This window comes from Mytilus edulis, chromosome 7 (genome assembly GCF_963676685.1).
Source record: "Mytilus edulis chromosome 7, xbMytEdul2.2, whole genome shotgun sequence".
Taxonomy (NCBI): Eukaryota; Metazoa; Mollusca; class Bivalvia; order Mytilida; family Mytilidae; genus Mytilus; species Mytilus edulis.
Genome location: NC_092350.1, coordinates 15240475 through 15370827, shown reverse-complemented (window position 1 = coordinate 15370827; position 130353 = coordinate 15240475). Strand labels below are relative to the sequence as shown.

Below are 130353 nucleotides of genomic sequence, written 5' to 3'. Positions count from 1 at the left end.
TCTATGCCCAAATTTTGTTGAAATCTAGACGATTTTTGTTCACATTTAGCTAGCAACGATTGTTATATTTGACCTATTTGGGATGTTAGATTCAAAACTTTGAAAATAAAAGTCTGACAAATATATTTCTATTTCACTTTCATATGTCGTTTTAAAAACAGACTTGAAACATTGAACTAGATAAAATATTGCTCTTACCTAACTTACTCCTTTGAACTAGTGTTGCCTTAATTAAGTACATTAATATTTAACGGCATTCATTACCATCGACATCTTTTCAAATGAATTATGATCGAAAATTCGAAAAATAAAGAGATTGCAGTAAAAACATTCACTCAAATTCTTTTTTTTTTTAATAAGAGGCATGCATCCATAATCGAAGAAAAATCACCACATATTGCAAACTTAAATCCAAAATGGTAAAATAAATGCTGAGTTTCATTTATTATGTACCATCAACAATAGACAAAATTTGTTAGCTAATTTTAGGATTATGTGCATAGGTTATTTGTAGTAAGTACAAATGTAACAGTGTTTCACTTAAGAAACACAGAGTAAAATACAAGAAGTTTCATCAATGTGAAGGGACAATTATTAAAGGAAACACTGTTTTACTTAAGAAACACAGATAAAAATACAAGAAGCATCATCAACCTGAAGGAACAATTATTATATGTTAAATAAGGAGTTTAAACGCTCCCTAAAATAACAAAAATATCGAACTCCAAAGAAAATTCAAAACAGAAATTCCTTAATTAAAGGATGAAATCAAAAACTAAAAGACATCAAACAAATGGAATATAGCTGTCATGTTTATGTGTGTGTTACATTGTAGTGTTGTGTCGTTGTTCACCTCTTATGTTTGGTGCGTTTCCCTCAGTTCTAGTTTGTTACCCCGATTTTGTTTTTTGTCCATGGATTTATGAGTTTGAACAGCGGTATACTACTGTTGCCTTTATTCATATATCTGATTTGGTACATACATTTTTTTGTGTAAGAAATGGTAGATTAAGCCTGGATTTGTAGCTAGCGACGACTCGCAATTAAATTGACAACAATGTGTAAGCAAAACAAAACGACATGATAGATAAAACGTCAAAATTTGGGTACAGCAGTCAAATATTGTATTATAATCTTAATCACTATAAAAACAAATAAAACAACACAAAATGACATAGAACAAAGTACATAGGCAAAGCAAAAATATACATATCTTTAAGAAGATATGGTGTGAGTGCAAATGAGACAACTCTACATCCAAGTCACAATTTATAAAAGTGAACCATTATAGGTCAACGTACGGTCTTCAACACAGGGCGTTGGCTCACACCGAACAGTAAGTTATAAGGGGCCTCAAAAATTGCTATTGTAAAACCATTCAAATGAGAAAACCAACGGTCTAATCTATACACCTGGAAAAAAGTGTATATTGCATAACCAAATTGAAATTGAAATTAAAAAAGCACTCTTTATTTTTTTTATATAATTTGTTAAAATAGAATTAGTTAAACATTATGTAAATATCACATGAGTCTAATCAATAATATCGACTCGATAAGTTCTTATCTGCACATGAAGCTACTGTAACCGTAAACAGCAAAACAGATGTGTTTATCCTCAACGTTTTCAACACTTTAAATAACCAAGTTTTTAAAGTTATGTGATTGACACCTTGTAATGGGTCCTCGACAACTGCAGCAAAATGGCAGATTATCAGCATGAGAGATGTCGCTGCAACAACTGCACGTAGTGTTGGTCATTACCATTCCACTATTAGTCGTTTTGAGAATAAAAATCAGGCAATAAAAGAGGGACGAAAGATACCAAAGGGACAGTCAAACTCATAAATCTAAAACAAACAGACAACGCCATGGCTAAAAATGAAAAGGACAAACAAACAAGAGCACACACGACACAACATAGAAAACTAAAGAATAAACAACACGAACCCCACCAAAAAACTAGGGGTGATCTCAGGTGCTCCGGAAGGGTAAGCAGATCCTGCTCCACATGTGGCACCCCTCGTGTTGCTTATGTGATAACAAATCTACGAAAGCCCAGAAGGATCATGCGAGAACCGATATTCGAGATTCAATATCTGAAGTTTGAAATTCGAAATTCGAAATTCGAGATTCGATATTCGAAATTTTATATCCAGCGTCACCAATCAGAAGAATGCTTTTAACTTGGCATTTATTTTAGACCAATGAACTATGTCTTCCTTTAATTTTTCTATGCTTTACACTACTATTCACATTCATAATTTAAAGAACCACACTGATTCCCACAACAAAAATACCGAAGTGATATTAAAATGCTTGAGTTTTTTATCGACAACATATTTGTTGAGTTTTTGGTAAATTGGTTACTTAGCATACCGTTGATAGTCTAATGGGTACTAAATGTGCACCACTACTAGCCAACTTGTACTCATATGAAGCAGGTCTATACAGAATCATCTTAAAGATAAATAAAATTGTTTTATTTCACTTTTCGTTTGTACGTACTAAAATTGAATATCTTAGTATAGTATTCTGATCTGTATCGACTGTGTCCTTATCCTGTGTGTAATATTTTGACCGATTGCATCCACCTAGCGGGTGATACATGCATAGCACGATATGCATACCCTGTCGACACACCTGGTCTTGTTGATTTTGGAGTTACTGTTATTCCCAAAGGGCTTGTTTACACGTACCCTACGGACACAACTAGTCTTGCTGATTTTAGAGTTGATGTGATTTCCTAAGGGCTTGTTTACACTTACCCTGTCTACACACCTAGTCTCGCTGATTTTGGAGTTGATATGATTCCTTCAGGGCTTGTTTACACTTATACCGTCGACACACCTGTTCTCGCTGATTTTAGAGTGGATGCTATTCCTTCAGGGCTTGTTTACACGTACCCTGGCGACACACCTGGTCTTGCTGATTTAGGAGTTGATGTGATTCCCTCAGGGCTTGTTTACACGTACCTTGTCGACACACCTGGTCTTGCTGATTTTGGGGTTGATTTGATACCCTCGGGGCTTGTTTACACGTACCCTACGGACACAACTAGTCTTGCTGATTTTAGAGTTGATGTGATTTCCTAAGGGCTTGTTTACACTTACCCTGTCTACACACCTAGTCTCGCTGATTTTGGAGTTGATATGATTCCTTCAGGGCTTGTTTACACTTATACCGTCGACACACCTGTTCTCGCTGATTTTAGAGTGGATGCTATTCCTTCAGGGCTTGTTTACACGTACCCTGGCGACACACCTGGTCTTGCTGATTTAGGAGTTGATGTGATTCCCTCAGGGCTTGTTTACACGTACCTTGTCGACACACCTGGTCTTGCTGATTTTGGGGTTGATTTGATACCCTCGGGGCTTGTTTACACGTACCCTGTCGACACATCTGGTCTTGCTGATTTTGATGTAGATGTAATTCCTTCAGGGCTTGTTTACACGTACCCTGTTGACACACCTGGTCTTGCTGGAGTTGATGTGATTCTCTCAGGGCTTGTTTATAACTTAAGCTTATCCCTTCTCAAGATTTGAACATCTGTAAACTACTGTTGTGGTACAGAGTCAAAAGGTACGAAAGGGACATTCAAATTCACAAGTCGAAAATAAACCGACCATGCCATGGATAAAAAAGACAGACAAACAATAGTACACACAACACAACATAGAAAACTAATGACTGATCTGCTTTCCCATCCTGAGCACCTGAGATCACTCCCAGGTAATGGTGGGGTTCGTCCCATCCTGAGCACCTGAAATCACTCCCAGTTAATGATGGGGTTCGTCCCATCCTGAGCACCTGAGATCACTCCCAGTTAATGGTGGGGTTCGTCCCATCCTGAGCACCTGAGATCACTCCCAGTTAATGGTGGGGTTCGTCCCATCCTGAACACATGAGATCACTCCAAGTTAATGATGGGGTTCGTGTTGCCCAATTTTTATTAAACAAAAATGCCGAAGTGATATTAAGATGCTTGAGTTTTTTATCGACAACATATTTGTTAGTTTTTGGTTAATCCCAGTTAATGGTGGGGTTCGTGTTGCTCAGTTTTTATTTATTATGTTGTGTGTCGTATACTGTTGTTTGTCTTTTGGTCTTTTTTTTTTTGCCATGGCGTTGTCAGCTTATGTGTTTGAGTATGCCTTTGGTATCTTTCACCTCGGTTCTGATTTTGTGAATGGTTGAACTGTCAGACTCACCGTGTTGATGCCGCTTTGATTTTTTTGTACAATAAACTGCTTCACCGGGCGCAGCTGGATACAACCGCAGAGGTCCAACTCTGACTATTTTCCAACTCTGACTATTTTGACTATTTTATTGATTGTGACTGTTTATTTAACGCATCATGTAAATGTAACGGAATTTGATGAGACTGTTATTAAAGTGAGAGGGTTAGCGCTATAGAACCAGGTTTAATCCACCATTTTCTACATTTGAAAATGCCTGTACCAAGTCAGGAATATGACAGTTCTTGTCCATTCGTTTTTGATGCGTTTTGTTTTTTGATTTTGCCATGTGATTATGGACTTTCCAAATTGATTTTCCTCTGAGTTCAGTATTTTTGTGATTTTACTTTTTTCTGAACTGTTTGGGGCAAAAATGGACACAATATTCAATCTTGATACACGTCTGAATTTGGATTGTAATTGAATATTTGACTCATAATAGGTTTCTGACACAGAATAAATGTAGTCAAAGAACTTAAAATTGGTTTTATGATTTGAATTTATATTCAATTGAGGATTTCTTGCTATTGTGCAGTACACTGTGCACTATGATGTTGCGCATTACTTAGTAAATCTGTTTTCAGACTTTAAACAAAGAATTAGCAATCACATCAACTCCAAAATCAGCAAGACTAGGTGTGTCCGTAGGGTACGTGTAAACAAGCCCTTTGGGAATAACAGTAACTCCAAAATCAACAAGACCAGGCCTCACGGTCATAAAACTTTCGAGCATGATTTTTGTACTCAGACTCGAAAATCAACCAATCAAATTGCTGGATTTCATGTTTCGAGCTTGATTTTTGTGCTCCGAGCACTGAGCAAAGTTTTATGCCTTCAAGGCCAGGTGTGTCGACAGGGTATGCATATCGTGCTATGCATGTATCACCCGCTAGGTGGATGCAATCGGTCAAAATATTACACACAGGATAAGGACACAGTCGATACAGATCAGAATACTATACTAAGATATTCAATTTTAGTACGTACAAACGCAAAGTGAAATAAAACATTTTTTTTTATCTTTAAGATGGTTCTGTATAGACCTGCTTCATATGAATACAAGTTGGCTAGTAGTGGTGCACATTTAGTACCCATTAGACTATCAACGGTATGCTAAGTAACCAATTTACCAAAAACTCAACAAATATGTTGTCGATAAAAAACTCAAGCATTTTAATATCACTTCGGTATTTTTGTTGTGGGAATCAGTGTTGTTCTTTAAATTATGAATGTGAATAGTAGTGTAAAGCATAGAAAAATTTAAGGAAGACATAGTTCATTGGTCTAAAATAAATGCCAAGTTAAAAGCATTCTTCTGATTGGTGACGCTGGATATAAAATTTCGAATATCGAATCTCGAATTTCGAATTTCGAATTTCAAACTTCAGATATTGAATCTCGAATATCGGTTCTCGCATGATCCTTCTGGGCTTTCGTACAAATCCGGTAAATAGTCTAATTCGGTAGGTCACATTCATGAAAGACATTCAAGAAAATCATGATAGGAAATGCAAGCACGGGAATATCGTATCAGTTCGGAGATATATACCCCGTATGCAGGTGCTGCTGGAATGTTGCTACTTAGAAATGGAAAGTTCACAATTGGAAAGCTGAAAATCATCTCTTTTGTCGTAAAGTTTTGTTTTCAACCGAACCTCATTGTCAATTTCTAGATGTAAGTCAAGATATGAGGCCGACTTAACTGTATCTGTAGTATCCTTTATCTCTAGCTCGATTGGATAGATGCGTTCCACATAGTCACCAAATTTTGAATTATTTAGTGAAAGAACATCATCTATGTAGCGAAAAGTAGAGTTAAAGGATATTGCTAACTTCTTATCTTTCTTCCTAAGAAGTTTCTGCAAGAAGTCAGCTTCATAATAATAAAGAAACAAGTCGGCAAGTAGAGGGGCACAGTTTGTTCCCATTGGAATGCCGACATTCTGTTGAAAAACACGTCCTCCGAACGTAACAAATATGTTGTCAATCAAGAAATCAAGCATCTTGATAATATCAGTTTCAGAGAATTTTTTGTCCGAATCAGAAAGATCCTTTACAAAGTAGGATTTATCCCTCCCTAAGACAAGATACTTGTATCTACGTTGGTCATTCCTTTTTACGAAGCAAAGCAATACCAACTCTTTCATTTTGTCTTTTAGTTTGGAATGTGGAATACTAGTATTATTAAGTATCAATAAACGATGTTAAGGACCTTCCGAGATAAAGAAGACCCCCTATACCATTTGCAAAATCAAGCATAATAAAGGTTGGTTAGAGGGAAACCATTGCATACAATACAATCCTAAAAAGAGAGTGGTGGATATACAGGAGCCTTTTAACAAAAACTGTTCGAGATTGACTCATCGCTACTGGTCATCGTGCGATAAGACCATTTCGGAGACCTTTGCTTACGAACAGACACACAGTTTTCCGTATCCAATGTAGTGCAGAGCTCGCCAAAGTTGAAAATTAGCATCGTGGAGGAAGATCCATTGTTCAAATAGAATTCGGTTCATCTTCCTTGGCCCGATCGTAGCCCGAATTTGAACCATATAGAGCATATATGGGACACTATTGGATGGAAAGTGCGCAAAAGGTTACCCCAGTTCAAACACATCATGAAATAAACAATTCCCTTCAACAGAAATGGTTGCTGCTACCTTAGCAACAAATTAGTCGATTTATGGCAGGAATCAGAAGACGTTATGATGCGGTTATCCGTTTAAATGGAGGTTTCGCACAAAGTACCGATTTTTTTGGGTATAACGATCACCCATGATGTGAACAGTCATCTGAAGATTAATTTTGAAATGTCTGACATTGTAAAGTTCGACTACAGTAAAAGTTGTGAATTGCATTTTTTTGTACAAAAAACATTTCATTTTGTTATTAAAATTGTGGTTATATAAATCATTTGTTTTCAAAAATTTTTTGTTCGTTTAAATGCCAATCATAAACTTTGTTTCAATAATATTATACAAATATTTTATTATATTTCATCCAAAAAAAGAGGCTGATTTTTCAAGTTTTAAAAAATCAAGGTGTTGCAATACTTTTTTCCATGTGTATATATAAAAACGAGAAATGAAAACGCTTATGAACCATATCAACCAACAACATGTACAACTATTGAACTTCAGATTCCTTACTTAGGACAGGTGCAAATAATTGCAGCAGGCTTAAACATTTTAATAGAACCAAACCTTCACCCTTATCTGAAACAAAGTGTAACATCACAACATAAAAAGACACACTATTACACATCAATTGAAATGGCTTAACTTAATCAAAAGACATATAAACACAAGTTGACATACACTGAACGAATAAATTTGATCTATGATACAATGTAAATACAAAATTAATACAATATGGGTTGAATAATTTAAAAAGTAACAGTATCATACCACTTTTACATGTACATATGTACGAGGTATATCAACTCAACACAACGCATAGAAATTTTCGAAATCAATATGACGTCTTAGATCCGATTTATTGCATAACACAGAGACAGGAAATCAACAGAGTGAGGAACTTTATTGATCAAAAGGCGTGTATGACAAACGACAAGGTCTTCGAAGAGTACCATTTTTATCATTTTGACATATAATTGTATGATTTAAGTAAAATTATAATCTTATATAACGACAATCTGACGATGAACAATGGTTATGTGATTCCTACTTTTGAAATCATTTTGTTCCTTTTGGTTTGATTTGTATTTACTTGATATATTTATGAGATTTACATTTAACTTCTGTAACTTTTAATCTAAGGTATTATTTTATGACAGCGATGGGTAAAACTAGCTTCGACAGATTGCAAAGCCCCCATTTACATGATAGTGGAGAAGTTACTTATAAGCTAAGCATATAACTTAATCAGAAAAAGTTGATCTTAGACGACATTTTGTGTTCAAATTAGGTCTTGATAATTTATCTAGCTCATAACGTTTCTATTTAAGCTACGTACTTATACAATAATGGTTTTTAAAGGTTTTGGTTGGAGAGTTCCCAATGGATTCATATCCCAAACATCGTTTATAATCTAGCAATTTATACAGATTGTTTTAATCATTGAGTGTTACAAATTCTAGGTGCTTCTAAAGATGAATTCCATGTACATGTACACGTACAATTACAAAAAAAACATCATGGGCGATTGCTATGTGATGTTTATGTAACAGTAAGGTAATCAAGTATCAAACGTGTTAAAATACATAACTTTAGTTCATTGCATACCTCATTATTTCAATTTAAAAATTCAAAACGATACATTATCTCAAAAATAACATCCTGTATGCAGAGTATTTAACTTTTAAATTCAATGTACGTTTTACTGACACGTACCTATCGAGCATTATGACAGTAAAAAGTACATTGTGAAACAAGCCATGAGGCGCAAATAAAAACAATGGGTTGTAAAATTCTGGATTTTTTTAATATCAAATAAGTAATAGACCAAAACATTTTATATAAATTTAGTCCTGGTATCTATGATGAGTTAATTATATCATATTTTCTGAGACGACTTTTTTGTTATTAGGGTTGAAAATGATTCATATGTTAGCCTTCATGAAATACATCGATATACCTAGGTTAGACACTGGAAGAAGGAAGTACTCTTTCAGACAAATGTAGGCTAATAATGTTTTTTTCTATATTGTGATGTTATACTATTGTTTCAGAAAAGGGAGAGGGTTTGGTACCATTAAAACGTTTAATCCTGCTGCAAATGTTTTCACCTGTCCTTAGTCAGGAATCCGATGTACAGTAGTTGTCGTCTGTTTATGTTCTTCATACGTGTATCTCATTTCTCGTTTTTATATAGTTTGGACCGTTGGTTTTCTCGTTTGAATGGTTTACATGTAACACTAGTAATTTTGGGAGCGCTTTATAGCTTGCTTTTCGGTTTGAGCCAAGGCTCCGTTTTAAAGGCCGTACCTTGACCTTTAATTGCTTGCTTTTGTGGGTTGTTATTTGGATGGAGGGTTGTCTCATTTGCAACATTTTCCTATATCTATTCATAATGTTATTGCTTGACAGATAAATGTTTTTATCGGAGCAATGGTTTACACCTTCGGTAAATGAACGATAAATATTTTCTCTCATAAGGCATTCCTAATGCAGCTTAGTGTAGTTTCAACCTGGAAATCATTGCAACGACATGAACTTCGAGCCACAAATCTGCCTCCAGCAATATTAAATGACAAAAATATCTGTGTAAACGTGTCATACTGTAAAACACAGTGCGCATGTGGTTATGTAGAAGAGTTTACTTCAGTTTAGCATTGAAATAACGAATATTAAAATTGAAAAAGGAAATGGGGAATGTGTCAAGGCGACAACAAACCGACCATAGAGCAGACAACAGCCGAATGCCACCAATGGGTCTTCAATGTAGCGAGAAACTCCCGAATATTGTCTACATGATACTTCCACCACAATATGACAGACTGAGTTGTTTTCCATTCGTTAGATGTTTTTTAACTATTTATTTTGAAATTTGAAAGGGGACTTTCCGATTTAATTTTCTTTGGAGTCCAGTGTTTTTAGTATAATTTTCTTTTCGCTATAGTCTTAAACAGAAAGCAATTTCGAAAGTTACCAGTTTGCGACTTTCTCAATTAGCGAAAAAATGGTGCTAACGATTTTCCTCAAGGAAACAAGTATTTTGAAATTGGTGTACTTCGACAATTTTTACTGTCATGTTTTGCACGCAAAAAAAGATATGAACATTTCATCTCCGACTTCACTTTTTAGATCGTAACAGTAGATAAATGGCCAGAAAGTTCAAATTTCTGCTGGTTTAAACAAAAGCGTTCATGATGTGCCTTATTCGATAATCACAACTTCCGTTACAGATAATTGCTATTAACTTCAATGTAAATGTATCGTTTTCCTTAAAACCTGTTATTTCTAAGACAATCAAGAGAGCCCAATATCTTAAATTAAACGTTATATTGTGTTAGAATCCATCTAACGATGGTCAACCAGTTTAATGACATTTTGATTATAGTAATTAGATATCCTTGTATTGATTTTAGGAAATGTAATCAACAGATGAACAAGACTGTTTTTCTCTACCGTTTTTCGACTGCCAAAATTGTTGACTATTTCCACTCAAATGAATGCATGGAAATTAATAATTATACCCAATAGTGATTAGGAATTTTCTTGCTAGACAAGTAGGATTCCACCATGACTTTCCTCAAAGGTTATGTTCAAAAGTTTCAGTCAAATACTTGTTCAATTTTCATATTTACTGCATGTTTATTCAGTTATTGCCTATTAAACAAATTAAAACAGTACTTCCGTATTTTGTCATTGAAAGGATGATGGTGACGTTACTGATAATTGATGTTGATATATTAGATTTTCACCTTCAAAATGTGTGGTCGTTTAAAGACATTGCCGAACCTTTCTATTTTTAACTTGTGTATAACAATGTTCATAAATCTTAACGTTACATGCTTTTCATAACGTCTCTTGTGAATAGATGTCACATTACATACATTAATTAATAAATCTTTATTGTGTTCTAATCGACTGTAATACGAGTGAGATGTTTCGCTAGCTGTGAAACCAAGTTTGATCAACAATTTCAACACAACGACATGCCTGTACCACGCCAGAAATAGGACGGTTGTTTCCATTCATTTGGTGTGTTTGAGTTTTGATTTTGCTACATTGTATTTGATAAGGGATTTTCTGTTTTGAATTTTCCTTGGAGTTTAATAGGTATTTTTGTGTGTTTACTTTATAATATTTATTAAGCAACTATCAGAGTTTAAATGCGAAAATACAATTTGATACATTGTATCATAAGTTAAAAATATGTAAAGAATGTTCGATACCATACGGGTTGAGGGATTCATAGATCATGAACCAAAATAAAAGACAGACATCAGCATTGCAAAATTGCAAACAATAGTCCACATTAATCTCTACAAAAAAAGTTACCAGAATGAGCCTTCTCAAAAACACCAAATTCTTCAAAACCCATGTGCTTCGCATGTTTAGATAAAACCTTTATTTTACTTATTTGATTTGAGCGTAACCGACTAGTTTGGTGTGGACAAAACAAACTTCTTGCGTTCAAACAATCATGGTTTCAATGATGATTTTGTTTTGTGTAATGAATCTAAAGTAAACATTACTTAAAGCCATGGACTTTAAGGATGTTCGCTTCGGTTTCGGATTTTTTGTAAGATTTTTGGAATCCTCTAGTTTCATCCCTGTATAGTGCCCATAACAATTTTGCCCACCAACCCTCTCTTTTCCTTTACTATTTGTTTTACAGGCAGTTAAAAAGCCATTTTTTGAAAATCTTAAATCTTGTTTTTTCATAGATTTGAAAGGTTCCAATGATAAATCTACGAATAATCTAGAGAAAATTATTTCCCGCCAAATTTCCAATTGCTTATATTTCGAAAAAAAAGCCCACGGACCCTTCATTTTTTTATTTCTTTATTTATAAACTATAAATTTATTACATTCATTCAGAAAAGTGTGTTTGAGTGAGACAGAGTAGCGAACATCCTTAATACAAGTAGTTAAGTGCTCTAAAATCAGCACTTTATAATTATTTCGTTTAAGTTGTATGTTTTTATTTGTCTTTTTCGTTTCGCCATTGACTTTCATACCGTACATTTTTGATGCGTTGCTTTTTTTCCATGATACCTACATACTTTCTTAAATTATCTGTTTCGGGATACCATGGTTAATTTTTCCTGGATTATATGCGTTACAAATGTTGTCATGAAATTCGTGACGACAAAAACATAAAACAAACATCTTAATAAATAAAATATTATAGTCCTAATTTGTTGACGATTGTTGATTAATATCCTTCCCATCTCGAAATCTATTCTTAATCAAACTTGTTTCAGATTTAAAATTTAACTTATTCCTATGGTAAATCTGTAGGATGGTAATTTAATACCATTTCGATTAAAACCTTCAAATTCAGTTTTAACTGCATCGCAGTTGGTAAATTACCCTCGATTTATATAAATCAAAGTAGCTAGAGTATCGTTATAAGGTCGTTTATTGATTGTCGTAACAGTTCAAAGTAAAATTAATACTAGCAGAGTAAACAATAGCAAATTAAAGCAATCGAGTGATCTTTAACAGTCTTATTGCTATTAAAGACCATGGAATTACTAACCTCTTCAAAGTTCTCTCCAATAAACGCTAATATGTACATTATGCCATATTTATGACCTACCCTAGAGCTAAATACTTCTAGGAAGCTTTAATCATGAATGGTAAAGGGTTGGATATGTATTACAAGTATAATTAACTTCATAATACATGTATTCTCATTAAGAAATTATTATTTAAAACAATTCCAAAAAAAATCTTTCTTTGAAATTCCAATTTAATTACTTCCCTATTTGAATCTGAGTACAATAAGTTCTACTTGTTCGATCAGCAGATCAAGTGCGTATTTAATGGTTATGATCTATTGAATCATTGTACAAAACACTCCTAAGAAGATTCCTACACCACGAAAACAACAGAAAAAGTATGACATATTAAAATAGAAGTATGTAGTTTCATTGCTAGTGAAATATCTACCTTAGCCCGAAGGACGAGGCTGTTTACCTTTTTCTCTAATTTTGGAATTTTGGATTATCAATGCTCTTCAACTTTGTACTTGTTTAGCTTTATGAATATTTTGGTATGAGCGTCACTGATGAGTATTATGTAGACGAAACGCGCGTCTGGAGTACTAAATTATATTCATGGTACCTTTGATAACTATCTAACCCAATTTATCAATTTCTTTACGTGTTGATAAATTTTATGTAATAAACGTGTGGTTGATCTCAGTTATTCATTGGTCAAAATTCGATTATGACGTCAAGTTTTCTTGCTTTCCTCTAAATTTTCTATTTTGGCGTCATGAAAAAAGGCGATCATGTCTGATGACGTCGCATAAAAAGAACACTTCTCTTTTGCAGATCATTTGAAAAAAAGGAATAACTATGTCTCCATTTTGTATAAAATCATTAGAGAAACAGATTCAACCACCGAATTTCTTGTCATACAAAATTTATTCAAATGGTTGTGGCGGAATTCCACACAAACAGGTGCAAGGCGCAGTCTTCAATTAGGAGGAAGATGATAGTTTGTGGGTGTTTGTTTGTTCTTGCTACGTGTTGAAGGCCTCACTGGGACTTAACGATGAAGAACAACAATAAAAGCATTGTGACTTTGCTTTTGGTTTGTTTTGCTGATTGTGTGTGATTTTCTCGTATATGAAACCGTTTCGTGGAAACCTTTTCTTATACTTTAAAGTGAGTAAACACATTTTTAGAGAGAACGAGTTTAAAACTACCGTATAATGAAATTTTGAAAATGAATGATATACTTCTTACCATTTTCCTTCGACTTATATTGTCATTTAATTTTTACAGTTGAATGCAATTAAACAATTAATTTTTTTTATTTATAACAATATATTGAATCGTTCGATAACAAATAATCCAGAAAAAAAGTGTACGCCCTGTAACAATAAAGTTATTGATTGGTAGTTTGTAGCTTAACGTCCAATGGCAAATAATGCATACGTGTTCAGGGCAAGTACAAATTAACAATACTATAAAAAGAAGGTTATGACATAGAGGCCGTCAGAGATGAAAGTACGATTTTTTTTTATTGCCACTGGAAAATGAGGGTACAGGGTTTTTTTTCCTTGAGAAAGGCCACCTACGGACCATTAATGAGTGAAGCAATAAAAAATGCATCAATATAAAATATTAAAAAAACAACAATACCAACTCTTTCAAATAACATGAAATGTTGTTACATTTTTTATAGAAAACCCTGTTGTTTTTATAAGGTTTGGGTTCATTATCTTCCCAGGTATAAAACGTATAAAGGTCGATACATCTTTGAACCCGATTTCACTGCTATCCGTTATATCGCCCTGAACATGCATGAAATATGTGCCACTGCACGTTAAGTAAACATCAACCAATGATCTAGTATAATCATACTGTACATTTAATTTTGAAAACGACGTATCAAATCTGCTTTGAACTTTGGTTATATTTCTTGTTTACGAACGAACACATGGACTAAATGTCCTCATTCGTTAGTTTTCAAGTAAAGAGATACAATTTACAGATCAAGGTTGCGTTTTTAAAATATTTCTTTTTGTACAAAGGATATTCTTTAAAGATTACAATGTATTTTGTATCCTAACCACTTGTTGTCTGAACGATAAGACATAGTAATTTCCAAGCTTTGTTTCTTCTGTCAGTAATCGGCAACAAATCAAAACATTTGGTCTTGTAAGAGACATATTAAATTGGATTTAAACAATACTGTTATCTCCATAATTGTTTTTTATTGCTTTAATATTTGCATATCAATTTAGTTTTCTCCTTATTGGTCTCATGTTGATTTCTTTTGCCTCCTTAAAATGGATCAGACACAAAGTACATTAACCTGCCTGATATTTTAATCAGATTCGAATGTATTTCCAATTTATACGAAAGTTCAAACGAGATAATTCGTCCAATATAGCAGCTGTTCTGTACTATTCATATTTTTAAACGTTAAATTGATATAATAGCCCATAGCATAATTCTTCTTCCTTCATTTTTTTTTTTGTAAAAGATATAATGAGCAAGGTCAACACAATAAATATTGCAGAACTCATTGTTTTCCTCCCCGCAAGGCCCCACAGATGACATTCAGTAAGCCTAGTTTATCTGTTTTATTGAATGCCAACATCAATTAAGTTTAATTATTCTGAGAATCGTATGTATCAAACTGTCTGTTGACAAATATTGGCTTACTGTCATATCACCCGGGTTGTGACTTGGTATTGGTTTACTGTCACGTCACACATTTATCTCGTTTAGATTGCATTTAGATAAAGGGTAATTTAGATGACGCATACTGATTTCGAAAGACCATAACAAGTAATTTCTATACTCAAAATATTTGCAGTCTCTCTTTTTTTTAGAAAATAATTAAAACATTTTTATTTATTTCAAATCAAATTTCTCTTCATTTGTAGATAAATTTTGGGTAGCAAATAATTTTCTTTAATGAAAATAATCAATTATCATTTAAAAAGTTGGCATTGACTATCATACCACAAGTCCTTATTTTATAATATTTCCGGCCGGGTCTAGGTCTCATCCCTAATAGAAAATAGCTCTAATTCAAGTTGGATACTTTATCTGGAAACTTAGGATCTGATAAAACTTAAATATATATATATTTATGACTTTTATATATATGTATTGCAATTATACTTGACAACATAGAATAGACAAATTGCAAATCATACACCTATATTTTCAGTTCATATTTTAGTAGTCGCGACCTTGACCATGCAAGGAAAATTGAAGATTTCTTCCGCAAACCGTACGCGTCTGCATTTAAATACGTTTAATTTTTAAGAACTATGGCCATGATGTTAGACTTCAAAGAAGGTGAATTTAAAAAGGTATTTTTTTGCCAAAAACAAGGTAACTTAAGATTTCAATCGGAAATGTTTTTTTTCTGATCCTCGGTCAGAAGGACCGACGAACGAATGAACAAAGCGTCAATTGTAGATATATGCTCCCTAAATTTTTTTGATATATATGGTTGGGTGATTAATAAAGGAATCAAAAGACCCAAAAATAATATAGGTCAATATGCTTGTTTTCGAGATATTAGTTATTTAATTTTGGCAGGAAAATTTTCTCTCTTGACTTTTCTTAGCTTTATCATTGACAAGTTTTAGTTCTCAAAACTATTAAAAATACTTAAAATTAAATAAGACTTTTGCAGATGGCTTAACATACATGTAAAAGATTTACAAAAAGAACAAATGGGGGGCAATGGGCAAATTTTTTTGAGGCAATCAAATTGATAAAGCCAGAGGATTCCGAAAATCGGACAAATATTCCATACATGACAAGCAAACATCCTTAAAACAGATAAATTATGTTAATCGTGATAAAATGAAGACTAATCATAACAAGAGCGGGACGTTATGGATGGGCCAAATATGGGGGGAAAGACTCAATCCATTTATATTACAACACGAAAATAATAATACATTACGACCAAGCAGCTAAAAAAATATATAAAAAAGATGACACGTTGACGTGAGCAGCAAGCTATGATAAACACGAAGGTAATTTCAAAGTATTTTTTTATAATATTCTAAATCATTTCAAAATCGGTTCCTGTCCTTTATGGTGATAGACCGATAGCTTCTTATTATGTTCCTACATGTTTAATGTTATGCCTGTAGTATTACCTTGGTTCTCCACTGATGATAATTAAAAGAGGTTTCGATTAATATTCAAATTATAACCCCATCACATGTTCACCTGTCTAGCCCAAGTTAGAAACCTCGTCATGTTAAAATGAGTTTTGTTTTTGTGTAGGCTTTTGTGGTGAATCCAGATATTTGGTCAGTGCTGTTCAATTCATTTATATTTATCTGACGATGCATGCTGTAATAACGCACTTAGAATTGTGTTGTTGCACACTGTATATTAGCCTCTTATATCTCTTCTAGTTTTTGTGCAGTTAGGTTGTTTTCTTATTGACGAAACTAAATCATCTACTATAACTATATTGTAACATTGAAAGAAAATTTTGATTGATTCATTATATGCGCTATTTAAGAAATAAATTTTGTCAGTGGTACTCGAATCTACATGTAGCAATAGGAAATTCAACAGCATCAAAAATTTTGAGCAATAAACCGGAATAGTACTTTCTACTACAATAAAGTAAAACCCAGACAAAAAAAAACCTATTCATCTTGATAAAAAGTATGTTCCCTTTGGTTTATGTAAAAAATGGTACAGTACGTCACTTCTATTCTGTCTTTGTACTGTTTTAATATTGTAGCAAACATAACTTTGTACAGACAAAACAGAACTAGTTGTCAGTAACTGCGAATACTCTCATATCTGCCTTTTTGTTGTTGGGATGTACAAGTACCCGGCCACGTCCACATGTATTTGTAGTATTTGTATTTGTTATCCTTCTGATGGGTTAAGCCTTTTTCAACTGAATTTTAACGATCTTTCTTCTGTTGTACTGTTAAACTACTGTTCCATCTGTTAGGGGGAGGGTTAAAATCCCGTTAACATATTCAACCCCGTCACATTCTGTATGTATGTGCCTGTCCTAAGTCAGGAGCCTGTTATTCAGTGGTTGTCGTTTGTTTATGTGTTACATATTTGTTTTGTGTTCATTTTGTGTACAGAAATTAAGCCGTTAGTTTTCTCGTTTGAATTGTTTTACATTGTAATTTTAGGGCCTTTTATAGCTGAATATGCGGTATGGGTGTTGCTCATTGTTAAATAAATGTTAAATCACAAAACAATTGAAAGACTAAAGGCTCGAACCTGGCCCTTCCCCAATTCGAAGCCTTACAAAAACAGTGGATATTGTTCTGTCATTAACCTAATATGGTATATATATTTATCTAGAACTGTCGAAAATGAACAATCCTAGTATTTGAACATAACAACTATTTCAGGATTAACATATCAAATATTTTAATCTGAAACATATTTTTCTGTCGAAAACCGCAAATTAAATGATTAATGGTCAATTAAACATCTGTCCGTCCCCAGATAATAAAAGTATCTTGTTTGCTAATTTTTACTTAATTAGAAAGGAGAGAATTATATTATGATTGATATTTGTTGACCAGTAAATAATTAAATAGGAGAAAATATCAATTGATACTTAACCCCTTGAATACAATGGAAGGTAAATATCATTTAGTGGTATAGTGTTCAGCAAACACATTTCTAAAAGTAGCTGATTCGAACCATATTCACACAAGAACCCATTTATATGATTTAATGTCTACATACATATTGTTTGCCATCGGGGTTGACAGCTAGGACGACCTGCTAACATTTTACATAGTTACATTGTTACAATGACACTGAACATATCATATGCACGTTCAATAAGACAATTCTTACACTTCACTGTTCTCACAGCCATATATACATGTATTTCTATTATCAAATGTTCGTCATCTCAATAGTTAGATAATCAGCTGGACCAAGACAGCATGCTTCGCCTAGCGCTGCCCTTTTCTGCAATAAAAGACAAATAACTATAAAAATTAGATCTGAAATTTTCGAAAAGGAAAAAGTGTGTAACAAAAGTCAATGGATTAACCGAAAACAAAACTTACTGTACTTTAATGTATGCGCAGAGATGTCATAATTAGTATGAAGAAAATATAACCTTGTGCAATAATTGTCAAATTATGAATATTTACATTTTTAAATGATAAGATATGTTATTGCTATTAATACCAATATTTTGAAATTGAGGGAAAATAATAAAACTTTTACAAAAATCAGGATTTATAAGGACTGTTTAATTGCAGTCTTTCTGGATACTTACATTCTATTCACCAACACCAAAATTAATGGAGAGATACGGTTTATTTAGAGACTAGCCTCGTAGTTATTATGGTCTGTAATGGTAAAGCTAAGGCTTAAGTCTCAATGGTCATTCTTACTGATCTGTTATTGATTATTCCTTACTTAAATGATTAATAAAATAAAGAATAGAAACGGTACATGTTTCAAAGAGACAACTACTCGACCAACAGAAAACAGCCAAAATGCCACCAATGGGTTTTCAATACAGCGTGAAAATCTCGTTTAATTAAATTAAGTTGATTTTGATATACAATCTGACATTTCGTCTGTAGGGTTCCACGTATCCCTCTATTTTGCTAGACTGAGTGAAAGCTATTGACAGTGTGTACAGGTGTAACAAAGTCCATTGTCAGTACAATACAGGAAAAAGTTAATTCTGCAAATGGTATTATTATACTAAAGAAGCTTCAACTTGTCCATTGACAAGTTTCTTGACATTCCAGGAAAGTTTCTCAAAATTATTGATAAAAAAAAACTATATACATATATATATATATAAGTGCTTCCATCAGTTCACAGTATGACATAAGCCAGTCCCACACACCATTTCAAAGGCACATAAATAGCGGGGTGATCAGTTCAAAACGAAAACAGATATTTATTTTCAAATTAGTGTTTCATATGTTAATTTTTAATCATAAAATAGTTGCATCAAAGTTTCACAATTAGCCATGAAATTAGATTTCTGCAATCGTCCACCAGCAGTGGCATCGACCCAGTGGTGTAAATTGTTATCAAAGGTACCAGGATTATAATTTAATACGCGAGACGCGCGTTTCGTCTTTATAAGACTCATCAGTGACGCTCAGATCTAAATAGTTATAAAGCCAAACAAAGTTGAAGAGCATTGATGACCCAAATATTCAAAAAAAGTTGTGCCAAATACGACTAAGTTAATCTATTACTGGTATAAGAATATCCTTAGATTTTACGAGAAATTTAAAGTTTTGTCAACAGGAAATTTACTAAAATGACCATATAATTGATATTCATGGTCCGAGACCACAATTATTTCGTAGTGCATTTCTTTAAGAACATAAATGAAAATAAAAAAATCCCACCTGCGCTTTCTCAAAGAAACTTTTACAGTGTGTTGTACTACTTTTGGGACAAATTATATCAAAATTATACAAAATTTCATCGGCTCTAACTCAAAATATGGACAATTTCATGTTTAGGGCGTCTTGAAATCTTTTGACAGCTTCCGAAGTGCTAATTTTTAACCTTTTTCAGCTGGACCAAATCACTACATTCCTTTAAAATTCTGGACCCAAATGTTTTTACAGTGTAATTTCACCCCCTACTTGCAATTTGAGGCATTAAACATGGAGGAATAAATGTTGAAGGGATATAAAAATTAATGGTAAGAAACCTACTGTCAACACTAGGGACTATATTTGTCGAAAATCAAGGGACGAAAATTGTGGTCTCGGACCTCATGTCAACACCGAGGTGCTGACTACTGGGATGGTGATACCCTCGAATAAAGACAAAATTATGACATGAAATGAAAACAAGACGGTAGATTTTATTAAGATTTTTTCTTCAATATTGTTTTACTTTATCTGTTTGTGTTCACTTTTACTGAGTATGTATGCGGCTTTTCTAAATGTACTGCGTCAACAAAACTTAATGTTTTTGATTTATGTAAGACCCTGTTCTAATGACAAAAATGCATTAATTGTGTCTTTACCAAATACAAATAACACACTACAAAATTTAGTGCGTCCAAGTGCTCCATTGGAATTATATTCATATCTTTCTTGTCAACTATATTTTTTTATTTATATGCGCGATTTTATACCATAACGCAATAATGTTATTTATTTTTTTAAATATGAACAAGTACAGTATATAGAAGTGATCTACAGATGCATATCCAGGATTTAGAATAAGGTGGGTTTTGGGCAAACTGGTAGAATTACGTTTGTAGTGGCACATACATGTATATAAAAATAAAAGTCAAGACAGTACCTAAATATATATAAAGAAGGAACGATTAAAGGTGACCCCTGCAACCCTCCACCGCATTTGTTTTTTTTTCAAAGGACAGCTAATAGGGCCGGAATTGTGTTTGAAATTCAACTTCTGCAATGAAAAACCTTTTAATGTTTGAAACGGCGTTTTAGGTTTCCGCAAATAAGCATTACTTTTCCGGAAAAAAAAGAGGACGTTTCCGGAAAAAAAAGTTTGCGTTTCCACAAATAAATATCTTACTTTTCCGGAAAAAAAGTAGTTATTCCGAAAAAAAATCAATTATTACTTTTCCGCAAATAATTAATTAACCTGTTGATCGAAAGCAAAGCCATAACAAATAATTATTTATTAAGTTAAAGGTCATCAAAACATGCAAGTAAAATTCATCATTAAAATGTATGAAAACGTATGTTCAAAAGTCAGCACTAATCAGATATATCTTGATATGAGTTCATAAGTCAGTTCTGGCAGAATTTACAAGGTTTGTATTTAGTTCAAGAAGAAAGTCAACCCCCTCCTTTTATATTTGTGAACGGGTGCTTTGACAGTTAGAGTTCTCATCTTTATGTAAGATGTTGTTTGCAGTTTAAATAACACATCGAAAAAAAATGTTAGGATGGCTAGCGTAAAACTGCTCGTTCAGGTGGGCATGAAAAGACTCGGCACCATTCGTTGTTCTCTTTTTCTCGGTGTCTGGAGCTGATGCCAAAATGGTTGGTGGAAATTCTTACCAGAGTCTAGTATATTGTAGATCTATAAGATTAGAACCTTTTCTTTATTAAAACAATATAATAAATAATTTATCTAATATATATTCAAATATTAATAAATTACCAGGTAAATTTCCGGAACAGTGATAAATACAAATTGCGGAAACGTATACTTTAAATTTGCGACAACGTATACGTAGTATAGGGACTTAGAAAAATTAGCGGAAATGCAATACGCCCGTTTGAAATTTCTCACAAAAATGTGAGTCTATTATGTTGTGTTATTTTTTTATGTGTGCTGTAAAGAGTAAAATAAAAATCGTGAACTTCAAGGAAACTTCAAAACGGAAAGTCCGTAATTTAAAAATGGCAGAGCCAAAAGCTCAAATCAATCACAAGAATGGATAACAAATACACAGGCAAATTTCACTCACATCAATTTCACGTGAAATTTAATTCATGTAAATCTCACGTGAAATTCACATGAATTTCACCTCAAACGAGCTTATACGTGAAACTCACGTGAAATCAGTTTTTGTGAGTTTCATGTGAAACTCATGTGAATTTCACATGAATTTTTAAAATAGAGTATTTCAAATAACATCTAAATTTTTAAATTTAATCAAAATCATGAAAAATATTAAAAAATTTTGTTGTAAATTTCACGTGAAATTCATGTGAAAAATTTCACATCAGATTCATGTGAATCTCAATTCACGTGAAATTCACATGAAAATTTTCACGTGAGTTTCATGTATAAGCTCGATTGAGGTGAATCTCGCGTGAAATTTTTCATGTGAATTTCATGTGAGATTCATGTGAAATTCATGTGAGTAAATTTTGCCTGTGTATATCCTGTTCCTAATTTGGAAGTTGCATATTTTTTGTGTAGAAATGGTGAATTAGACCTGGTTTTGTAGCTAGCTAAACCTCTCCTTGCATGACAGTTTCATAAAATTCCATTATACTGACAACGGGATGTGAACAAAAAAAACCCAGACATAATAAAACCTTCAACAGTTCTATGTTGACAACTGTATGCCTGCTTTTGACATTTTTTACCTATTACATGTATGTCTCGTTTATTAAAGTATCTTGTTATACCTCTGTCAAATGTTAGAAGGAAGATAAATTAACATATTTTGCCCTAAGACATCATTTTGATTGTCCCCGTCTCAGGTCAGGTTCCTTTAATTCAGATATCAAGGTTGGTACCAGTTTTACATACATGTTTCTTTTATTGATATCTCATATTTCAGACCGTTGGTTTTATTGTTTCCTTGTTTAAATAGTTTCATTTTTGTCTTGTCGGGACCTTCTATAGCTGAGTAAATGGTGTGGGTTTTTCTACTTGTTAAAGGCATTACAGTGACCAATTAGTTTTGCTAACATCAGCTTAATTTTGGCTAATGTGTATGTCGGATAATTGGCTTTCATAGTACCATATCTCGTTAACAAAAATTGTTTCTGAGTCGACGGTAATTTTTTCTGGACATCTAGCGATTACATTCGGAAAAATCTAACGTCGACTCCAGAACACATTTTTAAAGAAGAAGTGGTAGGATAGCCATAATATCCAATATAATTTATTGTAACCGTTTATAATTTACATAACAATTTATGATGCGTTTTAAACACGTAAAGGGAAAACAAGTTAAAATTATCTGAAATTTCAGCAAATCTCATCAAATTACTCTGTGAGAATGTGCCTCCCCCAAGGAGCCATTGATTCAGCCATTGGTCTTCGTTTGTTGTTGTGTTACATATTTGTTTTTTGCTCATTATTTTGTAAATACATTAGGTCGTTAGTTTTCTCGTTTGAATTGTTTTACATACGATATGTGCTATGCTTATTGTTGAAGTCCGTACGGTAGCCGATAGTTGATTAATTCTGTGTCATTTGGTCTCTTGTGCTAATTGGCAATCATACCAAATCTTCTTTTTTATATGTACAATAGAACATGTATTGCTTCTCCTAATTAATATATCGAGTCTCAAAACATATATGCTTTTTTATTATTAAACAAAATATTAATACTGAATTTCTTTTAGTTCTAAAACTATGTATACGTAGCTAGTTATAATGAAATACCAGAATAAAAATTTTGAAACACTAGTTTTGGCTATCCGCATTTCTGGTAAACGGGAAATAACTCTACTGTAAAAAGTGTTCTTGAAGTCACCTGGCAGGAAGAGCGTACCAGAAAGTAACCATTTAAAACAACATAAATCGTTCGATTAATTGTATATTTCACTAGTTCATAAACTTACCTGCAAATATTAGAACGAAATTATCAACACTCTTTTAGATTCGGAGACAAATGTACTCGGTTAGTTTAAAGTGTCATATAGTTACACTGAATAGAAACAAATAAATGAAAACATAAAAACGAATGGTGTTCGAAATGTAGTCTTTTCATATAGAAATATTGTTCGTGCATTTAAATGAAGGGTATATTTATTTTTCAAACAAATCACTGTAGGCGTAGTATATTTGATTGTTTAAGTACTTTTTATCGCTAGTGACATACTGCTGTTGGTGGTTTGTTGAATTGTTCAGAACAACTCCGGAAACACGCGCTTTCTAAATGGTTGAAATTGATGTTTTTTATGTAGAAAGCAATGGGATGAATTTATGGATATTCTAAGTAAAATTGCAATTACACAAAAGAACGCACCTAGCTAAACACGTTTTTCATCTAAATAAGACTCACTAGTAACGCACATATCAAAAACAGTTGCTATTCAAACATAAAGTTGAAACTAAAAGTTCAAACAGGTTGTTCCATATACAACTGAGGATATCTATATCTGTGATTATAAATCTTGGTATTTCGAAACAGTCAAAAAATAGTAACAAAACTACCGATCTGCATGGTATATTTACATTAATTGATCTTTTGGGAAGTATATCATGCACAAGTAAAATTGCTGACTACTGGTCCTGCAAATGCAAGTAGTAGCATCGAATCGAATTCTTGCTTTTTGATGGTGATAAAATTCTGGCTAACGTGTATAAGATCTTCATTTGTAATTATATGCTTTTTGTTCACTTTTTCTAATTACCTTGACCTAAAATGTCAATATGCGTTTCAAATGCGTATCAATATAGAGTTACTTAGTACAGTATATAACTATTTCATCTCTAAATATCTAATAAAGAATTTTTAGCTTACTATAAATCTAAAGAAGATAAACAATGAACAAAAATGCGTTGTGAATTTCTTGCGTCCAAATTCTTTTTTTAATATATCTTCTCTTAAGAAAAGCTCTGAGCAAAATACTTTACGGTCAATACTGTATAAGAACCGAAACAGTTTAAGATCTATTGCACCAAAAATGACGTAAGATACAGTATCAGCAAAAAAAATCTTATGTGTCCGAAGGAATCGAAACTTTTTTCTTTATAATCTTTCAAGTTCAGTAAAAACAAAATTAATACATCATGTCAATACATACAGAAATACCAACTATTGACTTGGTGATAGTTCAACATCAGCGATATTGAGCGATGTTGTACAAAATAAAACCCACTTTATGTTCCGAATAAATAAAGGCAACAGTAGTATACCGCTGTTCAAAACTCATAAATCCATGGACAAAAAACAAAATCGGCTTAACAAAAGCGCTGTTCTGGGTTTACCTTTATCATGATCACTAAAAGTCAAATATTTAAAAGCCAGGGTGTATAAAATAGTTAAAGAGTTATAACATTAATAAATCGGACCTAAGATAATAGCCAAAACATAGCATTTAAGATCTGCCTCAGATTTTGATGGGGTTCGTGTTCCTCAGTCTTTAGTTTTCTATGTGGTGTTTTTGTTAACTGGTGTGTGACTCATGAGTTTGAATATCCCATTGGTATCTTTCGCCGCTCTTTTACAGGTCGTATGCAAGACAAACCCTTGAAAACTAATGTTTGATACGTTTGATACCATTGTCCAGGGATGATACCAGTAAAGTAATGGAACATTAATGGAACATTACTATATATAAGTTATAAATAATATTTTATTCTTACGATTGCATTTGTATCTTTTTAGTCTAGTTTAAGAAAATTTCTTCTGTTTTCCATTTTTTTTAATGTTTTTTGTTTTTCTTTTTTCTCAAATGCTCACATTTGTTCTGCGTATGTTTGTTTTTAGATTTTAATATTCATGAGTATACATAAGTAGTTGTCAAATGAATACACATTTAATAGAATGTTGATATTTGTTTTCGAGAAATACTCTAGTAGTTTTAAAAAAAAGAGGGACGAAAGATACCAAAGGGACAGTCAAACTCATAAATCTAAAACAAACTGACAACGCCATGGCTAAAAATGAAAAAGACAAACAGAAAAATAATAGTACACATGGCACAACATAGAAAACTAAAGAATAAACAACACGAACCCCTCCAAAAACTAGGGGTGATCTCAGGTGCTCCGGAAGGGTAAGCAGATCCTGCTCCACATGTGGCACCCGTCGTGTTGCTTATGTGATTACAAATCCGGTAAATAGTCTAATTCGGTAGGTCACATTCATGAAAGGGAAGGGGATTGTAGTTATGACGTGAGGAACATATCTGATATCATTTGTGAAACGGTTATTCCATAACGGTCAACCAACTCGTGATGGCGTAAAATTTACGAGGGGATGATTTCAACTTCACCATTTGGAACTCTTGGTTTAATAGCTTCCTTGTGAGCAGTAACCCTCTATCAAGAAAATCATGGTAGGAAATGCAAGCACGGGAATATCGTATCAATTGGGAGATATATACCCCGTATGCAGGTGCTGCTGGAATGTTGCTACTTAGAAATGGAAAGTTCACAATTGGAAAGCTGAAATCATCTCTTTTGTCGTAAAGTTTTGTTTTCAACCGACCCTCATTGTCAATTTCTAGATGTAAGTCCAGATATGAAGCCGACTGAACTGTATCTGTAGTATTCTTTATCTCCAATTCGATGGGATAGATGCGTTCCACATAGTCACCAAATTTTGAATTGTTTAGTGAAAGAACGTCATCTATATAGCGGAAAGTAGAGGTAAAGGATATTGCTAACTTCTAGATCTTATCTTTCTTCCTAAGAAGTTTCTGCATGAAGTCAGCCTCATAATAATAAAGAAACAAGTCGGCAAGTAGAGGGGCACAGTTTGTTCCCATTGGGATGCCGACAGTCTGTTGAAAAACACGTCCTCCGAACGTTACAAATATGTTGTCAATCAAGAAATCAAGCATCTTGATAATATCGGTTTCAGAGAATTTTTTGTTTGAATCAGAGTGATTCTTTACAAAGTATGATTTATCCCTCCCTAAGACAAGATACTTGTATCTACGTTGGCCATTCTTTTTTACTGTGTATTTTTTTGTATTAGCAATTTCATCAAAGTTTTGTATTCAATATTGTTGCCTCAGGATGATACCAAGAAAAGAAACATATTTCATCCTTTTCAAGTCCACCTTTTATTTATGTTTTTTTTTTTCTTTTTTTTTTTTTTTCTTTTTTTTTTTTTTTTTTTTTTTTCAAAGTAAATATCTTTTATTATATATCTGCTGCTTTAACAATTTACTCGGATTACAGCGTTAGCCCGAGTATCCCTGTAATTAGTTACTGAATTTCCAGGGAAAAGTTCAGTAAAGTATACTAAAGTATTAAAGTGTTAATTATATATATCACATACACATTCTTTTAAATACAGTGTGTACATATTTTAAACAATAAAATTTCATAGTATAAATCACGTGTTTACGGAACATCATTTTGCCTTCCGAATTTGTGTTCATCGTCCCGTGTTTACATCTTTGACCCAGTTAATTGTACTTGACCTTTTGTGCTGGATTAGTTACAAATCATTGTCCGAAAGCTAGTGCAAAAGGAAGCACATGTTTGTTGTGAAAATAAATTTTTGGATTAGATAAAACTTGTTTGGTAAGTGTTATTTACTATTCGTTAACGATTTTGTCATAGAAACAAAATAAATGTATCTAAAGTGAAAAAGATTAGATGTTTCTGGAAATATAATAGAAAGAATAAGGATTTTAACATGTGATTTGATACCAACAAAGTGAACATACACACAATATATTACTTGATGATATTCGGTGTAAATTTAACAAATCAGTGTTGAATTATAATCATTTTAGTTTTATATATTACATTAAATAAAGTGTCTTGTTTGGTTTGTTTTTACATACAAAAAATGAAAAACCAACAACTACAACATACATGTACAATATAAAATCTAGCATAGCTATTGATTATCACACCACACAATTGTATACATTTCAATTACATATAATTTTGAATATTTTTAAGCATCTTACTTATTGTTTTATTTCTATACTCCATCAGATGATATCTGTATTTAAATTCTTGTTTAAATATTTCATAAACATTAACTTGATTTATTTTATTATTTGAAATACAATTGCATTTGTGTAGAGTGAATAGGATGACTGTCAAGAGATAATTAATATCATTTAATGAGTCCTCTTCTATTTTATATCCTACTACTAAGTGTTTTAAAGTAACTATATGCTCACCAATATGAAGCTTATTTAATAAAATACAAATTTTATTCCAAAAAACTTTAAAATAAGTACATTCCATGAAATTGTGTTGATAAGTATCTGGTATCCCACACACTGAACACAGATTGGTGTTTTTAATTTTCCATGTGAAAAGATGTGTACCTACAGGTAGTATATAATGTAATAATTTCCATCGAACCATTTTTAATTTATTGTCTTCTAAATAATTAAAAATAAAATTTAATGTGTATTTAATTTTTGGTTGAATTTTATCTATATTTAGTTCTTTCCGCCATTTTGTAAACCCTATAGGAATATCTTTATTTACATTAGATAAGATGACATAAATATCTTTATTATTAATTTTTTGTAAATCATATATAATTGCGCCTTGTTTTAAACATAGTTGTTTTTTACAATTAACAATAGTTTTTAATGAGTTTTGTTTTTGTAATATATCTTTCCAATGATTTGGTATGCTCTTTCTTATTTGTATTATTTCTGCAATCCAATTTCTTTTACATTTTAACTTATTGAGTATTTTTTCTTTTGATATTCTTCCTCTGTCATCAATTATGTCATTTACATAGATTATGTTGTCTTTTATCCAATGATTAAAAACTAAACTGTGCCCATTTAACTTTATGTATTTGTTACCCCATATAATTTGTTGTCTAATGGTTCTAAAGTTTTCTGGTTTATTAGTTTGACCACCGCCATATTTTACCCAGGTTTTAAGTATTTCAAAGTAAAAATTAGGGATTTTGTTGTTTTTGATATTTATTGATTTTAAATTATCCAGATTCATGTGAAATATTAAAAAATTTGATCCATATTGATTAAAGTATAATGTGGGAATAATTTTCCAATTTGACTGTTCACCTTCTATTAATCTTTTTACCCATTTAATTTTTATTGCATCAATAAACTTGTCAATATCTATCATTCCAAGTCCTCCCTCAGTTTTTTTCATGTTAATTGTTTTTCTTTTAATTTTTTCTTTTTTATGGTCCCAAATGAATTCATAAATCATTTTTTTAAACTTAAATAGTGAATCTTTGTCGATATCAGTTACAGAAGCTAAATATGTTATATTTGGTATAACTAGAGATTTCACGACAGTTACTTTTCCGATCATTGTTAGCTTTCTTTTTTTCCATGAGTTAAGAATTTTTTCAGATTTTTGAAGTTGTTTTTCTATGTTTAAATTCATACATTGAGATTTATTATATCCAAAGTGAATGCCAAGGCTTTTAACAGTCTCTTTGCTCCAGTTAATATTCTCAAAATTGTCTTGAATATGTTTTAATTTTCCGAAACTTAATCCTTCAGTTTTACTTCGATTTAAAATAAGTCCTGATAGAGAACCAAATACTTCAATTATATTAAATGACTGAGAGATTTCATCTTTAGAGCAGAGAAACAATGTAGTATCATCAGCTAACTGGCTTATTATAAGGCTGTGCGTTTTTCCATCTAACTTTATATTTATTCCCTTAAGATTATTGTCGTTTCTTATTCTACAGGCTAATATTTCGACTGCAAAGACGAATAAAATGGCGCTTAAAGGACATCCTTGTCGAATTCCTCTAAAAATATTTAGTGGGCTTGAAATCCATCCATTATTAGAAATACATGCCTTGATATCTGCATACAAGGTTTTGACCCATCTTAACATAGAATTTTCTATACCAAATTTTGTTAGTGATTGATACATGAATTCCCACTCTAGGGAATCAAAGGCTTTGGAAAAATCTAGAAAAAGTATAGCTCCATCTATTTTTAACTTTTCTGCATGATCTATAATGTCTTGTATCTGACGTATATTAAAACCTATATAACGGTTTTTAATGTATCCATTTTGGTCACTGTGGATAATTTTTGACATCACAGGTTTTAATCTTTGGGCTAATGTATATGCAATAATTTTAACATCAACATTTAATAGTGTAATTGGTCTGTAATTACCTAATTCAGTGGGGTCTCCTTTTTTAAATATTAGAGAAATTAGGCCTATTTTTTGTGATTCAGATAACATTCCTTTTTTATAGCAATAATTAAAGCTTTGAATTGCATACTTCTTTAATTTGTCCCAAAATTCTCTATAAAACTCTACTGAGAGTCCATCTAGGCCTGGGGATTTATTTAATTTCATTTGAAAAATTGATTTTGTACATTCTTCTGTTGTTAGAAGTCCATTTAGAGAATTGCTTTCCTCTTTACTTAATGATTGTTTAATATTTGTATCCTTAATATATGTGTTTATAAAATTTTTATCTGGTTTAGTGCTTGTGTAAAGCTTTTCATAATATTTCTTTTCTAAATTTAGTATTTCTGATTGTTTTGTAATTATCTCCCCTTTATCGTTTTTTAAATTTATTATATTTTTTCTTGTTTGTCTACTTTTCTCTAATCCTAGAAAAAATTTAGAATTCTTTTCCCCTTCTTCTATCCATTTTATTCTTGAACGTATTTGTGCACCTTTTGCTTTATAACTATAAAGAGATTCTGTCTCACTTTCTAATAAATTGATTTCGTTCTTTTCTACTTCACTTGGTTTATTATTATCCTTTCTTTTCTGTAATGTTTGAAGTTTTTTTTCCAAATTTTGAATTTCATTTTTCCTTTGCCTAGATTTATTTTTGCAAAACTGTATCGTTGATTCTCTTACTTCAATTTTAAACAGGTCCCATAGTTGTGATAAATTTTCAGTGTAATTGCTTTTAAGTATAAAATAGTCTATAACTTTTTCTATTTTATCTTTATAAGATTTGTCAGTTAGTATGCTGTTGTTTATTTTAAAGAACCCTTTACCCTTATTATCATTGGACATGTTAATTTTCAATGAAATTGCCTGATGGTCTGTACTAGAAATTAGGGCTGGTCTTATATCTGTAGACTTTTATTTATGTTGTAACATCTATATCTTTATTTCGTGTGGTTAAATGTGTATGTTTTCTTCTTGAGGTTGTATTTGTATATTCTATTCGTGTTTTTGATTTATTGAGTTTAGCCTTCAACTGGTAGTTTTTGTTATTATTCTTTCATTATTTTGTATGTTTCATTTTTTTCCCTCTAATGGTTATTCTAATGTTTTAGATTTTATCTGTATGTGTTAACACAAGGTCAAAAGGACATATACCTTAAGTTTCCTTCTTCGTTCATACATGGATACTTTGTACAGGTCTTTTTGTTGTGCTCGAGTATATATTCTCTAGTGTCACCGATCTGTTGTTCTTTGTGTTTCTAACAAACATGTACATGTATCATTATTTGAATTGTGTAATTGCAGTGGATTTTCATATGAACTCTTTTCATTTCACTCATAAAAAGAAATCTATTCAAAGGAAAATAATTTTATTGTAATAAAATGTCAGTCAAGATGTGTAAAAAAGGAAAAACATCTACAGTGCAAATATGTTTTTGACAAAATGTCCCTGATAATGACAAACCTCAAGTAAAACTGCCCAGCAGTCATTTTGTCAATTTCAAACTTTAACATGTACATAGTAGAAACTGAGTAATGCTGCACATCATAAGAGTAATTCAATTAGCACACAAGCAAAACATGCATCGAAGGAATAAATTTATTGCTTTATTAATAAACATTGTAATATATTTAACACTTTAAAGATTTAATGCGCCATTAGACCCATTTCCATTCACCAGAAGAGAACAAACTCAACCATTTGAATTCCAAGTAGGGAAACAAAACTCTTATGTAAAGTTCTAAATGACAACGATATGCATAAACATAATATCCAAAATCGATCAAAGGTCAGGTCCGGTGAGGGATTTGGAAATTAAGGATTACCATTATTCACAAATTTATAATTGGCAATTTGAGAAAGGTATTTCAAATGTGTTCTACTCAATTCATCTACTACCTTAAAAACTCTTGTATGACATTTCCACTGCAAAAAACATTAGAAGTGTCAAGCAATCGTCTTACTTCAACCGGATATCACAATAAAAGCTTTATTATATCAAAATTTTCAAGCTACCAAAAATGAAAAATCATCAAAAATGTTTCATATGTCCGTATTGTCTTTTTCGAAGGCTCCTTTCTTTCCGACAATATCGCGTAGTGAATAACACTATACAAAAATCCGATAATTGTAAAAGGATTTCTACTATGTTGATATCAAGGTAATGCATCAAGTTTACAAGTTTACAATTTTACCTTTTTTTTAATTGCATCAAAAATACAGTATCCAGTTTCTGATCTTAAAAAAAAATCAAGTCTACATTAAGTTACAGAACAAATAACAAAAACATCATTGTACATGTTAAATAAAACACAACCAAATTGCCTCAAGTGGTAATATAATGATGCATAGTCTTCGCTTCAATAAGATTAAAATATTGAATTCTGCATAGTAAAAACATTAGTTGAATTTTGTACTTTAAGTTTTGAGAGTAACATGTAAAGCTGGCACAGGAAAATTAGTAGTCTTTTACGTTATAGTTGTAAATATAGATGTTTATGAAAGACATGAATCATGCATAATCCAGACGACATTTTGTTTGCAAATATATAGAAATTAGTATGAAAAACAAAATTTTCTTGACTGAAGATCTAAAGATTATCTGACTATTTTTTTTGGATGAAGGGACCAAAAAGTAGTTTGCTCATTTTTTTTTTTCTTTTGATTGAAAAAAAGAATGTGGTTCTATTACGGATTTTTGTTTCATGATTTCAAACAACCTCGTGTAAGGGACAGTGTTATATTTGCCCGCGTGATAGTTCTAATTTGTGATAAACTTATTTGTGCATGGAATTCCAGACTGGACTTCTTCACGGCGAGAATATGGTTTCGATTTTTTTTTATATCTGCAGTATAAAACTAAAACACACTTAAACAACACAGAACACAATACAAACATATAATATTTACATTGAATATATTACATGTACAATTTTATTTGCTAAAATGACCAGCATTTTATATAAAGGGAATCGTTCCATTATTAAATCACTGTACGAAAGATACATCACAATTGTATAATTATTGCCAAACATTTACACAATGAAACATTCTGAAAATGCTGACACGATTGTTATTGCTTTAAAGCTTTGAACTCCATCAGAGTATATAGTGAGTAAAACAACACTATGTGTCTGTTGAATAGAATTACTCGCCTGTTTTATTACATTTGAATGTTTAATGAAACCCAAAATCTTGTCACAAACCCTAAAAAGGCATGTATTCTTAAAATCGATCTTTAAAATTGAACTTTATTAATTTCAAGCTGATGTGAACAACTCTCTCTTCATTTGAACTACTCGTAACTTATTCAACAAATTAACATGATTATTACGTAGCAAACCCCGCACCTAAACACTACACTGGTATCCAGTTAAATAAGCTGACTTCATAACAAACATGTGTACTAAGTTCCAATTTTATTAAAATAAAAATATTAAATTATGTAAACTAGCTTACACCAAAAACTTAACTTGATGATTTCACGTTAGCGGTTAACTTGTCTCTCTGTCACTATTTTGTTCTCATTTAATTGGGGAAAAAAGAAATAATTAACTGTGAATTAAAACTTAAATATCCTTTGTACTCTTCTGTTGTTGGTACAACAGTGAAAAAAAGTATCATTAAAAAGGACAAGTATATCAAGGGAATTTGCCTCACCAACATTCTTCAAGTAACTGTTTGAAATATATGAATCAACATCATAGTCTATAGGACTAGTAAGGAGGTTACCTTCTTTATAATAATTTCCTTTGGATATACAATTTTGGTAAAACGTCGTCATGAAACAATTAATAAATGATATAATTTTCCAGGTGACATCACTTATAACATATTTCGTCAAATGGGACATCATATTTCGTCAAATGGGACATCACTTTACTAACACAAAACAAAAACAAAAAATCTTCTGAATCAATAAAATACTTATGACATATGTATCTTGAAAAAAAACACCTTAGTATTAAACATATTTTAAAAATGATGATGCACAATAAAAAACGGTATAAAACTTAATACATTTAAACTATCAAAACATGAAAACATAAGGCAAAATGAAACAATGGTAAAGTTTACGACGTAATTCATAAAAATATATATACATAAATCGGGATAACTATAACATGTTCGATAAAAATAAATTAAGGAACAACAAGACAAGACCGTTTACGATATAAATAAAATGTATATACATTTAACAAAGTTGTCTTGGTGAATATATATATACATTGTGTATAGATATTTTATCAATTATTAAAATGAACTTATTAAATAAGATTTTTTTTTAAAAGCATTCATCGAAGACACAGGGCTAATGATTTGTACACCAGCAACGTCTTTCGTATAAACAAGACTTATCAATATGCCAAAAAGTATTTTGAACAATTAAAAATTTTGCAAACACTATATTTATAAATTTGACCATGTCCATGAGATAGCATATCTATAAAGGAGATGAAGCATTGTCGTCTGTTTATTTCATAGTTTGTGGATTTTTTTCTTGTTTAGTGGTTGTTTTTTTAAAGATTGAACATAACACGCTATAAATTACATGCGTCCGAAGTTGGTTTTTTTTTAGCATTTTTCTTCATCAGGAAAGCATTAAGCCTAATATTTGAAAGCCTCTGATGTATACATAATGACAAAAATGAAGAGTTCAGTTTCTTTTTTGAACTGCACCAGTCAGTCATACAGTAAACTGTGTACAAAAAATGTGAAGGGGGACAATAACATATCGGAATTAGTAGTAAAAGTGATAATTGAGGTCCGTATGAACATTAAACAGCCTCTTTATTCATAAAATAAATAAATTAAATACGTAGAATAAACAAAAAAGGTCTGAATTCGTAAGAAAGAAATGTAAAATGAAACAAAGTAACATATAACAAATTACGTTTTTAAAACAATCATATTTTCATTAGTCAATCTCTGAATGACACGATCAATGCTTCGTAGTTTGCTGTAATCAAATTTAATATGACAAACAAAACACTATCACAAGATTCACAGTCAAACTGTTGAAGTTAGACTTCTTGAACGTCATCAATACTGTCGTTTTCGTTGTGTTTTACAGAGTTTCCATTCATAAATTTGAGACCACGAAAATCCAAAGATGGAATTGACGGTCTCGGAGAAGATCTAGACGACGATGGCAATGTCTCGTTTTCACTTATTAGACATAACGATGAGCTGTCTAATTTCATTTTGTTCTTTCTCTTTCCAAGCGTTGCTATAAATGATAAAATAATAACATTAAGTCAACACAGTTGTTCAGACTTTTTCTTTTATATTAGTAATTCACACGCCAATCACAAAGGTGTTTATATACACTCATACGTTTTTTCCAGTGATAAATTTGCTTGAGTATATGACACATAAAGTTGTTCATATAATCTGGTCTTCCAGTATAACAGTATTACAAGTTGCTTTGCAGAGTATATTCATTTACACTTGACATATCAATTACACTTTATGCATATTTACTTTAATCTAAAATGATTTCATACACTTGACTTCTAAATACTCCGCAAACTCTTGAAACAGTATGAATGAGTCAACAAAAATAGAATTGAGAATGAAAACTGGGGAAGACATTAAAGAGCAGGAACTCCCCCCCCCCCCCCCCCCAGATCATGTATGTGTCTTTTGTGCAGCTATAAAATCCTGCAACAGCAGACAGCTTTCAGATGGACCCAGATTGGACCAAGCAATATTGTTTACTAGTACAGCAAAAGTTTGTCGGTTTTTTGAGACTTTTATTAATGACCTTTCGGTTAAATCTTTATCTTTTTTTAAATTTATTTATCGTCAACTAATTAACAAAATGTTTAACATTATGTTGACATCCAATATCTAAAAAAAAACTTTTTTTTATAAACCTGAGTTTTATCGAATTTTATTTATTTACCCACAGTTTTTATGAAGTCACATATTTATTCATTACGCATAATCTATAATACATGAACATTTCGAATTTGCCTTAAAGTTTGGTACTTATGTAGTTCTTTTTGAGAGAAATAAATCAAAAAGATAAGGAACACCGAACGTTTTTTTCTATATTTCATCCTATTATTATTTTGAATCAGCAGCCGAAACCTTATTGCAAGTCATAAAAGAGACACATATACCGTAGGGATAATTAATTCAAGTCTAAAATGAATTAAAAATGTTATGACAAATATTGAAAAACAACCAAAACACAACATAGAAAACTTATGACTAAACAACTTGAACCCTACTAAAATCCATACCAACAACATGTTAAACAAAGTTTTTTGCTAGATATATATACGTATCATCAATTTTAACAATAGTAGACATTATTAAACGTACACACAAAAATATACTTACACTGGAACTTCTGTTCTGCTTTCAAACATTGATCAACCTTCCATTCATCAATACCTTCTGATAAACATAACCTTCTTAAAGCATTGCACTGATACTGTAATATAACATAAGACATCCATACAAAGAAAGATAACTAAACACTTACAAATATAAGCTGCTAAAAATCGGGCTTGATCCACCATTTTCTACGTAAGAAAATGACTTACCAAGTCAAGTATATGACAGTTGGTATCCATTTATTCGATGCGTTTGAGCTTTTGATTTTGTCATTTGATTTGAGACTTTCCGTTTTGAATTTTCCTCGCGTTTAGTTTTTTTTGTGATTTTACTTTTAAAAAGAGAAATAACTATATCCATTATCAAGTTCAAAATGTCCCAACTTTTATTGAAAAGTTCTTTTTCGCATGTGAACGTCTATACAATATAAGAATATATTTTCAGCATCTGTTCGAATAATAAATTGTTGTATTGTTGTAAATCGTCATTATTGCCGAGTATACACAGTGTAATAGGCACAGCTTTACGTAATGAACATTGTAAAAGAAGTGATGCAAAAACATAGACAGTAAATATGCCTGATATACAAATAAAACAATATGTTTTTTATTCCAATTTTATTTCTTAGTATCTATAAGATATTATGTGTTACCTTAAATATTTGAACTTTAACCTCAGTATCTCTAAGAGTATTCTGTATTTTCTTTTTACGTCCATACAAAAGTTTAAGTCTAAAATGTTCATGATCTTTCACTGCTACCACTAAACCTACAATGGTAAACATTCATCAAAATCGTTTACTTCTCCCACTCCAATAGTAAAACAATTCTTATGATCTTTCACTGATACAACTAAATCAAAAATGGTTTAACAATGTTCATGATCTTCCATTGCTTCCACTTAACTTATTATATTATATAGGCAAACGGTAACTGTATAAAATGTTGTCTTTGGTTGATCGTGCATTTAAAAAAGGTCAGGTATTTATTAGTTTCATGGCATATTCTTTCTTTATGTTTTCACATCAGTTTTTATTATTCTGAGGTAAAAACTCAATACTCCTAACTAAACATAAGAGAATATTATTTCAATCATAAACCAGTGCTTTCTAACATGACTCAAGGACGATTATTCGAATTCACTAGTATCTGCTGGTCATTTGATGATATTCAAAGTGAAAATATTATGTTACACAAATATTGAAATGCTAGTTGTACTAGCATGCACAATCTACCATGATGAACATATTAACTACAGTTATTCCCCTTTTAATACACAGTTCCGTTCACAATATAGTTTTAGAAGAGATTTACAGTGAATAGGAAAAATTGAATTAGTTAAAACTTCCTTTATACATGACTTTAAACATAGACGGGAGATCCCAAGAAGACAAACAAGTGTACAAAACACAATAAAGAAAGAAAAAAGACTGGGCAACACGAACACGACTAGAAACTTATGAATATTTCTGGTGCTTAAGGAGAGTAAGCAGATTCCGCTCTCTTTGTGGCAGTCATGTGACCCATGGTAAGAATTAATTCGACGAAAAACCTTAACCACTTTGGTGACTGTGTTTTCACGATTTGTATGTTTATGGTACCGACTGAGGTTGAAAAAGTTTTTCGACATTGTGTTTGAATCAAACAAGTACGACATCACGTTTAACAGCATATTGTATTGCCATTGCTAATATAAATTCCATAGATAAAATTTATATAAAAAAAAATCATAATTAAAACACCCATGTCCATTAGTGATTAGTTAAATCAACTCCATCAGCTTCTGTATGTAAACTGGATATACATTAAGTTTATCCAGAACATTGTACCAAGAAAATCAAGCAAACAATCGCAAATTAAAAAATTTAGACAAGTCAAATTCGATAGAAAACTAGAGGCTCTAAAGAGCCTGTGTCGCTCACCTTGGTCTATGTGAATATTAAACAAAGGAAGCAGATGGATTCATGACAAAATTGTGTTTTGGTGATGGTGATGTGTTTGTACGTCTTACTTTACTGAACATTTTTGCTGCTTACAGTTATCTCTATCTATAAAGAACTTTGCCCGGTAGTTTCAGTGGAAAATGTTAGTAAAAATTTACAAATTTTATAAAAATTATTAAAAATTGACTATAAAGGACAAAAACCCCTTAGGGGGTCAATTGACCATTTCAGTCATGTTGACTTATTTGTAAATCTTACTTTGCTGTACATTATTGCTGTTTAAAGTTAATCTCTATCTATAATAATATTCAAGATAATAACCAAAAACAGTAAAATCCCTTGAAATTACCAATTTAGGGGCAGCAACCGAACAACGGGTTGTCCGATTCATCTGAAAATTTCCGGGCAGACAGATATTGACCAGATAAACAATTTTACCCCTGTCAGATTTGCTCTAAAGGCTTAGGTTTCAGAGTTATAAGCCAAAAACTGCATTTTACCCCTATGTTCTATTTTTAGCCATGGCGGCCATCTTGGTTGGTTGGCCGGGTAACCGAACACATTTGTTAAACTATATACCCCAAGGATGATTGTGACCAAGTTTGGTTAATTTTGGCCCAGTAGTTTCAGAGGAGAAGATTTTTGTAAAAGTTAACGACGACGGACGACGGACGACGCCGGACGACGACGGACGCTTGACGACAACGGACGCCGGACGCCAAGTGATGAGAAAAGCTCACTTGGCCCTTCGGGCCAGGTTAGCTAAAAAGACAAAGATATACAAAAGAAGATGTGGTATAATTGCAAATGAGACAACTGTCAACAAGAGACCAAATCACACAGACATTAACAACTATAGGTCACCGTACGGCCTTCAACAATGAGCAAAGCCCATACCGAAAGAGTTCTGTTTGCGCGCACGATCAAGCAATACTTATTTTTACTAACTCTAACGAAGTAAATGATAATCTGTATTGATCATCCTGCATTAAATGGTAGTTTGCACGAAACAGCTGATAAGCAGTTGTCATATTCGTTTCTTGCTAGACATTTTAAAGGAAAAGTAAGGGAACACGCTCATGTTTGGCCATATAGTCTTACTTAAGTATTCATGTTAACTTGCTGTCTTTTATATTGATAAAAAAAAATCAATTATAGATAAACTTACTATCAACGACTCGTATGACTCTCCATGGTAACAGAAAGGCCAATATAAACACAAAATCTCTTGTACTGTATGTTGGGAAAGCAACTAGTAAAACAGTATCTGCGACGAAGGAAATAGTAACAACAAATGCATCAAAAACCTGCAAAACAAAGAAGTTATGTGTCGTAACGGATATATGAAATAGAGATTCTTACATTAATTCAAGTAATTAATAATTAAACAAAAAAGAATTGAGTCAGAGCCTAGTCTAGTCGATAGGGGAAGGTTAACTATAATGCCTAGCATCCAAAGTGGGGAACTACTTATATCCAAAGAAATAATTGCAAAAACTCTTTCCTTGGTCTGTACGTGACCTACATTTGTACGAGGATGTCTCTTTTTCTATTGACAGTCAAAATGTTTCCTTTCATCTCTGGGATTACCCTAACGTCAATTGTTCTAGTGGTCAATGTGCAAACTGGACATTTTATCAATTAATAAGTAGTAGCAGCGTATTTTGTTATGTAATTTTTCTATTAAATTAAATACGGAATCATTTTTGCTAAAGGTACAAACTGGAATGTCAGGAAAGCGATCATACTTTTGTCTACACTTCAAGATTTTTGGTGTAATGAATTGTTTTGTGCATGTAACACAAGTAAGAGGTTAAGCTACATGTATCTATCAAACCAGGTTTAATCCACCATTTTTTACGTAATAAATGCATAGTACAAGTAAGGCATATGTTAGGTGTTATCTATTCGTTTGAAGTGTTTGAGCTTTTGATTCTGCCTTTAATTAGGGTCTTTCCGTTTTGAATTTTCCTCGTAGTTCGATATTTTTGTTATTTTTACTCTTTGTATACGTTCTTTCTTTACCAACCCAATTGATGAGTGGTAATTTGTATCGAACAAAATCCTATACATGTCAGTTTTGGCAAAGAGTATGTGTTATCAAATACTCTGCGTACGTTTTTTGGAAATAATTGAGTGTATGACTGAGGCATGACTTGCGATGTCGACTGAAGAAATCTTGATATAATCTTGTCTGATATGATTTACCATGCAATCAAATTGAACAGCATAAACACAGTGTGACATAACACTTGCATAACATGTATGTTTTTTTCTCTTTAAGTTAGATTCTAATTCTTTATAACTTACCTCTAAACGTCTATGGAAAAATAAGGAACCAGCACACAGTGCTTTTAAAATTGTCTGAAATTCAAAGAAATTTCACTTTCAGTAAAGATCATCAATCTGTAAATTAGATAACTCTTTTACCTTCATATTGTGTAATATTGTATACAATCTATGGAAATTTGGGCGTACAAGTATTACTTTATTTTACAATACAAGATATCCTTGTATATATTGTTACAACTAAACTGTTCTAACAGTTTTTGATAAAAGAGCATTTGACTTTTATGAGGGATGGGGGCTAGGGTAAATTTTGAAACAAAGGCAGGACAGGAGTTTTGAGGCAGAACCAAATAGAAATGAAATGCAGGACTGCGATAACAACTTACAATTTTTCATCTTATCCCCACCCCCTCACAAAATTCAAAGGGTAGTTCCCTAAGAATAAAAATAAGGTTATTATACATCCTGTCATTGTGTTATAGTTCTATGGTAAATTATTGTATTTTAGTCTCTTTTTTTGGTAATGTGGTTTGTTTATATGCTTTTTTTTGTTTTTCATTGTTGATATATATTTTGGCTATATAGTGATCAAGATTATAACACAATGTTGACTGCTGTACCCGATTATTTCTGACCTCTATTATGTCTTTGTGTTTTGTTCACACATTTGTTGTCAATATACTTGCATTTTATGCAACTGTCCTACAAGTGAGAGAATAAGCTAGTCATAAACCCGGGCTCAGCCCACCAATTTCTACATAAGAAAATGCCTGTACTAAGTCAGGAATATGACAGTTGTTATCCATTCGTTTTTAAAATGTGTTTCAGCCTTGGATGTTTTCCGTTTTGAATTTTTCACTGAGTTTGGTGTTTTTGTTATATTACTTTTTGAAGGGCAGATTTACCATATAAACCGTGTTTGCTATTTTTTCTATGATACTGCCGTTTAGTTATGCAGCACTTCTATAAGATGGGTGATACACATTTTAAGTGATGTGTCATAAGCTCAGATGACTTTTATTCCCTATATACTATTAATGAACCTGGACTCTAACCGGAATATTTGACTTTCTTTCAAGTAAACAAAAACATTTATCTCTCATCTCTCTCATTAAAATTTGTCGGTCGAAGATACTTTGTAACAATGTTATCTGATGAAGATGTTACATCAAAAGAAAAATCAGAACTACTCTAGCTCAATTGTTTTTAAGATAAGAAATTCTCCATATAGAAATATGATTGGTTCATAAATATCTGCTGTCATCTAGGAAGACAAAATGTTTTTGTATGTCTGTTGAAATCAGTCAGACTGTAATTCTACGCATACATTTTGTATTTTAAATGTTGTTTTTTTTTGTCTTTTTGTGGATTTTTGCTGTTGAGTTATGCTTGGCAGTTTGAATTTAAACCTTTTTATACATTGAGTAAAATAGTTGAATTCTTCTAATGAGACAAAATTATTTTACTTTTATTGATAAATGGATACTGTGATTTTAAATCTTCAAATTTTATCCATAAAAAATAGTTTTATGGTTTGATATTTCCCGATGAAGGTAAAATGTATATTCCGGAAAGCGCTTCTATTTTAAAGGTGGAGAGCTCTTCGCGTGTTTCGACATTTATGCATCCTTGGGTTTCCGAATATTTGGCATCAAGAGTCCCTGGCGAATACAAATCACATTATGAAATTTGCAAATCAAAATCAAACAGTTAGCATGATACCAGTGATACATAAAAGTTATAAAGTGGGGCTTATTGGTATTGGTAGTGGAACTACTGTATATCTAGCCTGTCAACACTGAGGTTGTCAGTTTGAATCAAGCACGTGTCAGTTTTTATACCGGTTCTTTCGATGCAATCCGGCTTTCTCTGTCAATACATTAGCATAAAGTGCGCAATAGTGATGAAAGTGATGTAAATACCAATTAACCAATCATATCAAATAAGGTGACCTAGTGATTAATATATAACCTACCTCTATTGAAACAATACCTAAAATTGCAATGCTAGCAAAATGACAAATATGAGCAATTTCTTCCTCTATACTATATTCCTTATGAGAATGTATCACAGTCTTGATATCAAACATACTATCCATAGTTCGTACATCCGGGTTTATATCAGTCACAGGAAGAATTGTTGACATTGGTAATGTCCGTTTCACTCGGACTTTGTATTGTATAGAACTATTTGTTGAATTATTTATCACATCATGATCAGAATTAGAAATATTCCACTGAATTGTCGCCTGTAGAAGCATGTTAAATATTTCCTGAGTTTGTTTTCCTTTTAGGATTTGCTCGTTTGAATGTCGTATTAGTGCTAGAAAATATTGTGTACTATTGGTGAAGTTTTCTGTTTCTTCTAGGGTTACTAAAATGAAATGGTATACACATTTGAATAACGGTACGGTATCAAAACCATTGTTTGTTTTGCTTTTGTTATGTACGTCTTTTAATCTAAAAAACCAAAAATTGTTAAAATAGGAGTTTCGAAGCGTCAATATTTATCTGTACTCTAATGATCTACCGGCAGCCATTATTACGACTCTAACTCGATCACGCGACTGAGGCATTAAAATAAAAAAAAACTGTATACAATGAACCTTGCACACACAGCTAATCAATCATATTCCTGCATTACAAACTAAGTGTCAATAATTGAGTGCAACTTATGTCACAGGATGTGAGAATTGGAACAAGTTAAAAAAAACAACAAAAAAAACAATAACCTGATGATCTTACGTGTTATTTTTTTTCTGGCAATATCAATCATTATGACAGAAATCTACTCTACATTTTAATTATTAACTGAATTATAAAACAACGCAAATGAAATTTTAAAATTAAGTGTCGTATTGCCTATACAATATTGTTTTATGATTTCTCCGGATAACCAGACATCTGTTATACTAGGAACCTAGCCCATGTATAAACAAACATACTTATTCAAAGTACAATTTTGGAGCGTACACACATCAGTTGTTTCCGTGTAAAGTCTCCTACAACAGCCCCTGACAAGAATCGATATCGTTAAATATAAGTCAACAAAACAATTAAAACAAATCTTTATGATTCTTCATAGAAAATTATTATTTTTTAAGTTATTTTGCAAATAAGTAAGTTGTAATACTTTGTGTGATAAAATGTCTAGTACATGTGCAGGAAGATTATTCGTAAACATAAAGTGAGACTCTCTATCGAACTGCTTACCTTTGACCTTGTACAAATCGAGAGTTAACTCCCCTAACACTAATGCACAGTCTAAAATGCATAGAATTACTAGTGTTAAAAGCATGTATTTGCTTTTAAAAAATTCATATCCCCGTCGACGGATCCTGAAAAATATAGGTAGATATAGATCAAATGCACATTAAAATCATTATATAAATAAAATAGACAAACTAGAGTTATCGTTCGTAATAACAGTCAATGAAACACACAAGTACCTTACCGAATTAATGGAGCAACAGCAGAATTAAGATTCCATCTTAAATTCTTTTTAATCAGATCCTACTAACGGTTTTACGTATTTGGCTTTTAAATGTTTAGGTTCATCAAATTCATAAATTTCTAACAGTACTGTAGGTTTCGCAATATTTTATTTGTTTATTTGATATTGGTCAAGGCAGCAGTACATTTTGTACGTCGTGTCTTTGACTTTACCGTACAACATGTATAAAACGTCTCTACTAATCCAGAAGTAAGATTCAATTTGAAATACAACGGATGCCACATGTGGAATATGATCTGATTACCCTCCCAGAGTACCTGAGATCATAACAAGTTTTGGTGGAGTTCGTGTTGCTTAGTGTTTAGTTTTCTATGTTGTGTCTTGTGTACTTTTGTTTCTCTGTTTGTCTTTTTCTTTTTTAGCCATGACGTTGTCAGTTTATTTTTTATCTATAGGTTTGAATGTCCTTTTCGTATCTTTTGTCTCTCTTTTATATACATTTGTACATGTATGTTTAAAAAAATTGAGTTCATTTTAAGATTATTACTTTGTGTAATGGTTTTACTAATTTCTGTGTGCTGTGGTCTGACTAATTTGTAGCAATATATATGTACCGCATACTCTTAATTCTATGTTTCAAATTATAAGGAAACGAAAGCAGACTATGCAGTTTAAAAATAAATTAAGGAAATATTAGTTTGGATAAAGGAATTGAAACTCCAAATTGAAAACAATTTTAACGGCAACAACATTTTATATAATATTTTGCCCATAACGTGCTATTTTTTCTACGCACTATATCTATTATCATCACTGTAATAGTGTGAGGAATTGTTTAAAGGTAATGTTGCTCTCATGGTTTTCAAGTTTTTTTTCATATAGTGCTTAGAAACTAAACGTCATTATATGCACACTGTAAAAATACATGACCCTTGTCCTCCTACACCTTGCCAATTATGGTTAATTACCATTTAAACTACCGCGTAATGTTCAATTGACGTAAACTGTCGGAACTTCGCCTCAACGATGTAACCACTTGTTATCTCAAAATGATTTATAAACCTTGGATCATGTAAGTCTCCCTGATGACTCTACTTTATGTACAAGAAAATAATGGTTCTTCAACAAAGAGATAGATAAGTCATTTCTTGTTGTTTGTGTAATTGATTTGTTCTTTGAAAGATAAGACCTAGACGTCCTATTTCCGTCCATCTCAAAACCAAGAATTTTCCAACAAAGCATTACAGTGTAAGGTTGACTGAATTGAAATTGTGAAATGTTTGAATTTTTTTAGGTGAAAAGTTTTTCATGACGTTGTACTTTATAATCATTATATTGAATTAAATGTTTCATATATATATTGATTGCGTTATCATTGATAGGGCTATACTCAAAAATTAACGGTTTTATTTTCGTTGATTGTTTTGCCATAGATAAGGCTGTTGTTCTTTTATTTAAATAGGTTCACATTTTGTGATATTGTTGTTTAACTGGCAACCATACTTTATATCCTAATTCACCTTATCGTGATAGCGTGCTTGCTATCATGTCTATCATGTATGGGTTCGATCCCTAACCAGGTCAAGCAAGAATCTGATAAATTAGTATTTCGTTATATTTCCAAAAGAGCAAGATATCATGTTCCTTTAAGATGTTCGCTTCTCTGGTTTGTCAGATATTAGAAAGCTTCTAGTTTTATCCATGAAGTGCGATTAATTAATTTTTCCTCAAACCTCTATTTTTTCATATTTTTTATACAAATTATTTCAAATGGCAATTTTTGATAGCTGCATATCCCGAAAGCATACTGGATATATTGAAATGGGATCCAACCTAGGCGTGGGTGCAAAATATGCAGGATATATAAATTTACAGCTACTTCCAGTTGAAATGTAGACGTTTTCTCATATGAGTTGTTTGTTGAAGATATCCGCGTTTTGCATAAAAAAAATTCATAAATTTTTGAGCTGTCCATAGGTTTTCTCCTTGCAGAGAACAGTGTTTGTTCCTACAAAACATTCTCCCCTGTTTTAAACGACAATTAAAATTTTCAATTTTAAACTGTAATGTGTTTAAATTGACGGAAATCAGACGTGTATGTTTACCATTTTTTTTTTACACTCACAATATCGCGTTACTGTGCATGTTTTTGTATTGTCCTACATGTAAGTATGCAAGACTTGATTTCAGATGCATAATTAGCAAACTATTTATCATAAGTTAAAATTAAAAATAGCACCCCGCAAACAATATAAGCATGTACTGGACGTTAAAATGAAATGATGTTTAATTTTTACAACACGTTTAGTGTGGAAACGGATTACAAGAACAGTGGTTGATAATAAAATATCTTAATTGTTTTTTAAGCTTTCTTACTTTCCAAAATGTTCATGAAGGTGTAAAGAGTCTTGTTGGAGTTCCTCCTCGAGTTCGTTCTCTATCTTTTCCACGTATCCATGTGTCTTTGCGAGGACTAAAGTTTCTGCTACCAAAGTCTTCAAAAGATAAAAAAAAAATCAATTAGCAAAAAATACAATGATATTGTCAATTAATTTCAAAATTTTAAATGCAGATCTATTTTTCTTCAACAGTTGACAAATATCTAAAGACATTTTATGTAATTTCATCATTAATTAGAAGGAATTTACGCCAATAAGACAACATATTGATACATTATCATGAATAAAACAATTTACAGAGCACGCTAGTCTTAGAACAATGACAAGACTAGTGTCTCCACAATATCAATATTCATAAAAGGTGCACTATAATGTCCCCTTTAACCTTGAAGTGAAGCAGATATTAGTTGAACATTTTTAACAGATTGCTAACTCAAATGGCGCATTAGTTCTAGCATACATAGCTTTTGTACTCTTATTATACATGCGTAATACATGTGTAATTAATCATTAAAATTAAAAACAAAAGCGATCGTCAAGAACCTGTTTAGATCTTTTTCATTTGTCACAACACCATAACGAAAACTTGTTTTAAACCATATAGCACATCTAATGATTATCTTTGTAGATACAACATGAAAGTGTGTCCCATTGCTACAATACTCCACTCACGCTGTTTCATTTTCCATATTCAGTGAACAGTGAACTCCTGCTAAAACCCTTATTTTGAATACTCTATAATAAACCGATTGCCTCAAATCGAACATAAGGTCTTAGACTATTTCAAGTTGGTGTGACCACAAACCACAGCAAACACAAAACTTCATCCATTTCCATGTTCAGTGAACCCAAATTTGACAATTAACATAACGGTGGTCTATAAATCTTAATTGATTTAACCACAAACTACCTTTAATCAAAACCTAGGACGGACAGACATACACACTGACGCACAGAACGGAACACATGAACTATCATATTCGGCTCTTATTATAAGATAACTGTACTTTATGGAAATTTATTTTAACATATAAATTATATATTACCCTGATAGCACTTTCCCTCCTCTTTCCATACTTGGGTTTGTTTCCTCCGCCATCAGGAGTATGTCCATTCAGAGATGCACCAAAATTAGGGAACATCGATAAAATTCAGTTGTACTTTATACCTCATCGGATCCTGTTAAATCTTTGATACAGAACAAACTTCCCTATAAAACAAAAAATATAGAACACCGATACGCTAATGTTTAATTAAACCGATAATTGTTTCTTTTGATTAATATTTGATGTATTTATCGCGTCGACTATCAATTTTAATGTACCCCATTATCATAAACGATCACAGAACAAATATAACCCACATTTTATCTAGAGAAATTAAAAATCTTGTTTAGAAACAGCTTGAATTACAGGTATGTATGTACGATTGAATTAATTTGACAAGAAGGATTGTTGTAAAGTTCGTACATGATTTTTTTTAGCAAAAAGTACCATAATAGATTAACAGGACCGTAGTTCTATATGCCACTAATAGTTGGAGGCGGAACCCAAACAATAATTACATATTGCATGCAATTTGTATAAAAACAAGAGTTAGTGAAACAGTGATTATAACTATTACTATTAAAACCGTTCATTGAGATCGTAGATAGACATGCACATTAGCATTCTTACTTTCCCACGTTTAAATATTTGCTGTTGTCTTGCGTGTTATGAGTAATGACATTTAAATAACAATACACACAAAATAACTAGGCATGACTATTGTACCTGCAGAAGAAAATAGAATAACAAAAATACCAAACAATAAGGAACATTCAAAACTTAAAGCCCTTATCAAATGGCATAATCTAAAGCTCAAACCTATCAAACGAAGGAAAACAACTATCATATTCCTGACTTGGTGCAGTCTTTTCGTATGTAGAAAATGATGGATTAAAAATGGTGACTGATATATGCATGGAATCATAAATAACGATTATGAACTTATTAAAACGACTACAATATTTATATATTGATACTTGGGGGTAACTAAAGTCGTAATATGTATTGAACCTAAAAACAATTGTGTATCTTTTTTTAATAAATTGTAGAGTGACAGAGGTTGGATTAAGTTTAAGTGGACGAGACTGAGGGACGAGATCTGTGGAGACTGTGGAAATATAAAAGTACAGATTTAAGTCATTAGCACTAAAACATTATAACAAATACTCGATTAGATCAAGTTAATATCCTCCAATAGTTATTAACAAAACACTTCAGTTTCCTATATTCTCTAAGACGAAGTTAATTAAAAAACATGGGATGTCTTGTTCTCTTGTTTTTCTTGTTGTTGTTGTTTTTATTGATTATTAGAAGTTGGATTTTTTTGGTAGAAAGGGGACGGGTTTGATAAACCAGAAATATGAACAATACAATATTCGTATTTTCAGGAAAGTGTATACCAAGGTAATTGATGCTTGGCTACTGATACATTGTACCCTCGGGGATTTAGCAGAGTCATCTAAAAAGTGGTAATCATAACTAACATTAATGGTACAATGGCTTATGCACAATCATTGAATTTCGACTATTAATAACTCTTATACGCTCGATGTCACAAAAAGGTGAAAATATGTACGTTCATGGAGTCAGATGTATTCCAAATGAATTCATATATATGCCATTATCTTATTTAAAAACAGACGTATTATAAATATGGTGTCACATATTCCGTATAGCTGGTTATTTTCGCGGGGTGTAAATTTTCCTTTATTTTCGCGGATAGAACAAAATCGTCAAAATAAATTCCGCCAATATAAAAGTCCACATGCAAAGGTATTAACAAATGATCGAATCTGCCAAAATAATAACCGCCAAAATATTTCGTATACCTTATTCAATAAAAATCGCATATTTTTACATCCGCAAAGAAAACCCCGCTATACGGTATATAGCATACATTTGTGTATTCTTTTCAATTTTGATAACAGTAAAATAACATACCACAATATCTGTTTTGTCACGTGTAACAAAGTACTGGCTCTTTGGATAATGATTTAATGTATTGTCTTCTTTTGATAGATAATGAATCTGTTGGGAATATTGGTAAATCGTAAATTCAAAAATATAATCAATCAGTTATTATTCATCATCAATTGTGTCACCAATTTACGTCCGTTGTCATATAGTTATTCTACTTTTTTGCATTTGCATATATTTTTCTGAATTTGGCCTAAATGAATCAACTTAGTGATAAAAATGAAGAGAGAAGATAAGGAGATCAATCAGCAGTAAAAGAAATGCAGATAAAATATGACATAAATTAAAAACGAAGAAAACAAACGTCAAAAAATAACTACACCGAAAACTAATAAAAGCTTAAGTAAAACAAACACAATTTGTGTTTGTGTTACGCAAGCTTTAGTTTTCAGTGTCAATTACAGAAACAAAATAAACATATCAATTTCTTTTAGATTCATTTTAAAGTTAAAATAAAGATCATTTAACAACACCTAAGAATAACGCTTTTATTAATTTACAAATGTACTATATATACATGATATATGTTTGTGTGAAATGTGAATGACGTCTGTATCAATTTATAGCAATCTACAATGTATATAAATTAATACTTGTCTTGCTGTGATCTGTTTTGTTCAAAAATCTGGTATATAATCAAATGTTATTCCTTCTCCTTCAATACTTATTAATGAAATCATCATTTTTATTAGTTTTTTTACGTGACGTATTGAACTATGCAATTCATCATATTTACGTCAATAGATTAATGCTGATTCTGTAAAACGAGGTTCTATTAGAACGTCATCAGGAACCTAAATGTCAAAAATTTATTTATGCCAATATATCTTTTTAAAGCAGATGTATTATAAAAATCGTGTCACATATAACAATATTTTATTCAATCGGCAGCTGAAAGAAACTTTACGTAATAACAATATCTTATCTTATTAGAAAAGTTCACGTCACCTCAAAGCATTGTATAGATATTAGCTATAAAATTAAGAAAGGAAATGGGAAATATGTCAAAGCAACAACAACCCGACCATGGAGCGGACAACAGCCGAAGGCCACCAATTGGTCTTCAATGTAGTGAGAAACTCTAGCACCCGGAGGCGTCTTTAAATTCATATAATTTTATAGCCACGTTGTTTAATCAATACCGTTTCATGTGTTATGAAAGTTTAACTGTTTAACTATTTAATTTACGAAAATACGTTTTGTTTGTTAAAAGAATCCCTCCTAACCTCCCTTCCAAACTCCATAAACTTTATAAAAACTGTTTTTTACATGAGTATATTTTAAAACAAAATGTGCGTAAGATGCCAAAAGGACATTCAACATTTATAAGTAGTAGAGAAACTCACAATGTCATGGCAAAAAAAAAGATCAAATGACACACGACAACACGTAGAAAACTACAGACTGAACAACAAGGGAAAGATTTACATAAACATTGTACGCAAAAGCGAATTGGTAACCTTTGTTTAAACATTTACGCCAACACTAACTTGTGTATATTCATTTAAAAGGGTGTGAAAGAAAATAGAAGGAAACTCCCCCATTGGACCCCTAACATGCCATGACTATAAATTAATAACGCTTGTCTTTTTGTAATTGCAACCTGAATTTACAACTTATTATGACTACTGAGCCGTTCTAAAAATCGTTTCTCTATTTCCGGTGTAATTTTCTCTATACTCGCTTTGTTATTATTAATGTGTTGTCAATACTAGCACGTCCTTCAATTTTCATAGTTTGGAATCATGGTATCATATTTCTACAGAGGACAACGAAAGACAATTTATAAAACCACGATCAAATTAAGGTTCACTCATCCATATCGTATTCAATCAAAATATCTTATCTTTTTTACATTGTATATGCACATTGGTACTTTCCGTAACGAGTGAGCATTTGATGTCGCTTGATATAAACTTTATTTAATCTGAATATGATAATAAACGAGCCTTTTTATTGTTATTTATAAAGTTGTTATGTAAATAAAAAATCGCGAGTTGATATCAAGTTCTCAAGGGTTGTTATACCAGTTTTCTTAAGGTAAAAATCATTTATAGTATAAACTGATCCTTAAAAACATAACTCTTGTCTTTGGATACTTCATGAATCAGTTTGACGTCAAGGTCTGTCTCTGTTGTCGAACGTGAAGGGATCGAACGGGTCAAAGCTGTTTGTAAACTTGAGAATGGAAACTTTGACAATATGGTGAAAAATGTTAGCGATATGTATAACATCTGGCAGTCATTGCTAGAGAAAAAGGACTTAGTTAATGTGTTTGTATGGTATTGTTTGATTAGAGCTATTCAAATTTACAGAAAACCGTATTCCTTCCCAATGCAAAGGAGTAGGTCTAGTAAGACACTATTTTACCCCAAAGTATAATAGTAGTTTTACAAAATTGTTCAAATGTAAATTTTTAGCTATTTATTCGAAATAAGAATACTTCTGTTACATATATATAGGCTGTTTTTGACAATACAATGCACATATATCGGGTACTAGTATCATTAAGTCATGCAATGTTACTGAAATCTTCACAATTTTAGCATTTTAAATTTGAAACGGTTTCCGTCTTTATGGAAGTGGCCGCATGTGTGTTCATTCTTAATATATAAATGTAAGCTGTATTTGACGATAATACATAACAAATACAAAGGTTAAGAGTGAGCGCGAATGCGGTCACTTTCATTTTTGACAACAAAAAAAACCATCTCAGAAGTGGATGAACGCTTGAATTAATGATACTAGTACCCGACTTTATCAGTTGATATCCTTTACATAAACTTATTAAACCGACTGAAGTAGACACTTAAAAGTGTTTAAAAAGTGTCCAAAATCTTTCATCAGATGAACCAGAAATTTGAGGCCAAAATCGGCCCTTATTGGACCTACTCCTTTGTAAGCCGATAAATAAAAGCTAACGAGTTTGGATTCACTAATACATAATTGTTGTTTTTATCAATTCTTCTTTCTGTTGATTTTTCTGACTGTTTAGATAATATTGTAAAATGTACTGTTAGTTTTAGAAACTTGTGCGATATTTTTCTCATTGTGAATGATGGGACAAATTATATAATGCAAATGAAAATATCATGACCCAATATTCACCTTTTATTTATACAAAGGCAAATCAAACGATGGGATAGGTTTAAAAAAATAACACTAGAATTTCAAATTGTTATGGCATTATATGTGTGTAGCATTCCTTGATATCGAAATTGCTATAACTACATGTAGTTTTGCATGTCTGTTCACTGTTAAGAACCACAATAATAATAAATGCACACTCGAGCTCGAATGTTCGGCATTCACATGATAAGAAAATGTAAATTGGGTCTTGATAAAAAACAAAATTGCAGCATACAACTTGTCTGTTACATTATTCAAATTTTTAAAACAAAATACTTTTCCAAAATCTAAAAGACCATTCAAAAAGTTGTGTTAAGCAGTGCTAGATTTTGTATATTACTTTATAAATCCTAACGAGTTGTATTTTTTTTAAAACACAATCAACTGATAATAAGGTGCCATTGAATACAAGACATTTTTGTATGTTATTTCAAGTAATTATTCACTTATTTTAAGAACAAACAATGCATAATTCATAAAATAGATTAAAGTTACTGTAGAAAATGCATCTATAAATTTCCAACTAGCTTCATTAAGTTCTCTTTGTTAACATTTAATACAATTCTACATTGAGTAATTTCCATGCGATACAGACTAACGTGTATCATTAATTATAGATTCATAATGCTTTTATGCATCTTCTATACTCGGTAAGATTCATGTAGCAATATTCACAGGGGTTTGCAAAGAAAACTTGAAACGTTATCGAATATTTCAGGCTAAACGTTTGTTTCTTTGACAATGTCTATGCATTCAAATTAAGAAATAATTCATGAAAGCCATAGATTGTTGGAAATTTACACATGGCCTGGTCCGTGATATTCGAATTTTATCCTGAGCGTTATTAATGAATTAATGATACTAGTACCCGACTTAATCAGTTCATATCCTTTACACAAACTTATTAAACCGACTGAAGTAGACACTTAAAAGTGTTTAAAAAGTGTCCAAAATCTTTCATCAGATGAACCAGAAATTTGAGGCCAAAATTGGCCCTTATCGGACCTAATCCTTTGTAAGCCGATAAATAAAAGCTAACGAGTTTGGATTCACTAATACATAATTGTTGTTTTTATCAATTCTTCTTTCTATTGATTTTTGTGACTGTTTGGATAATATTGTAAAATGTACTGTTAGTTTTAGAAACTTGTGCGATATTTTTCTCATTGTGAATGATGGGACAAATTATGTAATGCAAATGAAAATATCATGACCCAATATTCACCTTTTATTTATACAAAGGCAAATAAAACGATGTGATAGGTTTCAAAAAATAACACTAGAATTTCAAATTGTTATGGCATTATATGTGTGTAGCATTCCTTGATATCGAAATTGCTATAACTACATGTAGTTTTGCATGTCTGTTCATTGTAAAGAACCACAATAATAATAAATGCACACTCGAGCTCGAATGTTCGGCATTCGCATGATAAGAAAATGAAAATTGGGTCTTGATAAAAAACAAAATTGCAGCATACAACCTGTCTGTTACATTATTCAAATTTTTAAAACAAAATACTTTTCCAAAATCTAAAAGACCATACAAAAAGTCGTGTTAAGCAGTGCTAGATTTTGTATATTACTTTATAAATCCCAACGAGTTGTATTTTTGTAAAACACAATCAACTGATAATAAGGTGCCATTGAATACAAGACATTTTCGTATGTTATTTCAAGTAATTATGCACTTATTTTAAGAACAAACAATGCATAATTCATAAAATAGATCAAAGTTACTGTAGAAAATGCATCTATAAATTTCCAACTAGCTTCATTAAGTTCTCTTTGTTAACATTTAATACAATTCTACATTGAGTAATTTCCATGCGATACAGACTAACGTGTATCATTAATTATAGATTCATAATGCTTTTATGCATCTTCTATACTCGGTAAGATTCATGTCGCAATATTCACAGGGGTTTGCAAAGAAAACTTGAAACGTTATCGAATATTTCAGGCTTAACGTTTAATTCTTTGACAATGTCTATGCATTTAAATTAAGAAATAATTCATGGAAGCCATAGATTGTTGGAAATTTACACATGGCCTGGGTCGTGATATTCGAATTTTATTTGATACGATATTCCCGTGCTTGCATTTCCTATCATGATTTTCTTGATAGAGGGTTACTGCTCACAAGGAAGCTATTAAACCAAGAGTTCCAAATGGTGAAATTGAAATCATCCCTTCGTAAATTTTAGGGACGCCATCACGAGTTGGTTGACCGTTATGGAATAACCGTTTCACAAATGATATCGGATATGTTCCTTACGTCGTAACTACAATCCCCTTCCCTTTCATGAATGTGACCTACCGAATTAGACAATTTACCGGATTTGTAATCACATAAGCAACACGACGGGTGCCACATGTGGAGCAGGATCTGCTTACCCTTCCGGAGCACCTGAGATCACCCCTAGTTTTTGGTGGGGTTCATGTTGTTTATTCTTTAGTTTTCTATGTTGTGTCATGTGTACTATTGTTTTCCTGTTTGTCTTTTTCATTTTTAGCCATGGCGTTGTCAGTTTGTTTTAGATTTATGAGTTTGACTGTCCCTTTGGTATCTTTCGTCCCTCTTTTATCCTAAGCGTTATGGCTTTCATGAATTATTTCGATTCTAATAGGACAAATACGGTCATTAAAAAACTGAAGCGGGGTGGGTATGCTGTGTTTGTGGCTGTTCTTTTTTACTCCCTGTTAGATTAAGCTCAAATATCTTTATAAATATATAGCTTGCGTAGGTTATTTCTTGAATAACTGCTAGAAATAAACTTTTAAATTCTTTAAATTCTCAAACCCAACATTTGCCATTTTTAATTTACGTGTTTTTCTCGTAAGCTTCCGTCAAATCCAAAGTTGACATTTTGTAACTAAGGAGCCGCCATGTTGACTTGCTGAAATGAGTAAATTTGCGAATAACGCAATAGAATAGAACATAAAACAAAACCTACCTCAAAAATCAGTTTTAATACAATAATCATACGAATTCCGATGGTTCACGTAACAGAAAACTTTCAACTTTAGCGGTTTCATTTGTATGACGTCATGTTTTGAAATGACTTAAATGCGCCAAAAAGATTAATAGACGTTCGCGGAATTTTATCTAACTTTTATTTTGTTGATTTCTCCGAGCTCTTGTGCATTACTTCTTTTTAATAGGCATACGAATAAGAATAAAAGTCATTTTGTCTTTTTTTAATTGCACTTTTTAAAACAATAAAATCGGCAAAGGTTTTGCAAATAGGTTCCAATACATGTAGATTTACGTGGGAAGTATATTGTAACAGCCATTATTATGTATATCTCTGAGTCTGCGCTAAGTATATTTTATCGAGAATTTTATCACAGTGTTGTTTACAAAGCTAAAGAAGTCATATTAGAATATCTTTTAATTTTCTGCAATATACGTTTTATCAGAGTACGACATACAAATATATTAAGCCACTAAATAAAAATATACATCATTCAAGTGATTTGTCAAATTAGTTCGAATCTACACACTAAAAACCTGTCATCTTCATCCTAGACTAATTCTACTAGAAGACAAACATACTATTGAAATATCTATAATATATATAGTTCGATCAATTATAGAATATGAATAGGTACTGATGGTGTGACAGAGAAGCACACGCAACTGTCCTTGAAGTTGTTATAAAATAATACTTCGAAATTTTAGTAGTATTGATGTCAAAATATATCAAATCATACTTCACAAAATATATTTGCGTTTATATAATACCGATAGCTAAATAAATCATATGGCAAGGGGCGTTATATTTATGGTTTCTGAAAATTGGCCAATTTCTGCAAATTTATTGGGTTTTTTTCAATGGGAATTAGAACAATCTTTGTTTCGGCTTAAATATACAGATTTATTTCTGTTGCAGACAAACAGCCAATTCATCACAATTTAAAGCAATTATTTAGATCAAAGACGTTGCAGAACGATTATAGCATAATACTTTCATAGCGCTGAACGATTTGTTTTAAATATATCCCCATTAGGTAACATTTAATAATAAATCTCTAGGTTTTATAGAGAATAAATGGTGCGTCAGATTTCCAAGAGATATGAACACTATTTATTCAAATGTCAGCAGTCAAGAAATTAAAAGCAGCGTCATATAATTTCAACACATGATTCAATAGAACACAATGTCAATGACCACACCCATCCGGTATAACAAAAAGGGTTACCAACTTTATTCAAAGTATTAGCACATATATGTTTTAGTGAACCCTTTTCATATTTTATCTCTGAACATTTCTTTCACGTTCACATGCATTTGCAAGCTTCAGTTGAACATTTTGTATCCGGTAACGTAAAGAAAGCTTAAATGAAGAATGGAAGGAGAATGACCACTCGACCAAAGAACTGAAAACAACCCAAGGCAACAAATGAGTCTTCATTACAATAAAGAATCAAGAACCCGATGACGTGTGCTTCAGCTTCCAACATAACAATCATGTATATACTATTTCAGCAAAATGGACGCAACACTACATTTAGAAACATATAAATGAAACATATCTTAAAAATTACATCACTGAAGACTTACAAAAACCCGAGGTTCTTCGCATTGAAACAGTCTCAAAAATGCGGGCGGTTATACATGTTTTTTAAATCTCAACCTATCCCCCTACATAAAATATATGTTGTAATAAAACCATTCTTCTATTTTTTTGTACTATCAATTTATGTCTTCCAATTGTTTATAAATTGATTCTTATCTATGTTTATAACTGATAATAGAAGATGACAGCTTTCATGACCTTTGTTTATAACGTTTTTGATTGGAGAGTTAGACTGTCATTCACTAGATTGATAAGAGAAGATTTTAGTACAATCGATTTAAAATAAGTAAGGAAAACATCACCCGCAAGACAATTTCCCCTGAGAAAATATTGTTATATAAGATAAACTGCCAGCTATGGACAACTGGACTGTACATATAGCAACAAAATTATAGTCTAAAATGGTCAGCTATGCGGTTTAATTACCTTATCCTGTCACAAACAAATCTCTGGAGAAATATCAATATAATAAATGAGTCTAAGATATATTCATCTGGTATTGTCTATATAAAATCTGATAATAAACATGTTCAATCTATGTGATTCCTATTATAAAATTACACCGTCTGCATTTTTTTCTTATGTCATTTGAAAATCTTGTTTGATTGCTTTCAAAAACTATTTGTATAATAACAAAAAGGATTGAATGTAACATTATGCGCATGTTAATGCGCATGTTAATGATCTCAAACAAAAAAATGTGCCTTATTGTCCCAGTGTTCCCATTAATACATTCACAACAGTTATCTAAATCCTATTCGGCTATTTTTCTTTATTGTCCGAGATTATGCTTTATGTAGTATATTTGGCAGTAAAGAGTTATCTTAGACTGTACACAAACATCATGATGACTTCAGTGTTAAAGTTGAAATGATCTTTTCTTGTTATTTTGGTGTTTTTGGTCAGTTAAGGGATGTTGTTTGCATGTTTGTGTATAAACGTTTGTTCATCGCTATGGTGTTATCAGTCTTTTTGTATCCCTCCATTTTTAAATACTATCACTTTTTTGTAAACCTGCGCAGTAGGATGGATGTGTGATGAACACATTTGTCATTTAAATGAATTGAAACAATTTCCAAAAAAGTTTAAACAACCTCTGCAACTTTCCTTAAGATTGATCATTTTTGTTTTTATATTGATATATACTGAATGTATACTTTAAAATAGTATCATACACCTTTTCGTGCTTACATGTTTTTCGTCACAGATGTATGTTAAGGTAGTTAAGAGGTACCGGTATAGAAAAAAAATTACAGAATGTTTTTTAACTTTGCCAAAATGGAGAGTTTGCTATGCTTTTTTCTTTAAATGATAAAAAGTATGGGTACAAGTCGTTCAAAATTGCAAAAATTTGCTTAGAATGTTAATACAAAAACACATTTTTGTGCATAGAACGAAATTGATAAGACAGAATTTTAAAATTAAATATGACAAGATAGGTTTTATAATATATTTTAAAAAAAGAAAAAGAAAAAATGGTGTCACCGAACTTATTTCCTTGCTACACGTTAAAAATGAAAATTTCACTACATGTCCAGTACACATTCTGTACTAAAAGAGTTATTTCCCCTTAAATGGCTTATTTGAAAAAAAAACTAATTCCAAAAGCACAAATATTTGGTATTTGTGAAAAAAAATTCGATGATGCAATGAATAACTATTTTTTTAATATAAATAAACAGAACAACCAATAAATTGAAATCCGTCTTCAAATTTGAAGATTTGGGCAAAGAAATGTTACGACAGTCGATATGTTACACTGTTACTATATCTTCTCTCAGTCTTTAGAAAAATACAGACCTTTATTAAAAAGCAATACCAGGTGGAAATGATTGCGAATAATGCCAGTCTTTAACAGATTTTTTCCCCAATATTTGGATTCGTTTATTTTGCCTTATACGACTGGTAGTTTTGGCCAATGTCTATGCTGAACCAATATCACTAATAGTCGAGAAAAAATCAAATATACATAAATATAGATATACTAGACAAAAGACAAATTGCATCTAACTAATATATTTTCATATTTATATATTCTAATAAGAAAATTTTGTGAAAATAAAAAGTCAACATGAAGCAAAGAGCCTACGTAAAAAGAATCTATTTATTTTCATCCATTCTATTGAAAAATAATTTTAAATGATTAATTGCTTTAATAGCTATGACCTTCTCTTCGTGGAAAACTTGTGTTGTGCAGTAGATATATCGATATTCTGGGATGTTAATATCATTTCATATTATGCTTATTTTAATGTTATTAATGTAGTTACTAATGTTGCAAAAACTTTTTTTGATATTTTTGTTACATTTCATGCTTCCCTGATTTTAGATATAGTTCTATTATAAGTACAGTTCCTCATAACTAACTAATTTGAAGATGTTTTTTTCATGTTATGATGTTTATTCATCAATGCATCAGAGAATTGCTTTGTCAATGCAGATAAGGATATAAATAAATGTTGTTAATAACCACAACAATTATGTCGTAATGATATCTTACTACCCTGCAAATGTGTATTTTATTATATAATTTCTTTTCAATTATATATAGTTATCGTCAGGTAGAAATAAACATTTGGAAAATTAGTGAATTGCATAATTTTAATGTGATGAACCATGATATGTTCTGAGTTTGTACTGATGCAAGTATAAAAGGAAATCACACAAGTGGAAGATGTTGGCAGCTAAATCCAGTTATCTGTACGTATTTTGCTCAGTTTTTCGGAATCTTCGTTTTTTTATGCTCTTCAACTTCGTGTCTGATTTGGCCATTCACTTGTTTTGATTCTAATGTAAATGAAACACGCTTCTAACGTACCAAATTATGAGCTTGGTAATGTAAATTTGGTTTTTACCACCCAAGTTAAAAGTACCGTTCTAGAGTCAGAAATAAGAAATATACAATTCTCTCTGATTTTTCAGTTTTAACTCGTTTGTCAATCATGATCAAGTACTCATGTATTCGAATTTAGTACCAATACATGCTTTGTTTAGTTCCACTTTTAATTTTGGTTGCGTATATTATTTTAATATAATACGGAACGTTTATGGACACTTTTTAATTCCTTACTACTGTTCTGGATGATTTTTGCAATAATGAATTGGTTGCCATTTTCGAGTTAAACTTGGTATCCGACAAAATTGTTTTCATGAATAATAGTAAAGTAGTGATAATTGGACACGGTATAAGATATGTAACTTTATAGGAAGATATTTTGTTTTGTCTTATTAAGTTCCACCGTATGGATGGATGATGTTTTACAGACTAAAAAGTAAAATCACAAAAATACTAAACTCTGAGGAATATTCAAAACAGAAAGTCCGTAATCAAATGGCAAATTAAAAGCTTGAATACATCACACGAATAGACAACAACTGTCATATTCCTGGCTTGGTACAGGCATTTTATTGTGTAAAAATTGGTGGATTAAATATGATTTTATAGTTAGCTAAACCTCTCACTTGTATGACAGTCGCATAAAAGTTCATTATTCAGACAACGATATGTGAAAAAAACAATCAAGCATACAATGTTAAATTGTCATAAATAGGAGTACAGCAATCAACAAAGTGTTATTACTTTAAACACAAACAAAATTTTATTATTAAATATCACACTAATTGATGGTCACTTTGCTGTGTACAAACAATTTCGGAAATATGATATTTTCAGAGCTATTTAATCTGATACATGTTTCACTGACATATGTGTCTAGTTCTGTATAATGTTATATGAGAAAAAAATTGTACGAAACTGAGGATTAAAGGTAAATACTTTCTCCCACCGGCAGAACCACTTTGAAACAATAAAAAGACTATTAAGGAAACCGTTCTCTACACAAGGTAAAGCCAGTATCACTCATTGACAACTGGTTACTAGCTTTTACTTAATGGTACAAGGATACACAAAAAAGGATAAGGGATATCCAGCATATCCTATAGAAGTCCGTATACAACATTCCCAAATACATAGGTGTCTCTACAACATATCATGCTCTAAATTAACACTAGTCAACAGAGACTATCAAACCTCATTAAGTATACTAGGCTTATAATTTTGTCGACAGACGTACGATTTTGTCTACGTCAGACACGCCAGTGACGCTTAAATTGAAAACATTGAAAATGCGAATTTGAAGAGCACAAAAAAAATCAAAATAGTTGCCATGTGAGGCTACGGCAATTTAAACCGTGGCGTAGAAAACAATAGATTTTTAACTTGTCACCTTATTTGTTTGAACGACAAAACATAAATAAAAGAATATAAAATGTAGATAGCAGTGCTGGAATATCATTTTACCTCGAAGATAAAGGTATAGAAATGCAGAGATATATTTTATAAAAAACAACATTAAACAACCTAAATACCTTATTATCAATGGATAACGTTTCCAGATAAACGCATATATCAAAGAACTTATACTGATAATATTAATATTTGCCCGCAATTAAACAACAACATTCATTCTGAATAAACTCTTTAAATGATACACAGTGACCATTAAAAAGAAACAGTCAACAAACCAACCAACAGGGCCATAAGCGTAACATGAAGTTACAATATTACAATATTGTATTACAATACAAAGTTACAATATGGGTCTTCATTACAGCGAGAAAATCAGGCACCAAGAAGCTTGCTTCAACTTTCCCCTAAATAAAAATGTGTACTAGTTAAAGAAAATGGACATCATATTAAACTCCAAAATATATAATAGTTATGAAATGTACCAGGCTTAAACTTTTAATATAAATTAACCAAAATTGAAACTCATACAAGACTACCAAAGGTTAGAGTCTTTTGATTTGGGACAGCCTAAAAATGCCGGCGGGGTTTAACATATAATGTGAGATCTCACCCCCTGTATACCTCTAACCAAAACTAACACACTGCACCAACAGTTAAAAAAATCAGTTTAAAAGAGGTCCGAGTTCAATGTCAGAATAGATGACAAAAGAAACTAAGCAAAATTATAATAATAAAATATAAATATTCTTTATAAAGCACAAAAATGTCAGTATTCAATTTAAAAGCTAACAAAACCTTTAAACAGACTTATTAAGAAGGGATATAGTTACGATACTGTTGTCAGGTCATTAAAGATTGCATATTTTGGCGTTAATATTGATTCACTTATAGGGTATTTGCATCGGAACTAAACACATTAATTTGAAGAAAAAAAACAGTTGTTGGCATGACACGGTTTATGTTTTATTCTCATATTTGTTATGATGGTATGATACTTAACCCCTCACGGGACAGATTGTGCCTGATATTCATATGATGAAGACATACTCATTCAATCAGTTTAATTGAAGTCTGGAGCTGGCATGTCAGTTAACTGCTAGTAGTCTGATGTTATTTATGTATTATTGTCATTTTGTTTATTTTCTTTGGTTACATCTTCTGACATCGGACTCGGACTTCTCTTGAGCAGAATTTTAATGTGCGTATTGTTATGCGTTTAGTTTTCTGAATTGCCTAGAGGTTTAGGGGAGGGTTGAGATCTCATAAACATGTTTAACCCCGCCGCATTGTTTGCGCCTGTCCCAAGCCAGGAGCCTCTGGCCTTTGTTAGTCTTGTATTATTTTAACTTTTAGTTTCGTACAATTTGGAGTTTAGTATGGCGTTCATTATCACTAAATTAGTACATATATAGATTTATTTAGGGGCCAGCCGAAGGACGCCTCCGGGAGCGGGAATTTCTCGATGCATTGAAGACCTGTTGGTGACCTTCTGCTGTTGTCTTCTCTATGGTTGGGTTGTTGTCTCTTTGACACTTTCCCCATTTCCATTCTCAATTTTATTTACAAAGGACTACTAAACGTAACTGACATGTCAGTCACTAAAGTTATTTTTTTATTTTTTTAACCCTGTTTACCACCATTCCTCATGTGAACTTGTACTTTTTTTTATAAACACTATGAACGACAAAATTATTACATTCTTCCTATGTGACGTTTATATTATCGGACGTCATACACGCGAAGCGATGCATGTTGTTTTAAATTTGTAAGTTGTTTTTAGTGCTTTTTAGTTAAGTGTTTGTTTTTAGATTGTGACACTATGATGACTGCTGCAACTATCTTACCTATTATGTCTGTTTTGTTCACACATCGTTGAAAATATAATCAAATTTAATGTGGTTGTCATACAAGGTAGGGGTTAAGCGCTATAAAACCAGGTTCAATCCACAATGTTCTACATTTTAAAATGCCTGTACCAAGTCAGGAATATGACAGTTGTTGTCGATTCGTTTGATGCATTTTATCATTTGATTTTGCCATTTGATATGGGACTTTTTGATTTCTTTTGTGATTTTAACTTTTAAGTTTGTTATGCTAAACAAATACAACAGATTGATATGACAATTTACAGCTTATAACTTTATATATGCTATTCAATAATGATAATTCGATTAAGTAAACTTAAATCCTGGTCAAACTCATAACAATCGGAAGAAACACATCAACTATAAGCTGAAAACAATGGAACAAGAAAAACACTCAACTACAACAGCAAAAAATAACCCACAACATACATGGAAACAAACTGCTGATAACATTTGCTATATTTCTGACTTCCTTCATGGCATTTTAGGACAAAATGGTGGAGTGGATCTGGTTTTATGGCTAGTCCAAACCTCTCGCTGATTTGACAATGATAGGACACCGCTAAAATGACAACACTACTTAACCGTTAAAATCATATTACATGTTACAATTGTTTATTTCAAATAGCCTATGAACCTATTGATAGCTGCAACTGTACAAAGAGAAATCTACCAAATTTGTGTTTCGAGATAAATTTTAAAAAATGCTATTTTGACAATGGTTCCATCATCTGTTTTTTCAGGTTTGATAATTGTCTGAAGCATAAATATAAGTATCAAGGGAGATTTTCTTTAATTGATGATATGTTTTCAATTGGTTTTGTAAATTTAGAAGAAAGGTATTTCAAAAAAAAATAACAAGCGAACTACTGAGGCCAAGTGGTAGTGGGTTTATGATAAGGTGAGCTAATAATAACATTATTTTTCTCGTTACGATTGTTATTTCAATATTTTATTACATGCAATGCATCAGCTACATCAAAGATTTTTATACTTTTAGCATGTTAGCGTCATGTGGTGAATGTTGCTTCGTTGCAGGTTTATATTGTGCTATAATTTGTAATAAAGCTGAAAAGGAATGTTTATTATCACCTGATAAGAAAGGTCGGTGCACTTTCAAATATGTTTGACTGCTGTATGCAGGAATCTATTATAGGATAATAATATGTGCCATGCATTCATTTTTAAATCATTATGCATAAAGTAGTAAAGTGATCTCTCTCAAAGGATCTGAATTAGGTTAAATATAGGGTGGGAGAAGATGTAGCCAAATTCATAAATTTTTGGTATGATCGTAACCAAATAAAGATCAATAAACCTTTTCAACGTTACTTTGTTTGTTTGTAACCTCAAGTTAAGAACAAAAACATTATAGATAATTAGGAAGTCAATGAAAATTTATTATTTATTCCTACAAATACGATAGTTGTAAAACTGATAGAAAAAAACGTGGTCTTTAGTCTTTGTTTACTATTCTATTCATTGGTTTATTTAATTGTTTTGCATATAGAATAAGTCAGTGTTAATGAGGGGCATAAGAGATGTACCGATGTCCAAATCTCATAAATCTATTTCGAAAATACATTTAAAGGTCAAACAAAACCAAAGAAATAAACTCAAAAGGGACCAATTCCTTTTGTCAAGCATAATCTATATCATCATTTCAATTGCTGAAAGTGTTATCGATGTCAAATTGTCGTTAATATATCAATAGAAACATTTAAAACATATGTAGTAGTTTTGAATTATTTACTTTTAAAATAAATTGAACAGCCAACAATATGACAGTGGTAATTCAAATTATGTCACCAACCAAAACACTCAGAACTAATAAAACACAGTGACTTCTCTCTTCGATGTTGACAGTTATTTGAATATAGTTTCAACTTTCGAATGCGGAAATGATATTTAACAAATACCAATTAACAATTGTAATCAAATTAAAATAATTTTCAATAATAATAATAATTCCACAAATTGACCTCTAAGAATTGTCAGTTTAAGGTAACATTTGTTAAAACATACATATGCCTACCTTAGAATATGCAATCCTGGTGATTATTATAAATCCATTTACAATGAACATATTGATTGAAAAAAATCTTAAACATAAATGTGAGAATATTTGCACGTCATGCTCCTACGGTTCAATTTCGATATATATCAACTTAATTTAATCAATGACGTAATCAGAAATAAATCGTGTTATTATACCGGTTGAAGATGCATCGTTATTCCCAGGTGGATGATTGACGATAAAAAGATGCATTTCAATTTACAAAAATATATACAGAATAGTTATTTGAGTTTTAAAATCTATTATATGTTCTGTTATTGTTACTATTTTTTCATGACTTTGGTTCTTTATTATACATGTAACAATAAATAATGTTAAACAGATTAAAAAATTAGATAAGCATTTTCTGAAAAGAAAGCACTAAATAATTAGAACAAAATTGAATAAAGTTGCGATAAAATCGTATCGTGCATCTTGGGAATTTAGTTAAAACGTTTTACTATTTAGCTTTTTATTGTGTTAATGTAATAATATAAAGATAACACTTAATAAAGTTTGTGTGTCCAAACATATGGATGTTTTGCAATCATAAAATCGATTTAAACATTGTTTAATTAAACAGTACAAGTACGCACTTCTCTTGAAACATGAAAAAGATGTAGCGAAAGATTGCTTATATCTACTTATCTATTTGAAATGTTTTATAAATTAATTATAATAAGAAACAAAAACGGGTGCAACTCTAGTAGGACCGAGACTGTTCATATAAACTTTGTGTAGCAAGCAGATTGTCAGCGATGAATTTTAACCCGTGAGAGCTTTACGGAATTTTCAGACACTCAATTTAATTACCATACCAGTGAGGGTAAGGGAAAACTGAAAACTAAAGTATGCATTCCTCTAAAAATACTAATACTAAGATATTCTAAATTTATCACTTTTTATAATAAAAACCTAGACAAAACATTAACTTGCGGTTTATCTTTTGTATTAGAAATGTAAGTGAAATGGTGGTTTACCATATTCGAACGTAAAAAGGTTTAATTATATAAATGGCCACCGTCATTTCACATCAAATTTATGAAAACGAGGAAACCTTCACTAAAAATGCTAACGAGAATAGTAAAATCTGTTCCAAAATACAAAAACAGAGTTAACTTCCTTCACTTACAATAGGTACACATAAGGTCACCATACAACTTGAAAATTGTTACATTAATTTTTTTTAAATAACACAAAAACAAGTACAACTTATTTTCACATTTAACTTTATTTATAGCATGTTATATGCCAGAAATTTTATCGATTCTATACGATTCAGGAAATTACATGTAGAAAAAACTGAGTTAAAGCGACACACCTAAATAGAGATAAGTAGACAGTTTGGTTAACTCAATGTTTCCTCTAAATAAGTTTGTAGCAATTAGATCGAATTTAGAAATGTTCTAACGCAAGGAATTCTACGTTAATTAAGCAATAAATGTATCTTTGATTACGTGGAAACATTTGCTGAAACTAGATGAATTGTTCAATACGAATGCATTAAACAAGTGTCGGGGTTTTAAATGTGAATAAATAAATAAGGTTCTACTGTAATAATAATTATGTATTGAGGGTCACATTTGTATCCTGTGTCCCTTTTTCATATATACGACGGCTTTTTGATTCTTGAGTTACTGAATAGATATAAAGATTGAAATAAGTAAAAAAAAAATAAGAAATGGATTTAGTAATATCTATTCAGAGCCACATTACACAAAAAGAATCATAATACATTGTTGTTTACAATTAATAAAAGCACAAAATCAATTATGAAACACGTGTAAAAATGTTTCCACCTTCTTATGAACATATAATCAAGCACTCAATGACCATTTCAACTCTTGTAACCACCATAGAGACATATGTGTTATTCATTTAAGTGTTTGAAGTGGTAAGTTAATTATAAATACCATACGATAGATATAGAACTGATAGAAACGGTCATTGATCATTGAAAAGGGAAACTTACATGTGTAAATGTTGTGGTTTTTTTTTTAATTTTTTCACAATTGTACATTCCGCAAACTGTTACCTATCAATCAATCTAAGATTCAAAGTGTAAAACACATCATTCTGCCCGGTACATAATGATACAGAAGAAAGTATGTCCTCACATAGCCTTTTCAGTTAGTAGTTTTTAACATACATGTAGATGTTAGTACAATAATAACATATGATTTAAAATATGTGATCCTTTATCAACGATAAGAAATATTCGAAACGTTCCAATACCCAAGCAAAATACACCTGCTATTCATTATACTGTATCATATGCAAAGAATTAGAAAATATTGAGATCGTATGTTTAGATCGAAAAGACCCAAAAAACTTTCACACAAAAATGTTTTTGATAAAGATTCCAATTTGTTTAAAATAATTGTTTTGGTAGAAACTTTCCATCGTATGTGTTTTGTCCAAAAGCTCTATGTTAAATTACCACTTTTGTCAAAATAAGTCAAATCCAATTTGTTAATGATCATGAAGGACCTTACTGACCAGAAGTTCTCAGATTATCTAATATTAACCTGTTTTTATTGATTCAATTAACGAAATTACAAAAGTCGAGCAACGTTTACTCTACATGTAATTTCACTTACAAATTATTTTGTAGGTATTTCAGGAAGAGAACATGACTGAAGAAACACCGTTTATATATACCTATCTTAAATTTCGCATGAATAGACATCTTAACCAAATTGTCGGCTTTGTTACAATTTTAATATTCAGTTATCTCTTTAATAAAAAGTATAATAAGTCAGGCTTTTGCAATCCCTTTACATCACCACATGACTATGGTGTTAAGGGGTTTGCTGAATAAAACAACATTTAAATAATTGACTATATCCATGAGTATGATACATGAGCAACACATTTGCATTATTTGTATTATTTTACCAATAGATGTAGGTGATACATTATTAATCACCATGCACTTCAGTATTCATTTTTAAAAACATACTAGTAAGTAGAAAAAAAGGCTTTTGATTGATAAAAAGTTAGATTTTGTTTATGATATTCAAAATATTTAGGTTTGAACAAATTACCGCCTATGATTAATAAAAGACATGTGATCGGCTATTTTGTTGATACATATATTACGAGGTAGGAATCATTACCGTATGTTTAGACTGCCATTTGTGTACGTACACAATTTCTAAAAGGGGAGGTTTTAGTCGTTATTTTCACATGAACATATAAATGTATAAACAACCTGTAATGAAGATATTGTACTACTACGGAATAGGGAAATAGAAATAGTGACATCACGTTAAACTGCCGGAATTTCGTGAAAGTCAAGTTCATCTCGATAAAAGTAGGAGGTTTAGCTACACATAAAACCAGTTTTCATCCATCATTTTTCCGCATAAGATATGGCCTGTACCAATTGCAAGTCAGAAATGACAGTTGTTATCCATTCGTTTGTTTGAGCTTTTGATTTTGACATTTGAGATGGGACTTTCCGTTTGGAATTTTCCTCGGCGCTCGTTTTTTTTAATGATTTAATATTTTTCGATATATGAGATAAACGCTTCCTTAAAGGTAGATTATAAAGTGACAACACTTACATGTATAAGAAAATATCTGATCTGAATACCGAAGATCTTGACAAGTGGCATCATTTTGTCTTCGGTAAGTGTTTTGAAAGAATTCCTTTCCATAAGAACAAAAAGAAACAATTCAATCAGATAAGGGTGCACAATTAGTACCCATTGGAATAACTGTTTGATAAAATATAATTAAATCAAACTTGACAAATAAGTTGTCACGTAAAACATATACAAAATTATTTAAAACATAGTCTTCTATTAAAATATAATGGGCATCTATCTTGTTCTCCAATTAGGAAGACTTTTCGTGAAATTAATCCATAAAGAGTATATCTACTCCGCTCATATACTATTTTTAGTAGAATGTTAACCTTTTTTGCAACTTAACCGAAGACAGTGGTGGTCGTACCTATTCTGACGTAGTATTTGTGCCCTTTTTGTACTCGGAACGACGTATGTTACTGATGCTCCTTTATAAATGTTGCTCTCATGGTGCCTTTTTTATTTTAATCTTTTTAACTTGTGTGATTATCGTTCGTCCTTTGATTATGAGGTACCCAAATATCAGTATAAACATACACAGAAATCACCAAACATGTAAGAGGTATACCCAACCAGAGGAAAACCAGAATACACATACAACATTAGCTCACACAAGAGCATGTGAACTGTACTAATTAAATGTGTTGTAAATGAAACCACTAGCTTCACAACATAAAGTCATTAATGAGTATTTCACTAACACAGCATGAATTACAGTAATGGCAAACTAAACACAAAAACCACAAGTATTCATCAGACACCTATATTACAGAAATGATGTCTGTAAAACAGGCAATATTCATTTACGAACTGCATGATTTTACAAATTATTGATTGAGATTGGAGGATATTATTTTTCCTACTTTGATTTAATTATAAAAATAGATGGAGAAAAGATAACACAAATGTTTTACGTGCATGTTGCACTAAAATGTATCTAAAGAACCTGAAAGATCAAAGCTTCAACTAAAGAGAAGTATTGATTGATTAAAACAATGCAAGCATGTAGAAAAATTTCAATGAGAATTTCCGAAAAGTCATTTTACATTTAGCGTATTTAATTATAAAAAAAATTGTCTACTTATAATTTTAAAATTGCTTGACTGCTATAAAATTATTACAATTGTAGCAAAACAATTTAACAGAATACGACGATAGCCAACATAGGAATAACAAATAGACGTATTTAATCTTGAAACTTTAGAACAGACACCTATGATTGAATATCACTTTTATGTGAAGGACATGTTGTAATAGACATTCAACCTATAATGACAATTTATTTGGACATTTTAGACATGCAAAATACTAATAACCCAAACGAAATACTATAGATTGTTTTTATTAAAATTTGATGTTTCAAAATTTTTGAAATCATTTGACAAACTAGAAATCACCCTTTTCATTTAAATCCCAGACTTTTAGTTCATATTCAGATTTATTTATTGATTTTGTTTAGTCAATCAGCCTTTTGACATTTGTATTAGGTTTATGATTCAAAAATATTCTGAACTCGGGCCTTATCGAAGCTACATTAATTGTCGAAATGTGTATCTCCCTTAGTAAAATTCATATTGTTAATTGTATTACTAATAGTTACATCATAGTATTAACTAATAAGACATATTGAACCTAAATATATATTTACAAAGTGATGTTCACCATATCTTTATTTAATATAATGTGTTGTTGATAGATATAAAAAGATGTCTATATACCGTTTGTTTTATACAATAAGACCATTTGCACGAGGACGAAAAAGGTTTTATTGACATAAAAAAAGTATATTGACTGATGACGAAGTCCGAGGTCATATACTTCCTCGGGTGGATATATCATGTACTAATCTCGTACAAATGCTACAGTTGCTATGTTATTAATTTCCAACTATCCTTGTATCATAATGTGTAGTGCATTATATTCTCTTTTTTTCGATCATTGAATTTTGTTGGAATTTTATAATTATTATATCGCCTCTTTGACAATACCAATATACATATATTGATATTTCAATTAATTGGTTTTATGACTTTTTGGTGTACAGTTATGATTAATTTTTTTTTCAAATAAGCAATCAAAAGTATACACTTTTTAAAAACTTTTAATAATATCATGAAATTCGTTAAATGCCGTCGCAAAGCATATTTGATTACAAATAATCTAAGAATTATTCTTTTCTATCCGCCGGTTCAGTCGACCTTTGAAAATATATTTTTACATGCGAATATTTTTACGAGTCAATATATTTATACAGGTTAATAATATGAACTATGATATATAACGCCTCTTTTGATTGGTTGACGTCGTAGTCATTTCCACTGCTCAAACACAGTTTTACAGGTCCTAATATATCAATCTCAAGTTGATCATTAAAACAAGTAGACGAAGTCATTGAGCTTGTGCAAGACAATGTTACGAAAAAAAAAAGAAAAAAAAGTTATCCTACAGACAGATATTTCGTGAATACCATATACATGTTATTTGATAGATTAATAATACTGTTTAATTTTCGAATTCATGTAGCAAAACGTGGCATTTTAGACAATTCCCATTTTCATCTGTGAAAAAGTATATATGTCAAAAGTGACAGCCGTACAAATTTATTGACAAACATGTAAGATTACGTATTATGAATCATTCAAAAACATTTGAATACATTCCGAAACAGTCAAAAAATTGTTACTTGTTTGGATGCGCTTTCAATGAAGATGATATCGTTAGCATATTTGAATTTAATCCAAAAAAGGAAAAAAAATTGTCACAAAGCGAAAAGATTTAGATGCACCAATAATGGCTCCTAAGGCTCATTCAATTTAACCACAACCATCAAATGAAGGTTTTTTTGTTTTCTTTAAGAAGAATGATAACATTACCGTGTTCTTATCACAATGTTATTCATCATTGTTATAAATAAACCTAACTACTATTGATTATACTAGAGTTATCAACGCTTGACGAAGGCAAGTGTTACATAACTGAATATTTATGCTTATTCTGTTGTATAAAAATCATGAAGGTACTGTTCGGATGAAATGGATCAAATCATAGCTCAAACAAGGAATGATTAATTAGACACACAAGTGTAACGAAAAGCCGTTTGTATCAAATAAAACTGGCACATCTGTTTACTCAATGGCATGGTTAACTGCTTTAAACGTCAAGCACAAAGTTTTATTCTAAAGAAAGGTGTAAAAGAATTTTGAATGAGGGTTAAGAAAAAAGGCGTTAAACTCTACTTGAATCTTTGATAAGTTTATTACTATTTAAACTGGTAAAGTATAAATTCGAACCTTATAATCATTATAGTTATGTAATGATCACGATCAATGCTCGGATCAATGAAATAAATTGCGCTATAATAAGAAGGTTAGGTAATGAATTCCTTCCATAGTTTAGCTTGTCATGATCATTAGTTAGATAATGTTAGTTCCAAGCGATGAGTGACTTTCATTCAGAATCTGCAATCTTGAACCAAAAAACACACATTCTTTTAAAGCCATACCCGTGTTTAATACAAAAATTTTCATAAAAACTATTGTTGTGTGATGCAAACAGTCAATATAATATGACTACATGGTATGTAAATTTGTTTAATAATGACATTATATACAAATGTATAAACTATTTTCTTTGTTTTATGAACGCTCTGGCTACAAAGTGTCTATTAGATATCAAAATAATTCTTGTTTGTTGTAGCATTTGAACATGAACAAAGTAATAAAGGAGGTTATCACAAATACTTTTAGGAAAAGGAATAAATATTCTGGTCAAATGGTAAGCTCTAAAAAAAACAGCTATTCAAAAACGACAATATCCACGAATTTCTCTGATTCTAACGTAATCTATATTTATTCAAGTACATAGAAATATAACCTGTAATTTTCGTGCATTCACCTTTATATCAGTCGGACCTAAATGATTCTTGCAATTTTATAGTGACATAGTGTTATTATTATCTTAAATATAGTACCATAGTAGGAGGTTTTTAAACAATTGTGTTTTTACTTGTTATATGGAAACTCCCTTATTAAAAGAACCAAGAAATACATGTTCTTTCTCGACATTTATCCTTTTTTATCCTGGAATTATATAAATCGGGCATCAATCTGTTCATTTTTCATTTATCTCTTTATTTATGTAAGTTTCACCTAAGTCAAAATGCAGAAATCGATGGGTCTCTGTGAAAACTGTTCAAATATGGAAAAATAAAGGTTGGAAGGTAGGTGAAACTTACATAAATGAAGAGATAAATGAAAAATGAACAGATTGATGCCGGTTTATATAATTCCAAGGCCCTCAATCGACACCAGAAGCGATGAAGCAGCGCATCTATTTTGGGTGGGCAAATATCCACTTTTGTGAGATGGGACGAGCTCTGACGTCCCACGGCCCCAGCTTGTCTGGCAAAACAGCCGTTGGCCGTCAGAGTTATCTCGGACTACTTCAGTACAGGAATGGTAAAATGATACAATTTGTTTGGTAAATTGTAAGTTCGCAGATATGCAGATGTATAAAATCAAAGATTGGGAGCCATTAATTAAGAATAATGAAGGTATCTGTTAAGTCGCTTTGCGATTTAATTATTTTAAACGTCACCTTATTTTGTGTTACCAATACAAACGAAAACGTTTGAACATATATTTAAGGAAGCACTAACTGACTCTAACAAATACTACTATATCCTTCTCTAATATTACTTTTTTTTAATCTATAGTTGTTAATTCTTTTTTAGTAGAATAAATTAAAATACGTGTAACTGTTATCAACGGTTAACCGGTCAAACGACCGAATACTGAATATCAAAAACGCTCACGGGTTAACGGAACTTTTTTTCAATTTTGATAGATTTAATATAAATTTGTATGGAAATCATTAAATAGTTAGGATTTATTTAAAAATTGTCGTCGTTGTTATTAATTTGACAGATCAATTGTCCAGTACATTGATAGCTCTTGTTAATCCTATAAACATAAAATTAATCAGAACTTGTCTCTCAGCTCGGGGCAGGATCTTAAAGAAACATAATTAGTATAGTTACATGTTTTTTAACAGTAACTCTAAATCAGTAATGCGATTAAATGTACGATTTACTTCATTATTTCATTTCTGATCTAATATTGTGTAAGCCTTCATCTAAATTTGCAACCTCCGTCGTGCAAGGCTTAGTCTTACATTAAACGAAACGCTAACTAAAAAATTGTGAAATACAAACCAATGTGAATGTACTCAATATATACGTGATAGTACGAGTAACATGCAAACAAAGTAAAGAAACAGGCCGTACAGTGACCTATCGTTGTTAATTTCTATGTCATTTTGATCTCTAGTGGAGAATTGTCTCATTGGCAATCATACCACAGCTTCTTTTTTTTAATTAATCATTCAAATTGAAACACTCCACATCATTTTCGGAGACAACAAGTGAAAAGGAAAGAATAATCAGTTTCAGACTTATTCAATTCTACGATATAAAGAAGTTTTTTTTTTATTTTTCAATCTGAAGTTGATACAAACCCTATCATAATAGTTGATACGGTGTAGTTGATTATTATAAGTCAAACTTCGCCAGGAATCCTCACAGACAAGCCTTATAATGCCAGAGAACAAACTTCAATTCTAAAAGCGTAAATTTATGACTTGGATGAAATGTTGTCAAATTTACATTCATACCACACCTTATATCTATGTGTAGGGTACTTATGATAAGATTTTCAAGCACCAACTCAAACTACCGGTTAACCGGTTAATCGGTCGAACGATTATCCGAGTAACCGGTTAGGTAAAAGTGTACGATTTGACAACAGTAATATTAAAAATGTATAGCTCAGTTACTGCAAAAAAGATCACTTTCAACATGAGTGGAAATAGCACAATTAGGTCAAAAGATCGAAAAAAAAATGTGTTTGCATCGCTTCAGTTGACCGTACACAAGGTACTAAACTATGCCTCGGATTTTTTCAATATACTTTTAATTTAAACATATATTGATTTAACTCCAGAATGCAAACCTCATTTCATCTTTCATTTTTTGAGACCTATTTATTAACTCAGAAACAAATTATCCAAAATGTGAGTCATTGTTTTGTAGAAAATACTCTTTTTATTTAAGGAATGAATGTTATATTTTTTCTGTCTATGAATTATAAATAACATAAACAAATTTGATGCACACTGAATAACGAGCGTAGCGGTTATTTAACAGTGTGCACCACATTTGTTTATGTTATTTCGATTAGACAGAAACAATATTACAGTCATTTCTTATAATTAAGTTCTAAATTTCATTTTAAACCGTTGAAAACAATGAAAAAACGTTGTTGACGTCACGGTCACATGACTACAGTATGTCTATGGGCTGATAACAAAATAACGTCAGCCAATCAGAAGACGCGTTACATCCAAAATCAAATTATTCACATATATCAAGAAGGTCAAGCCAGTTGTATTTTGTTTACACTCAAACTGTACATAATTTGTATCATTTGTGTATTTTCCATCCCAAACAACACCATTTGAGCGTCACAGATTTTACTAACATCTGCAATGTAGTCATTAAATATAGTCACACACACACACACACACCTCTTGTCCAAACAGTCTTAGATAATAGAAACAAAAAAAATGGAACAATAAAATGATTTAATGGATTGACGAAAATGTTCATGACAGTTTTGATAATGTTAATGTGAAAGGTGAAATAACAAAATACCGAGGCCAAGGAAAATTTTAAACGGAAAGTCCATTATCAAAGTACAAAATCAAAAGCTCATACACGCCAAGCGAATGGAAATCAACTTTCATATTCCTGACTTGGTATCGGCATTCCCTTACGTAGACACTTGTAGCTTTAACCTGGAAAGTGGAACAAACCAACATGAAGGTATCAAATAATATCCTTGTAAATATTCTGGTGCGATATTTACAAATTTAGGGCGAAATTTTGTTTTGGTTGTTTTTGTCTAATAATATTTAGTTGAAAATGAATAAAAAAATGATAATTAAGGAAACAGAAAAGCACTGATGTGTTAACAGTTTTAACAGCATATAATGTATGGGATCTTAGTGATTTTCAGTTTTGAAACAAGTATCACGCATCTTGCAAATGAGCAAGTCGTAAATCCCAATTCTTTCAACCAGGTTCTTAATTGCTCAGAGCACGTGCCTGCATTTCACGGGGAACATTTATTTTCATCGTATGTTTCGTCACTCTATTTTTGCAGGTATGTTGAATTTCTGGTTCTTAACACTGAACTTAAGCTTGTATCAATTATGATTTCCGTTTCTTTCAATTTGAAAGAACATAGTTCTGTATATCAATTGTCCGATAATTTCAAATATAACCATAAGTGTTTCAATCGATTCGTTTACAAAAAAAAAAGGAATGACGTATTGTAATTTAATATTCATGAACAAATACTTTTAACAACTCATTTAAAATCAAGAAGTTTGATACAAAAAAAATCAAGGAACTTTGACGATTTAATAGCATATTTTATTGTCATGATGTCATAGTTTTACCAAATCTTTTGTTTTATTTGTATGGTAGTTTTTAAAAATGTATAACGGATTCCAAAGATATCTAATGGACATTCAAACTTAAATGTCAACATAAAGTGACAACGTCATAGCAAAATCGAAAATAAACAAACACAACATGAAAACGAAGCAACATGAACCACACGAAAACCCTGTGCTGTAACTAACACACAAAATGGTGTTGCTCAAATGGATATAATTTACATGTTTTTATTGACGTTGGGTCGATATCGCTGTGATTTGCCCAAAACATTATTCACTCACTCAACAGCAGTTTTTTGTTATATTTATATGGGAATTAGATAGATTTGACGTTAACTTTTGTCATGTTTGTGTTGTCCTTCGACAACTTACTGTTTATGATTGCCCTGTTGATATCGTTTAAATATGAATATTTATTGATTTGATAAATAACAATTAGCGTTTTAAAATCCTCTGAATCTGTCTTGGAAAGTATTTGACTCAATACAGAAATTCCATTAAGATAATTGTTCTCTGTAATAACATTATTACACTACACTAGTAGCACGATTTCAGTCTTAAAAATCTGAACGTTTTTATCTAGCAGTAAATCCAGTCAATTAAGATATGATCAGACCAAATTGACCGTTTCAGACTGAAATAGTGCTACTAGTGCTACGAAGCACCTTTCGATATTATCTAGTGTTTGAAAACACGTCATTTTAATTGAGTTTTATAATGTGTTTTACTACAGTGAAAACTTATTGCCTAAGTATGTTTAGAACACACACGACAAATCAAAGTTTAACATCAATTTATTCATTCTCAATTTTAATTTTATACTTGCTAATATAAAAAAGAAAATGTGGTATAATTACCAATGAGACAACTCTCAACCAGAGATAGAATGACACAGAAATTAACAACTATATTTCACCGTACGGCCTTCAACAATGAGCAAAGCCCTAACCGCAAAGACAGCTATAAAAGGCCTTGAAATCACAAATGTAAAACAATTGAATAAAAAAAACTACATTATAATGAACTAAAAAATTAAGTTGAAAAAGGCTTAATTCATTAGATGGATACAGACAGCAATAGATATAACAAAAACACAGAGAGTACGTGGTTATGAAGTTTTTAAGATTATCTTTAAAAGCTCCGACTCTTTCCAGCAACGTTAAACTACATTGAGTTTGTTGGTATTCGCATCAAGACGTTAAGGGTTACATTTGACCTTGTTAAAACAAAAATGAGTGTTATCGTATTGAACAGTTGAGCAAAAAACTTCTGCATACAGTGTGCACCAGAGACAAGCTCAAACTGTTATTACATAAGATTTTCAACGTTCATATAATAGATTCTGCCAAAATGTTCAAAGAAAATGCCAACACCCATATCAATCAAATGCATCAGCAAAACGTTTTTCAGAAAGGAATGCTTAGTATCGCGCTTATCAACAATTATAACGACTTCATCTTTAACACAAAAAAATCATGCCAATCAAAAATTGAAATTGTATTGTTATAAATACATCCATGATTATAAAGTAGAATTTGGGTGAAGGATAGTCTTTATTGATGATCTGCTATTACATGTAAAGAAGGATAACGAAAGTCACGAAGACATTAACATTCAGCTTATCGAAATCAAAACAAAATAAAACAAATCTAATACGTCAAGGAACTAAGCGAACGTATTTAAATACGAAGACTTCTAACCTAGATCCCATCATAAAACTATTTTTAATTTTTGATATGGTGTAGTTTATGTTTATTTTATTTTGTGTACATTACTTGTAATGTGCTTTTAAAATAAGGTATTATAAACTTATTAATGAGATAACGTAATTTCCATTTTTTCTTATTGAATTTTGTTTGATGTAAAGTACCGTTTTAGTAAACTGATTAAAAGGTAAAATGTTGTGATCTACAATTAGTCTAACTCTAATTCAGGTCTCTGTTGCTTTTTTTGTCATATTTGGGAATTACGGATTGTTTTAATTTTTTTCTAGACCCTGCTAGATTTATTTACATTTCGTTCTTCGACTTGCAAAGACTAAATTATTATGAACAATTCATTTGACACATTTATGGCATTTGCTCTTTGTTTACCGACTTTTTTTGGCCTTCAATTTGTTTTTATCAGCGTCACTGATGAGCCTTATGTTGACGAAACACACTTTTAGATTATAAATTGTTAAGCGTGAATTTTTTCTTTTATATTTGTCTTTTTGACGTATATATAATTTTCTTCCAGACAAGAGATTCAGTGAAATGAAACAATGTAAATACACAAATCAACAACAATAACACAAAAGAAAACGTGTTGTTTATGTATTTTAACTATTTTAGTCAAAATACAATATCGGAAACGTAGCTATATCGGATACATAGTTAATATTGTATTTCATTTAATATTTTTTTCTAAATGTTTACAGTAATTTGAAAAGTAAACATCAAAATGATTAAAAAAAACAATTCACATAATGAGAGAATCAATAAATAAAACAAAAAAGATCTACAGAATTGTTTAAGTCAATCCATAACTAAAAACCTAAAGGTTAACAGCATGTGTCTAACATCCAGATAGATAAAACACTAGTTTCACTGCTGTTCTAGTTTGGGTTCCAGATAGATAAAACACTAGTTTCACTGCTGTTCTAGTTTGGGTTCCAGATATATACTACAGAATAGTACAAAACCATCATGTAAGAACGTGCTCCTTCTACAGTGTACTTGAAATTCTGCAATAAATCCATTAGTTTTCGATCAAATTTTCATTACAGTCTTTCAACAAGAATCAATGTTTGCAGACTTAGTGACGGGAAAGTAAATGAAAAGAAAATGCAAATAAACTATTTAACCGATAATCTCAAGCTGCGGAAAGATGAAATACAAACCTTATGATATTTGGCAATGTTATTTTGTACTTTGAGTTGCTTTTCTTTGTTACTTTTTTATACATGCATTGTAGAGAAGCGGGGGAGGGTGTAATTGAGGGGTTTCGTGTATATATTCTTTGTATTTATTCAACGCATAAAGCTATACTCTTCAATATATACGATAAGGAATGTTGTTAGACAAGATTGTATAAGTATGTAAAGCTCTTTAACACCCTTAGTATAAAAGATTTAAAAAAAAAACATATTGCAAATAAAACAAAAACATTCAAAAATATTTAATTTGACCTGATCATGTTTTCTATTCGAGGGTCACTGGTTTGATGAAGTGAGAATTCTGCAGACGAAGTTTTTTTTTCTTTTTCTCTGGTGAGCAGTGAGTGTTTGACTTTACTGATTAACTTGTATTGATAGGTTTGTATCTCACTTGGGTCTAAATGTCTTATTAATCATGTTAGTTCAATATATCCGATTCCCTTAGTTTCTGTCTATTTCTTCGGTATGTCTCGTAATAGTCGATTAACGAGATCTGAACATCGGTTGACTACTGTCGTCTTAATTTAGTACTAGATAGTTTTAATCTAAACTTAGAACTACCGAAAGTAGGTTATATCTGCACTTTTCTTAGAACTAGAAAGTTTGAACCTAAAACTAGAACTAACGAAAGTATGTTATATCTGCACTTTTCTTCGTACTAGAAAGTTTGAACTTAAAATTAGAACTACCGAAAGTATGTTATATTTGCACTTTTCTTCGTACTAGAAAGTTTGAACTTAAAATTAGAACTACCGAAAGTATGTAAGACCTGTTGGTGACCTTCTGTTGTTGTTTTTTATTTGGTCGGGTTGTTGTCTCTTTGACACATTCCCCATTTCCATTCTCAATTTTATATCTGCACTTTTCTTCGGACTAGAAAGTTTGAACTTAAAATTAGAACTACCGAAAGTATGTTATATCTGCTCTTGAATTAGTATTAGAAAGTTTGAACATAAATTAGAACTACCGAAAGTATGACATATCTGCATAAATGCAAGAAATCATTTTGTGTCAATTTTGTCTTAACGTACATGTATATTGTTAAACTGTTGTTATTAACGTTTAACTTATATATCCTTTTGAATGTGCACATGTTTTATTGATTCTAAGATAACTTTATTACAGCAAATTAAATGTATTAAGTGTACAGATAATGTTATATATTTGACAAGCTTGCTTGCTAGTTGAACCGTGAAGTTATTATTAGGTTAGGTAAACTTACCTCCTTTAAGAGTAGAAAAGTCTGACAGATAACCAATCTATCTGTATGTAGGACTAGACTACTCCGAAAGGAGGATACTTTACCTTAGCAAATAATGACTTCAAGGTTCAGCTAGCAAGAAAGCTTTTACAAATTTCTACACATTCAATACATTTTGCTGTAATTCGTTATTATTCTTTTCTGTATACCATTGTATTCACAAAAGGAATCAGAGGTAACAGTTATAATATTCATATTTTCCTAGCTCATCAATCATAGCTTGAATCCACAAATTTCTAAATTTCTGACGATATTTTCGGGATACGTATGGTGTAACTGTATCAATTAATTCTGCATTGTGATACCAAAAAAAGCATAATAAAAACGAAGCGTCCATAAATATTGTGTTAATGTAAATACGACTGAAACTTGAGATATTAGTCACTGACCGTTATGGTTATATCTGCACAATAAAAACACCAACCTATAGTAATCGATTTGCATATGTATTTTTTTAATCAAATATTAATATTAATACAAACTGGTTTACTCAAGTGTAAAGCTAGACCTGATTGATAATTTAACGGTTTCAGATTTTTAAACGCAATCAAAAACATCTAGTTATACGGTTGCCAATTATAAATCTTACATATTAATTACAACTTCAGACAAAAACACCCTTAGATTGAAAGACGATAGCTGAGCAGCATAACAGATCAATCAAACTTGACTTTAGAAAGCGTAGGAATATTTATATTGATTTTAGATAACATTAAGTTGTTTAAAGTAGTAATGAAAGAACACTCCAACAATTTGACATTACTTTTCTCAAAATGGATACGTGTTCTTTCACCATTCTGTTTGAATAAGTATCAATAACTGGTACGTGAGAAAAAACATTGAAGGTTGCGCAAGTTAATTGATCAATGAATAAGAAACTACTGGCTTGATTGATTGATTATTTGTTTCAAATGTCATTTCTACTATTCAATTAAAGTTTATCCACTAATTATTACTTATTGAATAAATATAGAATAATACATTGCAAAATCCGTATCGCATGCTATATCACCACGAGAAACCAATATCAGTCCCGAGGGCCGCAGCATGTGATACGGATTTTGCCATGTATTAATCTGTTTATCATATATTTTCATAGAATCAGATTTATGGGATATCCATTTTTTTGTTTTAAATTGTCTGAAATTATAAGTTAGCAAAGACCCAGTGGTGGACCTCATGCCAGGTATGCGATACGCGTTTTGCCATGCGATACGGGGTATGCGATACGGGTTTAGCCATGCGATACGGGGTATGCGATACAGGGTATGTGATACAGACTGGAAAAAAGAACCTTTATTAGATATACAAAATTGCTGTATTTTGTACTAAACATATGATAAATGGAAGTAACAGGTTATATCAAAACCGTATCAATTAAAACAGCATATTATAATTTTAACAAACAAGTTTAATACTACCAAGACATGTTAAACTGTCCCTCATTCTGTATGTGCCTGTCCAAAACAATATGGCATGTAACTCAGATGTTGTATTATAAATACATCAATCCGTTGGTTTTCTCATTTGCTAGTGTTCGGAACTTTAAAAGATTGTTTTTCTAATTGTTTAAAGTGGGACTGTAACATAAAGTTGTTAACAACTACCTCATTTGTTCTTTGGTGAAAAGTTTTGTAATTTGCCATCATACCACATTGTCACTAATATAGTGTGAATATTTTACTGTGCGTTCGATTTTATGGTTTGAACATTAAATGCTTCCACTGTCTGTGTTCAAATTAATCAAGTCTTTACCAATAACCCTTGGAAGTATTTTAATAATTGATTGGCGGAGATACTAGACTTGAACTTGTTTCAAAATCTATCGCACGTGTTGCCCTTTTAAATGAAAAGCATATGTTTTGATTGTGATGGTTGTCCCCAGTATGACCTGTATTACAACTGTTCTGATTCAATTCAACAAACGTTCACTTCAATCGTATGTCGGAGACTAGTGTTTAAATGATTAAATTGATAAAGTTGAGCAGATGTCTTATTTAAATTTAAAAATAAATATTCATTTCAAAGAAAATAAAGCAACATATTTTGAATGTGTTCATTTGGATATAAGTTTCGAACGCAGCCATTAAGTTGAAACGAATAAAGAATGTGTGGTACATGTATATAGTTCAATGAGACAGCAACTCAACAACACAACTAAAACATAGGAACAGTTTTACTCACTTTTTCTATATCGATAGACATATACAAAATTAATAACACAGTTTGACAAAGTTATATAACTAAACACGGCTAATGATGCTAAATCTGATTTTAATAGTGATACTAACAAGCACATTGTAACAAAATCAATTGGAGTATATTTTTCTTTATAAATTGACAGGTTGAAAAACACATTTGATCAATTAAACTGAGATACATATAAACAAATAGTTATTCCTCTGGATTTTCTTGAAATAAAACTTAGACTTAGAATCCAACGATATCGGAAGTAGAATTAGAAGAGATCGGAAGTATATAAAAAGTATCGCGAACGTATAAAGATCTCAGTAAAATCTTTTTACGGCGTGAATATCTTCCATTAATAAGAATTTAATAACAGTGTTAACCTGACCAATCCTTAGATAGTATAGTTTGATGGATTGTTTATAGTCCTAATAACAAACTCTGCCTATTTCTCAAAGACTTTCTTTTGTGATTTGCCTTTGATCCAAAATTGATATTGATGACATTTACGTAGTTGTTTATATTACGTGATAGATACGTGTGGTGATGAAGTTTGACAATTGTTTGCAATAGTTGAATAAATGGTATGCTTAGACGTTTAGAATTTTAATGAAGATGATAAAAAAAAACCTAGATAACACAAAATAATCTATACAAAATATATGCTATTAGCCCATCCTTGCCTTGATTCATATAAAGTTTAATAAAAAGAAAACCTTCTTCACCATGTTACCACAAGACAAACATATTTTTCAAGATTGGTTAATTTCAATTTTCAAAATACTGCTTGATGTTGTATCACTTTGTTTTCTTTTTCTGTGAGTACATTTAACTAAACACGATGCTATAGGAAATTTTATTTTAAAAAGATGGACATTGTTTTGTTGTTGAAAACCCTGTGTTTTGGTGATGTTTGTAGTTTTCGAAGAACCACATTGAATCCAAATATAAAATAGAACATAAAAGTTCAAGAGTTTTTTATTACAACATTTTGTTGAGATTTGTTGATTGATATTTCAACAGACAGTCGGTTTCCAAATTGGTCTCCAGAAAAGTCGTCTGTAATTTCACTAATTTCGGCTAATATTCTGACTGTGTTTTGATTCGTTTTGAGGGTGATTCACACATGGAAGAAGACGCTTACACTGTCGGCATCCGGTATCGATCTTTGTTTTTGCGATTTCCTCAGATAAAGTTTTATTTACCTTAATTTGTATCTTTTTAAAAATGTTTATAGTATTAAAACACCAGTAGTATACTGTTGCCTATAATTTGTGGAACCCTTAAAAATGTTTGCTTTGTTATGAAGACATTGACTACTGTTTACCTTTATGAAGACATTGACTACTGTTTACCTTTTCTAGTATTTTTTATCGTTCTACGTTTGATTTGTATGTTTTATCATTTTCTACAATCTAATCAATACATGTGCTGTATTGTTTTATATTGTTCTTACACAATATACGAGTTCACTTAGTCCCTATATGTAGCTTGAAAACAAGCTATTTGGTCAATATTATAATTATTGTGATTAACAGCACGATAAGAGCTTCTCTAACACTGACTTTTGATTATGTCAATATATTACCTAAAGTGCTTTAAGTTTATATTCTGCTTTTGTAAAACATTTTTGAATTCTTGTCTTCGTGTTTACCGATTGGCTTTGTCTGTATGCCTTTTTATGTTTCTTTAATACTTATATGACGTGACTTTGTACTTTAACATCCCATCATCGTGTTATTGCGTTATATTGTAAATTTGTGTGTTCTTGTCTTTAATTTTTGCCAATATGCTTGGTCTATATGCCATTTTGTACTTCCTTATTACGGTTTTTGCTGGGCCTCTGATCCTAGTTTTATTAGTTATAATTAATTATTCGGGAATTTAGTTATATCTTCACGGTTTTTGTAATTTTGGAAACTCTTTGACAGTCTTCATTTAAATAAGTTATAACTTTTGTATTGTTATTTAGAGGTAAATATATATATATCTAAATAAAGTGATGGTGCATCATTGCCAATTACAGCTATCCGCATGATCCCAAAAGATGTAATTGATACTTTTGACCGAGAGATTGTTGTTTATTTATTAGGTAATTGACTTTGATAATTGAGAGTACTCTTATGTTAGTGCTTTATGTCTATTGTTTTATGCTAGTTCTTTAAGTTCATCGTACTGATCTTTTGAGTTCAGTCAATTGCAACTGATTTTAACAGTTAATTGTGCTGCAACTACACTGTACTAGTTATGGGGAGGTCTATTGGCTAATAAACATCTTTAACCCTGTCATAGTCTTTATGTGTCTATTCCAAGTCAGCAGCCGGTTATTCAGTTGTTGTCGTAGTTTCATTTCTGTCATATTTTTTTTTATCGTAAATTGATATGCCATAAAAGGGCCGTTAGCTGAATCCATTTTCATTTTGTTTGTTAGGGCCTTGAACATCCGACTATACCGTATGGTTTTAATTGAACAGGGCCGTATGGAAGCCTATAATGTTTACATCCACTTCATTTTAAATTGGTGGATAATTGTCTCAATTGAAAGCATAACACATCTCGTAATTTCGTGTGCATGTACACATGTTAAATCAACGTATTGCAACAATGAACGAAGCTCATACTGTACAGTAAGCTATAAAAAAAATTATGACGTTTATTAAGTTCAGAATTGAAAAAGGTAAGATGAGCTATCAGTAAAATATACTTTATAGATATTTGACATCCATTGTTGAAACTGTAAACTGACCTAGAGATTACTTTTATATGTTTGCATCGTTTGTTAAATGTGTCATTGACGTATATCCATATATATCTTAGTTTGAAGTAAATAAAGGGGTATGTGCAAATAAGCTGACGTTCTTAGTATAATATATATTTAGTTATAAACTGATTAGGTATGAGCGGCAATAAGACAACTCTCCATCAAAGTCACATTTAGAAAACAAAGTAAAAAATTAAATGTCAAAGTATTGCCTTCAACTCGGAGCATGGGTTCACATCGAACAGCAAGTTAAAGGGCCCCTAAAATGACTAGTGTTAAAAACTTCAAAAGGAAAAACCAACCAACTGAACATTATAAAATAAACGAGTAATAAGTTCAGTTCATGCAAACTTTTGACGAAGAATATTTACATGATACATGCATCGTTTATAACATAGTCTTTAGCATGTGTTTGGTTGTGAAGTTTGCATTGTCAAACTTCAGAATGATGAACGATACCAGGACGCTAGACGCACGTTTTGTCTACAAAAAACTCATCACTAATGTTGGAATCATAAAAGTCAATACGATATGCATAGTGAAAACTCTACGTGCTGTTTAAAACTTTGTTTTCATATTAAATGCATCAATCAATTTCGTCTTGTGTATAAATGTTCTGATTAAAATGGTATAAGCTAAGAAAATTGATCCATCGTATCAGAGAATTCATCAGATTCAATATCATCCTTCAAACATACAACAGACAACATGTAACCGCCTATGGCTCAAACGGTAGTAATGGGATAATATCTCAACTGGGATGAAAAACGAGGTATTATATCCGAATTATCTTTTACAAAATTTGCTTTTAATTGTGATAACAATGTAAAAATACGCAGATGAGACATTAACCCGGAAAAAACGGAAAGTTATACACGATATATCGTGCAAAATATACCCTTATCAGAAAAAGTTGTGTTTTTAAGTTTGATAAAAGTATATATTACATTCAAACGTTAAGTGACCGGCCAGCAAATATAAAAACAACTAGCATGCTACAACTCAGCATCATACAGTGTGTGATCAATTATCAAATCATTCCTAAGTACAGATTCTGAGTATTGTATAACAAAAAGTGTCGTCAAACAAGACGTGGATGTCCGGTTTATATCATAATCTACAGGTTACACCTTATTATAATGATAACCAAATATCAAAGCATTAAAAAAAGACTGGGTAACAGTAACGAAAATTACATTTCAATTGGTTATTCCGTCACACAGGGAGCAAATGCAAGGCATATCTTTAAATCACCAATCAATTTCAGCGCATAATATTTAAGTTTTAGCTCAATGGTCGATTTTTTTTTAAGTAAAGCTGTGAAATATGTTAAGATAAGTTATAAACGGACAAACTAGATGATTGCAGTAAGACACTCATTCCGATATTAGCTATAAACATAATATACCATCAGATGGGACACATATGGTCTTCCGCAATAGACAACTGACCGTCCATATACCGCATCTACTTTCAAAATCGACCATTTATACCAACAACGATTTAAATACAAAATGTAGGTATAACATTATCTAAAGGGCCTACTTATCCATATCCATGAGTTTGTGTCTCGATCGGACATTTTAATGTCCTACTCTTTACTTCATGTTTAAGTTGAGTTTTTTTTTCAAGAGATGAAAATTGTTGCCTTAAAGTTAAATTTGTCCATTGTGATTTTGCCTAATAGACGAGTTTACCGTTAACTTAGAGTGCTCAGAAACGGTAACTCGTTCAGACAGTAATTTGCATTTTAGTGAGTTTTTTTTAATTGTCTTTCATTTTTGCAAATATGCCTTTTTATATTTCTTTGATCTACATATGACATGACTCTATCTGTACTTAAACTTCCCGTCATTGTGTTATTGTACTTTGGTTAATTTGTGTAATCTTGTCATTATGTTTTGCTAATATCTTTGATCTATATCCCATTTTTTGCTTTTTTGTTACATATTTGTTTGTTTTTATAGTGATTAAGAATATAACAAGATGTTGACTGATGTAACCCTATTATGGACATTTTAACCTAGTATGTCTGTTTGTTTTGATAACACATCGTTGTCAATATAATGATGTGACTGTCATTCAAGTGAGAGGTTTCGATAGCTTCAAAACCAGTTTGAATCCATCATTTTCTACATTACGAAATGCCTGTACCAAGTCAGGAAATTTCAATCGGAAAATCCCTAATCACATGGCAAAATCAAATGACAAAACACATAAAACGAATGTTCAACAACTTTCATATTCCTGACTTGTTACAGGCATTTTTAGATGTAGAAAATGGATGATTGAGCCTGGTTTTATAGCGCTAAACCTCTCACTTTTACGACAGTCTCATCAAATTCCGTTATATTTCAATCGATACTTCAGCGAAATTGTTGATAAATCTTTACAATAACGTTTAAGAAATTTGAATATATGAAAAAGCTTAGCATCTCCAGAAAACAGAATTATTTTTTTCAATTAAGTTATGTAAAGTTTTTATTAACAGATAATAGACAAATGGTAGACTTTTTGTCTTCTTCTACAAAATTATATATTCTGGTGTTAATTTGAAGAAGACAAAAAATCCATTGAATCTTTCTGTTTGTTGTTTTTGTGAATGAAACTTGCAAAATTAACATATTTATTAAATTGTCTATGAAATTTCGTTCTGTCTCTTGTTTAATAAAAAAAAGAAATAAAACCAAAGCAGTCGAATTGTGTGAGGAAATTAAAAGACCATTTGACAAACGCGTTTTTACTCCCAGTGTTGTATACAATATTGATATATCTACGATGCCTTACATTAAACGTCAATCAACTTGTACATTGAGATACCAGATTCTTTTTCTTTAGTTAACATTCCATTAAAACAATAGTATAAGAGGGACGAAAGATACCAAAGGGACAGTCAAACTCATAAATCTAAAACAAACTGACAACGCCATGTGCTATGCTAATAGGATCACACTGAGTACCGTTGAAATACCATCATTACGACAACTGCTATTTTGAAAACATATTACAGTATACTAAAAACCATTAGAACCGATATTTGACTATAGCATGCACAGACAGCAAATACTCCTTGTCTTTTATTTGCGTCTATCGTATGCAGTTTCTGTTTGAAAGAGTTAAAATAAAACAAAAACTGGGAATAGCACATGCATGCAAGTTTAATATCAAAAAGTACCTTTATGGCACCCTACAACTTTGAGAAACAAGAAAACACCAAATATATTTATATCTCCAATTGACAACAACAATAAAGTCGTAGCTTTTAACGGTTGATTATATCAAGTAAAAAAGAAAGATTTGAACAAAAATGTCTTAATTTGTTTTGATTTATAAAGGATATTACCACATCGTGTTGCATACAACATATTTATTCAATAAACCATTTAGCGGAATCGTATATCCATAATTGTGTTCAATTCATAATATCTATATCAATAGCGTAAAAGGGTTTCGATAGTGAGAGAATAACATTTATGACGTCTGGACACTAAACACCTACACTAGTATCCATCATCTTATAGAATATCAAGTCCAGAGCAGAACATTCGATTGACCTTAAGATTTTCTTCGGTTTTTATCGCCGCGATATAGCCTTTTTGTGCTAATGCGGCGTAAAGCAACCAACAATCAATCTTCGGTTTTTATTTTTTCTATGCCAAACATTGTATCCACTAAATCCTCTAAAACTTTAAACTGAAAAAAAAACAAGTGCCGTACTTTTTGGCTCTAAATTTTTTTATGCGAGCGGTACTAATGAATCTTTTGAAGACGAAAGTCTGGCGTACAAAAGTTAATAATGCCTTGTTTCTATGACATGTCTACAGTAACTACTTCAGCTATTACACCTCTTATGGGCGTGCTAGCTATCGACAATTCGTGTACTTTCTATACACTTGAAATAAATGTGTGTCATATATCTTATTTTCTTTTTTTTTATTTACTGAATTTAGCGAACTAATATGTGTTGCATTAATATTATATTCGACGCAATACGATTTTAACGGGAAACGGAAATCCATTTACTGAAACACAGTTAAAAAAATACCAATTTGATTAGATATAAACATTTCGTGTTTCATGAATGTCAAAGTAAAAGCTCAATAAGATGTATCAGACGTATCAGACGTATGAAATCCTTTAAATTACTTTTGCCATTAATTTTGTACATCATTTAAATGGTTACACCGAAACCAAAAGTTGAATTTTACTTCAAGAATATTTTTGTTCTATCTATAGGATTAATGAATACATTTTGAATATAAAATTACAGAATTATTGAAATATGAAAAGCATTTCTAGTAAAACTACGTAAAGACAGTGAGGTTCTAGTTTTGTTTTGATGTATATGGCTGCGATGTCAATTATAGAAGAGACACAGCAATAAAACAATCGTTGTTCCTTTGATTTAGAGTATTTAGTGTTTGTCATATCCGCATTGTAATAATGTGTCATAAATTGATACACCATATTTATTAATTTTTTTAATTGTGTATAGTTTGTGGAGCAAGCCACTCATTGGATAATTGGAGTTCACTGCTTTAGTGTGAAATATGTAGCTCGTGATTGTTTTTAACGTTTTAAAGATAAAATTGAGAATGGAAATGGGGAATGTGGCAAACATGCCAAAAAGACAAAAGAGCTGTTAAGGGTTCCACATCTACTTTGGGGGTTCTTGTTCCGTTTCTTGGGCACATTTACATTATTAGACAAAAGAGCTGTACTGTTACATTTTATATAAAAGTACTTTGGAATACACATAACGTTTACTCTATTGGGTAACATTAGATAATACTGATATCATTACGGGTTTTCCGACAGTTTAAGAAACACCCTTAACGCGGATGAATATAAATATATCTACTGCAAGGACTGTAACATTATAGTCAGGTTTAAGTTAAACACATATACATAGCATCTACCATCAATTCCTCTATACTGTGTATTTCTTGAAGTCAAATATGGCTTTGTATTTCTCTCTATTTAAGTGTTAACTAACGTTACTAATTATTTAGATTTTGTTGTTCTATAACTCAATTACTAGATGGCAAAATGTAATGTCACTTGCATTTGTTAAGTCTGCTAAATAACCATAAAAGAACCTCAACAACTATTCTATACACAAAATAAAACGCTAAACTAAACTTGAACAATATTGCTCATTTTGATTGATTTAGAAAAAAAAACAGTAAACAGTAGTCGAAAAATAATAATTAGTAATTTCAGTTAAAAGGCAAAGCCAATACTGTTTAAAACTTTATATCAATGAAATACTTGTACATGTAGATGTCGATGTAAAAAGCTACTGCAACTAGCGGGTTTGGAATATTGGTGGTGATCGCACCCGGATTCATGCTTATGCGAGATTTGTTAGTAACGTTTATCTTTTCAAAGTTCTAATGAAAAAATATGTTCGCCACCTCATCCACCGTTTTAGGGTTCTATGTTTGCTTTTTGGGCACATTTGCATAAGATGAAATGTTTCGAACTAAAACCCAAAATATGCCGAATGCATACACACGTACTTAAAGCTCAACTGTACATACAAAGAAATAAGACAAAGAAGTCATTATCTTCTTCACATTCCCTTTCAAACCTTGATAATCGGTTGTCATAAAAATATGGGAAAATTATTGATGAGATATGTATGTTCTTCCTTACGATGATAATTCTAAATAAAAATTAACCAACTGTTCCTTTGGTATCTTTCGCCTTTCTTCTACAGATTGCAGAATTTGTTGTGTGCATTTTAATCGTTTATTATAGCATTCCCTCTAGTTTTTTTAAATAATATTTCTTAAAACAAATTGAAATTTTGATGATTTACATATAGTTATCAAAGGTACGAAGATTAAAATTTAGTACGCCAGACGCGCGTTTCGTCTACATAAGACTCATCATTGACGCTCATATCGAAATATGTATACAGCCAAACTAGTAACATATATAACATATATAACATATATTGTTTCGTTTAATTTAAAATATAACTTTAAATTTATACATAATTGAAATATAGAAAAAAAAGAGACACTTACCTCAATAATGCTATGCTGCTATTTATCCATAACACTATAAAAATCAGTCAAAATATCCGTTAGTTCAAGCTTTTGCACAAATCAAATGAGAATTACACGTTTTTTGTAAGTTTCTTAAGCATATCCTGACAATTAAAACAAATAGTTGCGGTCCGATAACGATTCTAGTAATTAGTTACCTATACTTTTTACACCTTTATACTCGTTGCTCTTCCTTGATGAAAGCAAATTGATGCAATGCTTGTTAAATATATCAGTAACATGATAACAGATATGTATCGAATGGAGCTTGTCTTCGCCTGAAGTCAATGCTGAACAATTAACCAGCTTAGAGAGTCTACATTGATATGAGGCTAACTTATCCCCGGCTGTTAGGATGTCGAGTGTAAAAATAAGAAAATATAAAAATTTGTTTATCGTCGCTGCTATGGTGCAATGAAATATCAGTTGTAAAAATCATTATTGAAATTGTCAGCTTATGCATTGATTTTCCTTTTCATTTGTTGTTATATCGTGTGAAGCACTATAAATGTTTGACTCATGTGAGTTTCTCATAATTCCTACTTTTTATCATGTTTTAATTTCTTGTAAATTTTCCATTTTCTTTGTTCCATTGTAAATTTTTCCGTCCGAAGAAATTAAAACATGGTCCTCAAATAAGGTTTACGGGTTATTAAAATACTAAGCAATTATTGGATTTTATATTTTTCCTCAATATTAGTCTTTGATGCAAACGTTTCAAATAAATATAAGAGTAAAATGTTGCAAAACATAAAAAGCAATTGCAGGAAAATAATGAATTGAAATCCATAGGATTACAACGGGATGTCTCAGTGATGTACAAAACGTGACGTCAAATTATACAGCCAGATTCTTTGATATGAACTCCCACGAAAACAGAGAATGTTTAAAAAGTAAAAAAATAAGAAAAATAAAAAAAATCGGAATGTATAAACGCTATAGCAAATTATTAGAAATTGTATTCTAATAGAATAACATAGTTTATATACATTGTCAGCAGTTATAAAACAGGTTTAGCAGTCTTTGGTATACATTGTAGGTTTAGGGCATTGTAAATTATTGTTTGTTTTAGCAGTATGTTAACCATTAGACATTAATTCGAAATTGGCTGTTATTATCGCGCTTTGTGTAATTTTTTCGGTGATAGATATATTTGTACTATTAATCCATTATAAAGCATAGATTTATTTGAAATAAGGATAAACACCAAATCATGTTATGATACTAAACCCAAAACATGACTTTCTATAAAATTATGTTAAATATGTTCAGTACCAGATGCCAATGTGCATCTCTGAAACTGTATTTGTTAATCATAGAATTTTTTTTTCAAAATCAAAAGTATAGATTGTGTAACTAAGATCTGCGTTAAACACCTTGTTATTACTTATTTACTAGTAAATGGTTTATATAGATTTCTCTTTTAAATTTTGAATGCCGCTGTATCCTGTTTTCAATTGACTAGTGAAAATGTTAATACTGTTGTGTGTTTGTTTATTCTACATTAGCTAGAGGCATAGGGGAGGTTGAGATTTACAAAAAATGTGACAGCTTTCAATTAAAACGAAATATTTGTATAATCATTATTAATTAAGACCAAGTCAAAGTCTTCGTTCAGTCAAAATGCGAGCTAAAACGCATGTGACAAAGTAGTTCTTTGAAGACTTGACTTTTTCTATAAAAAGTGTGCCAAAGTACTAGAACCTTGCATCCAATAGTGGATACTGATGTGCTTGCACGTCACCTATCTTCCCCACACGAATACTATCTAGTAAATAACAAACTTAAAAATTGAGTTAAGGAAAATTTACAGATCCTGTTATATTCATTCTAACAAAATAAAATTACAGAGAAACGCCAGAATTAGAACAATGTGTCTCTTTTATAATAGAAGGCGGAAGCATGCATCAAGTCTTCCAGGGAAAGTGAACCGTCATAACACAATTATCATGGAAAGCATACGGGATGTATTGAAATCAAATTAAATTGACGTATTGTGTGTGTATGTGTCGATTGCAGCGTCAGTGTAGATCCGTAAGTGATATATCATTACAGCATATTTAATGTAATGTTTTAGTAATTATTACACTATCAGTTTTATTGTCGACTGGTGGAAATTTAAATGACGAAATCAGTACTGAATTCATAGAAAGTATAACATTATAAGTTTTTAGTCTTTCCTAACAGTACTGATATGTACGAGGGTAAAAATGTACCAAAAAAGTGTGGGTAAATTCTTGGTAGTGTACCTCTCTATCTAATTGTTTTATAAAGATATTAACCTAGTAAGTAAACAAATAAATTAATTCATGGGAAACTATGAAAAAATATAAAAAAGAAGATTTGGTATGATTGCCAATGAGACAACTGTCCACAAGAGACAAAAATGACACAGAAATTAACAACTATAGGTCACCGCCTTCAACAGTTTGCAAAGCCCATACCGCATAGTCAGCTATAAAAAGGCACCGAAATAACCATGTAAAACAATTCAAACGAGAAAACTAACGGCCTCATTTATATAAAAAAAAATGAACGAAAAACAAATATGTAACACATAAACAAACGACAACCATTGAATTACAGGCACATACATACATAATGTGGCGGGTATTAACATGTAAGCGGGATCCAACCCCCTCTCTAACCTGGGAGAAAAAAACATGGTTATGGCACTCTATAAGATAAGACACATATTACACCTTAATATTTACATTAGATGTATGTTTCATTATAATGCTTTAATATGATTGGCTAACTGCACATCACGTGTTATTCCTTCAGCAATTGTATAACTCAATAAAACTTATTATTCATGATAACACGTGTTCCCGCAATAAAGTGCACAGGTGAATTAAATTTAAGAAAATATATAATTTGTGTTTTCACGATTCTAGCTAAAAAAAATGTAATTATAAGTATTAAAATTGAGAATGGAAATGGGGAATGTGCCAAAGAGACAACAACCCGACCATAGAAAAAACAACAGCAGAAGGTCACCAACAGGTCTTCAATGTAGCGAGAAATTTCCGCACCCGGAGGCGTCCTTCAGCTGGCCCCTAAACAAATATATAATTAAATGCTTAAATAACAATGTTGCGCTTTTATTGGTTGAAAGCCTATATGTATACATTTAAGTATTTACGGTCTTTTCTTCATATTGTCAAATTTACATGCCTTTTCATCCCTTCCGGTAGAAATGATTGAAATAAACATTTTCCAAAATCAAATATTCCTTTTTATCTCTTTTATCAATGGAGTCTCTTATATGTATCACAAGAGCCGTAATTTAGCAATATACCACAAATGTCAACTCTGTGTCAGATATGCTTAAATATCAACAGTGGTATAGAATACAAATGAGAAGCACAAAAAGTAGACAAGTAGTATTTTAGGAAACAAAATACATCCACATCAATTTCAGTAAAAAAAACATCAACATAGCCGATATCCCCTCTGCCAAGTACAAACTAATAAAAACTTAAATTTGATCAGTTGAAAAAGTTACCCACATTAACTGTCCTTTGCACAACAGTCGACAGCTGAAAAAAACAGATTTTTGTTTACGTTCCGTAACAAATATTTAATATCAACATATTCAGGTATCGTAGATCAAATTTATTCCTTCATTGTGTGTTAATTTACGTTGTTTCATTGAGTTAAGCCTACCAATTGATATTTTTTCGTGTGTTTTTCTATGTTGTGGTGTTATACTATTGTTTCAGAAAAAGGGAGATGGTTAGGTACCATTAAAACGTTTACAAATGTTTGCACCTGTCCTAAGTCAGGAAGCAGTACAGTAGCTGTCGTTTGTTTATGTCATTTATACGTGTTTCTCGTTTCTAGTTTTTTATATAGATTAGACCGTTGGTTTTCCCGTTTGAATGGTTTTACACTAGTAATTTTGGGGGCCTTTATAGCTTGTTGTTCGGTGTGAGCCAAGACTCCGTGTTGAAGGTCGTACATTGATTTATAATGGTTTACTTTTATAAATTGTTATTTGAATGGAGAGTTGTCTCATTGGCACTCATACCATATCTTCATGTTATGTACATGTTTTTTAACCAAAATCTAAAAAAAAATATGTATCATGTTAATATATAATGTATATTCTGTTCAACTAATGTAACTTACTATTTATTCTTTAATTTAATATGTCAAATTGTGCGTGTACGTGTACATCTCACACCTGCAACGATACGTTTGGTCAAAGGTCTGACTGAAAGCAAAAGTAACCAAATAAGCCTTGCCTGTTGAATTTATTGTCTGTCAACTGATATATATGTATAATTTTCTCTAGAAAGTAATCTTCGAAAACAGTATGTGTCTTTTTAAAATACGAAAGTAAGATTTTATACTATTAAAATACCGTTTCTTGTCTGTTTATAGATTTATAAATCAGTAAGAAACTACGGTTGTGACAACTCTCTTGGGCAAATGTTTGGTTTTTATGTATGTCCTTTCTTTCAGGGAAAACGGTACTATTACATTTCCCAGCATTAGGTTGGCCTTTTGTGTACCCAAGACAGGTGGAGGAAGTCAACTTTGGAGGGCTGTGATTAGATGTAAGGGTTCAATATATTTTTTTTATTTATCTATGAATAACTGCAGTGTGTAAATTTACAAAATAAATTTTAAAACCTATTGAAATATTTTTTTGGGAATTATTCGAACAGGCTTCCAAAATTTCATAAATTTGGTGAAAATGACTGTGGGCATGGAGAACACAAATAAGCTCCGTTAAAACTTGGTCATGATACTATTCTGCTTCAATTTTTAAAATAGAGTAATAAAGTACTAACACCACACATAATCCAGGTTTTTATTGTAAAACTGGTAAATTTAGAAAATGTTAGTATTGTCGCCTATGACAGAATAAATAGTACCGTTTTCCCTTCTCATTACAGTTAATATAGTGTCTCCGTACATACACATCCTTGGCTTTCATTTTTTGGATTCTCACGTGACTAATAAAAGTAGTTCCGGGAAAAACGCTTCGGACGCATAACATTTCTTAAGTGAGAATTTAGATTTTAAGATTAAAAAGACATTCTTAAATCGACAAGTAAAATCAATGTTTTTTATATACTACAATACAAAATTTACATAATGCGTGATCGCTATTGAATTTCACCTCTAACACTTAGCATTCATCTTTGCACCAATGCATACAATGGTATAATCAGCTATCTCTATATATCTGTGATGAAGCTTTGTCTAAAGAATAAAACTGTGACAGATTATATCTTTATTTTATCCTTTAGATCCATCCGTTTCCTTCTTGTAGCATCGTTTTATCTCGTCATTAATTCACATAATAACATATACCTAGAGTCAATGAGAACACGCTGCAATCAAGGTTTCAAGTAATTTAATTTAGCTTGACGGCAACATTGATTTTTTTAACTGCTAAGCAAATTACAAATACTAAAACATATGTAAACCATTACAGTTTCTTATTAAAAACGGGAAAAAGAGAAAAAAATGCAAAAACTGTAATGAGTTTAAACAAAAGTTGTTTATATCATAGTGGTAAAAATCAATCTTTTAAAACCAAACATATAGGATTTTGTTCATTCATATGGAAGATCTTTCTTATCATTATTGTAACTCATCTTACCATTAGCAGATTGAAAACCTGTATTTGATTTTCTAATTTCCTTTTATTGATTGCTAACGTTACAGAATTTTAGAGATTATTGGTTTTAATCGGAAGCTGTATGAAGGATGTTGCACGTGAAGCAGGATATGCAATTCCTTCCGCAGCACCTGATAGATGTATCATTTCTAGTTTTGATGGAAATGCAATCTTATTGAATTTTAGATCATGTATTCACTCTTCGCTTTAAGGCATACGTAATCACTCAGTTCTACTTTGTGTTTCTGGGACTTCAAAAATGTCAGCCTACGTGTGTATTATTATGAGCAAACCAAAGGATCCCGAAAGATCTCTTAACTTAAAGTAGAATTGAGTGTTGTATTATTTTTAATCAGATTGGATGGAAATTCGTTGTCAAAATTATATCAGACTCGGACCTCATTTAATCTGAGTTTTACCATGCGTATTGTTGTGTATGTTTTAATCTACATTAGTTAGAGGTGGTATATGGTAGAGTTTAGATCTCATGTTTAACCCCGCCGCATGTTTGTACCTGTCCTAAGTCAGGAGCTTCTGGACTGTATTAGTCTTGTAAGTTTTTTCTTATTTCAGTTTGAAGTTATATGTTTTTGGGTTTATTATGACGCCCACTTTCATTGAACTAGTACATATTTTTGTTGAGGGGCCAGCGAAGCCCGCCTCCGGTTGCAGAAACTTCTCGCTTTGTTAAAGTCCCATAAGTGGCCTTGGACTGTTTTAGCTCTTTGTTCGGGTTGCTGTCTCTTTGACCCATTCCCCATTTCCATCCTCATTTTATAGGTTTTATTTATTTCTTTGTCTTATATTGGTCGAATAATGCTTCTAAACTTCCAGAGAATCAATATGTTGACAGTTGCTTGAAATTTAGACTGGTTTCCGATACTTTATCTGGTTTGCTTAGATACCTGAATGTTGCAAGGAGAGATCCAGTCTATATCTATTAGTGAAAGTCTAGAAGTTTTATTCATAGAGGAATGCATTTGTATTCTATGACTCTGATCTGATTCGTAAAAACAATATCGTAATAAGGAAATAGAACTGGAATTGTTCTGAACGCAAATATCTGCAATATTTCTTTTACCTGGCAATACATATGTGTCAAAGGTAGTACACTCAAAAATCAAGCTGCTATAGTTGCAGAAAAATAATATGGCTCAATATAAGATGCGTTTATTTGAAGCCTAATATATATTTTAACAGATCAAGTCGATATCATGGAATTTCAAGCTATAATATTTTAATGCCAAAAAATTGCACTTAAAGCTCTCTACCGAATCAGTTTTAACTGTTTGACTGACAGGAACAGATTTTCATACATTTTTTCCGTATAATCAAATTTGTAAAAAGTACGGAACAAGGTCGACTGTTTCAATTGTTTGATTGATTTAATTTGACAACTTAATGTCTGAACATTGCATTGGTACATATGCTTTGCAAAGAAGTGTGCATTAAAAGCACATTAATTTAGATCAACAAAACAAACTTGATGTTATCAGAATTAAGTGATTTAGCTTCATGTTTTCTTTCTTGTTTACATAATTACATCATTGTTGTTAGAATTAAAACATGTACATGTCATAGCGCGCAGAAAGGTTATATGAAACATGAATCTCCAATAATATTGGACAGAACACATAGAAAGGGTATAGGTGATGCCTTGATAGGACTCTTCAACAATATTGGACAGATTACACAGAAAGGTTATAGGTGATAGGAATCTCCAACAATATCGGACAGAACACGCTGAAAGTTAAAGGTAACAGGAATCTTCAACAATATTGCACAGAACACACTAAAAGGTTATAGGTAACAGGAATCTCCAACAATATTACACAGAACACACAGAAAGGTTATAGGTTACAGGAGTCTCCAACCATACTGCACAGAACACACAGAAAGGTTATAGGTAACAGGAATCTCCACAACCATATTGCACAGAACACACAGAAAGGTTATAAGTACAATGTAACAGGAGTCTCCAACTATATTGCACAGAGCACATAGAAAGGTTATATGTACCAGGAGTCTCCAACAATATTGGACAGAACACACTGAAAGGTTATAGATGACAATCTCCAACAATATTAAACAGAACACACAGAAAGTTTTTTGAAGGAACAGGATTATCCAAAAATATTGAACTGAATTCAAAGAAAGGTTATTTGTGACAGAAATCTTTAACAATATTGGATAGAACACACAGAAAGATTACATTTAACAGAACTCTCCAGCAATCATAGACAGAACAACAGACCAAACTGTTCATCTTACCCTACCGAAAATAAATTGTGGACAAAACAACAAACAGACAACACCCAACACAAACACACAACTTCTCTAAAAAAAAAATAGACATACAAAGACAAACAACCACTGAAATCACATGGTTCAGATACACTGACTTGGTAACGGCGCATAACATTGTTTTGCATGCGATAATTGATTATAGGCAACAGAAATCTCCAACAATATTCTTGTAAATAGTTTTTTTGACACAAACTTTGTTCTTTTATTGTAATTGTGACCGATATAGGGACTTTAATCAATAAGCATCGGGCGGAAGAATATACCAGAACTGAATTTTTATATTCGTCTGAATTCTGTTGTCTATTCACTGCCTTGCTTAAATGACTGTTTGACCAGTTATTTGACATGTTAAAGTATGATAGCAACTATATCAAAACAACGTTGACATGTAATCAGACAATCCATTGGAACACTGCACTTAATTTGATACATGGGATAGAAAGTCATATTTATGTGTCGAATTGCCTCATCTCAATTAAGTTAAATTCATAAATTGTTTTTTTGTCACATTTAATTTGCGTTTGAAATAGTTGTTCAATATGTAAAGAACAGAATTTTGAACATGTTATAAGTTACATATAAATGATAAATTAAGAAACAGGACATAGTACCTTTAGAATAAAACTAGGATATTATTAGTACTTTTACATTATTTTGATCGATGAGTTTTGATAAACAAAATACACAAACTGATTAAAACATTTCACAGTTTTTCAGTATTAGCTGACAGAAATCTGTACATTTCAAGGTAAACTCCTTTGTTATACATGCCTGTGATTGATAGTCAAACGTGCACAAAGTGATACCATACTATCTCAATACTGCAGCATTAAAGTCGAAACTTGAAACGTTGATGAGAACAAATACATTAAAAATACATAACCCACCTGTCAGTATCATATTTGTTTAAACAACACATCTGTTAGAATATAGCAGTTAATATATGCAGTGTTGGTCTCGACTGTCGTGCACTAAAATGCAATTATTGATGCACTTTTATGAGTGGCTTTGCTGATTGTATTCAACCAACAGCATCGGCTAGAATTATGCACTATCGAACATGTCAAACCATAATCTGCCTTTTATTTATTTTTGCATGTTAGTGGCCATTCTGTTGGTAGATGCACTGTACAGGATTTTAGTTGTATTTTATACTTATAACATTTGGTTTGGTCTACATGTAGCTAGTAAAAAAGGGTTGGGTGAGCGCCGTTAGAAAAACTGGTTTAACAATGTGGTATTTTTAGCGTGTACCAATTCAAATTATCTGGAACATGCTTTGTATGTTGTTATTTGTTCTTGTTTACACATTCATTTTCCTTTTTTTCTTTTTTTGGAAAAGGGAGAGGGTGTATTGAAATGTTAGTGGTTGGTGTGGCATGCTGTACTGCGTCGAATATGTTTTGTTATTCCTGTTATCCTTTTGTTTCAAGTTACGTTTGTTGCTTTCTAAAATGTTGAATGATGTAAATTCGATATTATTCTGTTGCAATAAAGGCAATTACTGAAGTCGTTAAGCTTCAGTAGATTACTACAGTAAATTACATCTGTCAAATCACTGCATTGTGCATTATAAAATGACAAGGGCTATAAGTTTTTTATGATTATTTTTCTTCCTGATTTTCTGTTAAAATGCGCATTTATAAACAATATTCTCTCTCAAACCAACCCAAGAATATATTGTTGTTGTTGTAATTGGTTTTGGTAGGCGGCTTACCAAGAATATATAAAATATTTTATTATATGCATTTGATTCGTGTTGGTTCGTATTTGATTGGTACATGTAGTTGTCAATCATACCAAATATCCCCTTTTCTATATGAATTTAAAGGAGATATATGTTGTCAATGACACACCAACTCATAAAGGCCATGTATGCTACCTCATTTCTGTTTGTCATAAACTTTTTTGTCAGCGTGTTTTTTTAAATTAAGGAACCTTTGCTACAGCTATATATATTTATAATGAGTCTGTAGAAGTCTCTTGCATGGTGAAAATTCTGTCTTGTACAACTCTCCACCTTTTCACGGTTGCAGTCCATCTTGCCTTGATTCCCGCTTGTTCCGTCCACTTTGAAGTACCTACTTGTTACGTGTTTTAATTGATATAAGTCCTCGATTTGAAAATGCATAAGGTGCTCGCCACTGCACATTAACCAAACAAAATTAACATAATGTGAATTATACATTATAAAAATCTCTGCTGTAAAACCAGTCTAAAAAATGTGGATGCAACTAAAGAATAAACTACATGTCATGCCAAGTACCTTCATTATCAATGGTTTTATAATGAATTGAAAATCGACATATTTCTGGTCCTAATTATTTGCAATGGCACTGCAATGTAACTGACCCAACGTTAAACTATTTAAGGATATACTATGGTGAAATTTAAAAAATCAAGAATTAAAATTGGTTTTCCCGTTTGAATGGTTTTACACTTGTAATTTTAGGGCCCTTTATAGCTTGTTGTTCGGTGTAATCCAAGGCTCCGTGTTGAAGGCCAAACCTTGACCTTTAATGGTTTACTTTTATTTGGATGGAGATTTGTCTCATTGGCACACATACCACATCTTCCTATATACCTATTTAAGTCGGAAAAGCATTAGTTAATGAACAAAATGAACGACAAAAAAAAATGATATGTTATAGAACTCATTCTCGGGGTATTTGAGTTATAAAACATTGCAGGAAATATTACTCTGCATTTGGTATTATTTTGGGCTCAAATCAAAAGAAAAAAATCTAAAATCTGCTTAAATTTTTATAAAGACCTTTTATGAGCCATTGAAGTCTTACATGAAATGAAAAATGGGTGTTATGGGTCAAAATAGTTTACCCTGTATCGTAGGGAAAAAATGAAAATCTGACACAAATTCCAAATCTTTACGTAAGTTCATGCTGTAACATTTTCATATCTTATCTTGTGATATCTGGAGTTCTCCTTGTTTGAGCTGTAAATGTGTATTCTCTGTCTCTTTCCTGCTATGCTTGTGTGCATGTATTAGATTATTCTAGAGCTTAAAATCTATAAATTGAAAAAAAATAATTCGACTGTGTACTGGGATACAGAAGAATTGGATTTCCTTGAAAAATATAAACAAATATGTTATTGTCAGTGTTTATGTCAAATCATACTATATTGATGAGAAAAAAAACACCATAGGAAAACTCGCATTAAAGAGTTATATTACATTCTCACGATATAGCGGTTTACATAAATAACATAATGTTTGTTATTTGTTTTTGAATGAAAGTTCTATTTATGTTGCTAATTTATTATAAAGCCTTTTCATTGACGAATCATATCTCCTGTAGCGTTAAATGTTTCTATAAACATACTTGTCTGCGGTAAAAATAGACATAATTGCAAACAAACAATTTATAACGAAGGTTTCGATGTTCAAGACATGATATTTATGAAGGGAACACACAGATGATTTTTATAACCATTATACAAGTTATCATTTTGTAATAAAAATGCTTGTTCTCGTAATCAGTTTGATAGCAGGTAAAATGTTTATGATGTAGACTGGTTTAATTAGAGGTCACTTTGCAGGAACTATATATTACTCAAACGATGTAGCAAGTAGATTTAATACCACAAAATGAAATATGAAAGGAAAACAAATATAAAACAAACAACGTACCATCCTAAGAAAGACGTGGTGCTCATATATTATCATTTATTATCAATGATTAAATGATATATTAGTGGTCGTATAATAAGAACGTACATAAAGTTCTATTCGTTGTGGTTTAATTGGGACGTGCATAATGTTCTATTTGTGGTCTTTTTATTCGGACTTACATGATGTTCTATTCGTGGTCGTTTTATTCGGACGTATACAATCTTCTATTCTTTTTTCGTGTCTGTATTATCTATTTACTGCATGTCTTGTTAATTATTTCTATAAACATCTTTTTGATGTAGAAACGCATACACAAATATAAATTTTATATCCACGATAATTACCACAAACAATAAGTTATTAGGATCATACAAATTGTCTGACTATTTCGAGTCTGTTTTTTCTGACTCATGACCTATTAGATATCTTGAATTACATTGTAATGTTGTATGAATTACATGTATTAGGGTAAAATAAACTAATTATGTGGTCGTGTGATGACAATGTTTGGTCCACAGATAATACTGTTTAAACATAGTATATTCTATCGGAATAAACACGAAGAACCACTATCCCCCTGTATTTGGGCGATGGAATCTTTTTTTTTTTTTTGGCGATGGAATCAATATCGGGATGTTCATGAATTTTAAACTAGTGGAATTCAATATGTGGATCCTTTCAAGAATTTACGACATATATTTTAAAGATATTGAATTTCATTCATTCCGATCAGTTGCTGTTGAAATTTCCGGTTTTACAGCTTTTATGTAAAAATTATAGTAGAGTACAAGGAACAGAAAAATAGATTTACATTTAAAAGATTTTATAGTTTTTCTTTTACAGCTTCATTTTGATTACAATGAAGCGATTCTTTTATTATTTATCTTTATCATTTTGATTACAATGAAGCCATTCTTTTATTATTTATCTTTAAAAACAATGTTTCAAAATTAGCCAATGTAATATGTAAATTGCCTCTTTTAGTCATCTATTCTCTGAGCATAGATAAAGTAAATTAAATAATTAAATATTGCTGTCAAAACTTCCACAGATATCAGTGGAGTTTAGGTCAATTCAAGCATAGATATAATAGCATTTTTGCAATTGACCCCGTGCTGTTGATATTTTCAGGGTAAATCAACACTGTATCTTTTCACCATTTGATTGGATTGATTCTCCAGCCAAACTCACACAATGGAGATAAGACATAGAATTATTTATAGGTTTGTTTAAACATATATTGCATTTTTAATTGAAAAAATGTTCATAGTGGAAATATTGTAACAAATGACACTGAATATACATTAATCAAATATTTCTGACAGTTCAATGACACAGTTATATATCAAATACATAGAGAAGAAAGCCTATAGAAATCGAAACATCTAAGCTTTTTATGAACAGAAAAAAGTTCAAGGCCTTGTCTGATAGTTAGTATGATTGATTACTTGATCAACCAGATTTGACATAATGTTACATCTACCATGCTGAGCCGTAATTGTGTAGTAAAAGTAAAGAAATATAAAAGATAGATTGAAAAAATGGGTTAACAAGACCAGTTGTCTTCATATTTTGGTTGTTTATTCATTCTGGCATATTATGCGTTCAGTGCTATATCTTTACTTACATGTATATGTATGTCTGTCTGTCTTCTCATCAATCAATCGATTAAAAAATCTTCAATACATACAAATGTAAATATGATATTTAATTCAAAACTAATTTGTCTGGTTTCATCACCGATCTAGTCTTTTTAATTTACAAATGACCAACAGTAATCATTTTTTCCTTCGTTGCTGTTTTCCTCTTCCGATTAGGCAGGTTTGGGATCACCAACAAAAACTGGATAAATGGGAAATATATTTTCTAAGAAAACAATCACATCACCAGCATATTTATGACAAGGTGCAAATACCGTTTGGGATGATAAATTTGTATGCGACTGGCATACAAGAAAGCGGTTCAGCTATCCATAAAACCAGGCTTAATCCACCATGTTCTCATAAGGAAATGTCTGTACCAAGTCAGGAATATGACAACTGCTTGTTAATCGTTTTTCTTTCGTTTGATGTGTTTGAGCTTTTGATTTTGCCATTTCGTAATGGTACTTTCCTATTTTAATCTTCCTTGGAGTTCGGCATTATTGTTTTGTACTAGTTCGGCATTATTGTTTTGTACTTTTTGTTTCGCAAACTTCCGGAATAGCTTATTGCTTGTGAGCTTTGTCTCATTTAGATCCCATTGTCATATTTGAGCCCGAAAAGTTTAGTATAAACATTTGGCAAAATAGTAAAAATGAGTCTAATGAGTGATTTGAAATTATGAATTCAATTTAAAAATTGATGCATGCATATTGAAAAGTTAAAATATGAATGGACCGGGATGAAGCGCGTGATTACGTATTTATTATATACCCCGTCTTGTAAATAGACGCTTCGGTGTTATATGTATATGTTAAATTAGCGGATTTACAAAATCCAGGCGGCCATATTTCTATATCCGGGTCAGCACTTGTGGTTACCATATTAAGCGTTCGTATACTGTAGGAAGGAGCGGTGTCTTGAAAGTTATATAGGTATACGAAAAGGATGTAATAGATTCTGATGAAAATACGATCCAGTATATCAACGCGTAGAATACATGACGTATTATTCAAGACAATTTGAACTCTTTGAAAAATCGAAATTATCAGATTAAAAATGAAATTAATTAAAAATTATGAGTAATAAATATTGCATTAGACGGAAGAACTGTTACCATTGCTTGTTGGCGAAAGAGTATTTGTCACTCAATAACTACTATTTTAGGAAATTTCATGATTAAAAAGAAACATTCTGTCTCGTTTTAGATGATGAATGGAATTTTTATTACTCATATATAACCTTTCTAAATTTAAATTCGTTGAGATCTTAAAAAAAGGCAAGACTATCTTTTGTGATGAGTAGTTGTTTGTTTTAATGGTTATAATCAATGTCTGTATGAGCCGGTGATGACAAGAAACGACTGCAATCTTTTTTCTAGTTCAATACGTGATGTAACTCATGTTTTGAGGAACAAATTAATGTCATGCACGTAAGCATAGTAGTATTGTTGGTTATAAAGCATTCTCTGGTATAACCCATAGTAAAAATACAAAAAAAATATTTGCCAATATTTTAAATCCATGAATACAGGTCCCCTTTTTTCCCTTTTATCGTTTCTTTCTTTTGGGAGGGGGTGTATATATATTTTATCCCTATTTAACTTTGGTTGTATACTTTGAGAGAGGCTACAAGGTGTCATCTAGTAAATGAGTAGCAAGCGTAGCCAATGTTAACATCAGGATTATTTATCTTGATTATTGGTGTGTACATATAACCTCGATACCTTACTCCCCCCCCCCTTTTCCCCCCGGTTGCGGATAGTTTTTATATTGCTCAGTTTTTAGATTTACTTGTGAAGTTTGTTTTTGTTGTATGTCTTTTATTTGCACTCGGTGAAGTCAGTGTTTATAGGACTAACGATTTTCGAATGTTCTCTTGATATTTTCTCTTTCATCAAATACATATAAGAAAACGTTCATCCTCCTCGAGGTAACCTTCACTACTTTATTTATCAAGGACACAAACTGAAATGTATTGAAGGATGGTTAATTAAATAATGAACCAGTAAACATGGGAAAATCTATTAAAACATTAAAATATAATTTTGTAGATGCACTCGTCGCGTACAAACATTGTTTCAGTTGGGTTTTTCATGAGTACTGACTTCTATATGGATTATTCGGTGCAACAACATTTGTAAGGATTCTCCACGGAATCGGTTATCATAGAAAGCTGATTTATTAACAACATTGCTTGTCCTCCTACACATCAAGTACCTCATTAATTTGTAATAGCACTCCCTTCTCAAGGTTTTGTTAGTTTTGATGTTCTTAAATTGATGAGTCTTCAACAGTACATTTGTTTTCTTTCGAAAAGTATGTATGGTCTCAAACATTTGTTAGTAACCACTTCTGAAATCACTATAAATAACTTTAAAATAGAGACTATAACACATGGACTAAATGACAAAAACGTAAACCTTTACACTCCCCAAACATCCGCGAGAAACGAAAGCTAAAATAAGAAGACGAAAAGAACGTATACTATGAACATCATAAAATTGAGAATGGAAATGGGGAATGTGTCAATCAGACTACTTCCATTCTCTATCCTTTTATACCAATAAATTTTTCTGCAAACAGATATGATTCAGTTTACTGGTTTCTTTCTGGCACAAATCGCGCACAATTACTATAAGTATCACAGTCATCATGTCAATGTTATTTATTTAAGCCATAAATAAAATCTCCCTCGGTGAAAATAGGTCCTTGAAGCAATAACAGAAAATGTAGTTTCCTACTGTTAATATGACGGCAGAGTTTGTTTTAATGATCTATATGATAGGTGGTATATTGGCGCACTTGTAAAAAAACAACACATATATTCTATTACAGTGTTTCATCTGCCAAAAAATTAAAGAATTGAATACGATCCATTTAATTTGTTTGTGCTGCGGTGTAACTGCATGCAATCTGCCCTCATTCAATAAATGTCCAGCGCTCTACCATGCACCAGAGACTTTGGGGGTAGATTGCATACACTAATTGAATAAACAGTCTTGTATTACACAGGTCTGTATTATTCCAAAAGTAATTTATTTCCAAATTTTAAGACGGATCAAAAAAAATAAAAAAAAATAATCAGTTTCATAGTATTTGAGATTAGAAATGATATATGTCTTAAAAATATTTCAGACATAATGATCGAACAAAAAATTTCTTAAAACCTTTACCTCAAATGAGCTCTCAAAAAAGAAAGGACAGTTCATAACCTTGATCTCATATAAAAACAAAACGTGGTCTTTTTATAAATATAAAAACCTTCGTGTAAAATATTTTTATAAATTTTTACAGGTGTAACAGTCCATCCATTATACGAAATCTATGTTTGTTATTAAAGTGAATGATCGTTTTGATGGATAGATAATAACTTTACCATCAACAGTGGTTAATATAGTATTGCATATTCAGTGCAATAATGTGTAATGAAGATACAAATATGACTCTTTTCTACACAGCAAATACAGTTAATTCCAATTTAGATCAATTTACACGTTCAAAATTAAAAAAAAAACTCTTAAAATGAAAGTTAATAAACTTTTAGGCTGGATTAATATTGAAACTAAAGTGTATACCGACAATGTAGAAATACAAAATAGTGTAATGAACAAAGTTATCAGAGGCCTGCTAGAATCTGATTATACAGATGACAATACCTTCGGTTTAAGAGATTTTTGCTATGTGTGGATAAAGACGTTGAAACTACAACATACATTTTTAGTCAATAACTAGATATGGTTAAAACCCTTACATGTATGTGTCTAATTTACCTGAAACTATATGGGTTTCTGTACAAATGACATTGAAAATGATAACACAGCTGTGAAAACCGGACCTTGAAAAGTGGTATTTTATTCTGCTGTAGTTGGCTTAGTTGTTTATCATAAGCTACAAGCTTAAGAATGCTATTGATGTTAGTTTTAATCCTAACACGTTATTTATAATTTCTGACTAAGATAACTTTGAGAGAGAACATGAAATTAAAATTAGAAAAGAGCTTGCCAAAAATAACATATGAGCATGATATCAAAACTGGGGTTTTTTTTCGGAATGTAAACGTATATATCGAAAAAGAACCTTACATGGCCGGTTATAGGAGAACCGAACGAGGATCACCAATAACTATAACTTACAATAAAATAGAATGTTCAACATTGTATATATGTTGCGCTAATGCCCAAGATTTAATGCTACATGTTAATTGTACGTTTAGTTGATGTTTATATTCAGAAACATGGGCAAATTAATAACTGAATTTGAAAAAAAAACGATGTGGTTTGATTGCCAACGAGGCAACTCTCCGCCAGAGAACAAATGACACAGAAATTGGCAACCATACTAGGTCACCGTACGGCCTTCAACAATGAGAAAAGCCTATACTGCATAGATGCTAATAATTTTATTCCAATAGATCTTAACTTTAGACAGATTGATTGGCATAACGATAAAGCTTAATGATGTTTTAAATAATTAGTTTTAAACTCCAATGTGCTTTTTGAAATAGATGACAACCTACACGTGGAAACACTACTTCGGATAAAGCCATTCGATCTAGTCAAGCATATGTAATTCCACAGCTTGCCTATGTGTTTTCCTGTTGTTACTCAAAATACAGTATCTCGAACAGTTTAAGGATAAATTACAACAAAAAATTGAAAGAACTAATTAAGATAAAATATATCGAGACTTGTTGAAAAAGTTTACTTATAAAATCATAACTGCTAGTTTGATTTGCTTGTCATTTGACATTGTTATGGGTAGCTAAATGTAATACGCCGAATTCTGTTTGAATTTAGCTTTTGCGTACACATATGTCATTAGTTTGAACATGAGTTTGAGTTCTAAAATTTGTTCCACATGACCTGTGTTATACAGCCATTTTCTCCCAGGGTAAATTTGGGATCATTGCCATGGATTTCACTATATAGTTACGTCGAAATTGCACGGCGATTAGTTGGTTTTATTTTTCAAATACAGCTACGGTAAAAATGTAACCTTAATATCAATCTATTTTTTTTAAACAGCTACACGTAAAAGAGAGACGGAATATATCAAGGGAACCAAACTAATAAGTCGAAACCAAACGCACATTGTCATGGCAAAAATTAAATAACGACATAAAACTAATGCCAATCCAAAAAGTCAACATCGAAAACTAAAGATTGAGCAACATGAACTCCGCAAAACCCGGAGTCGATATCAGGGGTCAAGGAAAGGTAAACATATGTGAAACCCATCGTGTTAAACGTTACTCCTATAAGATGTATTAATAAGTTATATCAAGTCAAAAGGCATCACACAGTAGCGGATTAGTCGTTGACTTATAAATTCGATAAAGTATCGACCATGCGAACGCAAATTATATCAGGATGGCTGTAGCTCGGTGGTTGTCGTTGATTCATTTCCTTTTTATGCCTTATTTATAGACATTATGTTTTTCGGTCTGTGCGTCCGTTCGTTCTTCCGTCCGTCTCTCCGTTAAAGTTTTTGGTTACAGTTTTTGATGAAGTTGAAGTCCAACTTTACATTTAGTACACATGTTCCCTATGAGATTCCCTTTCTTACTGTAATGCCATATTAGAGTTTGACCCAATTTCACTGTACACGGAACATAGAAAATGATAGTGCGAGTTGGGAATCCGTGTACTATGGACACATTCTTGTTTAAATTCTTGTAGATTAGACCGTTAGTTTTCTCTATTAGATTTTTTTTCCTATTTTTCATATCAGGGCTTTTTTTAGCGGACTCTACGGTATGGTTGTTTCTAACTGTTGAATGCAATACGGCTGCCTATAATTGCTCACATCAAATTTTGTTTGAACTTTGGTAGATGCTTGTTTAAATCAAAATCATTTCACACCTCCCCATTTTTATTTTTCTAAATGCCTTTTTTGTTGTTTGTTTTACTAGTACTCGAATGCTTGCGTCTTTATCATATTCTATGAAATAAAGCAATACTTATATTAAGTATGATTTTCAGACGGAAAAATTGCTTGGAATGTCATTTAATCTCAAAAGAAGTCAGTTCAAGGTCATACAAATATTTGATTTTATTTCCTGATGAACAAGATTAATCCCCTGCAGAAGATCCATAAAACATTTGATAAAGCGACAATATTACAAGTCTCACGATAGTTCAATCAAGTGATAATATTTTGAATCATAAAAAGAATCGATATTAGACGGATAAAACACAAGTTTTTATAATCACAATTTGTGAATATGTCAGCGGCAATACATCAATCAAACAATAATCTGAAACCTTAATCATTTGACTATTGTCTTTGCCTTAATGATCATGTCTATATGTTTGAAAGCATTAGTAATGATATTAAGACATAAGTGTTAATCCTTATATGAATAATTCATGGTTATTTTATAAAATGTACAGAACCTTGAACTAATGGTCAAGGGTAAACTTGCTTTTTTAACTCAGTAAAACAAATAAACTATATAACCTAGCACTCATTGTTACAGCTAGTTGTCTGTAGACTCATGAAGTTGCAAAATGATTCTTTTTATAAATATATCTTCAAAAATAATATATTTTATATTAATTAACCAATGACCTGATATAACTGTTAACATGGTGACTTAATTGATACCATAGTGTGCTAAAATACAGAAGGAAACCCTGTAACCTGATGACTTAATTGATACAATAGTGTGCTAAGATACAGAAGGAAACCCTGTAACCTGATGACTTAATTGATACCATAGTGTGCTAAAATACAGAAGGAAACCCTGTAACCTGGTGACTTTATTGATACCATAGTGTGCTAAAACACAGAAGGAAACCCTGTAACCTGGTGACTTATTAGATACCATAGTGTGCTAAGATACAGAAGGAAACCCTGTGACTAATTGTAAAACGATGAATTCGAACATACAAGTAAAAAGTAAAATGACAAAAATACCGAACCCCGAGGAAAGTTCTAAACGAAATGTCCCTAAACTAATGGCACAATCAAAAGCGCAAACACATTAATCAAATGAATAACAATTTTCATATTCCTGACGTGGTACATGCATTATCTTATGTAGAAAATGGTTGTTAAACGTGATTGTATAGCTAGTTAAACCTATCACTTATATGACCGTCGCAGAAAATTCCATTATATGGACAACAACGTGTGAACAAAACAAACAGACCCTACATTTGTAATAGATTAACATTTCATAAATAGGGATACAACAGTCAGCATTGCATTATAATCTAAATCACTATAAAAATAAACGCCTATGAAACAAAGAAAAAACAATCTTCTTTTAAATTACAAGAGCATTTGATACAGGTTAAAAACTCAAGGGTTGTAAAGGGGTGAACAGTTCGTCGTCATATAGCTGCACCCATAGTGTTGTTTCTGGCATGTTCAAATCTGGTGATAAACAGTAACTGCTGAAAAATTTACTGCTAGTATAACTATCATATTAATGCATGTCATTTATAGACAGACAAGGGAGATAGCTACTGAATAAGGACAGTAGGACATTATTTCTATCTTAAAAAATAAAACATATCCGAATTCAAACGTGACACACATATTCCTAAAAAATCTAATAAGTCAAAATTTATGCAACGTAGTTGTTATCTAATAGTTGGTTTCTATGCATTTTGTATTGTCGTCTGTTTTTGTTTTACTTCGATGTTTCTGTTGTTTCGTTGTTTTCCTCTTATAATTGATGTGTTTCTTTCAGTTTTAGTTAGAAACCTGAATTTGTTTTCTCTCAATCGATTTATGAATTTTAACAGCGGTATACTACTGTTGCAAGTATCTATATGATTAAACCTTCGAATCTTATAAGCATTTGGAAGGAATACTCTCCGTTGATGATATATAATTGATATCAACCCTGTTTTTCTGGTGGAGTTCATATTGTTCAGTCTTTAGTTTTGTAGTTGTTTTTTTTATAGATTGATTACCTTTATGTCGTATCTCGATATTTTGCCATGACTTTGTTAGATTGTTTTCAGCTTCGAATCTAGATATTCCTTTGTATATATTAAGATATTAAAATTATATGAATCTGAATTATCTAATCCAATTTCTAAAATAATAAATAAATCATTTGAAGCAGCTTTTTTCCCAGATAAATTTAAAGATGCACAAGTAACACCTCTGCATAAAAAATGAAACACTCTAGATAAAGCTTGAGGAAACTGGAAACTATAAACTTGTAAGTATATTGCCCATGATTTCAAAATATATTGGGAGGTCTATTGAAAATTAACTTGTGGACTATCTTGATTCATTCATTTTTCAACATTTTTCTGTCCGCTTTTTGAAAAGTATACGGATGCCAAACTGCTTTATTAAAAATAATTGAAGATTAGCAAAAGGCTTTATATCAGAATAAATATGTAGCAGCTATAATAATGGACTTGTCCAAGGCTTTTGACTGCCTACCCCATGACCTCCTCCTACTAAAATCAAATCCCTATGGTGTCTCCGCCTCTTCTCTTAAACTTTTGGAACGCTATTTCACTAATAGAAAACAGTGTGTTAAAGTAGGTAATAATTCAAGCTACTGGCAAACAATGTTTAAAGGGGTTCCACAAAGGGTCGATATTAGGGCCAACATTATTTACTATCTTTTTGTATGATATTTTCTATTGTAGTCATAAAAGTGAACTCTATTATTATGCAAATGAGAACACCCTTTCATACGCAGATATAGATTAAGATAAATAAATTAATACTTTAGAAGATGGAAGCAAAATTTTTATAAATTGGTTCTTCATAAATAAAATGAAAGCTAATCCAGAAAATTTTCATGCAATAGCAGTAGGTAAAAAAGTGAAATAGAATGTGAAGATAACGTTAAATTTCTAGGAGTAACAATATATTTTAAACTTTAATTTCAATGAACACGTCTCTATAATATGTAAAAAAGCATCCAAACAGCAAAATGTATTAAAATGAATAGGAAACCACCTGACTAAACTCTGAAAATTAACAATTCATTATTCTTTCATTATATCCAACTTTAATTACTGTTCACTAGTTTGGCACTTTTGTAAGGCGGTTAATACCAAAAAATATACAGAATATTCAATGGAGAACACTAAGGTTTATCTGTGAAGACTATTCAACAAGTTATGAAGATCTACTCTGCAAATCAAAATTAGTAAAATACCATCTTTAAAAAAAGGAAGAATGCGATCATTGGCTATTGAAGTATTCAAAATATTCAATTAAGATTGACCTTTTTATTTCCATAATTTAATACACTTTAAGGAAAACACTTACACTTTCAGATACCAGAATACAGCTGACATACCACATATAATAACAACTGCATACTGCCTACAATCTTTAAGGTATGCGGGTGCTAAGCTTTGGAATGTGCTACCAGATGAGCTACGTAAGTAATTATCTTTAAATCAATTCAAGAACTTGATATATTCTTGGTCTGGCAGCTCATGTCAATGTTTTGCCTCCAAAACCAGTTGATTTCTGTTCATTTTAATTTTTTTTGTTTAATGCTTTTTTTCAGAATGGCAAATTTATTTTTGTATCTCTGCTAAAGTTTTTCTGCTGCTTTGTGCTACTTTTAGTAACTAACTAATATATACGTGCTTTTGATGTGCAAACCATTTTATTTTTGCTTTTGTGTTGTTATCTCGGTTTCAGTGTGTGTTTAATTTGCAATATGCTTTAAAGAACTTTTGTGCTGCATGTTTATATACTGATATGAATCTTTGCTTTACAGAATATGTTTAGTTTAAACAGTATTTATTAATGAAAAATGTCAAGACAAATATTACAATGTTACATAAAGTTCAAATATGTTTAATTTGTGTGTGCATGACTTGATATGTATGTTTTGTTTTATTCGTTGCTCTGTCGATTTTAAAAGCTCTTCAAACCTTTGGTTTGTTCTTGTATAGCAAATACCGACCCTAAAAACAGCTTTATTTATGTCTAATCGTCCGCCTCTTTTTCACGTGTAGCTGTTCAAAAAATGTTCTAACGAGAGTATTACAGTTTTTCTATCATAGCTGTACTCGACTAGACCCCTTGAAATTTGGGATCTGTAATGCTGTTCAAATTCGTACTGTATTAAAATATTTTAACCTGCAGACACCGGGTTTTTCTTGATATTTATATTTAAAAAGAATATCACTTATTAAGTAAAACAAGAAATAGAGACAATATAAACGAAGTAACCTTTGCCATTGGATTTCATCATTTACAAGTGACATGTTTGTGTGAAGTTGTGACTCACTAAATCCATTAGCACTTTAACGTTAAATCTTATCAATGTTTACTAAATGTCTGTCTTTCCAGGAAAACATTGAATAGTCAATAATTGCATAGCTTTACAATCTGTGGATGATTTAGAATGGAGTAAAAGAGATACAGTATTGGATTTCTATGTCATTATAATACATGACATCTCATTTGATAAAATCGACTTCATCCATAAGTAAAGCACTCCAGTCTTCAAACTTAACACTGTAGGATTTAAAGTTATTAGAGCAGGAAAAATGCATGAATAAAATCTAGAGTATACGTCAATTGCATATCAAACCACGCACAGAAAGACGTCTAGGTATTAGCATACAGTATTCAACAATATGCACGTTACTTCTAAAAGGTCAAGCACTTAATCGACCCCAGATCAGAAAGGTGCGAAAACAAATTGAAAAGATATAAATTCTGATATGCTATTTACCATCTGCTTAGCTAAAATTAAAAAAAATGTAAAGTCATATTTGTTTAACTGGAGATTAATATTGAAATACGTCTTCAAATATTAAAGTTAAAAATAGTGTTAAAATAACAACTCACACTTATTCAAGGAAAAATACATTTCAGTTTCCATAATTTCTGATTATGAACATATTTTGTTGTTTTGTTCGGACTGATTGATGAAGTAAACAATAAATTCAGCTTTTATATAAATTTTGTTTTGTACGTTTCTATGTTCCGAAGATGGAGATATCAGACCCTTTCTCTGATCCACTGATAATTTTATTAATGGAGGGACATTTTGAGATGCATATCTTAATAAGAGACATACTGTACTTTTAACTACTATGTTTCAATGATTATGTGTAACGCTGCAACTTTGAGGAGCGTTTTCAAAAAAAAATAACATAGATCAGACTGGATGAAATTTTAAGTGAACATATTGTGAACGACTCTAGGTGTCATACCACCAATTACTATCTCAAATTTAGAACGTATGTGAAAGTAGGCCTAATCGGACAAAAATAGTGCATTTGATGTCATTGTTTACTTAAACTAACCGACAAATTGGGCAAAATGAAACTTTGGGTGAAAGAGAAATATATTAAGACCATTTTAAGCTAAAATTGACTTGTTTATGAGTTTGCATACAAAATTGAGGATAAATGCACTCCATAGTATACTAATTTAAGATTTCCAGAAAACCAGTTTTTTTTTTAGTGGATACCTCTATTCGGAAGACCTTTTCTTTTTTATATGATTTTAAACATCTGTTGAAAATTGGCATGTAGAAAGCTGATACGTGTACGATTCAGGACATACCTGGTTTCTATGAAGTTAAACTTGAGGTAAAATATTTAGAAAGCTTTGAAAATTGTAAAATTTGGTTGAACAGATAGGGACTTCTAATTGGTGGTACGACACTGGGGAAATCAGTAAAATGTCTACCATGTTCATCATTTAGGTCATACCAATAGGCAAATAAGTATCATAAAATTATCAGTAACAAATAGACCATCTCTCATCACAGACATATGGAAAGACAATGTACAAAACAAAATATAAAAAGTACTGAATTTTTACATGTGTACATTTTTTCAAACGTTGTGTTTTGAAAACTGGTTGGATTGGAAAGAAACATTTTTGATTTCAGAAATAAGTGATGGCTGTACAAAAACTTTGCCTAAGCAATTTATTGAATTGTCGTAAAACTAGGTCACACATATTTTTTTATCTATACAGATATTCTGTGCATATATAGGGGGAATGTTATAGATATGAAGCAGCATGATTTTGAACTCACTCTCACATAAGTTTTGAACTATCATTGCAGTAAATAGTGTGTAAATGATTGAGGAGGAGATTTATAATTTGGAAATAAAGAAAACACTGAAAACCGACATTTCCTCATAAGACAGAAGTACCTACTTACAATTGCCGGGTCCTCATCTTACATCCTATGATTACTCTCTAAAAGAATGCAAACTTTGTCTGATAAGCCATATCAAAAATCTGGTCTGTAATGATATAAATTTGACGATGTTATTTGAATAGAATAGGAAATACCTCAAATGGTCTGGCTACAAATCTATAACAAATAAATAGACATATAAGGAAAATTACGAAATAAAAACTATACATAGTCTTAAGGTAACACATTGTACATATTATTATCTAATTGCTACATTTTTACAACTCTTCATTTTCTATAACATTTCCTCACGTTTGTATAACTCGTGTCTCCTAATACCTATAAATAAATATATAACAAGTGATTAAAAAAAAATATTTTGGTAATTTTTAAAATGTTTATTATAAAAGCAACATTTATTGTTTTATTTCATGTGAATCTATGGAAAACAAAACAAATTGTGTGTTGCTTTATTTTTGTTATTCGGTATAACTAAGTTTTCATGCGGAAATGGCAATCAAAAGTACTATTTTTACACTCTATCAAAGCATTGGATAATGAAAATCCTCACAAGCTGCAACATATCATTTTGAAGATCATTTGTTTCATGTAATCTTTATGGAATTTGCAAAAACCGCTTTATTCTATTACACTCATTCATTGTACTTTTTTTTACCGTAATTGATAAGTACAGTATAATTGGCACCAGTATAGTATCAAAGTACATTCTTACTGTCCTAGTTGCCTTGTTTATAATCAAGTTTATCATGTTTTGACATGCACCTCACAAATAATGAAATATATAAAACGGGTGTACTATAAAAGTGCGGGAAAATAGACCTTTCTGTAAAATTGCATTACATAACAAATATGAATATATCAATTATAGCTTCATCTAATATTTTATTCAAATACTATTGCATTATTGACATGAAAACAAAATTATAAGCTACCGTAATTTGATTTCGGCAAAGTTAATTCTCCTGAATACGGTTTTCCATCTATCCCCAGAAACAAATTACTGTGATCCATTACCACGTTAAATAATATAATAAACAGTCTAGGAACGAAAAAGGACGATAGATAGCTATGTAACATTCGTGAATGAATCCTTCATACACGATTTTCGACACACACATACGAAAAAAGAGATTTAACAAAATTGAAAAGAGTAAGTATTCTATGAATAATACTGACTTGAATTAAAAGAGGCAATTATAATTTTCATAGTTAACAAAGTCATTTGTTATTTCAGAAAGACAGCATCATTTAGAATATGCTTAAATGGTTAAAGATTAGCACATTCAACAAGTATACCGGTATCATATATGTAGCAGTATGTGCATGGAGCTGTTTGACAAGTTTTAAAGATTGCTGCTTTAAGAATTTCCACGCTTCCCCTTTGCTTTCGAAGTTAGCAATATATATCATACACACTAATTATTCTATAACTCTTTCTAATAAATATTATGCCAAACAATTTAATGTAACAATACATATATTTATAATTTAGGCTTTTTGGCAATGATCTGTAATCTGACTTGAACAGTAAGATGACGGAGAGAATCTGAATTGAATTAAAAGACAATTTAAATGTCTTTTCTTATTTTTATTTGTTACATTGAAATCAATATGGAACTAAGCTATATACATATTAGCAGTAAAATGCACATTTCATGAAAATAAAGAGATGTCAGAAGAACCATAATTGGCTCAATGAGCTAAAAAAAAAGATGTAAAATACCGCACTTTTCAAAACAGAAAGTCCTTTATCAAATGGCAAAATAAAAAGATGAAATACATCAAATGAAATGGATAACAGTTGTCATATTCCTGACTTAGAACAAACATTCCCTTATAAACAAAATGATTGATTTAACCTGGTATTATAGCTACATGTATTTAAAACTATCACTTGTATGACAGTTGCACATATTTCCATTATATTGACAGCAATGTGTGAGCAAAATAAACAGACACTGAGAGATTTACCACTTTAAAACCAGATTCAATTCATAATTTTCTACATTTGAGAATGCCTGTACCAAATCAGGAATATGAAAGTTGTTGTCCATTCGTTTGAAGTGTTTTATCATTTGAAGTTGCCATTTGATTAAGGACTTTCCTTTTTGAATATTTCTCGGAGTAATGTATTTTTGTTATTTACTTTTTACACAATAGGTTAAGTTGTCAAAAATAGTTGGTACAGCAGGCAAAGTTGTGTTACAAACACTATCACTATAAAACAAATAACTATTTCAACAAAGAAAAATATAATTTCATATAGACACTCTATAGACAATACAAAGAAACATAACATGTTTTGTAAAAACATTGAACGACAAAATTTCTTCCTATGTGACGTCAGACACGCGCAGCAGTGAATGTGCTTTTAATTTGATGTCTATTCGTTTTTTTTTATGTGTTTTTTCATTTGATTTTGCCATGTGATTAGCTAAAGGGACTTTTACTTGAATTTTCCTCGGCGTTCAGTATTTTTGTGACTTTACTATTCGGTAGATGCTTTTGTGCTTTTTAGTAAAATTGTTTTTTTTTAAATTGTAACCCCGTGATGACTGCTGTACCCATATTTTACCTATTTTATTTATTATGTCTGTTTTGTTCACGAATTGTTGTGAATATAACGGAATTTGATGAGACTGTCGAACAAGTGAGAGGTTTAGCGCTATAAAACCAGGTTCAATCCACCATTTTCTACATTTTAAAATGCCTGTACCAAGTCAGGAATATGACAGTTGTTATCCATTTGTTTGTGTTTTGTCATTTGTTTTTGCCATATGATAAGGGACTTTCCGGTTGAATTTTCCTCGGAGTTCAGTATTTTTGTGATTTTACTTTTTATAAGGAATAATGACCATAGCACAATAACACATGGCGGAATGTATAATTAGATGAGCTGCGCAAAAATATATAACCAAAATTGATTGAACAGCAAAGGTTTGAAATATACAAAGACAATTGAAAACACCATAACATGTAATTAAGATGAAACACAACGTCTGTTCTCTTGGTATATATATACTTCAAGACCATCATATATTATTTATGAAGTTGATACCGAATATTTATCAAAAAGGTCTTGGTATTTTCCGATGATTTTTTTAATAAAAAGGACGTCTCTTTCGTTGTTATGGTATACTGGTTTATCAACTTTCTTCTCAGACACTTGTGACATTTTATAAAGTCTGAGTAGTAGCTGCAAGCTCTTGAGGACTGGATGAGTTGGGAAATATAGTTCCCATATGCCAGTAAAGTTGAGATATTGCTTCTAAAATGGCGTCATCCATCCCGGCACTAAGATAACTGCTTACTTTCACTTCTAAGTATAAGTCGTATGAAAATACTAAGAGGTGCACAGTTCGTTGAAAATTTGTTGCAAAAGTCCACTAGCACCTCAAAATTCAATACATATGTTTCAGTTAATTCACATGATTTTGGTTTGAAGCTATTTCTATTTCAGTTTAATCTAAAATCGGAAGTTTAGAATTTTAATGATAATTTGACAATATGAATGATTGCAGAACATCTGAAGGATATCATTTGCTAGATTTGTTATAATCTATGAGTTTAAGAATTAAATATGTGACCTAATCAAATATACCTCTCCTTTTAAATTTAGTTATAAGCATCTACAAGATTTAGATTATGCTCCCCTTCCATTTTTCTTATCCGAAAAAAAAATCTTGTTTCTACAGTGGGCTGTTTTTAGTAGAGTTAATCATTTACGCATGTATGATTACCTTCATTGAATAGATACTAATTTTTCCAATTTTCAATATCTAGGAGGTCTTTTTGTCAAAAGCGAAATACAGGCTTAACATTTGTTATTAGTAAATACTTGATGTTTGTTAGCCAAACTATTAGCGTCTGGCGTATATACAAAATTTAGTCCTTGTATCTATGATGAGTTTATTTACAACCACTGGGTCGATGCCACTGCTGGTGAAGATTTATTTCCCCGAGGGTATCACCAGCTCAGTAGTCAGCACTTTTTGTGCTGACATGAATTATCATTGATATTGTTAAATTAACTGTTTACAAAATTTAGAAATTTTGAAATATTAAGGCTTTTCTACCTCATGCATATATTACCTTAGCTGGATTTGGCAAAAAATTTCGGAATTTTGGTCCTCAATGCTCTTCAACTTCGTACTTTATTTGACCTTTTTAACCTTTTTGGATTCGAGTGTCACTGATGAGTCTTTTGTAGACGAAACGCGTGTCTGGCGTATATAATAAATTTAGTCCTGGTATCTACAAGTAAGATGAGTTTATGTACCAATTCGCATTCAAAAATGAAAAATAGCAAATTATAAATTTCATTCATTCGAACCGTTTTTCTGGTTTTGCCTTCACCGGAACGCTGAATTGTCGTAATTAGCATAATTATTATGATGTGTTTACAATGGTACTGTTTATGGTATGTTATATGATATAACAAAGAGAGGTACGTTAAACAACAATCCATAAGAAATATTGCATTCATAACAAATAAGAAAATAAAGAAATATTTAAGCAATTAAATCAATGTATATTTTACTAGATGAAGAATGAAATGTTCCAGGGAGTGGTAATATTTTGTCACATTTCGGTACTAAGCCGCCCCACTACAATAAAATTTGTCAACATAGATTAAAGTACTACTCTGTATTTGCAAGCTTTCTAGTCAGGTTTCTGATTGCTAAGAATAAAACACCGTTTTTACTAACGTTTTGTAGGAAGATTTATTTAAGTAAAAAAAAAAGTCTGAGTTTTAAGAACTACAAAAAAATCCTGTTCATCAGGACTGGGTTGCACAATCGTCTATTAAGTTAATAGACTATTAACTCCTAATAGACTATTAAATATCTAATTGACTATTAGTTAATAGAGTGAGTTAATAGCATTGCACGAATCACTATTAAGGCTTCTATTAACTAATAGACTTTTAAGTGACTATTAAGGTTTAATTGTCAATTAAGTCCGTCATCATTCCCAGTATTCATTGTAACGTCATGAAGCACGCCAATTTTCGTGAATTTCTGCATTTTCACGACGTCGTCACAATTTCCCGGATTTTTTCACGACGTCATTTAAAATATGGACGCTGAAAAGAAGAAAAGACGCTCAAACTGGGATTCATCAGAAATTTCATTGCTTAGACAGTTAGTTGAGAAAAATCTATTTACTATAAGGAGCAAATTTTCCAACAGTTTAACAAATAAATCAAAAGTTGAGGGTTTGGAGAGGAATAACGGTACAGATAAATGCACTGGGGTTACATGGTAGGACGGTGGCAGAAGTGAAAGTCAAATGGCAAAACATGCAGTCAAATGCCAAAAAGACGTATCAAGATGTTAAGAAACACACCCATCAAACCGGCGGAGGACCACCAGCAACACCTATCAACCAGGAAAGTCAAAAAATCATCGAAATGATGAAAGACACTTCAAGTTTTGTCGGTTTGACAGGAGAAGAAAGTCCCGTGGACGAAGGTACTTTGATATTTTATCTGCGAATAATATTTAAAAGATTGATATTTCAACTCTCAAGCTTATAGTTTATTCCACATTATCCTTTTGAATACGGTCAACTTCATCTTAAAATATGTATAGCCGTAGACATTTAACATTTCACGTAGTAAATTTGTCAAAAATATTAGCAGTAAAACGGCTTTTTAATCACAAGATCTTTTTAAAAAATACTTTGAACTTAATCAAGAGTTAGAAATTATATATTATAATGTGACGGTACCCAAATTGCACCTCGACTTTTTGTGAATGTCGCATGGTGGCGTTTTCGTACATTTTTCTTTTCCAGCGAAAGCTTCATCTGTTGCTACAAACTATGAACATTAAGTGTATATTTGAATATATCCATCTCAATAGCAAATTATAAATTTCATTCATTCGAACCGTTTTTCTGGTTTTGCCTTCACCGGAACGCTGAATTGTCGTAATTAGCATAATTATTATGATGTGTTTACAATGGTACTGTTTATGGTATGTTATATGATATAACAAAGAGAGGTACGTTAAACAACAATCCATAAGAAATAATGCATTCATAACAAATAAGAAAATAAAGAAATATTTAAGCAATTAAATCAATGTATATTTTACTAGATGAAGAATGAAATGTTCCAGGGAGTGGTAATATTTTGTCACATTTCGGTACTAAGCCGCCCCACTACAATAAAATTTGTCAACATAGATTAAAGTACTACTCTGTATTTGCAAGCTTTCTAGTCAGGTTTCTGATTGCTAAGAATAAAACACCGTTTTTACTAACGTTTTGCAGGAAGATTTATTTAAGTAAAAAAAAAAGTCTGAGTTTTAAGAACTACAAAAAAATCCTGTTCATCAGGACTGGGTTGCACAATCGTCTATTAAGTTAATAGACTATTAACTCCTAATAGACTATTAAATATCTAATTGACTATTAGTTAATAGAGTGAGTTAATAGCATTGCACGAATCACTATTAAGGCTTCTATTAACTAATAGACTTTTAAGTGACTATTAAGGTTTAATTGTCAATTAAGTCCGTCATCATTCCCAGTATTCATTGTAACGTCATGAAGCACGCCAATTTTCGTGAATTTCTGCATTTTCACGACGTCGTCACAATTTCCCGGATTTTTTCACGACGTCATTTAAAATATGGACGCTGAAAAGAAGAAAAGACGCTCAAACTGGGATTCATCAGAAATTTCATTGCTTAGACAGTTAGTTGAGAAAAATCTATTTACTATAAGGAGCAAATTTTCCAACAGTTTAACAAATAAATCAAAAGTTGAGGGTTTGGAGAGGAATAACGGTACAGATAAATGCACTGGGGTTACATGGTAGGACGGTGGCAGAAGTGAAAGTCAAATGGCAAAACATGCAGTCAAATGCCAAAAAGACGTATCAAGATGTTAAGAAACACACCCATCAAACCGGCGGAGGACCACCAGCAACACCTATCAACCAGGAAAGTCAAAAAATCATCGAAATGATGAAAGACACTTCAAGTTTTGTCGGTTTGACAGGAGAAGAAAGTCCCGTGGACGAAGGTACTTTGATATTTTATCTGCGAATAATATTTAAAAGATTGATATTTCAACTCTCAAGCTTATAGTTTATTCCACATTATCCTTTTGAATACGGTCAACTTCATCTTAAAATATGTATAGCCGTAGACATTTAACATTTCACGTAGTAAATTTGTCAAAAATATTAGCAGTAAAACGGCTTTTTAATCACAAGATCTTTTTAAAAAATACTTTGAACTTAATCAAGAGTTAGAAATTATATATTATAATGTGACGGTACCCAAATTGCACCTCGACTTTTTGTGAATGTCGCATGGTGGCGTTTTCGTACATTTTTCTTTTCCAGCGAAAGCTTCATCTGTTGCTACAAACTATGAACATTAAGTGTATATTTGAATATATCCATCTATTTTATAAGACGTGTATAATGTTAAACAATCAAGTACAATGTATACAAATTGTTTAGTCTCAAAGAAAACTGGTAAGAAATTCTCAGCTGTTTATGATCAAAAAGTGAATACATCTTGTTTCATCCATTTCCTATGTTTGTGGTCAAATTGTGTTGATTTTCTTATACATGTATTGTCTTATATTTTGGGCAATAAATAGCTTGCCGGATATTGTGTTAAGATTGTATTCTTATGCTCTGTTCATACTGTTAATTCTAGTATAGTTGAATTATCGACATTTTACCCCTCATCTCCTTTATCATTTTTATATCTTAGCTATGGAAAAAACCCAATATTTTTTAATCTCTTTCTTACAGTTGATCTGACAAAGAAAGCCAAATATATGCATAAAGAGATCAAGAACTTCCTAGCAAATTATAATTCTAGTTGTTCGAAACAACTCCCAAGAGCAAATGATGTCCATTTGATTCCGTTTTTGGAACCCTCTACCAATGATGATGATAAATTTTCCGAGTACCAAATCGATGAGCTTGCAAATTTCCTTTGAGCCAATTACCCCAGATTGCAGGATATTTCCTCACAAGACGTCTCTTCTCTTTTGCACAATACTGTGCAGTTTATCATCAATTACAGGCAAGAAGGTAATTTGTTAATTTCTTGCCAATAAGGGAGCTACCATTTCATTTTTAGGGGGGGGGGGGGGGGGTAGGATGAAATAAAAAAAAAGGCAGGAAAGATTTTACAACTTTTGAATTTTTCCCAAGCTTGAAAATATATGAATAGGTCGAGAAAACTATCAGAAATAAATGATTAGTTCAATAAACTTATAAAGGTCCCACAATGTCTCCTTCTATCATATCTCTTTTGTGTTTTTTTTTTACATAGTCTTTTTTTTTTTTTTTTTGCTCTTTTTTACTAGATCCTTCTTAGTAAATAATGTTCAGTTACTGTCTCAACAAGTTTATTCAATAGCCCAATAAAGGAAATTAGAAAAAATGATAGCTCCACAAAGCACTGGCTTGCTCTACCCATTAATATTCATGAAAGTGTCCTATGTCAAGGCAATTTTCCTTCAAATATGGTTTTGGACTCAATTCACTGAAAATATTTCATGTTTGCAATATTTCTGTGAAATAACATGATTTATAAGTGTTTTGCATGTTAAAATAAGGGACTTATCATTATTTACCTGGGAGGGGGGGGGGGGTCACATTTGTTTATTTTTTTTTACAGGGGTGATCAAATAAAAACAGATAAATTTTATGGGGGGGTCAAGAAAATTTTATACTGTTGATTTCAAAATGACCCCCCCCCCCCTCCCCAGGTAAATAATGATAAGTCCCTTATTGGGACTCCGGGATCGGCTATTTTTATAATCGGGATTTCGAGATCCGGGCATATCTTTTTCAAATTTTGGGACGTCGGGATTTTTTTTAATTCGGGACCTCGGGATTTCCTGTTTTTACGCCCGGGATTTCGGTATCAGGACCCGTCATATCCCCTCATACTATGGAAGCGCGATGAAAAATGTTAACAACATTGTTCTCAATTGTAACAATTTATACACATGAATGTCATGATATTAACAGGGAAATTCCTAAAATTATTATGACGTCACACACTTATGATTTCTTGGTGTAAAACGGTTGTACACAGAAGGACAAAACTGTAATATTGAATGAAAATGGTTTGTTTAGAAAAGTGTCGGCGTAGTTGGTAGTACTAGCTAGCCTATAGTATACAGTAGAAAACACGTTTGTATTTCGAATTTGTGAAAATCATACAAAACACAGGGTACATGGAGACTACACAGTGCGTTACACAATTGTGGAATGTCAAACTGAGCTACAGCCTACATTCTTCGGACAGTCTAGTATGGTATTTGTTTCTGATCTAAACTGTGAAAATACTGACATCATCTAAAAAAAAACCAGTGTAAGCCGAGTGTTAAATATTTGTTACACTGATTTCGATGATCAATGTGTGTGCATCATTTGTCAATTCGGAAATGTGTCTTTGTGATCAGTGGACTTAGAATAACAAAGCAATATACATTCAATCTATTCCTAAAATATGGATTATCACATACTTCTGTGATGCTGTGACCAGTAAACTTTATAGAAGTCATGGCAAATACATGGTAAGTCATTTTTTCTTACGTTATTTTTATTACTTTTACTGGGAATGAACTGAAAGTCGATTATTTAATTCCTATATAAAAAAAATGAAAGCATGCATTCAAAACTAATGTTTGTACCTGCATTTCAGGGCTAAGTGCCTTGCTTCTTTTTGTTGGGTGCTCTATATCAGCTCTTACAATGTCCGTTATGAACTCTAAGCCAGCTCTCCCAAAACGATACCTTGCCCGAAGCTCACGGTCCGTCAAATCATTGATGGTGAGCATCCTTTCTCTGTATTTTTTCGGCTGATTTTGCGGTACATGGAATCCAAGCACTAGAAGGTCATCCATTTTAATTGTACTATTAAGAATTTAATAGCGCTCCTTCGTTCTATTAAATTTAATAGCGAGTTAATAGACTATTAACGTTAATTGACGTTTGTGCACCGCAATTAATAGACTATTAAATTTAAGTGTGCTTTTAATAGACTATTAACTTTAATAGACGTTTGTGCAACCCAGTCCAGGCTTTATGGTTTAATTAATCAGTTACAGTCAGTGTTTATTGAGGTCATGAGCGGACAGGTTTTATTAAAGACACCATAAAAGGGAGAATATATAATTAGTCCAGTCAATCTAGAATAAATTTGACCCTAACCTGAAATTAATTGCAACAGAAGATTTTTAAGTTTTTATACTTAGCATTATACCCCAAATATACACAGAAAAAAGTCCTATAAAATCTAACTTGAGGAAGACTAAAAAAAATCACCATTTAAAATTCCTATGGAGATTTGCATTGAAAAGGGAGATAACTCAGACAAAAAAGGCAGAAAAATCAATAAAAATTTATACAAAATTATAATTTTACCGCTTCTATTCATCAGAATGTATTGATTCTTGATTTTTTTTAGCGGTCTTTAGAGTATAACAAACAACTCTAAAGGTGTTTTCATATACTTTATCAAGCTATAATCTAGATTTCGTAATTCATTAGTTGACCATTTATTGAATGTTTCAACATGTGAAGGTAAAGAATCTCAAATTTAATAAAAATAATTACGCATGTATTCTTCTTTTTATGGTTTAAAGTTTCTTTATATAAGTAAGTTGCTGAAAAAAATATAATATAAATATAAACAATACCAAATTTTAAAATTATTTTTTTTAAATGGTTAGAAAGCTTCAAATTTGCAATTTCTTTAATGAAAAATGCACGAAAAAAATAAAACTACACATAACACTTCGGTTTTGTACATTTCATGAGCAGAAGATTATATGATTTAGTCAAATACAAACTTTAACCCCATCAAAGTATCATACATAAATGTCAAGAAAAACAACAAAAAACTGACCAAAAAAGACTCATTTTTGCCAGAGTTATCTCCCCTTCCAATGTTAATTTCCATAGGAAATTAAAAATGCTGATTTTGAGTTTTCCTCAAGTTAGATTTTATGGGACTTTTTTCTGTGTATATAAAGGGCATAATGCTATAGATTAGAACTAAAACATGTTCTGTTGCAATTAGTTTTAGCTTAAATCTTAGTTTGACTGGACTAAATGGAATTAAGATGGAATGTCGAAATTTTTACTCTAATATAACAACAATTACATTTATAATGAGAAATCAAAGTTCTTTAATTTTACTTTCAGATGCATTGATCTCTTTATCTTCAAGCTTACGTCTATGACAAATGTTATAATGTCAACTTTCCGATTGTAAACTTACCAGTTATCAGGAGTGAAATACCGCTGTCCCAACGTATTATGTTTAATTATCTCTATTAAGACGTTATCATAGTACATTTACGCACTATTAAAAACTCGTTAACAGGGTTGTTGTCCTGACTCAAGAACAGCACCAACAGAGTAATGAGAAAAATTCGTTTGCAATCAACACTGCATACATTGTACCTTTAAATCAAAGCAGAACAGATTCTGTACAATTTTAAGTAGTCATCTTTTCATGTTGATGGTTATGGACAACTACAAACAAGATATACATTTCCAAAACCGAGTATTCCAGTTCCTGTTGTCATCTAAAGAGTGTGAACTTGACATTTGTGTATCAATAAACCTCATCAAAAATACATCTGTTAGTGGGGAACATATAAAACTCTCTAGATGATTTGTCGTCGTTGGGTTATGGTCTCATAAACGTACACTATGTAAGTTATAAAGAACCCTAAATAAAAATTGTAAATAAACTCAAACGATATAACGCAAGTATAAAAAATGTACAAAAAAATAATAAACCAAAACCAAAAAATATACTGCAGCAGACGATATAGATCCCTGACAGATACATACAAAATTGTTACAGAGTTAAACATGTTTGCTAGGGTCAAACCTCGGTCAACGTAGTAACAGCAAACTAGAGGACCACTCTTAAAAAATCTGTTTGTGTAAGTTATCGGAAAAAGAATCAACAGTTCGGGGAGCAAATGTAGCACTAAGTTAGGAGGGCATTATTATCATAATAGGACTAGTAATAGAAAATCCACAAGCTGTGATTAGATAATAGAATAAGTCTACGATTTCTAGAAAGACAGGTTTGTAAAAGTTCATTAATTCAATTCTGTATACGTATAAACGACCTCAGCAATGACAACCATATAAACTAAAACAATTTCATTAGTTCTGCAAGTCAATGCCCTACCTCACTTTCTCTTATAATAGCATTCATCAATCCACTTGCAATTAGGTAAACAAACGCTAAAAATTTAAATAGAAAAAGATATGGTGTAGCTCATACAGTTGATGAAATTTTGTTTTTTTACAATTTGAAGTTAAGTTGTCTGAGGATTTTGGCGCTTTGAATTTCTTAGTTGACGGAGTGAAACATAGAGCACAAACATCACATTAACATAATCTCAAAATATCTTAGAAAAAAAACAATAATTGCTTTACAGGTATACTTCATTTTAAATCTGTCACTTGCCAATCAAGATTTTCACACTTTGATTAAACTACAAGACTTGGTGGAAAACACAACTATAAAGTTGAAGATTCTAACCCTCTAAATGTCCTCTGGATCTGTTAGTAAAACTAGATATTTTCATTGCAAAATTCACCGCCTTAAAAATGTAAACATCACTTTTGTTATAAAAGATATGCCTCCGAACCGGACTTAACTTCCTTTGAAATGTTCAAACCTGAATTTTTGAAAAGCAAATGAGTATACGGAAATAGTAGAATAGTTAAACGATCAAATTAGATCTACAATAATTGCCAAATCCTTCAAAGGTCGATTTAAAAATGTACAAAAACAAGAGATATAGGAAGAAAATAATCTTGTATAATGTGCAAATAAATTAGTTTACAATTTCAATGCACAAAAAATAAAATATTTACTTTTGTATACTAGTAGTTTTGCTCTAAATAATAACTGTCAATGGATTTGTGCCCGAAAAAAAATATCGATCGATCAACAACAACACAAAAAACATTTTGAGTTATCTATATGTTTTAAGCGTTATTATTTGATCAGGGAATTGTTATTGTGGTTATGGTTGTGTTTTGTTTTTTTGTTGTGCTCTATGTTACATTCTACGAAAGACCAGTCGCAATAATATTAGATAAATGGTTGTTTTCCAAACTAGTAAATTAATGAAGTGAACATATTGAAAGATAGATAATCTTTATAATCATTTGATAGTAAATGCATTCAGATTGCTTCTTGTGGGAATTGTAAGTATATTGTGCCTTTGATAATATAAATGTGTCGTCTTTTTCACTATATATCAAAATTTGTTTAATGATGCATTCAACATGCATGTGCTACGGGCGTTTTTTGTACTTAGTTTAAACCTTGCGTACGTATGTTTAAAAAAAAATAACCTCATCATGAAAACAAGGATTAAGAATTTGTACACAAGACGATTTATTTTATGTTTAAAAGACTCAGCAGTGAATAAAACACAAAGTGGGAGAGTGGATGTTTTATATATTTGT

The 130353-nt window shown here is 31.4% G+C and overlaps 1 protein-coding gene across 2 annotated transcripts; it reads right to left on the bottom strand.

The window, feature by feature from the left end:
• Positions 1–31229: 31229 nt before the first annotated feature.
• LOC139530036 (uncharacterized) lies at positions 31230–91937 on the bottom strand. Of its 2 annotated transcripts, none has more exons than XM_071326072.1 (10): positions 91487–91937; positions 47355–47518; positions 46286–46404; positions 43669–43793; positions 42432–42829; positions 40478–40531; positions 39336–39474; positions 36878–36993; positions 36229–36322; positions 31230–35107 (listed from the first exon to the last, which is right to left on the bottom strand). In XM_071326072.1, the coding sequence occupies exons 2-10, from the start codon at positions 47448–47450 to the stop codon at positions 34902–34904; spliced, it is 1347 nt and encodes a 448-aa protein (XP_071182173.1). In that variant the 5' UTR covers positions 47451–47518; positions 91487–91937; the 3' UTR covers positions 31230–34901. The 2 variants fall into 2 exon arrangements, with proteins under 2 accessions (XP_071182173.1, XP_071182174.1); XM_071326073.1 differs by lacking the exon at positions 91487–91937 and adding an exon at positions 65194–65320.
• Positions 91938–130353: the final 38416 nt, after the last annotated feature.

Excerpts from the sequence above, each read along its gene's own strand:
- LOC139530036 (XM_071326072.1), bottom strand. The coding sequence starts at position 47,450 with ATGTTCCCTAATTTTGGTGCATCTCTGAATGGACATACTCCTGATGGC. Across the intron at positions 36,994-39,335 it reads AGTCATACGAGTCGTTGATA|GTTTAGTGGTAGCAGTGAAA; the intron begins GTAAGTTTATCT and ends TTACCATTGTAG. Across the intron at positions 36,323-36,877 it reads TTAAAGTTCAAATATTTAAG|TATCAGTGCAATGCTTTAAG; the intron begins GTAACACATAAT and ends GTTATATTACAG.